General features: G+C 44.1%; 1 protein-coding gene across 5 annotated transcripts; it reads left to right on the forward strand.

Annotated features, from left to right (window-relative positions):
• Positions 1-9,375: 9,375 nt before the first annotated feature.
• LOC146796291 (5-beta-cholestane-3-alpha,7-alpha-diol 12-alpha-hydroxylase-like) lies at positions 9,376-104,223 on the forward strand. 5 transcript variants are annotated; one of them, XM_085628800.1, is made up of 4 exons: positions 9,407-9,478; positions 41,550-41,678; positions 46,790-46,912; positions 101,714-104,223. In XM_085628800.1, the coding sequence occupies exon 4, from the start codon at positions 101,758-101,760 to the stop codon at positions 103,291-103,293; it is 1,536 nt and encodes a 511-aa protein (XP_085484926.1). In that variant the 5' UTR covers positions 9,407-9,478; positions 41,550-41,678; positions 46,790-46,912; positions 101,714-101,757; the 3' UTR covers positions 103,294-104,223. The 5 variants fall into 5 exon arrangements, with proteins under 5 accessions (XP_085484924.1, XP_085484925.1, XP_085484926.1 ...); XM_085628799.1 differs by lacking the exon at positions 46,790-46,912 and having other exon boundaries at positions 9,395-9,478; XM_085628801.1 differs by lacking the exon at positions 41,550-41,678 and having other exon boundaries at positions 9,412-9,478.
• The last annotated feature ends 39,956 nt before the right edge of the window (positions 104,224-144,179 follow it).

Here is a 144,179-nt window from a genome sequence, read left to right on the forward strand (position 1 = left end):
CTCCAATATGGCAAAGATTTATTTGCCAAAAAATCAACAAGAGAGGAAGGGATCTGACACGGCTAGTCCCCTCAATAGTTTATTCAAAATCAACAAAGCCAGTGTACATAAATCAATAGAAAGGGCACTGTTAGTCGAAAGAGCACTGGTCCACAGGTTCCAGACAAACCGGTATGTTTAAGAAAAGAAAGTAGATCTCTGTGAAGCAATACCCATTTGGTATTAAAAGCCCTCACTCGCCAACCTGGTTGGTGACATGCTTCATCATCGGGCTCCACTGGGATGACCGAATGTCATCCCAGTGTGCTGCAACGCCAGGTTACTGCGGAGCGGGGTTCTTGTGTGGGGATAGTGAATTTTAAAATCTCCAATTGAGTCAAAAAATAAAACTTTAATAATTTTGCTAATTGGAAAAGAATAAAAGGGAATGAGGGTCAAAAAAATAGAAGACCTGGTTCATTCCGTGGCGGTCAACATGTTTCTGCCTCTATGAGTGTTAGTCGGGCATTCTTCAGGACCAGAGTGGATGTGCGGAGCCCCGGTGGTATGAACGCGCTAAGGTTCACCCTACCGTGGACTACTGGTGTGAAAATTTGTTAATTACAGTGAAAAAATCCGCCAAAATATATTAATTTGTTATGGGGAGAGGAACGAGTTTATTCTGACATTACAAAGGACAAACAAACAGAAAGACAAAACATGAGAAGGATTATCAGTGTTTGTCGCAAAATCGTGCTCTAAAACTCATGAGTTAAGAACAGTCGTGCTCAGAGGACAAATGAGTGCCACTAGATCTACCTCAGGTGCAAAAAAGTGAAGATATGTGCACCTAGGTATATCCAAGTATCGGTGTAAAGCCAAAGGCTCGATATCATATCGGTTGTGATTAATAGTCAAATGTCGGAACGCACGTGAACTCTATGCGGCGTGCCACTCAAATGCGAAGAAATGGGTAGGGCTAGGGAATGATTCAACTGCCCCCGATGCTCAATATGCATGAATTAGGTTAAAATCTTACAGAGAGGCCAATCCGTTTATTGCCTCATGGATCCCGGGAGGGGGGTGGGAGCAAATTGGCACACCCTGCATCGTGGAAAGGAAAGAACAAGGACAAAAGGAAGTCCGGGTCATTGACGCGAAACGAGAAGAGCGGTACCGCTTACCTTCTAGGGCGGGGAGCAGTATGAATTACTTACGCCCTTGTTGCTCAGCACCCGTGGTCAACCTACACAGCCTCTAGCTGCCGGGTCCGGATGGTGGAGATCCGGGACCGGAGGTGCGAATAAGAAGACAGTCGGAGAGTCCCCGGTTGAGCTCACGAAGAGAGCTTGAACGTGATTGGGTAGATTCACCCAACTCCGTTGCTAATTGGATGTGAGGACATCCAATAGGAGTGAGGAAAAGAAAATGACAAGCAGTCATTCAACGGGCTGAACGACGCGTTAAAATAGAAACAAAGGGGGAGAGAGAGAGAGAGGAGGCACAAAGCTTTATTGACAGGTTTTAAAATGGACACAAAGCAAGCTAACACAGACCACACGAGGAATGTGCAAAAAAACCTGATGTTAGGACCAGACCCCAAATAGATGAGGGAAAAGTGTTATGCATGCGCTAATATTGGTCATGCTTGAAATGGCCGGTCGACAGACTCGCGTTTTTAAGCGGTGCCTAGCTATGCATAGGGGGTATGGGGCTGGTGATATAACCCCAACTGTCTTAGATGTAATATATGATATATCATATTTAATAGTAGTGCATCGTGATGGCTGGGAACGTAGATTCTACAAAATGACATTATTCAGTCATTGCAGCTAAAGTCTCCTAGTCGCAGGAGTATATAGGGATATCACAGGTAGCCACTACACCTCCTGTTGATCGTAGGTAGACTACAGAACATTGGTCCAAGGTACATTATCATTTAACCCATGGAGGTTGGTCCCCAGGCGATAGACCCATCTCTGCTCCTTTTCAAAGAGTGCTTTAGGAATGTTTCTGCCTGTTGATATCTCTTCGATCACAGTCCATTTTAAGTCGTTAGTTGTGTGGTTGACGGATAGAAAGTGTTCACTCAGTTTTGTGGTAGCACGTTTACACCTGATGTTGCTCCGGTGTTCGCATATCCGAAGTTTAACCTTCCTCGTTGTCATCCCTACGTATCGTAGACCGCAAGGGCATGTAATCAGGTAAACCACATTAGATGTGTTACAGTTCGTATGACCTCTTTGGGTCCAGACCTTGTTGGGTTCAAGGTTGAGGGTTTTAGTGTGTGAGGTCAGATGGCATATGCTGCAATCAGAGCAAGGAAAATGTCCTGTTATCTTGGGGAGTCCCCATGCTTCAGTTATGGTTCTTTGTGAGGTCTCGGGGAACATCAAAGGGCGTGTATGTACAAGACTATTGCGCAGGCTCTGAGCGCGTTTAAACGAAAAGAGCGGTTTTTCCCAGTTCCGATTAATGCTGTTAATTATCCCCCAATGTTTGTTGATAGTTTTCTTCAATTGGTTGGAAAGGGTACTGTAGGTGGTAACACATGTTAATGGAATAGGTGCAGTGTCTTTTACATAGTCAGTTAGGAGAACATCCCTTGGTTGGTTTCTCGCACGTTTATAGCTTCTGGAGAGGAGAGGGGAAGGGTACCCTCTAGCTCTCAATTTAGTTGTTAGGTTGTGAGATTGGGCCTTGAAATCGTTCAAGGTGGTGCAATTTCGTCGTAGGCGAAGAAATTGTCCATAGGGTAAATTCTCCCTCAAGGTGCGTGGGTGGAAACTAGTGAACTCGAGGAGATTGTTCCTCGAAGTAGGCTTGTAATAGGTCCTGGTCTGAAAGGACCCTTGTGTCTTGGTGATCGTTACATCAAGAAATACAACTTCAGACTCGGCAAAGGTGTATGTAAAATTCAGGTTTGGATTCAGGGTATTGATCCACGTGAGGAAAGACTGGAGGGTGTTGCTATTACCATGCCAGATCAATAGCACATCGTCTAGGTAACGCTTCCATAAGCCTATGGAAGAACGATAAGGATTTGAAGTAGGGAGGATGAACTCTTGTTCAAAGGCATATACGTACAAACCAGCCACACTGGGAGCGAAGGTACTCCCCATGGAAGTACCTGTGGATTGGAGATACAGATGTCCCTGGTATTCGAAAAAGTTCTTTTTCAAGGCCAAAGAAGCACATTGGATTATGAACTCCTTCGTAGTTCTATACTCCCAGGGAGTGGAGTCAAGTGATTCTTTCAGGACCCTGATGGTTTCGTCCTGGGGAATGCTCGTATATAGGCTTTCTATGTCTAATGTCACCAGTATGGTATTTTCTGAGCACGTGATGTTGTTGAGTAGTTTTAGAAGGTCCTTAGTATCCTTGAGGTAAGTAGTGGATTTTTGGACCAAGGGTTTCAAAAAGTGGTCACAGAAGCGTGATAGGGGTTCCAAAAGAGAGCCGATCCCCGAGACTATGGGACGTCCTGGGGGAGGGGATCTCTCTTTGTGGATTTTTGGAAGTGTGTAGAAATAAGGGATATTACCCGGGCCTTCAGTAAGAAATCGTGCTTCAGCCCTAGTGATGACACCTTGTGTCTGTGCATCTTCAACAATACCCAAGATCTGAGCCTTTAGCTCACCAGAGGGATCAGTAAGGAGTGGTGTGTAATTCCGACGATCGTTTAACAATCGGAGGCACTCTTGGTTGTAGTCGGTGGTGTTCAGTAATACAACTGCGCCACCCTTATCTGCAGGTTTTATGGTGAGATTCGGGTCCGCTCGGAGAGAGGTAATGGCTCTATATTCATCTGCCCTCAGGTTTTTAAAGGTAGTGGAGATGTCTAAATGTTCGATTTCGGCAAACACAGCTCGTTCAAAGGTTGTGATTTCCACAGGGATGGTATGTGGAGGGGGGTTAAAGGTGGATGGTGGGCGTAGGGGGGTGTCCCCTACGTCCAAGTCAGCTTCGTCTGTGGTCCGACCCTCGAAGAAAGCTTTTAGTTTCAGCTTCCTGAAGAAAGCTGCAAGTTCGCAGTGAAGGCGGAATTTATCGGGGCGGGCTGATGGAACAAAACCCAGTCCCTTTTCCAGTATGGATCTCTCTTGATCTGTCAGTGTTTTGTTTGACAGATTGACGATCAAGCTGTCGAGGTGCTCGGTCCCGCGGCCAAATGTTCCTGAGCTTGTTTGCTCCGGGTGTGGTTGCCCACTGGGTCGTCTTGTACCCAGTGTACTCTTTGGTTGGACCCTCTCCGCCGGCCTTTTCCCCTTTGGCCCCTTTCTAAAAAAGGGTTCTGTATAAAGGGATTAGGAGGGTACATTGGAGACGCATATCCAGGGTTCCAACCCAGATGTGGGTTAAATGGATATTGGAATTGCATGGGGTGTGGGCCCATAACTCCTTGTTGTGGGGGAAAGTTTGCCCAAGGTGCTTGATTAGAAGGGGGCGTGTTCTCCCTCTTTGCTTGCCTCTTCTGGTTTGTCTGAAACTGTTGTTACTAGAACCACTGCTGTTAGAGGAGTCATCATCTGTGCCATAGGAGTTGGCTTCAGTTCTACGTATGGCCACAAAAGCGGGGTCAGCATAGGGATAGATTTTATTAAATTCAAATTTCTTCAGATCTTTCTGAAATTGATTCACCTTGCTCTGTGTGAGATTTTCTTTATATTCGTTGATGTCCTTGTTAAGTTCATCAAGTCGCTTTTTAAAACCCGTGAGTGTGGTTTTAAATTGAGTCTCTGTCTGGGTAATCTCAATCATAATTGCCTCGGACAGTCGGACGGCTGTTTTTATGATTAAGACTAACCAGTCTCGAGTGCAATGCCCTGCTATCATAGCCCAGTCTTTTCTGAAGGTGGCATCCTCCAGAAAGATACGTGGAGCGTTGGTTACTAGTAGGCCCCTTGGGGCTGTATTAGGCCTTAGGTATTCTGTTAGGATTGTGCCATGGAGAATCGTGCGAATCCGATTTTTCTTCAACTCGGAGAGTTGCTCCCATTCGCTTGCATATGTTACTGTTTGCGATATGGAAGGGTCTGCAAATAAAGAGGGGCGTGCTAGGATAGCATCCACCTCAGAATCTGAGAAAGTAAGACCGAGAGAGGCCATACTAAAGACAAAAAGGGGGGGATGAAATCCCGGGAAGATAGAAAAAAAAAAATGGAAAAACCACCACCTAAGATTAGGGGGGGAGAAATAGTCTCTCACAGCTGTGCGCTGCTTAACTACCAAAAAATCAACAAGAGAGGAAGGGATCTGACACGGCTAGTCCCCTCAATAGTTTATTCAAAATCAACAAAGCCAGTGTACATAAATCAATAGAAAGGGCACTGTTAGTCGAAAGAGCACTGGTCCACAGGTTCCAGACAAACCGGTATGTTTAAGAAAAGAAAGTAGACCTCTGTGAAGCAATACCCATTTGGTATTAAAAGCCCTCACTCGCCAACCTGGTTGGTGACATGCTTCATCATCGGGCTCCACTGGGATGACCGAATGTCATCCCAGTGTGCTGCAACGCCAGGTTACTGCGGAGCGGGGTTCTTGTGTGGGGATAGTGAATTTTAAAATCTCCAATTGAGTCAAAAAATAAAACTTTAATAATTTTGCTAATTGGAAAAGAATAAAAGGGAATGAGGGTCAAAAAAATAGAAGACCTGGTTCATTCCGTGGCGGTCAACATGTTTCTGCCTCTATGAGTGTTAGTCGGGCATTCTTCAGGACCAGAGTGGATGTGCGGAGCCCCGGTGGTATGAACGCGCTAAGGTTCACCCTACCGTGGACTACTGGTGTGAAAATGTGTTAATTACAGTGAAAAAATCCGCCAAAATATATTAATTTGTTATGGGGAGAGGAACGAGTTTATTCTGACATTACAAAGGACAAACAAACAGAAAGACAAAACATGAGAAGGATTATCAGTGTTTGTCGCAAAATCGTGCTCTAAAACTCATGAGTTAAGAACAGTCGTGCTCAGAGGACAAACGAGTGCCACTAGATCTACCTCAGGTGCAAAAAAGTGAAGATATGTGCACCTAGGTATATCCAAGTATCGGTGTAAAGCCAAAGGCTCGATATCATATCGGTTGTGATTAATACCAAATGGGTATTGCTTCACAGAGGTCTACTTTCTTTTCTTAAACATACCGGTTTGTCTGGAACCTGTGGACCAGTGCTCTTTCGACTAACAGTGCCCTTTCTAAAGATTTATTTGCTTCTGTTGGTGCTGACATTGATATAGTCTGTCAAAGTGGTGTGTTTGGTGGTCCGTCAAGGTGCAGGTTTGAATGTGCTCCTGGCTATATTGTCCCTGCTCAATCTCCATTTGTGTTCTAGTTGTTTGCAGTGGCGTTTCATCAGTATGAGTATGTCCATGTGCCAACTGGCCTGGGGACTAATTCTTGTTGTATTGATGTATCTGAGCTGAGCCAGGAAGATAGCGCAGGAGGTGATTCAATTGTTGAATTTGGCTTTGATGGATGCTGTTGAGTTATGTCAGTTCAAGTAAAAAGTGGTATATTGTTCCAATTTAAATTTTTGATAATTTTATTTTTGCAAAAAACGTGTTGGATGTTATAGGTAGTTCGACTCCTGAAGGTGGTGGATGCTTTCATTTCACTTTAAAAAAATGAAATGTTTCAGAAAAAAAGAAACAAGTTGATGATCTTGTATAGCTTTGACAGTATGGTAATTAAACGTTTTTACCAATGATACATGTCATTTTTTTAGGTTGGTTAAGGGGTGTTATTCCATAGCACCTTAATAACTGCATTTCATAGCATATTAAATCTATATTTTTGCAAGTTTCATGTGGTTACTATGGTGCTTTGCCAAAATGAAAACATGAGGAAATGACACTATGGTTTCAAACTTGATACCCCCTCTTGTTTGGTAGCAATATTAAATGCTATTGACTCAAAGTATGAGCTAGATAAAAGATAGATTTCTTTTTTTGTAACTAAAGTAGAAGACGTTGGTCTATAGCCCAATAATGTGTTCTGTTAAGAATCATGCAAAAATTTGGGACTTGATCCCCAAAGGAGCCTATTTCACTTTAAAAATTGCATTATATAGCATGTAAAACCACATTTTTGTAAGTTTCATTTATCTATGGTGATGCGAAAAAGGTAAATCATGAGGAAATCACAGTTTTAGGCTCGATTTCCCATCTTGCTTGACAGCACTATTTAATGATGAGGCCTCATGGTATTGTTTAGATAACATATTTGTATTGTAGCTACAACAGATAACATTGGTCTATAGCACACCAATCTTTTTCTGTGTGCAGTCAGGCAAAAGTTCAGGGTTCGACCCCCCAAAAGAAGCCATTTTATTGTTTATTGTGTGCTAATGACCTAGAAGTAGTTGTTTCTACTTCCTAGGTCAGACAGCATGGTTTAGAATATGGAAGACTTTGGTAAGGTATTTAAGGTTGTGCATGAGATGGCGGGAGGCTGTTAATTGTAGCGGACGGATCAGGACGTATACCTTTGAAGGGCGAGGTAAGAACTGAGGATTCGGCAGGGGGTGAGGTGAGTTAATGAGTGGTACAATGCTTTATATTGGTTGGGACACTAGAATAAAACTGGGATGCTAAAACTATTTAGGGATATTAGTACATTTTTACTTTTATATTATGTATCATCAAATAGAAGATCAAATTTTGAGCGACTGACTAATTGTTTCAGAATTTGTTATTTGAGTTGAGTAGGTGAGAGACAGCTGATGTAAAAATTGAATGCATTTTAAGGAGGGACATGTCTTTACTTTAATTCAAATTAGTCACATATAATGGAGGGTCAATTATTTTCTAAATAAAGTTTTTGCAAATTTTGCAAGTCACCTAGGAGTTACATTACCAGATAGAGGCACAAGGCTGAAGTCTGCTTTCCTTTAAAAGATCATGGAACTTGCAATATCCTTTTAATGTATGGCAGAGGGAATTTTATTCCTTATATTACATATTCAAGCCATCACCTTTCCCAAAAACTGCTTCAATCCCTAGTGTCTTGCTCTTTCACATAAAGATGACAGTATGTTTGCAGGCATGAACCATAAAAGTAGAATCTGCAACGTAAAATTAAATACACCAAAAGGACGGTAGTAATTTGTTCCAAAAAGATATTAGTTAAATGTAAATCATATTTTAAAATGCTGTAGTTCAGAATGTGTAGAAAAATGTAGGGAGATTCTCACCCAATGTATGGAAAATAATAAACATATTGCCATAAATAGCTCCTTCCTACACTGTTGGTTTTAGAAAAACAGACCAGAAGATTGAAAAGTCAGTTCCCATTGTTGCTATTAAGCTGCAGCTCCAATGATGCTCTATGACCTGCCATTCACCTTTTCTGCTGGCTCAGGCAGAAAGCATTATGACCAGGCCTGGACGAAACTTGAGTTACACCAGGCTAATCAGCGTAATTTCATTAATGTTATGTTACTCTTGTTCTGCAAAATTCCTGAAATTCTGCTATTACTCCACATTGCAAAATTACGTACCTTTCGGTGTAAAAGTTTACTGCAAATGCATTGTTCATGGTAAAAATGTACTGGAACAACTTCAACGATAGAGTGCAAGAGTTGTTGGTCATGGTGCTTTTGTTTTTGGGGTGATTTATTTTAGGAGAAAGTGCACCCTCACACCCAAAGATGCAATTCATGCAAAAATACAGCACCATGTTGATTTTTGCATAATAACTTGCAAGTCAAATTTTGCATAATTACACAAGAGCAAATTATAAATATGTAACTATATAATAGTTTGCGGTGTAAAGCCCTGCGTTGTAAAAGATTTTGCGGTGTAAAAACTGCGGGGTAATGGCACTGCGAAGTAACACATGCGTGGTAAAGTGTACCATTCAATATGTTTGTTTTTGAATTGTGTTGTAGTAGATCAAAATATCTAATTTTCTATATCAACCTAAAAAAATATTGAATCCAGAATTTTGGCTAGCAGTATATTGTTGAGGCAAGTATAAATAGCTCTGTTCTGATTCACTCTTCTTAACTCCACCTCTATGTAGCTTGGCAGTATACAGAGGCAAGTATAGATTTACTAGACTGTCAAGATATGTACGAGGATTTATAGAACAGTAAAACCATACTTACCTTGATGTTATAGTGATAATCGATATTTTGAACGTGATATTTTTCTATGTGGACATGTAAAACTTTATATTTTGATGTGCAACCCCAGAAACAGATTTGTTTTGGCAGTGGTTTCTCTTATTTATTCATCTTAGGATTCAATAATATCTTTGCAGCATTCATACATGCTTTTCTGACTGGGTACTCAAAATGGACATTTTACAGGTCTGTACTCGGAGACACAAAGAGTTAAGTTCCACCCTGATATTCCAAGGAGCAAAGGTCAGAACTTCACACACGTCACGACTGTTATTGCATCTAAGCACATACAAGGGTTCAGGTTTTACTAAGGGGAGAGCAGCCGCCCACTGTGCATGCCTTTGGTCGCCTGGCACAGGAACCGATAGATTCAGTAAGTAATATGCACATATTCTGTTAAACATTTTACTCTCATCTTTGAAGCATATTTGGCAGGAGTGGAGTGGGAATGCAGAAACAGCACCTGTAGTATGTGGCAAAAGCATAGTTTTAGTTGTCTAATGTGGAATTCTACGCAGAGAGCATGAGTGGTAGGAATTACTGATACAGCTTTTATGTCAGCATGGGATTCCTGCAATTATGAGTTAAAAACTCCACAGAATAAGGAATAAATGCGTGGAGCTGTGTTTCTAGACAATATTCCACACACAATTCTTGAATCCATCAGGTTTAATACAGACACTTCTCACCTGCTCACTGCAGGGGGTGACTGTCTGTGGGGGTTCCTCTGAAGTCCGAAGACTGAGGGAAGGGAGGTGGCTTTTGAGGGAGGGAGAGGGAAGAGGAATGTTTCAGTCGACAGGGCTCCCAGTGTGACTTATCTGAGGGTCGGGTAAGGATGTATGTCGTTACAACGCACACTTTTACAACGCATGCACTTACAACGCATTTTTTACAACGCAACATCCACTACAACGCATTCCATTACATAGCATGACACTACAACGCATGTTTAAAAACTACCTTTACAACGCATTCCATTACATCGCATACTACCTTTACAATGCATACCATTACAACGCATAGTATAGGGGTAAAAATTACTATTCTAACTCCAGGGGGTGCAACAGTAGGGTAAGTGTTGGATTGCGTTGTAATGGTATGCGTTGTAAAGGTACTATGCGATGTAATGGAATGCGTTGTAAAGGTAGTTTTTAAACATGCGTTGTAGTGTCATGCTATGTAATGGAATGCGTTGTAGTGGATGTTGCGTTGTAAAAATTGCGTTGTAAGTGTAGTGCGCTGTAACAGTTGCGTTGTAAAGGTTGTTCACCGTCGGGTAAGGTACGGGAAACTGGTCCTGGGTACAACGCATCCCTTGTGATTTTATCATATAGAATGAATCTCCTTTGGGTATATTTGGAGCTGTGTTTTCGCACTGGAGACATCTGTGAAGGAGCCGGGTTTGAGAATTAGTGGACAAGAGAGGGGGACTTAGGTTAAGATGTGGAGATCTGAAGGAACATTTGGGAAGGATGGATGTGCAGATGAAGGCAGATATGAGGTAAAAGTGCAGATGGAGATAGCAAGTGAAGGCACAACGGGAAAGTAAAAATGAGTAGAAAAGATGACGGATAGGGCAACAGAAATTAAAGAGTTTTGTAACATATTTAAGGGGTTGCACAGCACCAACATTTCACCTTTCGACCATTTGGTAGCACTGCAATATTTCAAAATACGAAAACACGACCAGCATTCAGAGTATACAGAAAGTGTGAGCAGTGTGCATTATGCTTATAAACTGGTTTCATTCCTTAAGGAATTGCTTGCTTAGCAGTGCGCTTTGACATATTCTTGCACCGTTTCTGTTCGTTGCTTGCTAAATGACATAGGAGTACTTTCTATTCTCCTGTTTAACCAAGCTGTCTACAAACTCCTTTCAGCCTTCGTAAAGTGTATCTCATAGCTTTCATCTTCTGCTTCCCTCTCCCCACGCTGTTAGCTGTTTATCATCTGCTGTACTCTGTTACTCAGACTAGACCTGTTTTTCATTTCCGAAAATGTAAATTCAATGTTAGAAATCAGAGGCCAAATTTCCACAGTAAGTAGTTTGGGGGTCCCACTGCCAGATGCCAGAAGTGATTAGTGAGAGATCATGGAATGCAGAAATGGAGGCTTCCAAAATGTTTTTGTAACAGGTATTACTACAGTAAGTAGATAAGCCCCAGGAGATGTCTCTGGGAAATGTAACTGTGTGTGAGAAGGTTCTTCATTGATTGATTATTCATAGATACTCCAAGTGGATGTAGGGAAAATAGGCTGAATGCTAATATAAAACCTGAAATTGATCACAAATCCTTGGTTTTTATGGTAAAGTTGGTCGGACAGGAGAGAGCGTTGCGTGTTATTAAGAAGGTGTTCTACAGATAGCATATCATACACACATCTATAGGAAAGTGCATCTGTTTGAGTTGCTCTCCTCTATTGTTGAGTGAATACCTGGCACACTTTGACCTTGGGGAATAAGGGAGCAATAGTAGTCATCTACCCATATCTGTTCTACCTCTAAATATTGTGTATGATTGGCAAACACTAATTGGCATATTTGACTTTTAGGTAAGTCCTCAAAACATATGCAGGTGGTAAAAATGTTAAATACCCAGTGTTGGACACTGTATAGGCAAATACAACACACGTGGGAGTTTAAAAACAAGAAGCTGGCAGAGGACGCCCTGAAACACTACAGGCAAAACTGCACTGCCAGTATACCAGTCTAAACCACTTTAAATATTTAAATATATCTTTGACTTTAAATGAGGCACATCTTGAAGATGCAAGGCACAGGTGCATAATATTTAAAAGTAAAACATGCAAGTTGTGCAAAACTTGAATGTTCAAGTAGCAGCAACACCAACATGCCTTACGTTAAAGACTGGCGGTAGCTTTCCATTAGCAAACCTGCATTGTGTTCAAAACTGTTCTTTTACATATCTTGGTCTGCGAACCAGATACAAGTACATTCCTGGAAATATTTTGCTGCTCAACGAATTTCTAATTCAGTGGTTATCTGAGATTGAGAGGATGCACGTTACAAATCTAATTTTTAAAAAGGTTGCACTTTTCGCCTCCTGAACTGGGTTAACCAAAGGGGAATGCCTGGGCTGAAACTTCCTGCAGTGGTTATAACTAGCCTTCAAACACAAGGAGATGATGGGTGGAGCGCTGAAACTTTTCAGACACTCACCCCCAGTCACAGATCTGGGTTTAATCAATCACCGTTCTTTAGCTCACTTCGCCACCTCAGTTCAGACCCAGTCATATGCAAATCAGTCTTGACTGTGTGCCTCATGGGAACAGTCCAACTCGAACTGCCAAGCCTTCCTTTGAAACCAGAGTTCTGGTCCCAAGATTTGAAAGCATGCCTATAAAAGGAATCTGCATGAGAGAGAGAGGGCATTTTGGTGACAGTTGTGGACTCACTATCAAAAAGGATAAAGGCAGTAGCATTACAAGAGTTTCACTTGCCAGGAAATGCCACCCTTTTAACATCAGGTGGTTAGAAGAACCAGAGGTCAGACACAGAGGGCAGGCAGTACATTGGAGCCCCACCACACATTTTAAGGACCAGGTCAAGAGGGAAGGGCTTTGATGTAGGACTCTCTCGAGCAATGTTTTCTCCTTGCACCCAGGGTGGTAAAAATATAGGGGGCCCAGCTGTAAAAAGATTTCTTTGAAAAGAAGGAGATTGATAAGAATAGACAAACCGAGGAGTGGGCTTATGGAGTTCAGAGAGTAAAACAGGTCAAGACTCCCTTTCATCATTTTGAATTAGGGCTTTCTGGAATAAATTTGACCATAAACATATGAAGTGTTGAAAATTAAAATGGGGGGGCATGGGAAAGTCATAATGTTAGACTTAAGTGCTGGCAAATTTCACTACTGAATTACACTGTAAAATTTCTGATTACACCTGAAATTCATAATGCTGGCCAATAGTGAAGAAAACCTACACGACTGTGAAAGGCATACTCCTGTCACCGTTGGAAGGTTTGAGAGGAGTCCTGATTCCTCCTGAATCCTCAGAGCTGAGAGACATTCTCAAAGTTCAGGGATGATGGTGTAAGGATGTGTTCATATGGCCAGTAGGTGGAACTCAAGTATGTTCTGTGAGATCCTGCCTTTAGAGTTACCCATGCCAGCATACACTCCAGCACATGGAACACCTTGCTAGCATTACCTTCCGGTCCTGTTTTCACTTTACCATCCTGATACATTGTTTCATTGCCAAACCATATCCAGATCTTGTCCAAGAGTTGGGTTCTGTTGAGCATCATTGCTGATAGCCCCTATAGGTATACTGACGTCTTGAGACTTGCTTCCTCACCTTGTCAAGCTCTTAATTCCATTCCACACTCATTCACTGTTTTCTCTGTTTCCCTCCTTGCCTTATTTTTTCCTTCTCCAAATTCCTGTTTAGCCTTCCTTTCATTGGTGTTCCCCCAGCAGCGGCCAGTGCAGGTAAGAGCAGTGGGACAGGCGGGGCGCGGGAGATGTCGACAGATGACGGAGTAGGGCAAATTAAACAAATAAACAACTCCTATTCCATTGTCTGTCACCATCCCTCCTGCAGCTCCCACCTTGCTGTCCCACCCCACCCCACCACGCTTACCTGCACAGGCCACTGCTGTGTTTCCCTGATTCCTGACACCTGAATGATGACTCACACCTCACTCACTCTCTGCATCTGTGCTCCTCCCCTGTGTCTCCAGCTATTTCCGCCCTGGAAGCTCAGTGCCCTGGGACTTGCAACAATCTTTTCTGCTGAGCCCCCAACTGTCCCTGTTCTGTGTTGCTGCCTTGATTTCAGGCTTGCTCCTTGATTCTGTTCTAAGAATTTGGTCCTGCTTACCCTGGGGCCAGCTCTTATTTTCTGTGTTTTTTGCTCTGTTTTATTTTGCTGTCTTGTGGTTGTGGTGATATCTTGGTTACTATTACTAAGAGTGCCAATGAGATTCTGAGGCTTAGTGCCTCTTGCAGAGAATCACCCAGCACTTTTCTCCCATAAGAGCTGCTTGGTGACTTACCAGACCTGATGAGAGTAACTGCTCCTTGCCTTTTGTATGATCTTTTCCTCCCTCGAAGAGATACATTTCCAAGTAGGATACAAAGTATCATTTATGATAGTTTGGTTATTGTGCTTATATCATCATCTTTCCTTATTGTGAATTGTTCCACATATTTCATGCTGGAGAGGTGCAATAATCAATCCAATATACAAAGGAGGAGAGCGCACAGACCCCGCTAATTGCCGTTTGATTGCGTTAATAGATGCTGAGGCCAAATACTATGCATCCTTGATCTTAGCACACCTGATAAGTTGGTCAGATGCGAACAAAAAAATCAGTTGGGCTTTCGTCGGGGCACAGGCACAATCACAAACGCACTAGCAATAGGGCTAATCGCTGACAAAAGCCTACAACAGCGACAAGAACTTCATCTATGCTTCGTGGACTTTAAGGCGGCGTTTGACCATGTCAGTAGATGTACGCTCTGGGCCAAACTGAAGCAGCAGGGTCTACCGGATTCAATCCTGAAACCAATGATAGAACTCTATACTGACACCTGGATGCAGGTCAAAATCGTTGATGGCCAGAGGCTCACCAGGAAGATCTACACCAACAAAGGATTAAAGCAAGGATGTGTCCTGGCCCCACATCTTTTCCAACTATATATGGCCGACTTAACACCAAGGCTAGATGGGGTCAACTCACACCCACCGCGTCTGGGCACACTGTCATTGACACACTTGTCCTACGCGGATGATGTTATCCTCTTAAGCCACACGAGAATTGGCTTGCAAAGATCTATCCATGAGTTAGCTGACTTCGCTAAAACAAATCTGATGGAAACAAATACAATAAAAACAAAGGTCATGATCATAACTCACAGATTACTTAAACAAATGACATTCACAATTGACAATGCAAGGTTATAAGTGGTTAACAGCTACAAATATCTTGGGCTATATCTGTATCGAAGGTTCTCATTTTCAATGCAGTACAAGGCCATACAAAAAAAGGGTAATGCTCTACTATTTGCATTTTGTAGTTTATCAAAAACTTTAAACGGCCCACTGTTTACCCCACTAATGGCAGTCATCAAAGCAAAATTGCTTCCAACCATCGCATATGGAAGTGTTGTCCACCACGGAAACAATGCAGTAATTCTGGATAACATCCAAACACGAGTGTATAAAAGAGTATTTTGTCTGCCACGCGACGCCTCATCAGCCCAGGTACGTTTAGAGTTTGGCCTGCAGCAACAGCAACTGTACAGAAGGTACGAGGCAATCAAAACCTGGTATAATATTTGTCTGAATCGTGGGCTTGAAATTAATAAAGCGCTCTGGGACGCCCTGCAAAATGACCCTAAGTCTCACTACGCAAAGTATTTAGACGCCTCACTACAAATAACCAGGACGGCCGACCTCTGGTATCGAAAATTACCCTTGGCATTATTCCAACTAATCATGAAAAAGGCGGCAAAAACGCACTCGCTACAAGACGACAAAGTAATGCTAAGCCGACGAGCTCACGCATGGATGGTACTACCTTCTTACACTAAGCCAGAGCCAGTGGCTTACCTGGGCCTTGCCTTCTCCCCTCATCTAAAAACCAAGTTCCTAGAACTGCGTATGGGGAAGTTGCCCTACAACGCCGACCTTCCTAGCTGGAAGTTCCAGGGCTCAAAAGCATGCAGCCTATGTGGGTCACCAATACAGGGCTTTATACATCTAATATGTATTTGCCCAGCCTTAGTTTTCTACCGCCGTCATTTGTTGAGGAGACATTTTAATGAAAGAGGCATCCACACCTGCATATCCGCCATATTAAAAAGTCTGGACTCAAAGGACCCACAACTAATCTGCCAATTGCTAACATTTTTAATTTGTTATAAGAAATGAATGACAAAGTGATACCGGTCATAACGTCGTTTAGTGGACTCTCCCTGTCTTTTAACAGTCATAAAATTGTAAATAGCAATAATGAATTAGATTTTAATGTATTGAAAAAAAACGGTGGTGTTTTAGTTGTTTATACTAACTTTTATTTTTTAAACTAAGATATTTACAAGCGTATCATGTAGCTACAATGTATCTTATGTATTGGAATATTGTGTGAGTTTTAATTAACTATACAATAAAGAATTTCACTCTCACTCACTTATTTCATGTCTGTACACAGGAGCAACAAAACTTGAGGGGACCCCCCCTGCAAGGTATGTGGAGGGCCCCCCTCTGGTCTCAATCAGGAGCTTTTGGGCCAGAGTACTGTGCTGAGGGCTCCCCTGGGGCTTATGGGGCTGTGGGGGCCTGTGTTACGCCACTGACTGTATAGTTTTGTTTTGCCATACTTTACCAAGTTCACTTCCCTGGTCCCAATCCCAGACGGTTATGACCTGTTCCAGTCCACAGTTTCTGCCTTGTCCTTTTCCTTCCAATCCTTCAGGCATTGCCTTGTGTTTACAGAACCGCTCCTCCACAATTACCTTATCCTAGCTGAGAAGAAGCTCTCCCTGATAATTAGTTTAATCCTCATCACCGCCAATTTCCTGACAGCTGACCTCCTGAAATGGTGCCGGCATAGATTCTCAATTCTTCTTGCTTCAGCCATGCCCTCTATGCCCACAATACAGGTCAGACTTATTTTGTTGGGAATCTGCTCCTCACAGGGCATCAGGTTCAGCTCTGTTGCAAAACTCTCGGGTCTGCATTGTGCGAAGCAGTCTGGACACGATGTCCAAGTTCTTACAACCTCATCCTGTAATCTTCAACTATGCGGGTGTGAGAGGAAGCTGCATTGAGCTTCTGGGTTACATGCTGCCAGATCTTCCCTCTCACCTGAGCCGTGGCCCTTTGCAACAAATGGCCCATGAGCCTGGCTCCTCTTTAACAACTTGCATTTAAGACACACTGAAATTGAACATACTCATGTGGTCAGAGGCCATGATAGATGGATGGTTTGCTGAGAGAATGGCAGTTTTGAGAGGAAGATTGAAATGGTTTGAAAATATTTCAAATAACTGCCAAGAGACATACTATGTGGAGCTGGCTTTCAGGAATGAAGGATGCGTCCTGTACTGTTCTCAGGTGCCTCATGGATGTGGTCTGATGTCTTACTTACAAACTGGCAGTGAAGCCGGCAAGCAAAAACGACATATTTCATGTCTTGAACATTTTTTATTGGTGACGTGGTATCCCTATGCATGTGGGATAATCCAGGCTGATAATACAGACACATAATTCAAGGTATGAAATATATTGGCTTTGGTAATACTGCTTAAAGTTTCTGGCATATGGCCATGTCTGAACTGGGGTGGCAGAGTGGGCTAAAGAACGGTGATGGATCAAACCCAGATCTGTTGACTGGGTGTGAGTGTTTGAGTTGGCAGGGTATGCTCAGACGTGAGTCCCTTGCTCACTTTGCCACTGGATTCAAGCAAGCCTGGCTGAAGAAGGCTGAAATGCCAGAAACCGGTCCTAGGAAGCTTGTTTCATGTCCAGGGAAGGCATGGCTTGGCAGTTCGGGTTGGACTGTTCCCATGAGGCACAGGGTCAGACTGATTTGCATATGGCCATGTCTGAACTGGGGTGGCAGAGTGGGCTAAAGAACGGTGATGGACCAAACCCAGATCTGTTGACTGGGTGTGAGTGTTTGATTGGTTCTGATGCTCCGTCCATCACCACCCCCTTTTGTACCGCTTTGTTTGCCATAAGTTGGCAGGGTATGCTCAGACGTGAGTCCCTTTCTCACTTTGCCACTGGATTCAAGCAAGCCTGGCTGAAGAAGGCTGAAATGCCAGAAACCGGTCCTAGGAAGCTTGTTTCCGGTCCAGGGAAGGCATGGCTTGGCAGTTCGGGTTGGACTGTTCCCATGAGGCACAGGGTCAGACTGATTTGCATATGGCCATGTCTGAACTGGGGTGGCAGAGTGGGCTAAAGAACGGTGATGGATCAAACCCAGATCTGTTGACTGGGTGTGAGTGTTTGATTGGTTCTGATGCTCCGTCCATCACCACCCCCTTTTGTACCGCTGATTCTGTGGGGCCTGGAAAAAAACTCCGATTTCTGGGGCTTGTTTCTAGATTTAGCCAGTGCTTAATTTGAGCCAGTGGTTTCCGGTGCTCGGCACCGGCACTTAATTGTCAACACCGGGACTGATGGCAGCCGGCCACGTGGTGGCACTGTTCGTAAAATTTTCTGATGTACACAACAGTTGTTTAATAATTCTATATACATTAAAAATGACTAAAACCTGCCACCCAAAGCCATAAACAATAGCTCGGATGGCAGGTATTAGTCATTTTATTGTATAAAAAGTCTGAATTGTCATTAGTAGCGCAGTGGGTTGTGCAAGCTGCTGTGGTATCCTGACAAGGGCCCAGGCACTTATTTCTTTACAAATGAAGTACTGGATTTAGCGGGCCAAATCGGAAATATCAGGTGCAGTATTGCATCACCCGATATCTGTTGCTCTCATAATGAGGACCATAGTGTGGGGAATGTGGGGCTTGCAACTAGATCTTGTGAAGAAGTTAAGCATAGCGGACAAAGCTCGAGGCACTTTGTATTTGGGTCCCATAAATGTGCGGCATGTAGTACCACGGGATACTGACTTGCGGTGCAGTGATAATATGTAGTGATTGCAGAGGGAAATACATTTTGAAAATATTAAGGCTCCTGGATATGCAATATGGTCAGTGGCGTAGCCACTGGGGGAAGGGTTGGAGCAGTTCATCCCGGGCGGCACTGTTTTGGGAACCGCGGTGAGCACAAGGTAAGCAGTGCTGGACTGGGAACCGAAACCGGCCCTGGCAAACTGCTCGGCCGGACCCCTGGTGGGGAGGAAGGCGGTGCGGCCGATTTTTGCGGGGAAATGCCCGGTGCCTGCTACGGCCAGTCCGGCCCTGAAGCTAAGTTTTCTTTTTTTTTGTATTTTACTCTCCCTCGTCATCGTCTGTCGCCTCACCCAACCCCCTCTCTTACTTGCACCGGCCATCACTGGGTGTCAAACTCAGGGACTGCCCCGGGCGGCAAAAGCTCTAGATACGCCACTGAATATGAGGTGATAGGAGCTAATGGACCAGAGCACAGGAGCCAGAGCACATGTACACACTCTGTGAGAGATGAGGAATAAGGAGTGAGGGATGATAAGTATGCAATCAGGAGTGAAGACTTGAGAGTGAGTGATCAAGGGAATGGATATGGAGTGAGGGATGGGAGGTGAGAGATGAGCAGCGAGGGAATGGGGATTATTGGGTTATTATGGACGAGTGAGGGAAGAGATTAGAGAGGTGAGGATTAAGTAGTGAAAGATAAAGAATGAGGGACGAGGAATGAGGATCCCAGAGTGAAGGGTAAGGACAAAGGGATGAGGTGAGAAGCAGGGGGAGTGGGAGATGAGTAAGGAATGGAAAGTGAAAAGCGAATAATGCTGATGTCCTAAAAAAAGGTTTACAATGTGGTTGTATATCCTGTGCCTTTTAGATAATTTCTGTGAAAATGTGCTGTGAAATGAGTCTGACGGTCCAATTTGTATTGCAATTTTCTTTGAGGGGTGGGATTCTCCCCCATTTCCCTCCTAAAGCATGCCTTGGAGCCGCAATATGAGTTCTCCTGATTTGGCTCCGTTAAATCTGCACCCAGGACTTACCAATACCATTACCAGGCCTTATGCAAACATAAGACAAACAGTGCAAAACAAATATGCTTCTTTTTAGGTCGAGGACTACCGGTCTGCCGAAAGGCAGAACCGGAAGTCGGAGATTTAATGACTTGGAGAAGAGGGGCTTGATCCAGCCCCTCTTCTCCCCTGTTCTCCATTGGCTGGCCTCGTAAATGCTGGCCAGCCACTGGAGAAGAGGTCAGTCACTCCGATCAGGCCCCGTCCTTTTCGGATCGGGGGGCGTGGTTTTTGCGAAAAGTCTCAGGGAGGAGACAACAGCAAAACACGCCCCCGAATCCGAAAACGACGCTGCCTTTTCGGTGGTGTGTGCTTGCTCTTGTTTCTGCTCTCCTCGCTGCTCCCCCTTACATACCCCCACTTCCCATTGTCCCTTTCCTTCTCCCACGAGGGCTCCACTTCGTTTTCAGCCAGTTGTCCCTGTGCAACTGCCCCCCCCCCCACCTACCTCGTGACACAATGCAGTGAAATCGAAGCCGGGATTGAGGCAGTGTTTTCTTTCTGGTTTCACGTTGAGCAGTTTCGCAACAACATAGTTCTATCCTTCTCTGTTCCATTTTAGATCAAAGCCTAATGCTTTGCATTAAAATCTTTGCGGTGCTAAATCAGTGTGCTGTGTTACATACATCAGCGCGCTGTGTTACATACATCAGGGCGCTGTGTTACATACATCAGGGCACCGGATGTTTCACAAGGATTGGCAGTGGTAGTGTTGGGCAACATTCGAGAATGACATTTTAGTGCCGAACCTAAGATGAAAACCAGCGCACCTCCCTTTGGTCAGTGCATTGAGACCATTTGCTCCTCATAGCCAAAATTATTTATTCATTGTGATCGATTCTTGAAATATTTCGCCCGTCCACGCCTGGACCGCGCCCAGTGCCAGGACCCCTGGCCCACGAGGACCCCGACCGACCCGCCTGACGTACTCCGCCGCCACCCTCACCGCTCTCAACACCGGCCGACTCCCAGAATGCCATCAAGCCACTCCACGACGTACCCACGGACCCTTCAGCTGCCACGCCTGCAAGTTCACTTGCATCCGGACCTGCCTCGCACCAGCACCCACCAAGCCGAACACCAGCAGCACCCACCTCAAGTGCATCCTGCTCAACACCCGCTCCGTCCACAGACACGCCATCGAACTCTGGAACCTCCTCGACACCACAGCTCCAGACGTTGCCTTCCTCACGGAGACCTGGATGAACGCCTCTTCAGCTCCCGACATCGCCACCGCCATCCCAGAGGGCTACAAGATCGTCCGGAGGGACCGAAACGCCAACCAGATGGGAGGAGGCATCGCCATCATCCACAGGAGCACCATCCGTCTCACGACCAGCACCGACAACACCCTGACCAGCGCCGAACACCTGCATTTCCAGATCCACACCAACCCGAACACCACCCTCAGAGGCACCCTGATCTACCGACCCCCTGGACCACGCACACAATTCAGCGAGGACATCGCCGACTTCGTCAGCCCGCATGCCCTCCCCTCCGCTGACTACATCCTCCTGGGAGACCTCAACTTCCATCTGGAGAATAACAACGACCGCAACACCAGCACCCTGCTCGACAACCTCGCCAACCTGGGACTCAAGCAACTGGTGTCCACCCCCACCCACCTCGCCGGACACACACTCGACGCTGTCTTCTCATCCAGCAAGGACATCGACTTCAGCCACGCCACAGAGCTTCAATGGACGGACCACAGCTGCGTCCACTTCACCTTCAAGAAAACGACGACCCACCAACACCAGCAACAGGCCGCCCGCAGAAGCTGGAACAAGATCACAGCAGACCAGCTCGCCACCTCCCTGAGCCAGCACCCTCCTGCCAGCTCAGCGAACCCCAGCCAGGCCGCCGACAACCTCACGAAGTGGATCAGCAACTGCGCGGACGAACTCGCCCCACTGAGGACCCCGCCCAGCAGACCCGGCAGCAAGAAAGCCCCATGGTTCACCGACGAACTCAAGAGCTCCAAGAAGAACTGCCGAGCCCTCGAGAAAGTCTGGAGAAGGGAACCGACACCGGACAACAGGACCTCCTTCAAACTTGCCACCCGGAAACACCACCAGCTGATCCGCGCCGCCAAGAAAACAGCATTCAAGGACCGGTTGGACAACAACGCACACAACTGCAAGGAACTCTTCAACATCGTGAAAGAGCTTTCCAACCCCAGCGCAGGAAACAACGACATCACCCCATCGCAAGACCTCTGCAACTCCCTCGCTTCATACTTCCACAACAAGATCGCGGACATACACAACAGCTTCAACAACCAACCAACGCACACCATGACCGAGCAACCACCCCCCACCACCACCCTCCACGCCTGGACCCCGATCAGCACCGAAGACACCATCCGCACGATGAACTCCATCCACTCCGGATCACCGACCGACCCCTGCCCTCACCACGTCTTCAACAAGGCCGACGCTGTCATCGCACCCCACCTGCGAGACATCATCAACACATCCTTCGACACCACCATCTTCCCTGAGAGCTGGAAACACGCCGAACTCAGCGCTCTACTCAAGAAACCAACAGCGGACCCCACCGACCTCAAGAATTACCGCCCCATCTCGCTCCTCCCGTTTCCAGCCAAAGTCATCGAGAAGACCGTCAACAAGCAGATGGCCGCTTTCCTCGAGACGAACGGATCCCTCGACCCCTCACAGTCCGGCTTCCGAGCCAACCACAGCACCGAGACCGCCCTCATCGCCGCCACCGATGACATCCGAGCCCTGATGGACAATGGAGAAACAGCGGCCCTCATCCTCCTAGACCTCTCCGCGGCATTCGACACGGTCTGCCACCGCACCCTAGTACGGCGCCTCAGCAACATCGGAATCCAGGACAAGGCGCTGGAATGGATCATCTCCTTCCTCGACGGAAGAACACAGAGAGTCCGCCTACCACCGTACAAGTCAGAGGCCTCCGGAGTCATCTGCGGCGTCCCCCAAGGATCATCTCTGAGCCCCACCCTCTTCAACGTCTACATGAGCCCCCTCGCGGCCATTGTACGCAAACACAACCTCAGCATTATCTCCTACGCCGACGACACCCAGCTGATCCTCTCCCTGACCAACGACCCCGCCGCCGCCAGAGCCAACCTGCACGAAGGGATGAAAGAGGTAGCCGAGTGGATGACGACCAGCCGCCTGAAACTGAACTCGGACAAGACGGAGGTCCTCATCCTGGGCTCCTCTCCCTCCGCCTGGGACGACTCCTGGTGGCCTCCCGCCCTGGGCACCGCACCCAAACCGACAGACCATGCACGCAACCTGGGCTTCATCCTGGACTCCTCCCTCTCCATGACCAGGCAAGTCAACAACGTCTCCTCGGCATGCTTCAACATCCTACGCATGCTACGGAAGATCTTCTGGTGGATCCCCACCGAGACCAGGAAGACCGTCACCCAGGCCCTCGTCACCAGCCGACTGGACTACGGCAACGCCCTCTATGCCGGTACCACCGCCAAGCTCCAGAAGAGACTCCAGCGGATCCAGAACGCCTCAGCCAGACTCATCCTCGACATCCCACGAACCAGCCACATCTCCGGACATCTGAGAGACCTTCACTGGCTCCCCGTCAACAAAAGAATCACCTTCCGCCTCCTCACCCACGCACACAAAGCCCTACACGACCAAGGCCCGAGCTACCTCAACAGCCGAGTCAACTTCTACGCTCCCAAACGCCACCTCCGATCAGCCAACCACGCCCTCGCCGCCGTCCCCCGCATCCGAAAAGCGACTACAGGAGGAAGGTCCTTCTCCTACCTGGCCGCCAAGACCTGGAACTCCCTCCCGACCGACCTGCGCCTGACCCAAGACCACCTCTCCTTCAGGAAGAAGCTGAAGACCTGGCTGTTCGAGCAGTAGCGGCTCCCCCCCCCCCCCCCCAGCGCCTTGAGACCCTACGGGTATGTAGCGCGCTTTACAAGTGTCACTGATTGATTGATTGATTTCATCCACCCACTCCTCACCATTCAACTATCCAATCATTCATTCAGCCATGCAGCCCTGTCTCTCGTCTCCATCCAGTAATTCAATGATTGGGCGACGTTTTATAATCGAGAATTGTTGTAAAACGAAGTACGATTGCAACTTTTTCATGTTTTTCTTGGGGGAGAAGAAGTCGCCCTTGCAGTGGTCAGGCTCGCTCGCTGTATGCAGTGTGTGTGGGGGGGGGGGCTGGTCTGACAACGTTTGCTTCTTTTGGCTCCCAGTGTGGCCATGCCATAGAGAATATGAATACTAGAGAACTCGTGAGAGGGAAGGCGTTGGAATACGCATCATTGTTTACCTCATACGCAGAATAAACTCCAACTGGATTTCCGACGGTAAACACGCACATATAACGGTCAAATCTTTCCACTTGACATGCCCAGCAAAAAAAATCCTTTATTATATTAACACAAACAGTGGTTTACAAGTGCATATCTCCCAAAATCATTACACCTAAGATGAAAACCAGCGCACCTCCCTTTGGTCAGTGCATTGAGACCATTTGCTCCTCATAGCCAAAATTATTTATTCATTGTGATCGATTCTTGAAATATTTCATCCACCCACTCCTCACCATTCAACTATCCAATCATTCATTCAGCCATGCAGCCCTGTCTCTCGTCTCCATCCAGTAATTCAATGATTGGGCGACGTTTTATAATCGAGAATTGTTGTAAAACGAAGCACAATTGCAACTTTTTCATGTTTTTCTTGGGGGAGAAGTCGCCCTTGCAGTGGTCAGGCTCGCTCGCTGTATGCAGTGTGTGTGTGTGGGGGGGGGGGGGGGGGGGAGGGGGGGGTGGGGGCTGGTCTGACAACGTTTGCTTCTTTTGGCTCCCAGTGTGGCCATGCCATAGAGAATATGAATACTAGAGAACTCGTGAGAGGGAAGGCGTTGGAATACGCATCATTGTTTACCTCATACGCAGAATAAACTCAAACTGGATTTCCGACGGTAAACACGCACATTTAACGGTCAAATCGTTCCACTTGACATGCCCAGCAAAAAAAATCCTTTATTATATTAACACAAACAGTGGTTTACAAGTGCATATCTCCCAAAATCATTAGGCAGGTAATGAAGCATTTGCACAAATGTAATTGCATACAGCAATCCTGACAGGTCATACCGCTGCATTAATAATCACCACAATTAGTCCCGATGATGGAAGCAATTTAGAACGCTCACGTTTATGCAATGCAATGGTCTCGGCATTGGTAAAGTTAGAGCTATTGGCATTGCTCATGACATTATTTTTGTTTATGGTTTTGTTTTTAAAACATTTAAAGAAACGGCATTGTCATGAGCAATGCCAATAGCTCTAACTTTAATAATGCCGAGACCGTTGCATTGTAAATGCTTGTTTTTTTTTACCTTGGGGGCAAATTGTACAGGGTCATAGCATGTAACGGTTGTAATGCTGCAAACGAAGGGCTAAACGCATTTTGCTGCTTGGCTAATATGAATAGAGCAAAATAATTTAACTTCAGTGTTTATAACAAAAAGGTCTGCACAAAATGAGTACGCAAATTCAGAAAGCATTGCATACATGTATGTTGTATCACGTTACACATCTTTTTACTCATGTAATGTTAGTTTTAACATATTCAAACCTGGTTGTTGATTATTTAGATTTAAAAAAGGAAACAAGCTGTCTTACTACATTGACAGTGATGAAATTTTTGGAATACGTTTGTATGATGTCCAGATCTGAAATAGTGCTCCGAGGCCGTACAATGGAAGGCTAGGAGCTATAAAATAGCTTTGACATAACACAACGTGCAAATAAATTATTGTAATTATTTTCCCTCGAACCAAGTTCAGGTTTTCAGATTTGAAATAATAAGAAATATGTATTCACAAGTCCATAGGCCAGCACAGGAAAAATAATGCAGATTAAGTTACCTGCAACTTCTGGCAAAGTTGCTAACTCACAATACCTGCATTATCTGTTCTCCATGATACAAGCAAGAACATGTATGTATTTATTGGTATATTAAAAGAGATTTCTGCAGTTGTAAGAAGGAAAAGTGTGTCTTTCAAACTTTACAAAAATATTGCTTGCATCTAACATACAATCTGTAAAATGTTCCACTTATCTTTACTATAACTTGTGTTATCTTTTGGACCCATTTTTTCACAAAGTACTGTTTAAACTAGAGCTCCTTCCTGGTCTGTGCAAGCTCGAGACTTAGGGCCCAATTCCGATCTTGTTCAGAAAGCATTTGGACGGAATCGGTTCCGGATTTCTTTCCGGATGCCTTGGATCTGGTGAGTCCGACTGAGCGATTTGGATACATCCGGAAGCTTCCGGATACGATGCGGTCGGACTCCCATTGACTTCAATAGGAGCCTGTGTTTAGAACAAGAACACATGCTCCCATTGAAGAAAGGGATGGTTGGGGAAAATCGTACACCCTGTGCCGGTACCCCATGGTGCCTGCCACATTGTGCATGGTTGGAAAGGGGGGTCCCTTGGGTACCCCCATGAGACCAGTTCGGACGGCCCCGGGTGATGGGGGGCCTGCTACATGCCCCAAAAGACAGATTACGGCAGCCGATTCGTTCCGGAGAAACCGAATCGGAATGGCTGTCTGAATCGGTCATCGTACGCTCTCGCTCGGGAAACCGAGTCCATAGAGCTGTACGATTTGGCTCCGAAAGACGCGCCCTGTCCGAATGCCTTTCGGAACTGATTGAGACAGCCCTACCAGTTTCCAGGCATTGTAGTCGGTCATTGGGAAGTGTGTACGATTCAGTCGGCAACAAGGGATCTGGATTCGGAGCCCTTCCGAACGACATTGGAATCAACCCCTTAGTCATTTTCATATTTGGACTCTGCATCTTCATTGAACTTGACTGTGATTGGCTGCCAGGGTCAACTGCTTTTTAGTATGTGTTATACACACAATTCACCATATCCCGAGCCATTTCATTTAGCTTCATATCCATTTCATGGAGAGGTTTATTCAATTCAAAGTGATTCATATTGATTTCTTTTATTCACCTTTGGACTCATTTCAAGAAGTGTGCTATTCACTCAAAAGTGATTCATATCCATTCATTTTACTCACATTCATATTTGCTTTAAAGAGTTTGTTGTTCACTGTAATTTTAATTATAGCCACCTCAAGTTGTGTCATATTTCAGTCATTCTGCAATGTTCAGGCTTATTACCCATTATAAGTTCACATGTAATTCTGATTTAGAATTACATAGAGAATCTGTACTTTCAGGTCTGATTCTCTTGTTAATTTTTGCCTTGAATTTTACCTGGCAATTTCAGATGCTTTTTACAGCCAGAGTCGTCCGGTGAAGCTTACCAGGCCTGTGATTCTAACAATGACCTTGTAGTTCTGATAAGGTGAGTAATACAAGGTTAGCAGTAAATGTCAGTAATTCCATACACAATAGCAGGAATTACATGTTTACAGGGTGTGGTGGTATTGGAATTACCAGTTTTCTTGTTGCATCCAGTATTACCCGATGCAACACTGAGCTTGATAATTCCAGAGCTAGAAATATCAGGCCTGGAAATACTGGGTCTGGTATTACCGGTATTGTTGGTCCAATATTACTGTGAAAAGGAAACACATAATCAAGAGTGACCAAAAACTCATAAAGCCCTCCCAGAAAGAAAGAGCCATTTCTTACCATGGACAAATAGCTTTATAGCCTGTCTGACTCTAGAGCAAAAAGCAGGAATGTGTGCAGCCATATTGTGGAATCTGGACACTTGTTGCACCACGGAACAGGATCCAGTGCCATCCTCTCTTTACAAAAGCCATTTATCCAGCAATTCCACCTCAGAACATCACCATGGCCCTGGCAAAGCTCAAGAAGATGTATTTTTCAGGGTGTGAGCTCCAAATCCTTGCTGAGGAAGTGGGCGTGGAGCAGTCACACCTCATGGACCAAACTGTGGCAACCAATTACAGACAATATGAATGTGATGTTCTCCAATGGCTGAACAGCAGAGAATTGAAATTGGTTCAAGGACCTGAAGTGCCAAATCTGGGATTTAAGTCCAACTACCACAGGAAGAGACACTGACCATGGCAAGTGCCTACCAGCATTCATCAGCATAGTAGCAAAACGATCAAGACAGTTGTTAATGACATCAAAAGTTGTACCTTAAATACTTGAACACAATTATATCATGTTTAAGTTATGTGTTGTAGTCTATGGTCATGTTTATTAATGCATCAGTGCACAATAACATTTACTTTCCGAAAAGACACTGTGTAGGTCACCATCAAAGAAAGAAAATCTTGCACACATGTCTTTGAGAAAGGTTCTCCCAAAGTAGGTGTAGTATATCACATATGGACAGGGGGATCAGAATCAAAGGCACTTTGCAACCATGAGTAGCTGAAAACTGCTAGCAACAATAAAGTGTTGTATGCAGTGGCATCTGTGCCCCCACCACAAGTGCTATGTCTTCCACCATTGCCACCAACCCTGCCTCAAGCACCACTGCATCCATGGCCACTGTATCTGATCCTACCAATGTGTCCTTTGGAGCCCAGCGAGGGGCTCACTTTCTAATTCTGAGCAGTAATTCAGAGTTCGGAGTAAGCTAGGAGAGATGGGCAGGCTCCCAACATTTGCTCCCTCTGGATGTCACAAAATGACAGTAAGAGGCGCTACTGAGACAGTCGAGTCAGTTGACAGGAAGGAAAGGGAATTCAAATATATTGTACTGATCTTCACTGCCCTGTTGGTGGCACATTGTGCATTACGGGATGATTCTGGGGCCAAACCAGCTGCCCAGACAGTACTGCCAGAAATGTATAGAAGCATTGGTGAGCTGGCAGAGATGTAGAATTGAGAGGATTTATCAGCACTTAGACACGCAACGCAAAAGAGGATGGTCATCAGTACCTCTGAGCTAACTGGCCAGGGATGAGATACATGGTAGCAGCTGTTAATGGAACTCAAGCTTATATATGGTTCAGGGACAGGTGGGCATAATGCAAGTTGCCCAAGGAGAACTTGTCATGATGTCTGCCCTTCAGGTACACATACTTGTTTTGGAGAGGCTTGAGTTGTAAATACTGCCTGGAACTGAACAGGCTGGAATTTGAACCAGTACTGCCTACTCTCCCCTCCTCCTCCTCTTTTTCACATGCCTCCTGTGAGAAATTGGGTTGCTGGTTGAGGGGAGTGTGAGCCCTTCTGAAGCAGCAGTCAAATCCTTGTCAGGGTGAAACACAAAGGTCACTAAATTAACCTTTGCTTAACCCTCTGACAGCTTGGCATAACACTAGTTAGGCTTAACTTACAGGCTAATGTTTAAAGTATTTACACAGCACTCAAACAGTAATAAAGTGAAAAACACAACACAAGAAAAATCTCACACTAATTTAGAAAAATAGAGTACATTTTTATTGGGGCTGACAAAGAGTTCCCTGACTGCTCTGGAGGATTTCCAGGCCTCTAATAGTTTCTCAAAGTTGGAGCAGCAGTCCTGGATGTTGGGCAGCCTTCTCCCACTCTACTTCCCACCAGTACTTGGGTGGTAGCCTGAGACTAGCCACTCCTGTAGGTCCTGTACCCTGACACTGAACAGTGTCAGGAGTGAGCCATTCCATCTTGCCCCTTCATCTTTGCCTTTGTGCTCTCTGTTTGGGAGTGGTATCCCCAGAAACATGAGCTTTCAGGGTGCCCTAGATAGCCACCCCTCACAGCTCTTCAAATACCAGTGGTAACTTATTCCATAGAATGCAATCAATGGGCTGCATAATCTGGGGACTAACTATGACCCTCTTCTGGGTCACCGCCCCACTCATTCCAGGAATACCAGAGCCACGGTGGCAGAAAAAGTCCTGCCCCTGGGCCTGAGTTACCTTACACATCTGTCTGGTGGACTGCTTGGGGGAAACCAGTCTTTCCACTGCCATAGTCTTGCTGGCCCTGTTGCCCCTCAGACCAGTCACAGGGATCCCATTCACTTTGACCTAGTGAACATGACAACTCCCACCCCCAGTGATCCCAAGATCGCCCTCTGGGTCTATGCCCCAACTAAGTGAGACTACGCCATGTTTTACCACCTAACCCTGGGGACTACTTCCTACTAAGTCCACACTGATCATCTCCTTAGAGGTCCCACCAGTGAGTGGTTCCCTAGAATAGACAGAGCCCTCCTTCTTGTGTCCTAACTAAGAACAATCAAACCACCAGGCTGGAAATGGGGCCCGATTAAATCTTGTCTTGGCATACACATGAGGCTCTGGATGATGAGACTAGCTTTATGCAAGTCTCACTGGATACAGCTGTCAGTTCATCAATTGTCGCTCCTTGAGTGCCTCAGAGGAGTTCAAGGTAGAACGCCCTGGCACCAGCATTCCAATTACATCTTCAGACCCGCATACAATAGGTGCTCTGGCAAATCCATTAAGACCAATAGGAGAGGGGAGGGAGAGGGAGAGGAAAGGGAGGGCACTTATTAAGGAAAATACCACACATCCACCTTCTTTTTAAGTTTATGCTTACTTCCTGTAGGGAAACAAAAAGAGGACATAAAAGGAAATCATGGTGGGTAAAGCTGATAACAACATTTACAAATAAACACCCTTAAGAGGTAAAACATAAACAGTATGATTCAGGTGGTAGTGACTACAAAGTCTTTGAAGAAAACTCGGATGGCATGTTCTCCTCTCAATTGACCTAATCAGATTTCTGACCCTCTCTCTGTCAGGTATTACAGGTGCGCTGACTCTTTCTGATGCACCAATTTGTCACCCTTCTCCATGGTCACATTTTCGCCAGGAATGGTGCATCTCATAACACTTCTCATGTTACAAATTCTCCCATTCTGGGTTTTCACCGCATTTTTGAAGAGGTTCACAATTCTCATTGGTTCTGTGAATTCTGACCATTTTGCCCTCCCAGTAGGGGAGGGCAAAATGGAGAGCACCCACCTTTTTTAGTAAACGCTTCCCTGAGTGGCTTGTGGTCAGTCCTCACAGAGAATCTTGTGCCCCAAATGAAATATTTGAACTTATTGATTGCCCAGTGTACAGCCAGTGCCTCCTTCTCTGTCACTGAATAGAAATTTTCAGCTTGCTTAAATGATCGAGATTCACCCTTCCATCCAATTTATACCATTACAGCCACAAGGCCTTTGGAACTGACATCAGTTGTTATTACTGTTTGTCTGCCTGGTATGAACGCCTTTAGAATGGGAACTGTAGCTAATGCAGCCTTAGTGTCCTCAAATTATGCCTGACACTTCTCACAGCAATCAAATTGTACCCCATGTTTTAATAAGTCCTGGATGTGATACGTTCATTTTGCAAAATCATGGACAAACTTGCTGTAGAATTCTAGCTTCCCTAGAAAGGACGTAACCTCTTCTTTAGTCTTAAGGGTTGTCAGATTCATGATGGAGTATTTCAGCTTAGCCTTGGGCAGTATGCCTTCTGCTGTTATCTTGTCTCCCAAGTAGTCTATTTCCTGACAGCTAATTTTGCACTTCCACTTTTTTACTGCTAGTCCCTGCTCACTGAGCCTCCTTAACACTAGTTTGATTTAGTGGTCACGTTGGTCCTTGTTGTCCCCTAAAATGAATACGTCATCCTGCTAGCAGAACACTCCTGTGATCACTTTGGGCATGCTGGTCATTATTCTTTGGAACATAGAGGCTGCCGACACAAGTCCAAACGGCATGCATTTGAACTTGTGTGCCCCCATGGGAGTAATGAATGCTGATAGTTCTTGGAACTCTGGGTGCAGTCTGATCTGGTAGTATGCAGACGTTAGGTCCAATGTGGAAAAAACCTTAGCTCCTGCAACCTTGGTCATTATTTCTGAGATGTTGGGTAGTGGGTATTTATCCACCACCACCTCTTTGTTCAGTGCTCTTAGGCCTATGCAAAGACAAACTGCCCGATCACTTTTCTTGGCCACCAAGATTGGGGCCAACCGCTGTGTGGCTTTTACTGGTTCTATGACCCCCTGGCTGTACAGTCTCTCAAATTCTTCCCTAACTGTCTCATGCATGGATAAGGTTAGGCTTCTTACTCTGGCTGATATATGTTCAGAGTTTTCCCTCAGCTTTATCTTGTGTACATAGTGTCTTAAACACCATAGTCGGTCTGTAAATTCCTCAGGATATTCCTTTTCTACACCCAATTATGTCATGTCCATATGATAGACTAGAATTTGAGGATACTTGTTGGGGTTGAGGTATATTCCAAGATCCTTTTGTGCCGGCCATCCCAGAATATTGTCCCCCTTATGTGAAACATACACTTTGGTGACAGTGAATATGTCCTTGTAAGCTATATTTTCCCAAAAGTGCCTCTTCATCTGTATGGGTTGCCCAACATACCCTCCTGGTTTGATGTCCATTCTAAACTATTTTCTCTGTCCTTTAAACAGTTTTTAAAGATTTTCTCAGATATTGTCAACTTTGAGCATCAGTCAAACATCTCTTCTGCGTTATGACCCTTAACCTGTAAAATGATCTCATCACAAACTTGTGTTACACTACCATTGGGATGGTTTCTGATATTTTGGATACTTCTGCAGCAAATCCTGATATGGCCCTTTTTCCCACACGTATTGCATGCTACTTTTAAAGCTGGGCAATCCTTGTAGTTGGCCATGTGTCACATTTTCCCACACCAATAGCAATTGCCTATAAAGGCCACCCAACTTTTGTCATCCTTGGGCTCCACCTTGGTACCTTTGACTACTAACACCTCACCCAAATTTTCGGTGATCTTGCTCACTTTAGGCTTTTCCGCATCATCTTGTTTTATTTCTTCCACACAAAGTATCATGTGCTTGATCTGTTTGGCTACTGTTAATACCTCCCCCAGTAGTCCTTTAACCACAATTCTTCTCATATTCTTTTAATCTCTAGGCATACTGGGCCACGACCCACTAGAAACTCTCCCCTATTTTTCAGAAGGGGCATGGGAACTCTTTCCTCTCACATTATTCTGAGACTCATCTGTCATCTTTGACATCCCCCTCACTCTGCTCATGGGGAACCTGCATGTGGTAAGTGATCTTGCTATCTACTAGGTGTTAGTGCAGCTCTGTAAATCAGGTACAGAGCATTTGCTTCCTCAAAATTAGATTTTACAGCCCAGTCAAATCATCCACCTTGCTGTCTCTCACCCAACCACTCAGTGCTTTGCCGTAAAAGTTTAAGTAATCCACCACCCAAGACTGGTTTGGCAGTTTCTGGATGTCACTGAATCTGAAGCTGTACTTTTCAGTGGTCAGCCCAAACCTGGCAAGCAAAATGGCTTTTATAAGAGCATACTTAATTTGGCCTCCCAACTCTAGTGTAAGAAGGCTGTCCCTCCCCACTTTGGGCATGTGTTTCCACAAGCTTGCTTCTTAACTCCTCTGAAACCCTGTGCATTCTAAGGGCTACCTCATAGGCAGAAAACCATTTATCTGTGTCATCCCCCACCACATATCTGGGTACCAGGTCTTGTGTTATGCAGACTCTCACCTCTCCAGTGGACACTGAATGTACACTGCCACCATTGTTGCTGGACTCTCCTTGCTTGGCTTTGATGTCCAACTCCTTAAGACTCATCTCATGAGCCGTTCTCCTTTCTTCAATTGCCAGCATCTTTTCCTCAAGCGCGCAGGTGTCCTCCTCTGCCATCATCTTGGCAGCAGCCTCCGGCATAGCTGCCTCCAATTTTAATTTGGCAAGCTGCAGCCGGAACTCCCTCTCAGTTCTTTTGTCCTCCAGCTCTTCAGAAAGAGACACAATACATTGCTCCCTGCCCTGACTAGGGGCTCATCACATGGGGGTGAGCTGCCCTTGTCCTCTGGGGCGCAGCTCAGAGGCTGGGCCCAGTTCCTCCTGCTTCCTGGGGCTCCTATTTTCTGGATGCCCTTCTCCTTGCAGAATCCTCTGAGCTTAGTTGCAGTGTAGGTTTCCAGATTGTTGAGCTCAAACTCCAAGCTTGCAGGTAGAGTCACAGGCCCAGAGAGTTAGTTAGAATGGGAGCAAATTTGAGAAAAGCAATAATGGAGAATTTAAAAGGAGGCTAAATCTGCTATCAAATTATTTATTAAGGGAATTTAGTGTTACACAAAATTTCTGACTGGCACTGCACAAACACAAGTAAGGGTCCAAGCACTGAGCACTATTGTGAGAAATTGGGTTCCTGGTTGAGTGTGTGTGAGCCCTTCTCAAGCAGCAGCCACAATCCATGTCAGGGTGAACCTGACAAAAGTTTCTAAATTAATCAGTGCTTAATCTTCCTATAGCTAGGAACAAAAGCACTTAGAGGCAATGTGTAAAGTATTTGACACGACTCGTACACTGCATGGTTTGCACACTACATCTTCCGAACTGCCCCAGTGGCTAGTTGTCATATTATGTTCCTGACCCTAAAAAACACACTAAAACTAGTTAGGTAGTCACTTACCGACCCCCTTGCACGGCCACCCTCCACCTTGCGGATCAACCAACAGTGGTCGCAGAGGATTCCGTGAGACAACATTCACACTGTGCCAATCATGCAGGGGTATAAGATCTTTATTTGGAAGAAGTTGCCAACCAGTAAAACTCAGCCCCCGCTTCCTGCACCGAGATCTCAACTCTACTCAGTGGCTATCTTAGGGTGCAGCCTATACACACAACGCCCTGTGCCTCCCGAGTTGCTTGGCTTCATCGAGACTACCTGGAGGAGGTTCTTGCTCCTGTTCTCATGATTCTGTTTCCCGCCCGATTTAGCTTAGGAAATCCTGCTCTCATCCGGTTACTGCTGTTCGACTCCTGCTCTCGTCTGGCTCCCACTGTATGACTCCTGCTCTCGTCTGGTTCCCACTGTATGACTCCTGCTCTCGTCTGGCTCCCACTGTATGAGTCCTGCTCTCGTCTGGCTCCTGCTGCACAACTCCTGATCCTGTCCGGCTTCCACTGCATAACAGCCCGACATCTACAGAAAAAGTGGCAAAAAGAAAAGAAACAGTGAGTAGAAAAAACACAACTATCGCTTGTGCTCAATAGCACCTAGAACAACCAAAACAAAGGCCAGTGCACTGTACCGTGAAAATAGCGCAAAATACATTGGCAGTTGTAATTAACCCACACTTCAGCCTACACTAAGAAATAGGTGCAGAACAAATAGAAGCAACACAATCTATGCAGTAATAGATTTGCCAAAGGATTAGAAAACTGTGTGATGCTACTAATGCTTTTGATAGCACTGCTGAGCAGCAAGTGAACGTCTATGTTACTAATCTAGTGAACAGATTGCTCATCAGAGATTTTCTGCTAACCTTAAGATTTGTGTGCTAAAGACTGATAACCAGAGACTTTCCTGCTAACCTAATGATTTGTATACACAAGACTGGAAACATTGCATTGTATCTAATTCTGTTGTGCATTGTGCCTACTAATCTGCAAACCCGAGAGTTTCTTCTAACTTTTAATTGAGTTATTAGAATGATGAGTATATAATCACAAGGACCCAGAGTAGCGTGTATTGTGTATTATATGCCCTGCTTGAACATGAGTATGACATACTGTCTTTCTATTTTTATTAAGGTGTTGCCTCCTGTTGAGGTGTAGACTGGCAATCAAGGTCAGGAACTCATTTGTGCAGCAGAAAGGTGTACCCTCTCTACACCTCCCTTTCCCCCTCTCCCCTAAAGACTAATCGCCCGCACTCGTGTCCTTCCGGGTGTGGAGGCTTAGTCTGAAGGTGAGTGGATGGCTAATCTATGCTCCCGTGAAACCTGGATTTGAGATGAGTGGTACTTGGCGTGACGGTATTTATGCAGCACACAAACAGTAATAAAGTGAAAACACAACACAATAAAAAGCCCACATCAACTTAGGAAAATAGAGTAAAATGTTTTAGATTATTGGACACCAAAGTGAAAAAATCCAATTGGTAGAACCAAAGATATGCAATTTCAAAGAAGTAGATATAGCGCCTAAAAGTGCAAAGCACTACTAGGGGTCATCTGGTCATGCGGGCCCATTTGCAGACACAAAGAGCCAAAAACTTCAGGATTTTTCCTTTTTTCCAGGAGGAGCTCAACTGATAAACAAACCAAGGGCCCAGGACCTAGAAGGCACCTCTTGGCGATCAGACACTCACTTCAGCAGGGCTCTGGCAGGTCCAGGCTTGTACAGTGCAACAGGTCAGCTGGTCACTTGCAGGGAGGCCTCTAGAGCTTAATATGTCCCTGTAACGAGAACAGGATATCAATCAGCTGACCCTTGGAATCCCTTCAAGTAGCTTGGGATGAAGGAAGCAGGCCTAGTCTTCCTCCTCAAACAGCAGGGCAGGCATCAAGCAGCAGAGTGGTTCACCTTCTGTAGTATCCATAGGTCCAGGAGGGTACTGAGGAGTAGGTCTAAGGATGCTAATTTTATACCCTCTGCCAGCTTTGAAGAGGAAGAAACTTCTAGAGTCCCCCCTCAGAGATGGTGTTTGAATTATCTTCCTCCCTGACCTGATTCCAAGATGTCTGGGAGTACAAAAGGCTAATGTGAAGTTCTTTATGTGGGGGCTGAGGCTACTTCTTCTTTGAAGTGCAAGTGGGGCTGTGCACAGCTATACCAATCTCATCCTGTCAGGATGACCTATCCTGCCAACACCCAGTCTCACTTTTGTGTGACTGTCTGGGGTCATATAGAAAGGCCAATTGCCAACTCCACTGAGTCAGGGATCCAGGAAACAGGCTGCAGGTACAAAATAGTACGAACAAGAAAATTGCAACTTCCTAAAAGTGATATTTTCAGAATTGGGACTTAAAATCTGATTTTACCATTAAAGAGGGTTTTGAACTACAAATTCTTAGACACCAAACATGACATTTCAGCCTGTTCTTAACCAAAAGTTATCACTTATTAAATGTAATAAGGTAACCCAATGTTATCATTTGGGAAAGGTAGTCCTTGCAGTTGTGAGTTTTTCACTACCAGGATACGTGCAAACTTAAAACTACATATCCAACTTTTTTAATTACAATGCACCCTGCCCTATGTGCTGTTTATGGCCTACCAAAAGGAGGACATATTTATTAAAAAAAAATGTTTTGTGCTTGGCAAAAGGTTCATTTTGCCAGGTTGACCTGGCAGTTTAAAAGGCTGCTATGGCAGGCCTGAGACCTGTTTTAACAAGTGACTTAAGTAGGTGGCCCAATAGATGTTGCAGGCCTACTAGTAGCATTTAATTTTCAGGCCCCGGGTACATGTAGTGCCACTTTACTAGGACGTATATGTAAATTAAATGTGAAATTTTGGTGAAAGCCAATTTTACCATGTTTAACAGGAGGGAGCACAAGCACTTTAGCACTGGTTAGCCGTCCTAAAAGCCAACCACAAACAGGTTAATTTTGACTTGGTTATATTCATTTCAATAGGTGCCATATTCATTTCAACGTGTGTGCTATTCATTTAAACCTTGTCATATTCATTTAAAGGTATGTTATATTCACTTCAGAATTTGTCATATTCTTTCTAGTGCAAGCCATATTAATTTCAGAAAATGTTGTTATATTCATTTCTGTGTTGGTCATACACATTTTAAGGCATGTAAAGTTATTTTTACTTACTTTCAATGCATGCCACATTCATTTCACCACATATCATATCACCATAATCCATATGGATTTTACTGAGTGTCATATTTCTCTGAAAATGGGTGATATTTATATTAATATATATTATAATCAATTCAATATATGTCATTTTTATTTCAACACAGTTCATATTAATTTCAACACATGACCTATTCATTTAAGCATAGATCAAATATATTTTAGCATTTGTCTTAGCTATTTGAAAGTGTTTCATATATTTTCAATCTATCTCATATTCATTACGACACATGGAAAACTAATTTTGAGCTGCTTCAGTTTCCTATGAATGCACCCATAGTCATTTCAACTCATGTTAAATTAATTTTACTGTAGGTAACAATCATTCTAATACGTGTCATGCACATTTCAGAAAATGTCATATTCATTTAAACATGTGCCATATTAATCTCAACAGGACTCATATTAATGATCATGAGTGATATAGTTGTTTTGAAGAGTGCAGTGTTAATTTCAATATGAGTCATTCATTTTAGCGTGTGTCATGTTCATTTCAACACCAGTCATATTCATTATATTATGTGTAATGTTCATTTCACAGTTTTTCATATTCTTTCAACTTGTACGATATTTATCCTTTTTGTGGTATTCATGATACTCAATAAAATTAAAATAACATTCACAAAATGAAAATATATAAAATATCTCTACATATACAACTACAGGAGACTAAAATAAAGACTAAAACTCTGAATATGGAAGATTTAGAGGACAGGATGCATAGCAATAACTTGCGAGTTCTTGGCATACCGAAGGGTAATGAAGAAAATGATCATAGAGCTTATGTCGAGCATCTCCTTAACCCCTTCGCTGCTGCGGACATTCCGCTGCAGTGCTGGGGGGGGCAGGGGGGCAGCGCGGTGGGCCTGTGCTCATGACGGAGCCGCTCCATCATGAGCCACGGTTGAGCTGTGCTCATGACGGAACGGTTCCGTCATGACTCCGCCCATTTGCGTTGTCCCCCCGCACAGGCGGGGAAACAGCGCCGCGTAGGCAGAGCGGCCGCCAACGGTCGTGTCATGACGGAACCGTTCCGTCATGAGCACACGGCAACCGTGGCTCATGACGGAATGATTCCGTCATGAGCGGGGAAGGGGTTAAACAAACATTTCCCCAATTTAATGACTGGGACATAGAATGCAAGTGGAAAGAACACATTGATTTCCTTTTCACCAGACCAGTAATGCTCTAGTTAGTCAACATCCAAGTGCTCTATTAATACATGTAGCAAACTATATTCTGGGACAGCTTATATATCAAGCAGCTCAATAGCACCTTTGCTGACTTATACCATCAATCACGAAGGCTGGCATGACAGACTTTCTGTTAGAGCCTGCTAATTTGAAAACAACCTTCAAGGACAAAGTCATCTATTGCCAGGAGGCTGCCAAAGTTCAGGAGTTGCAGCAGCAATGGAGCATTTGGAATATTTCAGACAACGTTTAAAGCATAAACAAATACATGAGAACTAGCTTCAAACATTTTTTTAAGGGCCGTTGGGCCTGGGCCAGCATGAATAATGTGATCATTTCCCACATTTAGATAAAGATACTTTTTTCTAAACTGGTGTTCTGTCCATTTGTAGTGTTTCACTGAGTTACTGTGTGTTATGTGCAAATGCTTTACACATTACCACAGAGATAAGCCTGACTGCTTGTGTCTTCTTCATCTTCATTTAGCTTTATTCAAATCTTTTTTTCGATTCATAAAAGTACAAACAGTTAAAATCTTATTTTCGATATTATATATTACATTTAAAACATCATAATATTACATTTCAATCTTCATCCGTACACATCGCCTGATTGTCCCAATTAACATTATTACTTTTCGCCCAGGAGTCATCCTTCATTCAGTTTCATACACTAATCGGTCTAAAAATGTAAGGGATTTTCTTCTTTGTATGGCCCGGCTTATAAAACCAACAACAACACAACAGGCTAATTCATTATCAAGGGTACAGATGATATTCGTAGCTTCTTTATAAAAAAAAATAATTTCTGTACAATAAAAATTGGCCCTAATTTTTTTTCTGATATCTTGATGAAACCTACAAAACAGCATCAAATACATCATGTTCTGGTTTGCTTTCCCATCACATGGGCATTTGTGTGCTATTTTTTGCCATTTTTCAAGTTTTGGGAAAGCCACCAGTTCATGAACTGTACTCAGATGCAGTCTTGTCAGATAAAATCTGTCTTGGGTATTCGTAACTTTAACCAGGTAGTTTGGTAGACCAGTCAACTCAGTATTGGCCATGTATCTTAGTACGCTTGTTTTCCCTGCCTCTCTCCTAGCTCTATCCTGGCATAGTTTCGCCATGTACAATTTTTTAATATAATTTTTGCTAAATTGCAGGATATCTGTAGGATTTTTTGCCGATAGGTCTTTATCGATTTTCTTTAGTAGGTTGTCCATGTATGTTAGCCAAGGTGTTTTATTACTGTGTTCTAGAGCTAGACAATCCTTTATAATATCCCTACTAAACTTTGGGCCCTCCTTGCACCCAATGTTGTGCCATGAGCACAACGCTCTTACTTAGATTAAGTCGGTGACATATGGTGCATACAATTCTTTATGCAAGAGAAAAGTTGACGTCGATCTCGGTATGGCCAGCATACGACAGATAAAATAATTTTCACACAATTGCAATGCATTGGGATTGGCGTTGCCACATACTTAAGAGTCATAGGTTGCTAACGATAGGCATTTACTACCATAGATTTTAAGCATATCGTGAATGGGTTTACTACCTATCTTATTACAAAATCTAAAGATTGCCTCTATGGTTCTGAGAAATTTAAGTCTAGACTGGTCTAAATGGTGAACCCAATTACTGTTTAAGGAAAATTAGATACCTAAGTAGGAAACATTCTTGACTTCTGTTAGCTTATAGTTTCTAATGAAATGAGACTTTCACTTAGCCCTACCTTGGTTCGCATCATGAACGTTTTGGAAAAGTTTAATTTTAAATCCCTTAGCTCCATGTATGAGACGAAAGCTTCAATTAGATCTTGTAATCCATTTGCAGTTCTCGAGATTAGAACTGCATCGTCTGCATACAGAGGCAGCAGAGTTGGTCAGGCACCTATTTTCGGGGCATCTGTGTTTAAATTCTGAAGGGTTTTATCGATTCCATTTATGTACAATGAAAATAAAAGTGGTGCAATGACACAACCCTGTCTCGTATCAAGCTTCCAAGGGGGTGAGCAGTTATTTTTGGTGTGTAACTCTCTTATCCTCACTAGAAGGAAGGGTCCCTACTTGGACAGGGTGCAAGTAACTGCCAACTAGAGACCCCCAATTCTAACAGGGGGACTCAAAGATGGGTAGCCAAGAAGGTGGGGAGGCCTTAATGGGCATTGTGTCATTCCTCCCCTTGGGCAAGGTCGGTTGTCAATATGTTGACAGCATAGAGTGTCCACCATATCTCAGCCCTTAAAGAAGACTGACAGTTCCTGTAGGATTCTAATGGTGACAGTTGACTTGAGAGTGCCTAATGGATGAGGTGCAATAAGGACCTGCTTCAGCATAAACCCCCTGAGGTTGTCTGTCCATTTGTTTGTGGTGAACACCACATGTTTTGGCGATGAGGATGGGATGCACTATTCATGGAAGAATGCACCTCAACATCGTATTTCATAAGGGACCCACTCTGAAATCAGTTCTTACCTTGCTAGTGGATTTCGTAGTCGTGTGAAGAGAGGAAAGTCATCCCGACTTGCAGTGAGGTGTGGTCCACTCCAGTGTGGCTGGTGAGCAGTCTTATAGGAGCTTTGGACCTCCATTGGGTGATTGGTGCTCAGTGGAACATACCTTCGCTCCACTGCATCGATTTTAAGGACTGTGTGTCTGTCGAAAGTGAGGAGTGCGTTGGAGAACACCCTCTATTTCCTGAATCTGTGCATAACGACGAATGGTTGCCATTTTTGTCAAGTTGATAAAGCAAGCTCTACTTCCTTAAGAAAAAGACCATGAAAACACATGGCAGCTATTTTAACAGTTTGGGAGGGCTTTCAATTGACTACTAGGGATGCAAGGAGATAGAAGTCGAGCGGAGCAGAACTATATGGTAATAAAGTGTTAGAGTGACTGTCTGCATCAGCGATATGCACACCTGAATATAATACTAACTCAAGTAATTTCCAACAGGTGTGACAAGATAACATGGAGCCCGTCATGATTGGTGATAGGCACACCTGAACATTAACTGACGTAATTAAGACTCACTGGAAGAAATTATGTATATGCTCAATATATGTTGAAAGGACTCATTTGAAGGTAAATTTGAATAGAGTGGAGGTGGTGATGGTTACCACTTCTTATATCTATATGGTGTGGTCAATTGTTGCTGTCGTTGTGGGGTTTGCACAGTGGGCATTGAGTGTCATTTTTCTATACTTACAAAGGAATAGGGCGACATGCAGAACATCACTCCTCCACCATTTTTCTATGTAGTCCAGGTGAACCTGTAATTAAATGGCAGAAGTGGAAGAAAATGTTTGCAAATTATGCAAGGGATTGTGGCACAAATGTAAGAATTTAAGGGCAGAACACAAGTATTCTTTATTGTAGCATAGCCTGGGTGGTCTTAGAAAATTTGAGTTAAGTGCTACTGACCAGAGATTGTTACATGAGTATGATATTTGCATACTAAAATTATATCAGCATTATCTTCCACTAGTGAGCACCATTATATAAAGATATTATGTTGGGATGAGAGAGCCAGCTAAAGATTAATCTGTTGAAGATGTTGTTATCGGTCTTCAGAAATGGACCTCTATTTGTAAATATGGAGAGGCCAATAGATGAAAAGAGAAGAGCTCTGTTAAAAATTTGATTTTTGGTTGGCAGAGGTAGGCTCCCTGTCCAAGCAGGAACCACAGTCCTTGTCAGGGTAACTCAGATGCATTCCATAAATTAACCTGTGCTCACACTCTAGTAGCTTGACACAGAGCAGGCCGGCTTCACTTAAGAGGAAACGTGTAAAGTATTTGTGCAACACTTCAAACTGTAACACAGTGAAAACACCACAAAAAGACTTCACACCAGCTTATGATTTTATAAATAAAACAGGACCAAAACAACAAAAACACAATAAATAGAAGTCAAGACAGGATTTTTTAAAGATTAATAGTGAAAAATAGCACTTAGAAGTAATGAGCTCCTATGGGGTTATCTGGTCGCACTGGACCGGGGCAAAGTCTAGAGTTTAGGCTGACCGCAATTGAGCTACGACAAGGAACAGGAGCCACACATACCCCATTGAACAAAAGTACCTTGATCCTGGTTGCAACAGCAAGATGCCATTTGCAGCTGAGTGATGTGTCGGTGTCAATCCTGCAGTCGAGGTGATGCATCAATTTTCTCCACGCAACAATGGTGTTGCGCTGGTTCCAAAGAGGAAGCGCCAGTTCCGAAGCCGATGCGCCAGGTTTCTCCACGCAGTCAAGGGGATGCGTTGATCGTCTCTGTCTGCAGTGCTTGCGATGCAAAGTTCCAATGCATTGTTTTTGATGGCGATGCGTTGGTTCCAAGTGTGATGCGCCGGTTCTGTTCCCGCAACAGCGTCGATGCGTTGATTTTGCTCATGCAGAATAGGATGCGTCAGTCCCACTGGAGCCAGCGCCTGGATCCACTTAAAATGGACCAGGCAAAGTAGCAGAGTGTAAGACTTTGATATCCCTGAGTCCTAAAACAGGAGGCAAGCCAGCACGCCCTTGGAGATCACTCTGGGTTCAAGCAAGATAGTCCCGTCCTTTCTCAGCCAGGCAGAGGGTGGCAGGTAACAGGGCAACACAGCAAAAAAGCAGTTCTTACACAACATCAGTCCAGCAGAATGGCAATCCTTGTAGCAGCACAGCAGTCCTTCCTCCAGGCATATTTCTTCACAGGTCCAGTAGAGACTGATTTAATGGGGCCAGGGACCCAGTACCCATACCTAGCTGTGTCTTTGAAGTGGTGGTGACTTAAAAGCGTGGCTTTAAAGTGCACAGATGTCCTCCCTCCCAGCTCCAGACTAACTACAGGGGATATGCAGTTCTTTCTGTGGGGACAGAACACAGGCTATTCAGGGGTAAGTGTCAGCTCCTCCCTCCTATCCTGCCCAGGATAGCCCATCAGTATTTGGATGGCCACTCAGCCACACCTAAGCTCCCTTGGTGTGTGGCTGTCTAGAAGGAATGCACAAAGTTTGTCTGTCACTCACCCCAGATGTGTATTGGAGACAGGATGCAGGCACATAGGGCTAAGAGCAGAAGATGCCATCTTTCTACCATTAACAAAGATTGGGCAACCCAGTATACCCTTGCTGGGCTTGGGTAATAGAAATTTTCGAGTTAGAGTGCCTACAAAGGATTTTGTTTAACAATTTCATTCACTTCAACATTGCTCTTAAATGCCCTGATAATAGCATTAAAAAAAATTCAACATAAATCTAAAGATTTCATAATGAATAAATCTAAAAAATAAATGAAGTAAAAAATCTGGGTGTATTCCTTTTGTTTAAATTTATGATCAGAAATAGAAATTTAAGGGTACACATATATCTCATATACATAGCTGACAGAAAACCACAATCAAGTGAAATAGTTTTTCCTTGTCACCAGTGTACTAAAACCCATTTCCTAATCACAAAACTTCTTTAGCAAAATGAGTGGATACGTCGATTTTTCAGTCTTTTATGTTATCCATTTATAATATTTTCAGGACATAGAATTCACATGAACAACAAAGACCCTTTAATGAGTGGTTCGATCAGAACACTTGTTGGTTATTGTTGTATGGAGATATTGGGCTTTGTAGCTCCATGCGTTATATGCCATACGGATAAGCTGATCTCTGCGGCGATATGAATTATTCAAGACATTTTACGCATCTCGGCGCAGAGAGAATCTACACATCTCGCCAATTGTAGTACAGGGCTCTATTGGTTACTACGCTTGGAGATACATAGCCCAATATCTCACTTCAACAATAACCTGTAGATTTTGGACACTAGCTCAGTCGGCACCTAAACCTAGCCAATCTGTAAAACATTTTAAACTAGACACCTAGGGGTATCCAGGGTGGTCTAACTTGCATGGTTCTTACCAGGTTTTTTGACCCAGAATTCACTGCAAACCTCAAAATGTGACCTAAAAAACACATTTTCCTCACACCTCTGTAATGGACAGTTCCGGAATCTGCAGGAAACCACAAACTTTCTTCCACTCTGCATTCCCCCAAATATCCCGGTAAAAATGGAACCTCAATTGTGTGGCTAGGCCTAGAGCCCGTGACAGAAACAAATCAAACCAAGGTCAATGGGAGTCTCCTGGTGAGGGCCCCTATTGACCTTGGTTTCAGCCATTCCTGTAGCAGGCACTATGCCCAGCCACACCAGTGAGGCAGCGTTTTTACAAGCACAAGTGGAGTAATGCAGAATGGTACGAATTTTGTGGATTCCTGCAGATTCCAGACATTTCCATCACAGAAAAGGAAGGAAAGTGTGTGTTCAATCAAAGTTTGAGGTTTGCAGATCAGTGGGGAAGAAAACCTTGTGGGATCCGTGCAAGGCACACCACCCCAGATTCCCTTGTTTGTCTAGTTTTAAAAAATGTCTATGGTTTGTAGGTCTGCATGGGGGGCGCCACAGCACCAAATACAGCATCTACCCCTATTTTTTATCTCTCAACATAGCGATTTAGGGCCTTTTTTTTTTTTAGTTTTCTCTTGGGCCACCCACACAACGAGGGTACTGTTCTTATTGGGAGAAGTGTAGTATCTCTGGGTGATAGGTAACCTGTGGCTTCCTGCATATTTCATATCTTTCGTATGTGATGAAAATGTGTGTTTCTTAACAAAGTTTGACGTTTGCAAGGGCTTCTGGGTTAGAGCCACGCAGGTCATGCACCCCTGGGCTCTCCTGGTTGTCTAGTTTTTAAAAAGGTACAGGTTTGTCTAGGTGCCAGCTGACCTAGGGCTCAAAATCACAGCTGTGCACACAGGAAACAAAAAACCAGAAGCTATTAGCAAGGGCCAAAGAGCAGCGCCACAAGCCTTCCTGCTGCGTTGCCCTATGGCAGAAGAAAAGGGCAGTAATTGGCCTTCTCTATCAGATAGGGTGCCTTCCTGTCCTCTTTCCTTGCGCTGGTGCTCAAAATGCAGGCACCCTTTCACCATGGTGCAAGGCTGTGTTCATTGTGGGAATGATTGTTTTTGTGCTCCGGTACATTGACGACATCTTTTTAATTTGGAATGGTGATTTAAACTCTGCTACAGCATTTGTGAACACATTGAATGACAATCCATATAACCTGGTGTTCACAGAACATGTCAGTAGAACTTCTGTAGAATTTCTCGACGTCACAGTGGAGATTAGGGATCAATCTATGCACACACAGCTGTACCGTAAAAAGACTGCTGGTAACAGCATTTTAAGTGCCTCCAGCTCACACCCACGCAAGCTAGTACACAGTATTCCATATGGGGAATTACTGCGTGCTAAGCGCAACTGTAGCACTGACAGTGGTTATGAGAGCGAGAAAAATGTGATGATACAACGCTTCAAAGAGAGGGGTTATAACTCCAATACTATCAATGAAGCATGTAACAAAGTGGATAAAGTTGCACGCAATGATTTGCTGCATCCTAGACCACGGACATCAGAAACAGAGAGTCTTCGCTTCATTACCACATACTCAGGACGTGCGCATGAGTTACGTCTAGATAAACACTGGCATGTCTTACTAACAGACAACAATCTCAAAAAACATCTGACCAGCCATCCACAAATTACATATAAGAGAAGCAATTCTCTTAGAGATGAGCTAAGTCCCAATGTAATATCGAGTTTAACATCTTCTAAGATTGTTGGTAGACCAGGATTTCGTTGTTGCAAAAACTGTAAGGCTTGCAAAAACAGCGTGGATTGTATGGAGGTACAATTTTCCAGCATGAATAGCAAGTTCATTATCAAAAAAGCTTTAACTTGCAATACAATGTACTGTGTTTACGCGTTAACCTGTCCATGCAACAAGGCATATATTGGCAGCACCATTCATCGCGCCAAAAAGAGAGTGTTAGAACACATAAGGGCTTTACGCCATAACAACAAACAATATCCTGTTGCCCGACATTTTTTTGAACAACATGCACAGAATGAAGCGTTGCTAAAAATGGTGGTGATTGATGCTGTGACTGACACTGTACGCGGGGGCAATAGATTGCTCCATCTGAGACAATTGGAATCTAGATACATCGTAGATTTCGATACAATGTTCCGTAGAGGATTGAATTCTAGCGAAGAACTTTCTGTACACTTACACAAATAGCATATGGAGTTGCGATCATGTGTTTACTGTGGTTCTCCTTTTTGTACTGTACTAAATTTTATTTTATTTCGTTTTCAGAGAATGGTATTGAATTATGCTGTGGTACTGCAGAACTTCGTTGTATATCTCAAGCTTCAATTTACTCTTTCAGTATGCCCACTGGGGCGTGATTGTTGGCATATCCTTTACTAAGTTACACAAGTTTGTGAATGCTTATTATTTCATTAGAAAACATTTATGGAAGTACGCCCACTTGGGCTGAATACACGTCTGTATGTTATATTTTTAACATGACAATGCGTTTTCAATCGCTATTCTAATGCAATTCGGCAGTGGATATGTTCATTTAGTTTGTATATTTATACACATTTTGGTACTAACTTATATGCACGAAGTGTAATTTTTGAAATGCTACTGGGGAATTGATACCCTTTGATTGTTCTTCTGCACTAGGCTAAGATGGCCGCCAAGTTTACCAATTTGCCATTCTACACATTCTCTGGTGCTAAGAGTCTGTTGTCTATTTTGTTTATTTTGTGCTCATGAACTGTATTTAACTTTACACAAAAAAAAAAACGTCATTGTAACGTGAACAAGGCGAAAGCTGAAACGCGTTGTTTGTGCAGTCCATTAAACCAATTTTGATAACTGCAAATATCCTTGGTGTCCGTGTATACTTCCTGGAGGAGAAGTGTATGGTGTTGCATATATATATATATATATATATTATCTACTGGCGGTCGCCAGTAGATAGTTATAGTTAGGATCGTGTTTCCATAGGAAATCCGCAACATTCTATTTGGAATAACTTTGGCGCCGATTGACGAATCCTCGCGAAATTTTCTAAATAGGTGGGGCGCTCCGCTCCGCTCCTTCCCTGAATGTCTCAGGGTGATTCGTCAAGCGGGGGCTGAGAAAAAGGGGGATCCCAAAACACGTTTTCCCCATGCATTTTTCCATAGGACCTTTAGTCCAAGCTACAGCCCGAACGGCTGAACAGAATTACTTGAAATTTGGCAGAGAGGTAGTCCTCAGGTCAGGGATGTGCCTTTTGCAGGTCTGGTGTAAATCTGTTCAGTATTTCCGGAGAAAATAGCATTTAAAAGCATATATATATCTATAAGCGCGCACCGTGCGCGTACGGTAAAACTTACCGTACGCGCACACTGCCGTGCGCGAGCGCGATTCTGATTGGTTGTTAGATCTTAGTAAACATTCGAATCAGTCGAAACCAGGAAGTGTCGGCCGCCATTTTGTCTCTCGCAGTCTGAGGGGGTGAAAAACAAAGGTGGAGAACGTGAAAAGTGGGCAGGGTGGACAGTTCCTGACCCCCTAGCCTTTGTCAGGGGGTCCCAGAAGAACCCCCAAGGGCCAAAATTTCCTTAAATTTTTTTGCGAAAAATCGCGGTGTACGCGTAGTGTGCGCGTACGGTAGAAACGGAAAAATTCCGCGAACTGCGCACCGTGCGCGTACGGTACGCGCACGGTGAAAAACCTTTAAAAAAAAAAATATATACATAACTTAGCATTTAAAAAACCGTACAAATTCACTGAAAAAACCATAGGTTTCACACACGTTATAGTTAGAAATTAGCATTTAAAAAACCTTGAAAATTCACTTTAAAAACCATAGGTTTCACACATGTTATAGTTAGCTGGACATTTCACTCGTGAAAAACCATTGAAATTCCCCCGTTATAGTTAGTGCAAGCAACTATAACTCACGCGACCGCAATCCTCTGCTGATGACATCAGATATTACATCACTGATGACATATGTGTCTATCTGAAAAAAAATATTTGTAATATATGTATAGCTAAAAATTAATGGAAGAAGACATGGGTAACTAAGTGTCTAAATACAGTGATGTAATATCTGACGTCATCAGCAGAGGATTGCGGTCGCGTGAGTTATAGTTGCCTGCACTAACTATAACGGGGGAATTTCAATGGTTTTTCACGAGTGAAATGTCCAGCTAACTATAACATGTGTGAAACCTATGAACTTTATCCAAATTCAAAAAAAAGAGCTGAGCCATTCCATATTACAGGATACAGTCAATCTATAACTATATACATAGGTAGTTTATTGTAAAATAAATATATAAAAAATATAATATTACATACATAAATTAGCATTTAAAAAACCTTACAAATTCACTTAAAAAACCATAGGTTTCACACACGTTATAGTTAGGAATTAGCATTTAAAAACCTTGCAAATTCACTTTAAAAACCATAGCTTTCACACATGTTATAGTTAGCTGGACATTTCACTCGTAAAAAACCATTGAAATTCCCCCGTTATAGTTAGTTCAGATAACTATAACTCGCGCGACCGCCACTCTATCACAAGGATGATGTCATCAGTGATGTCATGAGTGATGTCACTGACCATGTCATGAGTGATGTAATATATGACGTCATCAGCAGTGGATTGCGGTCGCACGAGTTATAGTTATCTGAACTAACTATAACGGGGGAATTTCAATGGTTTTTTACGAGTGAAATGTCCAGCTAACTATAACATGTGTGAAACCTATGGTTTTTAAAGTGAATTTGCAAGGTTTTTTAAATGCTAATTCCTAACTATAACGTGTGTGAAACCTATGGTTTTTTAAGCGAATATAAATATATATATGCAGAAAGAGGGTTGGGTAACAGGTAAATTGCCCGGCGCTTATAGTCTCAGACACTGGTCCCCACCAGTGTTATTCAAAACATTCAACACAAAAACATCTGAGAACAATAATGATCAGTATTTTCAATGCTCCACAGATGATTAATCTTGCCAATTTCTGTGATTCTACTGGCAATTTCTGTGATTCTACTTTGTGAACTTTTGACTTCTAAAAAGAAACAAGAATAAAAACATCATGAAATAAATGAATGAGAAGATTAATCATCTGTGGAGCATTGAAAATACTGATCATTATTGTTCTCAGATGTTTTTGTGTTGAATATATATATATTCACTGAAAAAACCATAGGTTTCACACACGTTATAGTTAGGAATTAGCATTTAAAAAACCTTGCAAATTCACTAAAAAAACCATAGGTTTCACACGTTATAGTTAGCTGCACATTTCACTCGTACAAAACCAATGAAATTCCCCCGTTATAGTTAGTTCAGCTAACTATAACTCGCGCGCCCGCAATCCACTGCTGATGACGTCACATATTACATCACTCATGACATGGTCAGTGACATCACTCATGACATCACTGATGACATCTCAAATAACATCACTGATGACATCATTGATGACTTCTTCAATTGACTATGTGTTTCTGAATAATTTTAATATGTTTAATATATATAGGGAAAGCTCTGTTGAACAATAAGTGGTTGTAAAAGTGAGTGAATGGATATATTACATTTTGCTTAATTGACTCTATAAGTGAGTCATTAAATGTATCTTAATGCATACTAGTTACTAAACTGTATGAATTTTTTCATGTGTCTGTGTATTGGTGTGTAAGTGGTGGCAGGGTTTTGTGAATAGCTATATGAGTGTCTATATGGGTTATTGTTTGGTTGTCTGAGTATCTGTATGGGTGTCTGAGTGTTTGTGTGGGTAGGGTGTGTGTGACTCTGTGACTAGATATGTGAGTGGGTGATTCTGTGGGTTCATGGTTTTAAGAGTGGATCTGTGGTGGACTGTATGGTTGACTGAGTGTATGTATGGGTGTGTTAGTTTTTGAATGTATATTTCACTGGTACATTTGTGACTAACTACATATGTGAAAGGCAGTATATATGTGTGTAAGAGTATATAAGTGGGTAGATGCGAGAGTCTGTGATTGTGAGAGTGACTGTATGGATGAGTGTGTGCTTGTATCTATGATTCTATTAGAGCATAAGAATGTGGTACTATTTTTATGAGTAAGTTAACTTGAGTGTGTATAACCGCATAGGTAAGTAAATGGGAGTGTGATTATTTGCATGACTGACTAGGTGTGAAAGTACCTCTATGGATGATTGATAGTGTGTGACTGAGTATATAGATGTATAAAAGCATGTGCTAGTCTTGTATGGAGTGACTGTAAGTATGAGTGACTGTACAGGTGAATGAGTGGAGGTGTATGTAGACCTTAGAGTTAATAAGTAGATATTGGAATGGTATTGACAATGGAACTCTTAATTTTGTTTTGTTGTATCAAAGGTTATATTAGGGTGTGAGAAGATGTGGTAATTTTTCTTATGGATGACGTCATCACTGATGTTATTTGAGATGTCATCAGTGATGTCATGAGTGATGTCACTGACCATGTCATGAGTGATGTAATATGTGACGTCATCAGCAGTGGATTGCGGGCGCGCGAGTTATAGTTAGCTGAACTAACTATAACGGGGGAATTTCATTGGTTTTGTACGAGTGAAATGTGCAGCTAACTAAAACATTTGTGAAACCTATGGTTTTTTCAGTGAATTTGCAAGGTTTTTTAAATGCTAATTCCTAACTATAACGTGTGTGAAACCTATGGTTTTTTCAGTGAATTTGCAAGGTTTTTTAAATGCTAAGTTATGTATTTTTATTTATATTTTTTAAATATTTTTTTTGAAAAATTTTTTCCTATGTATTCATTTATATATTATCTTTATCCTTTAATTTTTTTTGGCTCATTTTTAAAAAAAAATTCAATTAGGATAAAGTTGAACAGCATAGTTAATATTTTCTATTAAGTTATGTCCATTTTTTTTTTTATATTAATTCTTAGGGTGCGCGCTCAGAGCGCGCACCTAGTACGTTTGCGTAAGTTTTTTATGAATTCCGTTTTACGTTATTTACGTACGCATACATACGTTTTATTTCACGCTCGGAGCGCGCACCCAGTACGTATGCGTACATACGCGTGTGTACGCATGCGTACGTACGCATGCGTCCATACGCATGCGTGCGTGCGTCGTACGTGCTCCACGCGGTACACTTCCGTATACGCGTAGAGTACGCGCGCTGTCATTCGCGTATACGCGTGTGCTACGTATGCGCGTTACGTACGCGCATACCATGTATGCGCATTCGCGCGTACGCGTTTGCGCATGCGTAATTACACCGTGCGCGCTCTGAGCTTGCTCCGTGCGCGCACCTCGGGTTATGTTCATAATAAAACAACACTTCTAATTGGTTTTCATTACTTTCAGTTTCTGATTGTTTCAACACCACACCCAATCCCCTCATGGCAAGTCATGTGATCAACAATAATCACTTTTGATTGGTTTGAAGTACTTTCAGTTCCAGATTCTTCAAACACCACTCCCACTTTCTTCATTATTAGTTCTGATTCCCTTGGAGAAGGAGCTATTCTGTTGTTGAGAGACAATGGCTGAGCAGCAACCATCTTCAGAGAGTGAACAGGACACTCTTGAGAGACAGAGGAACAGGAAGCAGAAAGACAGCTTTATATGGCAGTTTTTTACTTTCCCTGAGGGACAAAAAAAAGTGAATGCACCGAAAGTTACTTGTGTATTGTGTCAAAAAGTCTTATCACGTGGGAATGCTAACAAGAAGTATTCTTTTAGCATACACACAATGACGAGGCATGTTGAGGCAATGCATCCAGTGACTTTTCGTCGAGCTTCTGGAGCAAACCCTCCACCTGCTCAGCCGACGACATCTGCAGCAGCTCAGCCGAGCACATCTTCGGCAGCTCAGGCAAGCACTTCTACTGCGATGGTGCCTTCACCTTTTTCTACCCCTCTTGTTGGTCCACCTTGTTTGGCGAGGTTGTCTACACGGTGCACTGATTGCGGTAGTCTTATTTCTGTGGGGGAGACCAGTCTTGATCTCCTTCAGCGAAAATTTGATGCGCATCAGTGCACTAGGCCATAGATGTTTTTTCTTTTTTTCGTTTTTCTCTTCCTGTTTCCCTACATTAACTCAAGGGCTCTTTTCAGAGCCACCTAAAAACTAAACCCATAAATATTTTTTGGGGATTTTTTTTTAAAAAATTTTTTTGGGGTGCGCGCACGCTGCGCGCACCCGAGGAGGTTTTTTAAATTTTTTTTATTTTTTTATTTTAATGAACAAAGAGAGGGGAAGAAAAGGAATCATGAAAAGGAAGGATTAAGAAATACAAATATTTTTAACTTATCTTATTTTTAAAATAACTTATTTTGATAAAAAACATTTTTACTAATTTGCAAGGAAACAGAATTTCATTTTTTAATTTTTCTTTCAAGTTCTGAAAAAAAAGAAAAAAAGTATTAATATTCAATCATACATTTTATAAAGCAGTACATATTTTTACATATTTTACAAAGCAATTTTTTGCCCTTTTTTTGCTGTTTTCAGAATTTTTTAATTTTCACTTAAAATAGTGAAAACAATTGTATTCATCATTTAACAGCGGGCAAAAAAAAAACAATCTGAAAGATTGTTTAAAAAAGCCCCAAAACTATCCACACTAAAATATACTTTGATAGAAATATTACATATATATTACAAATACCTTTCTAGATGAATAAACATTTTGTAGATATTCCATCTTTAAACATTGTTGCAAAAGCACATATGCCAAAATAATATCTGTCAAAGAAGTCCACATTTGTTTTTATTACTTTTCCTTTAGGCCAAATAGTAATTTCAAAATCCCTTTTAAGTGAAATCTTCAATTATAATCCTTTAAAATTTCAAAAAATGCTTTCTTCAGATGCAGTATTTAGTTTTTAAAATTTAGGTTTCAGAAAAATTAAGTAAGAATTGGGTAAATCATAAGGCAAACGTTGCTTGAAAATCAATTGGGAATCATTACACAGTGTCCAGCCTTTTTCACATTTAAGATAAACTGTGTAATGTCCAGAAGTTACAGTAGGTCCTTCATGAAAAATTATTGCAACTGTAACAAAAGTTTTTCCAGAAATTGATAATTGTTGTCCTATAAACTTCTTTATTAAAGTATCCAATTTTGAACCATCAGCTCTACAACGTTGCATCATTAAAATTACATACTGACCGTATTTCTGTAAAAATAACGTGGAAAACATGTCAGATTTGCATTCAGAACATTCCATGTTGTGATTGGCATCTTTAACTAATTTACTAAAAGTCACTGATTTACTTTGTGGTAATGGTAAATATATGAACCTTTCAGAATCAACTTTACTACTGCATGTGTTCATACAGTTTTCACAGCAATGTTCCCATTTATAAGAGACACCAAATAAGTTTTCTACTTGTACTCCTTCATCTTCAAGTACCGTCAGCATATATATTAAGAATTCCTGTGCATCTTGCTGAACATTTTCTTTAAACTGCGTAGATCCTGAACGTACATCTAAAAGATTTCTAACATCAGAAGCACTTTCTATTTTAGTTTTATCATTACTGAGCTTCTCATAAAGGAGACTCAGCAGAGAACAGAATCTTTTTCCATGATTTACTTTTATCTGCTCTTGCAAATTTTCAAGATAAAATACAACATTCAGCACTACATTTGCGTAGCAGTTGACACCAGAGCTATTTTCAAAATGACAACCAACAACCTCTTGAACACTGTCCTTTTTCTTTTTGCTTACAATCACTTCACTCTCCTTTTGTTTTCTCTTCTGTACATCCTCATTACAGATATTCTCAATTCTCCTTTTCTGAGAAACAACATGTTTTTCAATCACAGGATACTGACATAAATGAGGAGCATAGGTTGTTCTTAATCTATTATACTCCTTTACACAGTTTGCATCAGCACTAACTTTTGAGTCATCAAAGTCTATCATAAATAAACCAGATAATGTTTTCACTCATGACAAAGCAACCTATGCCATACCTTCTTTGAATACAGTAGAACCAATGTTTACAAAAGCACTATCTACAGTTAATCCTTGAGACTTGTGAATAGTTACAGCATATGCTAGAGAAAATGGAAACTGCTTCCTACGTACATACAAGTCTTTCACTAGCAAAAAACGAACTGAACAACGACTAATGTCTTTAACCTCTTCAATCTGGTCAAATTTTATTTTTTTAAATTAAATTCCATCTTTTTTCTGGTACTTCTCATAACCCACAACTTTACCCATAGCTCCATTTACTAAACCTTTTTCTACATCCAAATTTCTCCTTAAAATCACTCGACAATTCATGCAAACATATAGATTTTTTTCTAATCCAGCTGTTTTTGAAATGTTCTTCTCTAGTGAATCCAATTTATTTTTCAGTTTGCCTGTTAATGTAATAGTAATTCCTTCATGCTGAATTTTGTCCACTGCTTCCATTTTCTTAATCTCTTCTTTTTCCAATTTCAAAAGTTCCTCATTGAATATTGAGCATTCGCGTAGTGTTGGCATTAAGCAGATTACAGTATTTTTTTCAGCAATGTTCTTGAATATTTTCTCTGCAACTATTGTTTCCTTTGGAAATAAATTATGTAGCATCCGACTCTGTAATGCTTTTTTGCCATCTTCTGTGAGAAGTCCAATTCTAATATCTTTCAGAATACTTGCATAATCTTCATCGTTTGCTTGCCTCATATTGGTAGTGAGTTCTTTGTACTCAAAGAACGACCAAATATTCGCATTACCAATGCTTCCTAATGACTTCTTCGTGTCTTCATGTGTCACAGTATTAAACACGGGTTGTCCTTTTACTGGAGTGAGCTGTAAAAGATCCCCAAAAACGTTGACGTGTTTTCCTCTAAATAACACGTTATAGTCTCTTTTTAGAATTTGTTGCATTCTTAAATGCACAAAGGCAAGCATTAAGTTTGATACCATGCTCACCTCATCAATAATGAGAACTTGCATCTTCTTCAACACTCTTGAAACTTCGAAGCATGCTTCTCCTGTTAGCTTGTGATATTGTATTTGGTTCTCATGCTCCACTGGTAACATTAGCAAATGATGTAAGGTAATTCCTTTTATGTTATAGGCTGCTAACCCAGTTGGAGCAGTTACAACACAAGACAAAGTGGAAGCTGTTTTTTGCTGTAGGTAGCTTCTGATGACTTTTATTAAGAAACTGTTTCCAGTTCCAGCTTGTCCACTCACATACATCCTGATTGGTTCAAATGATGTGCATGAGCACTCTTTATTTTCATGTAGTAATCCATGATCAATTTTTTTGGTGACTTCTTCATAAATTTGTTTTTGTTCTTCATTCAGTTGTTGTTCCAGATTTAGTAAGTCTATTGAATCTTCCTGTGCTTGATTCATAGCTGTTTCTACTTCAGTCATGGCTATTGCAGCTTCATTTTCTACAATAGGTTGTCCTAGGGGATCTTGACTGAGTGTTCCAGAACTTTGGCTGTCTTGAGAACTGTCTCTAGCTACTTCAGCTGCAATTGTACTTTCCTGTTCTATTTCTTCATTTAACATTTGCACGTAATTCGTGAAAGTACTGCATTGAATTGTTTCTTTATACGCATTAAATGAATCTTCATAGCTGTGAAATTCTCCCAGTAGTTCGTCCTCTGAACGCCATGGTTTAAACAGCTGTAAAAGTGCCAAGTAGTAAAATTCCTTTTTCTCAGTTGTATCACAACTGAGCTTCCTGTGATTAATCAAACTTCCTTTTGTTTGCTTCACCAAACATCCTTCTTCACCAATGACTTTATATTTTCCATTATTGATGTCTTCTGTGGCTTTCCGTGAAAAAATGTAGTTCTGCAGCACTTCATAGAGACACATGTTCTCAAGATGACGACTTCTTTTTGGGTAATACGTGTCCAACATGTTTGATTTCAAAATATCTGTACTTTCCAGGTTATACTCGGCCAAATATTCAATTTCTGCAACAGATTTCAGTACCCGATTTCTCATTCCTGCAAGGCCTAAACTTACCCAAATTATTCTTCTGGATTTCGAGTAAAGACTTGCAGATGATAACCTATCTGAGCATTCGTAGGATCCAATTTCTCAATGCGATAACATCTTTAAACTGAAACTGTATAGCTTCTTACTGACAGTCTTCTCATGAGAAATCTCTTCCCACATTTCCTTCAATTCTGTTTTCTCAGATTTAGTGATGTATGATGTGACATACCGAGCAACAGCAATAGAATTGTCTGCCACATACTGAATATCCATGTTAGCATTCCACATGGATAAAATGACTGGGTTGTAGTCATTTATGTATTTTGACTCTTCTTTTCTTCGTAGGTTGTAGGTATTCTTAGGTGATTTTCTTGTAATAGTATGTCGCACAGCTGACATAAAACTGTTTACTCTTCCTTTTGAAAGAACAGGTCGTGGAAATCCAAATTGACATTTTGTGTAGAATTTATCTTTGCTCTTGTACTTTCGCCGACAGTATTTTCCACACCGATGATTTTGAAAACGTAGAACTTGCTCTTTTAACTTTTTCTCTTGTGTGCTTTTAGGTATAGCACATGTTGCATATTCTTCAATGAAACTTAAAACTGCTTCATCTGCATCTGTTCCAAATTTTGGGGCATCCTTGATCCACAACAGCATATGAATATGAGGAGCACCTCTTGCTTGGTACTCTTTTCTCCAAAAGAAATCCACAACTTCTCCAAGAGGTGGATTTTTTTAATTGCAGATGAAGGACATCATAGCCTCAAATCTATGATTAAAATATCTGCAAACATTAACCGGATCCAATGAGCACAATTCTCCTGCTGTCTTATATTCGATGTATTTAATGTTAGAATTTGCCTCTCGAAGAAAATCCAGTAAATCATCCCAAGCGTACTCGGCACAGCTTAGGGTAAGGAACCATGTTGGAGTTCCTAAATTCCGTAACATGCATTTTAATTCTCCATGGCGTCGGTACCAATATTCATTTGTCCCACGCTGACAAGCCATCAGATTGATCAATTGTGTTTCCAAATGATCATCTCGGTGCTGCACTTTGTCCATAAAATCCTTAGCAGACACATTATGTAGATGTACTCCACTTTTTAAAATGTGATTTACTGCATAAGATAGTGCAGACAAGTCGCTTTCAAATAAAAGATGAAACAAATAAGGAATACTTTGACAAAATCTTGGATCTTCTGCATATAATCTTGTAGTCCGATACTCAGAAGCTGGAATCTGTTCTGGGCGTTCATCGTATCGTCCACCTTTTCCTGTAGGAAACAGCTGGGGAAAACATCGAGCTTCCAAGCTCTTCTCCCATACACTCACGGGAGTTCCTTTTGCTTTCTTCATCTGAAACAGATCAATAGTGTCTCCCATAACTTCTTTTGAATGAAGAGGATGTATGCTAAAATGTTCATAAATTTCTTCTTCTTTTGACTTGTCCACTTTTTCAATTTGCCCAGTTGGTGTTTCTGTGTCTTCTTGTAAATCTTCTTCATCTTCATCTATATAAATTGATTCATATCATTTATTATTCCTTTTCAAATATAAATTTGCTCTTTGTACTTTCCGTACATCTACCAGCTCCTGCCAAATCTTCTTCTTCTTTGTAGGTACACCATTAACCAGAATAACTAATGGTTCAGTTTCCAAAGTATCTGCATCAATAGTTTCCATATTTGTTTTCAAATCCAATGGCAAATACACCACTCTTCCTTTTAAACTGCTCAGTAAATCTGAAGGAGGTAATTTACCAGTTTTGGGCTCCATACGTACTATGGTCTGGAACGGATGAACACATTGAATGAGTATAGACTCATATGTATTTAAATCAGAAAGTTCGGCAGGAATAGCATCCAATTCTAAATTATTATGTACAGCTCTGGTCGGCATTCTATTTTCTTCTAACTTATTATAACAGTATTTACAAATACGCTGATCTTCACCCAATTCACAACAATTTTCCAGAAATATATATGTTGCAAAATCCTTCCACTTATAATTATCTTCATTTTCACTTTTTTTATACAGATCAACATTCCTTGTTTGAATTTTATAATGGCTTCTGCGGCAACAAATACAAGTAATATTTGGTCTTTCATTAGAGATGATAGTAAATTTTGTCATTTCATCCTCAAAATTTTTAGTAATAATGAGTTCTAGATTCTGTTCCTCATTTTCCTCATTAACTGTGTCCTTTTCTGCACTTTCTTGTTCTGGACCAAAGTAACAAAACTGAATCTCATCGGTAACCTTCACTACATCTGATACAGATCCACGGAACAGAGCATTATTTAACTCATTTAACTTTACTGCTGGACTTTTAGCAAAATACAATGTTCTCACAAACTTTCTTATTTCACTATGATGAACAGTCAGCATCCTAAAATGGTGAAAAACACTTTGACACACTTTCCTAGATAGACAAGCCAGAGAATGTCCTTGCAAACCAGTATTCTCTCTCACTCTGCATGGATCTAGTCTTTGAAGCACCTTAATCTTCTGTTTTACACTCTTTTTACTATATTCTCTTAGAAAGTCACGTAATTTATCAATAGATTCCTGACGCACAGTACAAATACTACTACAATTCCAAGTGTACACTGGGGCTTTTGGACGTCTCCCCATAGCCTCAGCAGCCATCACTTCTTCCTCATTTCTTGGAACCATTTTCTCTTTTTCCATCACACAACCATCTCTAACTTCATATGCTCTACCATTGGTATCAACTGCATGCAACAAACTATTACTTTGAAGATAACTCTCTTCATTAAAAAATGGTTCAGTACTTGAACTGTGCTTCCATTCTCCCAAGAACACTTTACAAAAGTTACTTTTTTTCACTTCTCTTTTCCTTTTGCTTTGTGACTTCATTGCATTGACTAATTTGTCTAATCTACGCATCCTATTCAAAATTAAAATAAAAAGTTTTCTTTTTATTTCCAAAGCCTTACCTACAATATTTTCTATAAAAAAAAATTTCTTAGTAAATTTTGTTTTTTTCTTATATTTTTTCACATCCTTTAGCAAATTTAACATCACTCTTCTCTGAAACATTTTTCGACGAATGTTTTTAAAATCTAATTTTCGTGTTAAATCACTTTTACTTACTTCTGATTGTACATTAGCTTTTGTTTTTTGCTGTTGACTCTGTTGTTGCTTTGTACCTAAAACACTGTTTGTTTTACATTTATTTTTTCCATTTTTTTTTTTTGAAGATCTTTTTTAAGAAATCTCTACTTTGCTTTCAGTAGACTTTTTCTTTTTGCCATCACAAGCTTTTCCTCCTATTTTTTTTTTCCAGTTTTGTCCAGATATAGTTGTTGTTGCTTTTCTTTCCTCTTTCTTGTCCTTAAAGGCATTTTTTTATTTTTTCACTGTTGCTCGGCAATACCTGCAAGAAACTCCTATTTGTGATTTATTGATTTCTGCTGAGTGCTAACCACCTCATTTGAAGAAAACAAGCTGTCCCTTTCCTGCAAGTGCATGTTTTACAGAACAACTGCAACACAAATTACGTCTCTGGCCACAATTCCTGTGCGCACACAGCCTCATGGTGTGATTCTAAGCAGAAAACAGAATTTGATTGGCAATTTCAAAGCACATTTACTACTGTGGTAGAGCAAGTGATAATTACTGTTACAGCCTGACACATTTTCCTTGTAGATTACAGAGGCAGAAAAGAGCACATGTCCTAACAGCTACTTCATACCATGAGCATGTGCAACCTGGGTGAGTGACTACACTAGAGCAAAGGAAATGAGCCTTGGTGACGTTGAATGTCTTTGCGTTACACAGTGCTATCTGAAACACCACACAGAGCTGAGTACTACGCATAGGAGTGTTGGAGAAGCTGCTGCGTGTGTGCCAAGAGTGTGTTTCTGGAGACTGCGTATTGTCTGGTGCAAGAGAAATGAGCAAAGAGACTTCCAAAACTGCATGAAGACTGCTGGGATGTATGTAACAGTGCATGTGTGGTAAGGGTTAATTTGAGTTTTGAACATATGGCAACTACCTGTGCCTTTGCTATTTTGAAAGGAAAATCTACCCTGCTGGTTTCAAATGTTTTAGCATTTGCCTCTCATTTGCAATTTAGTGTTTTCTGCTGAGTGCTAACCACCACATTTGAAGAAAACAAGCTGTCCCTTTCCTGCAAGTGCATGTTTTACAGAACAACTGCAACACAAATTACATCTCTGGCCACAATTCCTGTGCGCACACAGCCTCATGGTGTGATTCTAAGCAGAAAACAGAATTGGATTGGCAATTTCAAAGCACACTTTCTACTGTGGTAGAGCAAGTGATAATTACTGTTACAGCCTGACACATTTTCCTTGTAGATTACAGAGGCAGAAAAGAGCACATGTCCTAACAGCTACTTCATACCATGAGCATGTTCAACCTGGGTGAGTGACTACACTAGAGCAAAGGAAATGAGCCTTGGTGACGTTGAATGTCTTTGCGTTACACAGTGCTATCTGAAACACCACACAGAGCTGAGTACTACGCATGGGAGTGTTGGAGAAGCTGCTGCGTGTGTGCCAAGAGTGTGTTTCTGGAGACTGTGTATTGTCTGGAGCAAGAGAAATGATCAAAGAGACTTCCAAAACTGCATGAAGACTGCTGGGATGTATGTAACAGTGCATGTGTGATAAGGGTTAATTTGAGTTTTGAACATATGGCAACTACCTGTGCCTTTGCTATTTTGAAAGGAAAATCTACCCTGTTGGTTTCAAATGTTTTAGCATTTGCCTCTCATTTGCGATTTAGTGTTTTCTGCTGAGTGCTAACCACCACATTTGAAGAAAACAAGCTGTCCCTTTCCTGCAAGTGCATGTTTTACAGAACAACTGCAACACAAATTACATCTCTGGCCACAATTCCTGTGCGCACACAGCCTCATGGTGTGATTCTAAGCAGAAAACAGAATTGGATTGGCAATTTTAAAGCACATTTACTACTGTGGTAGAGCAAGTGATAATTACTGTTACAGCCTGACACATTTTCCTTGTAGATTACAGAGGCAGAAAAGAGCACATGTCCTAACAGCTACTTCATACTATGAGCATGTGCAACCTGGGTGAGTGACTACACTAGAGCAAAGGAAATGAGCCTTGGTGACGTTGAATGTCTTTGCGTTACACAGTGCTATCTGAAACACCACACAGAGCTGAGTACTACGCATGGGAGTGTTGGAGAATCTGCTGCGTGTGTGCCAAGAGTGTGTTTCTGGAGACTGTGTATTCTCTGGTGCAAGAGAAATGAGCAAAGAGACTTCCAAAACTGCATGAAGAATGCTGGGATGTATGTAACAGTGCATTTGTGGTAAGGGTTAATTTGAGTTTTGAAAACAGACTGCCCCTTTCCTGGGTCTGCAATTCTTACAGAACAACAACTTCACAAATTAAATCTCAGGCAACAATTCCTATATGCACACAAACTCATGCTGTGATTTTAGGCACAAAACACAGGCTGCCCCTTTCCTGGGACTGCAATTCTTACAGAACTAATGCTAATTTCAAATGTGTTGCCATTTTCCTCTCATTTCTTTCAAAGTGATTTCTGCTAAATACTAACCATCACAGTTAATAAGAAGCTGTCCTTTTCTTTCAACTGCAAGTCTTACTTTTCAACAGCAACACAAATTAAATCTCTGTCAACAATTCTTCTCTGCACACAGACTCATGGTTTGATGGTAGGCACAAAACAGTATTCCTCATTGTTACCAGTACACATTAACTTATGGTGAAAACATACTCCATAATATTTAACTAGTTAAAGACAGTTAAATATCTCCCAAACCTCAAAATGTAAAACATAACTTTTAAAGAAGATTCACAATTCTAATATTTATATCAAAAACCACCACATACATCCCCTCTCAAACTCATAACTCACCTTTAAAATTAGTTAGTTGTGAAAGAAATGTGCCACTCAAACAGCAGACTATCAGAGTCAGAATATCAGAGCTCTACACCTCTCTCCTCTCTCCAGAACCAGTAAATGGCAATGTTTCCCTCTCTTTTTTCACACATATACATGTTAATTTCAAATCTCAGTGCTTCCCACTTTTTTTCAAATGAAATCACACATTTCTATTGGTTGAAAACTTCAACCCCTTTCCAAATGTACCCTTCCCCCAACTTGACTTCTGCCTGCTACCATAGCAACAGCTCATGGAACACTGCTGTGAGGAGAGAGGTCAGAAGTTCAGCACACAATGTTTCAAATCCAAAGAGCAAGAGTGGTTCACCTGTGCAACCTAACAGCAAATCCAATCTAATCTTCTGTGGGAACACAATTTTCTGAACCAATACAAAACATGCTTCTAAAAATATACACATACAGCCTACTTTTTACTGTAAAAAGATTTGAATCAGCCAATGTGTTCTTTTTATGTTAAAAAAATATGTATGCCTCCATTTTACAACTGTCTTTCATTTCATATTGCCTTTCTACTGAAAGACACCTCCTGAGTGCATCCAGATCTCCTTGGAAGATGTTCACAGTGTGGATTGTAGGTCACAGCTATGTCTTCTGGAGTGAAAAGTATGCAGAAAAAAAAGGTATGGTGAGAGACCTTGCTTTGCCAAATGTAGACATTAAATGGATTGGTCAGAGAGGGTTAAAGTGGCACCAATTAATGCCTTTGGTGAAAACCTTTCTACATCTCCCACAGCCTAACCTTATTATTGTGCACTGTGGTGGTAATGACCTAGGCACTTTAACTGGGGTAGGTCTGGAAATGCTTATTAAGGACACCTTTGTGCAATTGATGGCGCTTTTTCCACAAACTGCCTTTGTATATTCTAATATATGCCAAAGGCAAAAGTGGAACTGGTCCAACCAATTTTGTCCACAGATTGACAAAGCAAGGAAGCACGTCAACAAATCTATTTCTGCTTTCCTCAGAGACTATGGTATGGGTTCTATATACCACAACAACTTGCGTTACAACATGCAAGACATTTATAGAGGAGATGGTGTACACTTCACTGATGAAGGCAACAGAGTCTTCCTCTTGAACTTAAGACTCTGCATCGGTACTTACTTGTAGGTACCAAAAAACACACAATGAACACAAGGGCTCTTTTTAGAGCCACCTTATATCTAAACACTTAAATGCGATTTTTTATTCTTTTTTTTTTAAAGTTTTTTTTCGGGTGCACTCGGCGATATTTTAAAAAAAAGTATAAACCTTTTTTTGTGCCCTACAAGGTCCTACTGTGACCCCCTGACAATGCCTAGTGGGTCAATATCTCCCCACTCTGCCCCCTTTACACGTTCTCCCCCTTTGTTTCTCACCCCCTCTAAATGCGAGAGACAAAATGGCGGCCGCCGCTTCCTGATTTCCACTGATTCGAATGTTTACTTACTTCTAACAACCAATCAGAAGTGCGCTCGCGCACTGCCGAGTGCGCGCACCCAGCGCGTACGCTGCAAGCGTACAGATATATATATTGATTTAAATGCTTTTTTCTCTGGAAATACTGAACAGATTTACACCAAACCTGCAAAAGGCACTTCATGGACCTTTTAGCTACCTCTCTGCCAAATTTCACATAATTATGTTAAGCCGTTCAGGCTGTAGCTGTGACTAAAGTCCCTATGGAAAAATCCATGGGGAAAACGTGTTTTGGGACCCCCCCTTTTTCTCAGCCCCCGCTTGACGAATCACCCCGAGACTTCCAGGGTAGGAGCTGAGCGGAGCGCCCCATTAGTTTTGAAAATTTCTCGAGGATTCATCAAACTATCTACTGGCGACCGCCAGTAGATAATATATATATATATATATATATATATATATATATATATATATATATATATATATATATATATATTCACTTAGAAAACCATAGGTTTCACACATGTTATAGTTAGCTGGACATTTCACTCGTGAAAAACCATTGAAATTCCCCCGTTATAGTTAGTGCAGGCAACTATAACTCACGCGACCGCAATCCGAGCTGTTCTTTGAACATTGACACTTTTATTTGAGCAGCTCACTGGAGCAAAACGAATTTAACTACAAACACCAGCAGGCTCTGGGAGAGCCAACGCCCACTGGGGCAGGTGTTCAAGATTTAATCAGCCGGTGCTCCATGAAATGTTCACTAAAGCCTCTGAAGAAATGCTGGAGAAGCATGAAACGCGTCAGGCTCACTAATACAGTTGGACTTGGTTTCCCTCCACTGCGCTGACAATTTGCACAATAAACGAAGATTTTACCTACCTACAAGTGGCTCTTCTAAATGGGGTAACTCTGTTTTGGATTTTTTACGGCCAATCCCGGTCGGGGAAGAGCCCTGCCACATAGAAGTGGACCGAGCTGCAGTCACCTGGCAAGCAGCGCTGAGGACAGGAAGGTCGTGTGTGCAGGTTTTCGAATATGCAGCCCAGAGGCAGTGGAACGATTTCCAGACCCACTGTGGTAATATTTTCTTTGAACATTGACACTTTTATTTGAGCAGCTCACTGGAGCAAAACGAATTTAACTACAAACACCAGCAGGCTCTGGGAGAGCCAACGCCCACTGGGGCAGGTGTTCAAGATTTAATCAGCCGGTGCTCCATGAAATGTTCACTAAAGCCTCTGAAGAAATGCTGGAGAAGCATGAAACGCGTCAGGCTCACTAATACAGTTGGACTTTGTTTCCCTCCACTGCGCTGACAATTTGCACAATAAACGAAGATTTTACCTACCTACAAGTGGCTCTTCTAAATGGGGTAACTCTGTTTTGGATATATATATATATATTACCTACTGGCGGTCGCCAGTAGGTAGTTATAGTTAGGACCACGTTTCCATAGGAAATCCGCAACATTCTATTTTGAATAACTTTGGCGCCGGTTGACGAATCCTCGCGAATTTTTCAAAATAGGTGGGGCGCTCCGCTCCGCTCCTACCCTGAAAGTCTCGGGGGGATTCGTCAAGCGGGGGCTGAGATAAAAGGGGGGTCCCAAAACGCGTTTTTCCCATGCATTTTTCCATAGGACCTTTAGACACAGCTACAGCCCGAACGGCTGAACAGAATTACTTGAAATTTGGCAGAGAGGTAGTCCTCAGGTCAAGGAAGTGCCTTTTGTAGGTTTGGTGTAAATCTGTTCAGTAGATTCAGAGAAAATAGCCTTTAAATCAATATATATATCTGAGCCAGCGTACGGTGCGCTTACCGTACGCGATTTTGATTGGCTGTTAGATCTTAGTAAACATTCGAATCGGTCGAAACCAGGAAGCGGCGGCCGCCATTTTCTCTCTCGCTCTCTGAGTTGGGCAGCAAAAACGATGCCAAAAAATGTCTAAAGAAGCAGTTTCTTGAGATCCTAACCACCCAGCATTGATATAGGGGTCCCCAAACAACCCCCAAGCCCAAATAAAAAAAATAAAAAAAATTCGGAAAATCGCCGATTACGCTTACCGTACGCGTACGGTAAAAAATTAAAAAAAAAAAAATTATCCACACCCTCCCCACCCCGTGTGCAAATGGTGCCCGAAGGGCACCATTTGTGCATGGGTTATTACAGTTAAGAAATAAACAAAGAATAAATTTCACAAAGATGCGCATATGTCCCCCATGTGCGCACGGTGCGCGAAGCGCATCGTGCGTACATGGCCCATCCCGCATAACGTGGGCACGCGGTGCGCGCAGCGCACCGCGTGACCACCGTGCGTGCACGGCACTAACGGCACCGCGTGCTCACTGTGCGCGCACGGTGCGCGAAGCGCACCGTGCGCGCACGGAACGAACTGCGTTAACTGGGCGCGCACGCCACGAATGGCGTAAAGTAACTTAGCATTTAAAAAACCGTACAAATTCACTGAAAAAACCATAGGTTTCACACACGTTATAGTTAGGAATTAGCATTTAAAAAACCTTGCAAATTCACTGAAAAAAACATAGGTTTCACACATGTTATAGTTAGCTGTACATTTCGCTCGTAAAAAACCAATGAAATTCCCCCGTTATAGTTAGTGCAGGCAACTATAACTCACGCGACCGCAATCTTCTGCTGATGACATATGTGTCTTTATGAAAAAAAAATATTTGTAATATATGTATAGCTAAAATTTAATGGAAGAAGACATGGGCAAATAAGTGTCTAAATACAGTATTAGCATCAGCAGAGGATTGCGGTCGCGTGAGTTATAGTTGCCTGCACTAACTATAACGGGGGAATTTCATTGGTTTTTTACGAGTGAAATGTACAGCTAACTATAACATGTGTGAAACCTATGTTTTTTTCAGTGAATATATATATATATATATATATATATATATATATTCACTGAAAAAACCATAGGTTTCACACATGTTATAGTTAGCGGAAATTTTACTGATAAAAAACCAATGAAATTCCCCCGTTATAGTTAGTGCAGGCAACTATAACTCACGCGACCGCAATCCTCTGCTGATGCTAATACTGTATTTAGACACTTATTTGCCCATGTCTTCTTCCATAAATTTTTAGCTATACATATATTACAAATATTTTTTTTTCATAAAGACACATATGTCATCAGCAGAAGATTGCGGTCGCGTGAGTTATAGTTGCCTGCACTAACTATAACGGGGGAATTTCATTGGTTTTTTATCAGTAAAATTTCCGCTAACTATAACATGTGTGAAACCTATGGTTTTTTCAGTGAATTTGCAAGGTTTTTTAAATGCTAATTCCTAACTATAACGTGTGTGAAACCTATGGTTTTTTCAGTGAATTTGTACGGTTTTTTAAATGCTAAGTTACTTTACGCCATTCGTGGCGTGCGCGCCCACTTAACGCAGTTCGTTCCGTGCGCGCACAGTGAGCACGCGGTGCGCTTCGCGCACCGCGCGCCCACTTTACGCAGTTAGTGCCGTGCACGCACGGTGGGCACGCGGTGCGCTACGCGCACCGCGTGCCCACGTTACGCTAGATGGGCCATGTACGCACGATGCGCTTCGCGCACCGTGCGCACATGGAGGACATATGATGCGCTTCGTTGTGAAAGGTAATATTTTAATTTTTCATATCAGTAATATGCCATGCACTAATGGTGCCCTTCGGGCACCATTTGCACATGGGGTGGGGAGAGTATGGATAATTTTTTTTTAAAAATAATTTTTACCGTACGCGTACGGTAAGCGTAATCGGCGAAATTATCGAAAAAATTAAAATTCCGTTTTTGGCCTTGGGGGATCTTTGGGGACTCCCTCAACATGGCTAGGTGCTTAGGAGCTGTCTAAACAGCCCCTTTACATGTTTTTGTCCTTTGTCTTTTAATCCACACTCTGAGTGCGAGAGAGAAAATGGCGGCCGCCGCTTCCTGGTTTCGACCGATTCGAATGTTTACTAAGATCTAACAGCCAATCAGAATCGTGCTCGCGCACGTCACCGTACGCGTACGGTAAGCGCACCGTAAGCGCACCGTAAGCTGGCTCAGATATATATATTGATTTAAAGGCTATTTTCTCAGAATCTACTGAACAGATTTACACCAAACCTACAAAAGGCACTTCCTTGACCTGTAGACTACCTCTCTGCCAAATTTCAAGGAACTCTGTTCAGCCGTTCGGGCTGTAGCTGTGTCTAAAGGTCCTATGGAAAAATGCATGGGAAAAACGCGTTTTGGGACCCCCCTTTTATCTCAGCCCCCGCTTGACGAATCCCCCCGAGACTTTCAGGGTAGGAGCGGAGCGCAGCGCCCCACCTATTTTGAAAATTTGGCGAGGATTCGTCGACCGGCGCCAAAGTTATTCAAAATAGAATGTTGCGGATTTCCTATGGTAAGAGGGTCCTAACTATAACTACCTACTGGCGACCGCCAGTAGGTAATATATATATATATATATATATATATATATATATATATATACATATATATATATATATATATATATATGTATATATATATTGGGTGGCCAGACCATTGTCTTCACAAATATAAATCTGGTACTAGTTTTTTTTGAGTTAATCCCCTACGTATGCTGGTTGGTTTTAGCACCTCCAGAAATGCAAGCTTCAAAGCATACTTATCAAAGTATCTGAATATTGAAACCAAGACTTCTGAAGGTGAGCCATAAAGCCGCTTCAATGCACCAGCCGCTTTATGGTGCATTCACACATCATTCACGCACCACACACATGGCTTTCATACCTCCGACCACAGGCCCAATCCAACAGTTCAGTGCACTCACATCAACATACCGCTCATGCAAAGGCCTATCACATTCATAAGCCACAGGATGGAATCCCATTTATGTCCAGACATGTTGACAGTTGACATCCACAACCTTCACAAATGAAAAAACAGTTGGACTTCATTTTTACCACCTGTCAAGCAACTGCCTCCATTCTGAACATTACCGAATGCATGCCTAGCGAACCTTTTCTAATGGCTTCCATGACAGTCACATCAGGCTCAGGAAAACATGTCTTACATGCATCTTTAGCGTACTCACTGTGGTAAATCTAACTCCTCCAAGTTTGTGGATGCAAGTTGGGGGTGTCGGTGAATGCCTCTAGAGGCCTACATTGAAACTAAGGCAAACATACTGGGGAATACTGACTAAGTTCCCTAAAGTAATAAGCCAAATAATCTCCAGTGGGACTCATTCACAACACTTCTACTTTTGCTTTGAAAGCGTGAAAACTCAGGTAGTATCATAGCCAATGCTATTGAAAAAGGCCAAAGGACATAATATCTTCTATGATGATTGTTTTCACATCTTTAGTAATATAGAAGTATTACCTCTACTGGACCGTCTAAGTAACTGAGTGGCCTGTTTTGTATTTATGGCTTTTTCTAGGAATCCTCTTGTATGTGTAGGTGTGACCACTTTCTCCACACAATACAAAGGTGTACTTCTTCTGAATAATTTGTTTTCCCCAACGGAACTGTCCGACTAACTGAGCAGCTCAGTATACATTGTAGACTCTGTCTTGAAGTATTTTTGCACGTAATGCTTACAGGATGCCTTACTGGAGGTCCCAAGATTCTACAGTTTCAAGGGAACGTTAGTCAGGCAACTTTTGTTCTAACGAGAACCGAAGACTAACTACAGGTTGAACCATTGACAATCCCTCCCTAAGTAGCATTAAAAACATGTTATGATTCTCCAGGATAGGGTAGCAGGACGTTGGTGGGTTTAAACTCACTCTAGTTTATTGTTGTGTTTTTAACGCTTGCAAATCGACTCTCGTGTCTCAATTCTTCCTTCCTGTTTTTTAGGTCTCGCCTGACCCAGTGCATACGCTGGTCTGGTGAGACTTATTGAGAGGGCTCCAAAAAGTGCTACCAGGCCAGCCTAGAGCTACAGTGCATGTGCGCGGGCGCGCGCGCCGCGCTTTACCGCAATTACTTTCAGATTCGCGGCCGCTTTGATGTTTGATCGCGATCACTTTCACAGCCGCACGGCCGCTTGGCATAGCCAATAGGTCTCGCTTTTGGGACCTTATAAGTATTTAGTTATGCAACTGTTGCATGGCTAAACACTTAGAAGGTCACAAAGGCGAGACCTATTGGCTATGCCAATGCTTGTTTAACTTATCTGTGGCACTGTTCTCTTTGCATCGCTCTTTTAAAAACTGCATCGCCCTTTTAAAAAACAGTTTAAAATTGAGTTTGAATTTGACTGTTGTAATCCTGGGGTATTACTGACCTGAGCAGTTGGGAATCGGGATTATTCCGGCGAGTGCGAGGGAGGGAACAGCTGACATCTCTAGCTGGACCGAGGTCTCGGTGCTTGTTGGCCATTTCTCCTGCTTGGGGAGGACTAGAGTGGCCAATTTGGAAGTCCGCACTCTAGTTTACCTGGCCTCCCCATGTATTTAGTCAGGGATGCTGCGTGTATTCGCGCAGCGGGTGCACCGCTGGCGTGCCAAAGGCAAGCCCGTCTGCACCCGTCAGCGTCCCGGAAGCAACCAGCGCCTGCCACTATGCTGGTTTTATCAGGAAAGGGACACCCAGTATCTTTAATAGCCCATCACAACTTCGGGATTTGGCCCATACATCCACGTGTACCCCTCCTAATCCCTACACCCTTGGTCTCTCTCAAACTAAATGCAGATCATGTGACGTCTGTATTAACGCCTGGGACCAACCTTTAAGGGCGCTATCATGTTTCAGTCCAAATTTTGTTGCGGGCTTGATCAACTCCCGCTCTCTTCCAAAACATGCTGAGAATATATATGATCTACTTTGTGACAAATACTTTGATGCGTATTTTTAACAGAAACATGGCTCTCAGAATCCTCTGGTCCAGATATTTGGACAGCTGTCCCCAAAGGCTTTAGATCACAGGGAAGCACCGCCAAACGGGCAGGGGGAGTGGACTTGCAATTATGTACAAGGACTGTTACACTCTGGCCCCTCTACCCCCAATGGACCGAGCTGGTGCAGAGATTTTGGGTTTTACTCTCTCCCTTTCAACCAAACAATCTGTATCAGGGGCACTTATTTATAGGCTTCCTGGTCCCTCAGGAGAGTTTATTTCCTCTTTATGCAATGTCCTGACCCCTTTAACTCATAAATATGCGCATTGCATGGTGTTGGGGAATTTTAACCTTCACATGGATTGTACAGAGGCAAGAGAAAGTGCTCTGCTTTTGGAGAATATAGCCGTTATGGGCCTTGCCCAGTCTATCTCTGGCTCTACTCATCTGGCTGGTCATACTCTTGACCAAATGTTCACTTCCCGCCGTTTGGAAGTTGATTCTCCTATTCCTCTGGTTTGGTCCGACCACTATTTGCTTAGGCTCAAATGGCCAAAGCTTGGGGACCCCCCGGACTGGAAGGCAACTTATCCAGTACGGTAAGAGCCTTCCATAAACTTCAACAGGATGTCCTATGCTCCACCCTAGCAGAAGATAGACCAGTTATTTCCGGCAATACTGATGAACACTTAAACTGGATTGATAGCTGGATTGAGACAGCGATTCTAGCTCTTGCTCCAGTAAGGAGTTCATTGTTCAGCAATGCCGCCTTAAATTGCCCAGTCCTTGGTACTCTGAGGCGTTGAAAAGCTTAAAGCTGGAGTGTAAACGCATAGAGGAAATGGAGAGTCACATATATGGGCAAAGGCAAGAACAGACTCCCAAAAAGTTCTCGGGGAGTATCATAAAGAGCTACAATTAGCAACATTTTTTTTTTTAGGCTAGCAACTGCTCTAAGGAATTTTTTTAAATTGTTAAGTCTTTTACCTCACCGGAGGCTGAGACGAACTAAAAACCCGCCTCCCAAAAATGGTGTGAACAACTTGCCTGTACCTGCCATGACAAAATAACTTCAATTCAAACTAGCCTCCCACCGCCTCGTGCTGACACTTGCTGGGTGGGCCACAGAACGGAGGAATTAATAAGCAAAGAGAGTCGGGAAGGTGGGTGACTCCTTTCCATCAGTGTCCATCTCCAGAAGCAAAGATTGCTTCTTGGACTCTCTTTCTCCCATTTCAGCCCTAAGTTGCCTTAAATCAGGCTCGCCCTCTGATCCTGGTACTGCCTTCATTTTACCATGGGGCAGAGGTTATAAATCCGCTGGTGCATCAAGTACTTAATATGTCACTTTCATCAGCTAAGATGCCCTTCACTTGGAAACAGGCTAAAAGTCTATCACTTTAAAAAAATCCCAGACGGATCCAAGTGACCCAACCAATTACAGACCGATCTCTCTCCTTCCAGCTCTATCAAATGTACTTGAGAAACACGTCAACCAACAGATCTCCGAGTACTTATAAAGCAACAACTTGCCTCATGTTAGCCAATATGGCTTCCAACCCAACTATAGCACTGAATCAGTTTTTCTGGAAGTATTTGATTCCATCTGCCTCAGTCTAGACAGAGGTGACAGAGCGCTGCTGTTATTACTCGACTTAAAGGCAGCGCTCAACAGCATCTCTCACTCCATCCTTCTAGATTGTCTACTTTCAGTGGGAATTAGAGGGTCAGCTTGGCTTGCTTCATTTTTGGAGGAACAGGGACAAGAGGTCTGGCGTAACCCTTTTTTTGCCATTTCCCATGAGCTAAGAGGAGTACTGCAGGGCTCAGCCCTGAGTCTGACGCTATTCAATATATATCTAACTCTCTCAGCCTCCCTTGTAGAATCCTTGGGGGCAAAACTTGTGTCTTATTAAGTTGACACTCAAATGCTCTTTTCCTGGGGGATGGGTGAGGCTTTCCCAGGGGAGAAAATTCTTAAATGTCTGACTGCAACGTTCAGTTGGCTATGCAGCAACCAACTTAAATGCAATGCAGGGAAGACCGTGCTCCTCGTTTTTGGTTCAGAGGATGCAACACCATGGGAGACTTTCTGGCCGAAGGATGCCCCCCTCCCTCTTTTCAAAATCAGGTGGTAAAAAACCTGGGCTTCAAATTTGATGAACAACTGTTATTCCAATCTCAAATTAACTCGGTGGTGGGCATGGGTTTTGCACTCCTTCGTGTACTCAGGAAATGTTTCTATCTCTTATCCTTTCAGGCTAGACAAGCCTTGATAATCTCATGGTTGGACTACGGGCATGGTCTGTATATAGGACTGCGCAATTACCTGAGTGATAGGCTGCAGTTAGTCCAGATTGCAGTAGCACATACCATCTGTGGGCTCCCGCGCAATTCCCACAGGCCTTCTTTAACACCTTCATTGGCTCCCGGTCAGGAAGAGAATCACTTTTAAGATACTGCTCCTTACCCAAAAAAGACTGTACAAAACCGGCCCGTACTATCTACAAAACTGAGTTAAGCTTTACACTCCCCAAAGAACCCTCCGTTCTGAAAATCTTTGTTTAGCCTAAGTTCCTCATATTAGAAAGGCAAGGGCAGAGGGCAGATCTTTCTCATTCCTGGGCCTTTCTCTTTGGAAACAAGCTTCTGCTGTCTCATTATTCCGGAAAAAACTTAAGACCTAGCTTTTCTCCTGCCCCTAGTTCTCTCCTTTCCCGGCTGGCTGATGTTCCTTCTGCAGCAGCGCCAGGACACTCAGTCGGGCTTTATAAATCTCTTACAAGACCATATAGAACAGAAAGTATCTACACTTATATTTGTTTGATATGAAATCCTATGCAACCTTGGTATCTGTTCAGTGTCTTGTTCTATTTTGTTGTATATGTACTTGTTCACTGCATCGTCTGCACTAATTTGGATACATAAAGAAATGTATATTGTCTTTATACTAAAGATGTGAAAACAATCATCATAGAGATGTTGTGTCCTGTACACTTGTTAATAACATTGGCCATGATACAAGTTAGTAATTGAGTTTGCACACTTTCAAACCAAGTAGAAATGTTGGTGAATAAGTCCCACAGGACATTTGTTTGACTTATTACACTTATTCTTGTTCTCATAGGTAATAAGGGTGGTTCTTGTTTTGAATACATAAGTTCCATAAAAAGCACTTTAACATATAGTCAAGCCTTAAAACATTTCCCACAGAAGATAGTCTGTGACATCTTGGTTTATGTTCTGTCCACCATTTTGTGTAGTGTGGGACCATAATGCACGTGTCAATCGGCGAACAGAACACCTACCACGTTCTGATTGCAGACAAAGGTGTCGAGCAGGCTATAAGGAAGTGCATGATTTCCTCAAGTAGAGGAACTAAAATTCCATGGCTGCTTGCCTACTGATTTAGTGAACCATGGAAGGGAGGTATCCATGTACAGCCATTAAATGGTTTACCTAATGGCAGCTCCACCTCAATCAATTTCCCAATACTTCACTTTTGTATGGTACAACATAAAGCAACTAGGAAAACACAAAAACACAAAGCTGGCTGAGATGGGCATTGGGGACAGTAAATATGACTCTCCTGCCCATTTCCCTGCTTACAATAGACTCTACAACAACATGGTTGAGTCGTTTTAACTGTTTCAGGGATGCGATCAGCAAAGTGTCAATCCTGCAGCCTTACCACGTCCTCCAGATCATATGAAGTGGAGGCTGCTGCTTCTGTAGCAGTAAAGCTTTCCATGACGGACAACTGAAAGTCAAGGAAAGACATGAGTCTTCCTGTGGTTGTCTGGCGATAAACAAAATATGCATTGTATGTTGTCATCTGGGTCAGGTGGGTAAACTGTTTCTTATATCAAGTGCATGTTTTACGACTTGCATTGTATGGCTGAAGGACCTGGTCATTCTTATCCACTCCAAACATGTAGTTGTAATCAATAATACAGGTGGGCTTGTGAACTTTGGCCATCTGACCCCAAACCGTGTTGGGAAAGTGCTCTCATCATGAATTGTAGTGAGGACATACACATCACCCCTATCAGAGAACTAGACTGCAAGCAGTTCATTGGAACTCAATGCATTGCTCTTGGATTTCTGGAGCTTCCTACAAACAAGCTCCTGCGGGAATCCTTTGTGGCGACAACAAACTGTACCACATGCCACAGTGCCAGTTTTGTACAGGTCACTGAACAGCTCTACTCCCATATAGAAATTGTCTAAATAAAGGTTATAACCTTTGTGAAGGAGTGGCTGGACAAGCTCCCATACAATCTTTTCTGTCACTCCTAGCTGGGAGGGTAACCTACAGGGTTTAGATTGGAGTCCTTCCCTGAATACACTCTCAAGCTGTGCACATAGCCAGTAGAGCTCTCACACAGCTAGTACAACTTGATGCCATAACAAGTTCAATGTACTGCTTGAACAACAGCTACCCTTTGGAAACGATCAAGAACTCATCAATGGCTATATTCTTTCCGGGAGTATACATCTCTGAAAACCTGTCAGACAAATGTTCCATGGCAGGCCGAATTTTGAACAACCTGGCATGGTCTGGATGGTACCAGGGCAATGCATCAGAAGTGTCACTGAAATACAGTATACGCTACCATAGCAAAAAACGATCAACACTCATGTACGGTGGGACAATGGGGGTTACCCAAACCATGTGAGTAGATCAGTTGGACTGCAAGGTTGGTTTCGGCACTAACCCCATTTTCAGCGTAACATCAAAAAATATCTTAAACTCCTCAAGCGAAGTGAGAGTCCACTGGTGTACCCTAGAATAAGGCCCTAGACGGCCTCCATGCTCCTTCAGAAATTGTTTGGCATGCAAATTTGTTTGCTGTACAATTTTCTCAAGGAAGTCATCATCCAAAAAGAGATGGAGGTAGTCAATTGGCAAAATAATGGGCATAACAACATTACATTCAGTGTCGCCAGTGAAAGGCGGAATTTGGGGCTAAAATATATTGGGGGCTGCCAAGAGAGCACTCTGTCTGTGCTTGCCATCACACGTGCCTTCTCTCTGGGTTGGTCTAACCTGCAACAGTCGCCTCACTGTACAGACAATGCTTGCAAAGGGACAGCACAACTGTCATCCTTGTGCCCCCTCGGAATCGCTGGAAGATGAGTTGTCAGATGGAACTCCGTCGACTGAAAATTCACTTAAACCGTCTGCTCCATTTTCCTCTCCCTCAGATGCTGTCTCGGTCTCTGATCCTGCCTCAGACCTGTCCTCCATAACCCGAGTTAGCACCTGGGCACCAGTAATCCACTGAGATGCCATCTCTGCTACTGGCTACAACTGTCATTCTAAAACACTGTCCTACGTAGAATGCAGAATTGTTATTCTAGAACAGTTGGCGGGTGTGTACGTGTGAGATGTGTGCAACTGTAAATATAGACAAAGTTAAGTTACCTTATGTTCTCTCCAAAGACACTGAAAAAACACAAAAAAAGACACAGTATACTTCACCTTGCCACACACCCAATATCACAGCATACTTTTAACGTGACTTATGCAAAACTTTATTGTTGGGGGTGCTGCTGGGCATTTGCAAGTATAAAAGTAATTCCCCAAAGCTACGAATTGACCTTTGATCTCAAGAAGCACACAACCACATAGTAGGGCCTGTAACTTTATGCGCATGCTTGTTCCTTGTGAAACTCACAGTGGTATCACTAGGGTCAATGGAATTATGCGGCACGAGGGAACCAAATTATGCAACAGATTTGACTAAATTATGCAGCATGATAAGGTAAATGATGTGGCATTATGCTGAAATTTTGATTTATAGTAGGACGTAATTTTTTATGATTTGCAACCATGGTAATACTGCCCGGGAAAACAATTAGCCTAATTAGTACCAGTGTATGAGCTAAATGCAGAAATAAGCAACTGAAAAAAATATTAATCCTGTGCCCAAGCCTTACCACTGCAAGCTAACAAGCAAACATGTTGCCACATTCATTAACATATACTGTATATGCCACATAAATCTACCATCTACTACATAATCTGTAGATGGGATCTATCTGTCTAAATATATATATATATATATATATATATATTCACTGAAAAAACCATAGGTTTCAGGGGCGATATAGTTAGCTGGACTTTTCACTCGTACAAAACCATAGAAATTCCCCCGTTATAGTTAGTTCAGCTAACTATAACTCGCGCGCCCGCAATGCACTGCTGATGACGTCACATATTACATCACTCATGACATGGTCAGTGACATCACTCATGACATCACTGATGACATCTCAAATGACATCACTGTTGACATCATCCAGTGAATGTGTGTTTTTCTGAAAATTATATATGTTTTATATATGTATATCTCAAGGTCGATGGAAGAATACATGGGTATATAAATGTCTAAATGGATGATTTTTTTTTGAAAAACTGATTGTATTACTGACTGATTAAGTGTATCTTAGTGAGTAATGTTTAAATATGTAAATATCTGTATCAGTCTCTCACTTTGTGTATAAGTGGCTGCATGGGTTGGTGAGTAGCTACATGAGTGTCTATATAGGTTATTAGTTGATTTTTTGAGTATCAGTATGAGTGTCTGATGTCTGTATGGTTCGGTGGGGGGTATTACGTAGTGCATAGGTGCATGAATGAGTGACTCACTGTTTGTATGTGTGGAAGACAGCATGTTTGCAGGACTGTATGGGTGGATGAGTGTGTGCATGGGTGTGTTAGTGAGTGAATGACTGTCTCAATAGTGTCTCTATGAGTAACTACATATGTTTTAAACTAGTATATGTGACTATTGGTGTATATAAGTGAGTATATGTGAGAGTGAGAGATTGAAAGAGTTCCTGTATGAATAAGTATGTGTTTCTATAAGTGATTGTTTAAAAGACTAAGTATGTGTAAGTTTCTGTAGAAGTAAGTGTGGTGGTGTGTGTATAACTGAATATGCAGGTAAACGGATGTTTGATTCTTTATTAACATGAGTGACTACGTGTGTGAGTAACTTTATGGATGAGTGGCGTTGTGTAACAGAATGTATAGGTGTATGAATACATATGATGAGTGAGTGCATGTATGAGTGACTGTATAGGACTGTTGGTGAATGAGTGGATGTGTATGTGTATCTTACAATTACTGAATAGGTTGTTGTAACTGGTATTGGTATGTCCATTGTTTTGAAAATTTTAATTTCTATTTTTGAATGTGTGTAGGAAAGGTTATATTAGGGGGAGAGGAGGTCTGCCACTCTATCACAAGGATGATGTCATCAGTGATGTCATGAGTGATGTCACTGACCATGTCATGAGTGATGTAATATGTGACGTCATCAGCAGTGCATTGCGGGCGCGCGAGTTATAGTTAGCTGAACTAACTATAACGAGGGAATTTCTATGGTTTTGTACGAGTGAAAAGTCCAGCTAACTATATCGCCCCTGAAACCTATGGTTTTTTCAGTGAATTTCTAAGGTTTTTTAAATGCTAATTCCTAGCTATAAGGTGCCTGAAACCTGTGTTTTTTTCAGTGAATTTCAAAGGTTTTTTAAATGCTAATTTCTAACTATGCCTACAGAGATAGGACATGTGAAGAAAGAAGGAAAAACGCACAGAAAGAAAAAAAAGAAATGCAGAAAGAAGCAACAGAAGTCCTCAAAGACGAAGAAAAGTGCAGGAAGAAATATAACGTGCAGAAAGAACAAACAGAAGAGCAGAAAGAAGCCTTGTTGCAAAATCATCCTGTACCCTCAACTTTTTCAGACGGATACTGGTGGTAACTGAGTCTGCCTAAGCAGTCCTAGAGCCAGTGTTATGTTAAAAGACACTCAGAATACAGTGAAAACACCTACTTACACTAGGGCACACTATGCATTGGGGTCCCCCTGTGATTAGCATGACCTCCTCTTTAAACCCCTAGTATATAATAGGGCAGGGGATTAAAACTACCTCTTAAAACGCACCCTGTAGCCATTTTAAGTTGGGAGATTAAGTCCCCTTGAATCCTGAGGGTCCCTAGGGTCCAACTAGACCACTAGGTACCTCCAGTAAGCGCCACAGAGCTGCGTTGCAGAGAGGTGTAAAAAGTGGCACGGCCTGCACCACCTCTCTGCAACGCAGAGCAGTGGTGCTTACTGGAAGTAGTTGGACCCCAGGGTCCCTCAGGATAGAAAGGGAATTATTTCCCCAACTTAAAAACGCGCCACAGGGCGTGTTTGCACACGTCACCTCAGGCCCCGTCCCCTCCCTTCACCACTGTGTAAACGCGCCCTGTGGCCGTTCTGAGTTGAGAGATTAAGTCCCCTTGAATCCTAAGGGTCGCTAGGGTCAAACTAGCCCACTAGGTACCTTCAGTAAGCGCCACAGAGTTGCGTTGCATGGAGGTGTAAAAAGTGGCGTGGCCTCAGAACACCTGTCTGCAACGCAGCTCCCTGGCGCATACTGGAGATACCCGTTGGGCTAGTTGGCCCTCAGGGACCCTCAGTATTGAAGGGGAATTAATTCCTCAACTTACAACTGGCCAGGGGGCACGTTTGCAGAGTGCTGCAAGGAGGGGGCATGGCCTCCGGCGCGATGCCGGTCTTTTATTTATTTATTTTTAAGAAGGAGGGCTGTGTGGCCCCCTTTCTTTTTCTAATTTATTAGCCCTGGGGACCCCATCCCCCAGGGCCTGCACCCTAATTTTTTTTGTTGAAAAAAAATAATTTGGCCCTCCCAAGGCCTTAATCGGGCCCGGGGACCCCAACCCCCAGGTCATGGCCTTTTTATTTTTTATTCTTTTTTTAAAATTCTTTAGAAGGGGGGCTGTGTTGCTGGACAAACCGTATGTACCTATCACCATGACGATTTGCGTGATATTCATTAAAAGGCGATTATGCATACAATGAATCCACGTAGAATGTATTCACACCGCTAGTGAAGCTCTGACATGTCTGACACCCTACCGTGCCTAATCCCGGCGCCCCCGCTGGTGGGTACTCTCCAAGTAGACACCCTTGTCGTTTATTTATACAAACATGGGTAGCTATTGACGGGCACATTTAATACACATGCACACCAAGCCATTCAAAGGGGATTCGACAAAAATTCGACCAAACTATGCAAGAAACCCCCTCACGGTTAATAAAACACACATCCACCGCCGGATGTGTAATACTTTTTATTTTACTCTCTGGAAAGGAGACAAACCTCACTTGAGAGTCACAGCGTGCTCCTGGCTGAGCCCAATGCTGTGTTACACCCACCATTGCCTGCCGAGTGCCACACACCTCTGTGTTGTATTCCACCATCTAGTGCTTATGCTATGACACTCTCTAGCCCATGTGCACTGTAACACCACCCCGTGAATATGTCATGCCACACTTGCCTTCGCACGGGTTATATTGCCCCATCTAACGTGCCTTCCTCGATGCCTATGTTATAAAGCACAGCGCTATGCCATACTTATTACAATCTGGGATCCATATCTTTGTCACAGTGCATATGCAATGTTACACTACCCAGCACATATTTTATATTACAACTTTAGAGACTACTTAGGTTACACAACACTGCCCTGTGCATATTACACTCCAAGGCACATATCACATAGCAAGCGCTAGTGCCTGTGCTATCTCGCGCTCTCCAATGAATCTGTCATTGCGCACAATGTATTGCATATTATATTTCACGCCCCGGTTCATCTTATATCACACTTTTTGGTGCATAGTTTATACCATATACTATATCTAGTTTTCATTTTCAATCGTGCTCTCAGGACTATGTTCTATATAACACTGCGTCCACCTACCCTTTTCGCGGGCATTGCATTTTGCGATGGGGGGTGGAAGGTCAGGGGATGTTTCTGCCAAGTGAGCCCGGAGTCACAGTCCCAAACATCCTCTTCTTCCTGAATAAAAGTGAGATTATGCTGCATACTTGTTCATATTTTAAGTAGTTCGCACAGACACACATTTTAAAAACAATAAAGTTCCTAATACCCACATTCTATGAACAGTTAGCTTGCTGCCCCATCCACCTCCTCCCTATCCTCTGTTGTCTGAATCCATGGACTAGCCTCCTCCCTCCTGCCATGCATGGTCTGATGTGCTGCCACTGCCCTCCATTTAGCATGATGTACCAGTCCACTCCTTCTGCCCTCCATTGCCCAATTCTATGGGCAATCATTGACCTCCTGCTTAGCCTCTGTGCTTAGCTTGCTGCTCCTATTCTCCTTCCCCCTGCCCTCCGATGTCTTTGTGCATGCCCCTGCTCCATCCTTTTTGACCACCATGTTCCATGGACCTGCCACTCCTATCTACTCTGAGTGTTCTGTTGAGTTGCCACTCCCCTCCCACCTGCCTAGCATTGTCAGATGACTGTAACCTGTCCCTGCCACCTCCACCCTGCCTGTCCACATGCCATGCCTATATCCCCTTCCTCCTGTCCTTCATGGTCCATTTTACTGCCACACCCTTCTGCCCTCCCTGGTCTGTTGTGCTGCAACTGCTCCTCCTGCCTGCCCCGCGCGGTCTGTTGTGAGGCCCCTTCCCCTGAACTCTCTTGTCTGTGCCCAGGTCCTGACCCTCCCTTCTATCCTCCATGGTCCTTTGTGCATGCCCCTGCACCCTCCTTCTTGCCCATCATAGCCATTGTGCTGCCACTAACCCTCCCGCTTGCCATGCATGGTCTTCTGTGCTGCCATGGCCCCTCCCACCTTCCCTGTGTGGTCAGCTAGCTGCTCCTGACCCCCTCCCACCTTCCCTCCATGGTCTGTGTGTATGCCATCAGTCTCACTGTTGCTCTCCATGGTGTGTCTTGTTTCTAGTGCCCATCCTGCCTGACCTCCATGGTCATCTTGCTGCTCCTGCCCTGCCCCCTTGCCCCCAGCCCTCTGTTTCCATGTGCAGACCCCTATTCCCTCCTTCCTGGCTTGTCGGTTCCATTGTAATGCCCCTGATCCATCCCTCCTGCCCTTTATGGTCTGTTATGCTGCAGCTTTCTCTCCTGTCTGTCCATTATGGCCAGCTAGCTACCATTGCCTCTTTCCCCTCTGTTGTCTGTTGTCCATGTGCATGGTCCTGTCCCCTCCCTATTGCTTTCTATGGATTGTTGTGCTGCACTCCCGTCCCGCATGCCCTGTGTGGTGTATTGTGCTGCTGCAAACCCTGATGCCTGCCCTGTAGGGTCAGTTTGGTGCACCTCTCAATGTCCCTCCTGTCCTCTGTTATCCGAGTCCATGTCCCTACCCCAATTCCTCCTGCCTACCATGATCCAATGTACCATACTTGCGAACATTTTGAACTTGGTAAGAGGGAGATTTTGAAATAAAACTAGGGTATTGATTTTCCCCTTTGAGTTACATTGAAAAAGAGAAGATTGTAGACAGGAACCAGATCAAGTAAAGCCCATTTGAGCTTAAAAACATTGGACGTTTCCTGGCTGAAACGGGTCTGTTGGCATGTATGGTTGTATGACCACTGCCTCTTCCTTCTGCCCACAATGGTATATTACATCACCACAGCCTCTCTTGCCAGTCCTGTATTGTTGGTTTGTAGCCCCTGCCCCCCTTTTCACTGCCCTCCATAGTCTGTTGTGCTGCCACTGCCCTTCCTGCCTGCCTAGTGTGGTCAAATTGTTGCCTCTGCACTCTCCTACCTGCCTTCAATTTTCAGAATCCGTGCCCCTGGCCTCTGCCTCTCAACAGTATCCCAATGAACAACTAGATTGCTAACATTCTATATTTATTACAAAAGTGTGGAACGCCTGACGTCATCTTGATGTAATCAAAACTGTAATGCCTAGAGCATTTCCTTTAGAAATTACATATATGAGATGGTCTTATTTGCATCAAAATTATGGTTAGTGCTCTAAAAAACTAAAATGAGGACATATTTTCTGAGTTTTCAAATAGCGACAAAGAACTTTTAAATTATTTGTAATCTTAGTTTTTTTATCCAGTTGCCCACTTGATTAAATGTTGCATCCAAGGGGAGAGGGTGTGATGTTACTTCCAGAGCTGCAGACTTTGCAACTGGGGAACCAGGTTGGAGTTTCTGCTTCAGCACAACATTCTGTGATTCTGGTCAAATCACTTAATCTCCCCATGTCTACAACCAAAATGAATTTGATCTTGTGTGATGTAACCAATGCTCATGTAAAGCACTCCAATACCTGACAAGTCTGCACTATATAAAACTGCAAATACACAAAAAATAAGTGTTTTGCACACTTCTGTCATTGGGCTACATTTGGGCTACATTTGGGTGATATTTGGGCTACATTTGGGCTACATTTGGGCTCTTTTGTCTCTGGTGGCCATTTTAGGAGATTTATTTGTTATGAAGTTTCCTAATTTCCTCATTTACTGCAGTCTCCTCAGTAGGAAATGCTTTCAGTTTTTTACTTTGATTCCATCAAGAAGGTATTCAGATATGTCACACATTTGCCATAAACTCTGAATGTTAGCACTCTAGTTGCTCATTAGATCACTGTAGTAAAGCTACTGCTCACCACGGAAGTCTGCTGCTAGTATTAGAAGTGCATGTTTCAGTCTGCATATCAGAATTTTTTAATGAAATAGAAGAGGATTTGAGAAGTCACTCAAAATATGCCCTAATTTTTCTTTCTTCAGCACTAATCATAATTTCTATGGCAAAATGAACCCCCTCATTGTGTTCCTTTTTAAATTAAATGTTTTAAGTGTTACCAGTTTATTCCAATCAAGATGGCTTCAGGTATGCCATACTTTTGTCATAAGTAAGACAGTAAGCGCTCTAGTTGATCTTAAGAACACTCTGGGACGTTCTGTCATTGGGCTACATTTGGGCTACATCTGGTTGATATTTGGGCTACATTTGGGCTCTTTTGTCTCTGGTGGCCATCTTGATAGATTTATTTGTTATGAAGTTTCCTAATTTCCTCATTTAGTGCTGTCTCCTCAGTAGGAAATACTTTCAGTTTTTTACTTTGATTCCATCAAGAAGGCATTCAGATGTGTCACACATTTTCCATAAATTCTGAATGTTAGCACTCTAGTTGCTCATTAGATCACTGTAGTAAAGCTACTGCTCACCAGGCAAATCTGCTGCTGGTATTGAAAGTGCATGTTTCAGTCTGCATGTCAGAATTTTTTTATGAAATAAAAGAGGATTTCAGAAGTCAAAAAAATGAACCCCCTCATTTTGTTCCTTTGTAAATTAAATGTTTTAAGTGTTACCACTTTATTCCAATCAAGATGGCTTCAGGTGTGCCATACTTTTGTCATAAGTAAGACTGTTAGCGCTCTAGTTGGTCTTTAGAACACTCTGGGAAGCTGCAGTAGAACACAAAGGAATCAACTGACAGTCTCTGCCCTTGTTGGATGTACATGTTTTACTGAGAATGTCAGACTTCATTCTCACATGACTGAGAAAGATAATGTGAATTTACAGAAAATATGCTCTCAGTTTAGCTTATAGATCACCTTCCAAACCTCTGTGGGAAAAGCATGAGAAAATAGTTTTCTCTAAAACATGGTTCATGATATCACAGCAGAAGGCTTTTTCACATGGTAAAATCACCTTAGAACACACCACAATTCCTTATATGAGTATGGTACCATCAACAAATGATTTATAATGTAACTAAATTCTTAAAACCTTCTATTAACTGCAATGCTTTTTAATGAGGTGCTATCATGTATATTGGTCCCAAGATGGCTGCCAACACTTCTTGGATGAAGTGCTGACAGCCAATCAGATCTCAGGATGAGATGTGTGGTTAGGCTCCGCCCAGATATATATATGATTTTACTTTTGATTTTCTCAGGAACTACTGGACTGATTGACTCCATATATGCAAAGGCACATCCCTGAGCTGAGGACTACCTCTTTGTCAAATTTCAAGTAATTCTGTTCAGCCGTTCGGGCTGTACCTTGGACTAAAGGTCCCTATGGAAAATTGCATGGGGAAAACGCGTTTTGGGACCCCCTTTTTTCTCAGCCCCCGCTTGACGAATTCCCCCGAGACTTTCAGGGTAGGAGCGGAGCGGAGCGCCCCACCTATTTTGAAAATTTCGCAAGGATTCGTCAACCGGCGCCAAAGTTATTCCAAATAGAATGTTGCGGATTTCCTATGGAAACACGGTCCTAACTATAACTATCTACTGGCGACCGCCAGTAGATAATATATATATATATATATATATATATATATATATATATATATATATATATATATATATATATATATATATATATATATATATATATATATATATATATATATATATATATATTATTTTTATTTTTTTTCGCTGAAATAACCATAGGTTTCAGGGGCGTTATAGTTAGGAATTGGCATTTAAAAAACCTTAGAAATTCACTGAAAAACCATAGGTTTCAGGGGCGTTATAGTACAAAACCCTAGAAATTCCCCTGTTAAAGTTAGTTCAGCTAACTATAACTCGCGCCCCCGCAATGCACTGCTGATGACGTCACATATTACATCACTCATGACTCGGTCAGTGACATCACTGATGACATCTGTAATGACATCACTGATGACATCACTGATGACGTCATCCAGTGAGTGTGTGTTTCTGTAAATTTTAAATATGTTTAATATATATATAGGGAAAAACCTATGGAAGAATGAGTGGGTGTATAAGTGTGTAAATGGATGATTTAGTAGGTGCGTGACTGACTCTACAAGTGAGTCATTAAACGTATCTTACTGCAGACTAGTGACTAAAATGTGTAAATGTCTGTATCTGTCTGTCTGTTGGTGTATAAGCGGCTGCATGGTTTTGTGAATAGCTATGTGAGTGTCTCTATGGGTTATTGATTGGTTGTCTGAGTATCTGTTTGGGTGCCTGAGTGTTTGTGTGGGTGGGGTGATTCTATGGGTGCATGGTTTTAAGAGTGCATCTGTGATGGACTGTATGGTTGGGTGAGTGTATGTATGGGTGTGTTAGTGATTGAATGTATATCTCAGTGGTACATGTGAGAGTAACTACATATGTGAAAGGCAGTATATATGTGTGTAAGAGTATATAAGTGGGTATATGTGAGAGTGTGTGATTGTGAGAGTGGCTGTATGGATGAGTGTGTGCTTGTATCAGTGATTGTATAAGAGCGTGGTACTATTTTTATGAGTAAGTGAACTTGTGTGTGTATAACTGCATAGGTGAGTAAATGGGAGTGTGATTAATTATTTGCATGACTGGCTAGGTGTGAGAGTACCTCTATGGATGATTGGTGGTGTGTGAGTGTCTATGTAGGTGTATAAATGCATATGATAGTCCTGTACTGAGTGACTGTAAGTATGAGTGACTGTACAGGTGAGTGAGTGGAAGTGTGTGTAGATCTAATAGTCAATGAGTTGGTATGTAGTTATTGGTATTGGAGTATCTATGGTTTTGAGAATGGACGTCTGAAATTTTGATTGAGTACATCAAAGGGTGTGAGAAGATGCACTAATTTATCACATGGATGACGTCATCAGTGATGTCATCAGTGATGTCATTTCAGATGTCATCAGTGATGTCATCAGTGATGTCACTGACCAAGTCATGAGTGATGTAATATGGGACGTCATCAGCAGTGCATTGCGGGGGCGCGAGTTATAGTTAGCTGAACTAACTATAACGGGGGAATTTCTAGGGTTTTGTACTATAACGCCCCTGAAACCTATGGTTTTGCAGTGAATTTCTAAGGTTTTTTAAATGCCAATTCCTAACTATAACGCCCCTGAAACCTGAGGTTTTTTCAGTGAATTTCAAAAGTTTTTTAAATGCTAATTCCTAAATATATCAGGCCTGAAACCTATGGTTTTTTCAGTGAATTTCAAAGGTTTTGTAAATGACAATTTTGAATGTATTAATTGTTATACTGATTTTTTTGATACTGATTTACTACATTTTTTAAACTATTTATTTTTAGATATGTTTTTTTAATTACATTATAATTACATTATACATTACAATACAAAATATACTTTCTCAGAATGAATTACTTTAGTTTAAATACTTGGTAAATAGGCAACAGACTTTTAAGTACAGTAGTTACAGTTGTTGCAATGGGCAACACAATTTCAAACACAAAGCAACATTGAGCTCAATGTGAATTTCTAGTTAAATGCAATTAGTTACTTTATGGATTACTTTTCTAACCACAGGACTGGATCCTAGATTCAGTCCTTGGACATCTCCTGTAAACAGTTGAGTAAAAGCGCTTTGGTTACAGTAGTGATTTTCAAGGAATATTATCATATTTTAAAAGTTGACACTTAGAAATATTTTCACATAGAATCACCAATGTTATCCTATGGCACAAAATTCACTTAGAAGGTAAGTAGTGTTATTGTTACTTTTTCTTACTCAGTGGTGGATCCTGGATCCAGCACTGGCCAACCTCCTGTAAACAGTTGAAAGAATGTGTTTAAGTCATACAGACGATTTTTTAGGAATATTTTTAGTTTGTGAAAATAGACACTTAGAAATTTTTCTGGTGAAAACCACACAGTGGATTCCTATGGAAGGAAATACAAGTTACTGGTAAGTACGCTTAGAATTACTTTTCAGGGTCAGTGCTGGGCTTAACAGATGCAGCCCTGGGTTCTCTCCTGATAACAGGTGAGTAAATCGGAATTCGTAGTTCGGCTGATTTTAGAGGAATATTTGTACGTTTCAAAAATGGACACTGAAAATTTTCTGGTGAAAACCACACAATGGATTCCTATGGAAGGAAATACAAGTTACTGGTAAGTACGCTTAGAATTACTTTTCAGGGTCAGTGCTGGGCTAAAAGATGCAGCACTGGGTTCTCTCCTGATTACAGGTGAGTAAATCGGAATTCGTAGTTCGGCTGATTTTAGAGGAATATTTGTATGTTTAAAAAACGGACACTTCGAAAATTTTCTGGTGAAAACCACACAATGGATTCCTATGGAAGGAAATACAAGTTACTGGTAAGTACGCTTAGAATTACTTTTCAGGGTCAGTGCTGAGCTAAAAGATGCAGCACTGGGTTCTCTCCTGATTACAGGTGAGTAAATTGGAATTCGTAGTTCGGCTGATTTTAGAGGCATATTTGTACAATGGTGAAGGAAGGGGGAGGGGCCTGAGGTGACCTGTGCAAACACGCCCTGTGGCGCGTTTTAAGTTGGGGAATTAATTCCTCTTCAATCCTGTGGTCCCCTGGGGGCCAACTACCCCACAAGGTACCTCCAGTATGCGCCAGGGAGCTGCATTGCAGAGAGGTATTCAGAGGCCACGCCCCTTTTTACAACACTCTGCAACACAGCTCCGTGGCGCTCACTGGAGGTACCTGGTGGGCTAGTTAGTCCTCAGGGACCCTCAGGATTGAAGAGGAATTAATTCCCCAACTTAAAACGCGCCACAGTGCGTGTTTGCACAGATCTCACCTCAGGCCCCGCCCCCTACCTTCAACACTGTACAAACGCGCCCCGTGGGGTGTTTTAAGTTGGGGGATTAAGTCCCCTTGAATCCCGAGGTCCCCTGGCGGCCAACTAGCCCACCAAGTACCTCCAGTATGCGCCAGGGAGCTGCGTTGCAGAGAGGTGTTCAGAGGCCACACCCCTTTTTACAACACTCTGCAACGCAGCTCCGTGGCGCTTAGTGGAGGTACCTGATGGGCTAGTTGTCCCCGAGGAGACCTCTGTATTGAAGAGGAATGAATTGCCCAACTTAAAACGCGCCACAGGGCGTGTTTGCACAGTATCACCTCAGGCCCCGCCCCCTACCTTCACCACTGTGCAAACGCACCCCGTGGCGCTAGCCCACCAGGTACCTCCAGTAAGCGCCAGGGAGCTGCGTTGCACAGAGGTGTAAAAAGGGGCGTGGCCTCATTACACCTCTCTGCAACACAGCCCCCTGGCGCATACTGGAGGTTCCTGGTGGGCTAGTTGGCCCCCAGTATTGAAGGGGAATTCGTTCCCCCTCTGCAAATGCGCCAGGGGGCGCGTTTGCAGAGTGATCAAAGGACGGGGCGTGGCCTTCTCCGCATTCCCGTTTTAAAAAAAATATTTCTTTTTAAGAAGGGGGGCTGTGTAGCCCCCCTTCTTTTTCTTATTTTTTTGGCCCTGGGGACCCCATCCCCCAGGGCCTGCCCCCAATTTGTGGGAAAAAATCAGGAAGGGGGCCGCGTGGCCCCCCTCCCGAGGCCATAATTTGCCCCGGGGACCCCATCCCCCGGGGCCTGGCCTCCGTTGGGGGCCGTGGGGGGGTCCCCAATCCCCCCACGGCCCTGCCGGCTCCCCGGGAGCCGGCATTGCTTTTCTACATAGGGAGCAGCTAACATGCTGCTCCCCATGTGGAAAAGCAATCGTCTTTGGTATTTGGAAGAGAGATCAGGTTTCCTGGTCTCTCTTCCAAATACCAAAGCAGTTTGCTATGGCAGGATGGGAGCTGCGAGGCTCCCAACCTGCCATAGCAAACAGCAGTGTCCTGGGGGTGGGCACCCCGGGACACTGCAGGAGCCGGCCCTGGGGGGTGGCGGTCCCCAGGGCCATCTTTGACTCCAGGAGGGGGGCCGCGCGGCCCCCTCCCACTGAATTTAAAGCCCCGGGGGGTGGTGGTCCCCGGGGCTTGGGGGTCCGTAACGGACCCCCAATTTTACATAATTAGTGCCCCGCGGAGGTGGCGGTCCCTGGGGCGTGTGTGGGGGGCTCGAGTCCCCCCACACAGGTTTTTATTTAAAAAAACAAGCCCCGGGGGGTGGCTGTCCCCGGGGCTGCAGGGGGGCCATGAGCCCCCCCGCATACAATAAACTAAAGCCCCGGGGGGTGGCGGTCCCCGGGGCTGGGGGACCCCTCTGGGCCCCCCATTATAATAAAGAAATTGCCCCCGGGACTTGGCCCCCCCGGGGGCTAAATCAAAACGGAGCGCGGGAGCCCGCGCTTCGCTTTTTTTTTCATTAGCGGGATGCACGGACCCTAAGAGCATCCCGCAATTTTTTTTGTAAAAAAAAAAAAAATTTTGGGGGGGGCCTTGGGGGTCCTTGTGGGACCCCCTGAGCAGGCCTAGGGGGTCAGGGTGTTTCTACCCTGCCCCCTTCTCGCGTTTTGCGCCTTTTTTTTGTGCTTTCTTGTGCCTCGGTTCTACCGAGGCACAAGATGGCTGCCAACACTTCCTGATTCAGAGTGTTGGCAGCCAATTAGCATTCAGCGCGCGATCGGGAGGGTGCGCGCTTGGTTCGGGGAGGGTGCGCTTACGGTGCGGGTAGGGTCCGCGGATCCTCCCCGGCCATAGATATTTATGTACTTTTAACTCTAATTTTCCCAGGAACTACAGAACGGATTTACACCATTTAAGCAAAAGGCACGAGTCTGAACTGAGGACTACCTCTTTGCCAAATTTGGTTTAATTCCGTTCAGCAGTTCGGGCTGTAGCTGCGACAACAGATCCTATGGGAAATTGCATGGGGAAAACGCGTTTTGGGACCCCCTTTTTTCTCGGCCCCCGCTTGATGAATCACCACAAAACTTTCAGGGTAGGAGCGGAGTGGAGCTGGCCAAAAGTTTGGAAAAATTTGCAAAGATTCGTCAATCGGCGCCAACGTTATCCCAAATAGAATGTTGCGGATTTCCTATGGAAAATAGGTCCTAACTCCAGTAGATAATATATATATATATATATATATATATATATATATATATATATATATATATATATATATATATATATATATATATATATATATGTATATATATGTAGGTAGTTATAGTTAGGACCTATTTTCCATCGGAAATTCACAACATTCTATTTCCAATAACTTTGGTGCCGGTTGATGAATCTTCGTGAAATTTTCAAAACTCGTGGGGCGCTCCGGTTCGCTCCTATCCTGAAAGTTTTGGGGTGACTCGGCATTCGGGGGCCGAGAAAAAATGGGGATCCTAAAACATGTTTTCCCCATGCAATTTCCCACAGGAAACTTTAGACACGGCTACAGTCCGAACTGCTGAACGGACTTACGCCAAATTTGGCAAAGAGGTAGCCCTTGGTTCAGAAAGAACCCATTTTGTTAAATGGTGTAAATCCGTTCAGTAGTTGCTGAGAAAATCAAAAGTAAAAACACATATATATCTATGGCCGCGCAGGATCCGCGCACCCTCCCGATCCTGAGCTTTATGCTAATTGGCTGTCAACACTCCAAACCAGGAAGTGTTGGCAGCCATCTTGTGCCTCGGTAGAACTGAGGCACAAGAAATCACACAAGTGCGCAAAATGCAAAAAGGGGGCAGGATAGAAACACCCTGACCCCTTAGGCCTGCTTAGAAAATGTTTTTTAAATCGGCAAAATCCATGCAGGGTGCGCGGATGCTGCAGAGAAAAAAACAACAACAAAGCGCGGGATTTGGCCCACCCGGGGGCTTGAGCCTGTGATGACAATGGCAACCCTTTATTGGGTTTTAATTAGGGGCGCCCACACAAGGGCTGCTCGGAGTGGCAGATTTTCACGCCTCTGCCAATTCACTGGCATGTTTGGAGAGTTGCTCCACTACTTGATGTATTCGCTAATAATTAGCCCCTGGTGGGCAAAGTCCCGGGGGCAATTTTTTTACTATAATGTGGGGCCCCGGGACTTTCATTACATATGTGGGGGGGGCTCAAACCCCCCCACACGCCCTGGGGACCGCCCCCTCCCCGAGGCTCTAAATATTAAAATTGGGGGGTCTGTGACGGATCCCCCAGCCCCGGGGACCACCACCTCCCGGGGCTTTGTAAATTGTGGGAGGGGGGCTACGCAGCCCCCCTCCTGGAGCCTTGTCATGGCCCTGGGGACCGCCACCCCCCAGGGCCGGCTCCTGCAGTGTCCCGGGGTGCCCACCCCCAGAACAGTGTAGTTTGCTATGGCAGGGCGGGAGCCTCGCGGATCCCGCCCTGCCATAGCAAACTCTGCTTTGGTATTTGGAAGAGAGAGCAGGAAACCTGCTCTCTGTTCCAAATACCAAAGCAGATTGCTTTTCCACACGGAGAGCTACATCTTAGTAGCTCCCTGTGTGGAAAAGCAATGCCGGCTCCCGCAGGAGGCGGGGAGCCGGGGGGACCGTGGGAGGATTGGGGACACCCCCACAGTCCCCAGCGGAGAGGACCAGCCCTAGGGGATGGGGTCCCGGGGCTATTAGTGGCCCAGGAGGGGGGCCCCCTCCCCAAATATCGATAATTTAAGGAAAATAACTAAAAAGGAAAGGCCGGCCCCGGGGGATGGGGTCCCTGGGGCCATAAATGGCCAGAGGAGGGGGGCCACGCAGCCCCCCTCCAATTACATTAAATTTAAAAAAAAGGCCATGCCCCGGGGGATGGGTTCACCGGGGCCGAAATGGCCTCGTGAGGGGGGCCACGCGGCCCCCTTACAAATGATTTTATGTAAAAAAATATAGGGAACAGGCCCTGGGGGATGGGGTCCCCAGGGCCAAAAAATTAGGAAAAGAAGGGCGGCCACACAGCCCCCCTTCTTAAAAAAAGAAAAGAAAAAAAAAGACCGGAGATGGGGAACTAATTCCTCTTGAATAACGGTGGTCCCTGGTGGTCAACTATCCCACCTGGAACCTCCAGTATGCACCAGGGAGCTGCGTTGCTGAGAGGTGTTCTCAGGCCACGCCCCTTTTTACACCTCTCTGCAACACAACTCTGTGGCACTTAATGGAGGTACCTGGTGGGCTAGTTGCACCCCAGGGACCCTCAGGATTCAAGGGGGCGCGTTTGCACAGTGGTGAAGGGAGGGGGCGGGGCTTGAGGTGACATGTGTGCAAACACGCCCTGTGGCGTGTTTTAAGTTGGGGAATTAATTCCTCTTCAATCCTGAGGGTCCCTGGGGGCCAACTAGCCCACCAGGTACCTCCTATAAGCACCATGAGCCACTTGTAGCCCCCAATCTCCGCACGGTCCCGCTGGCTCCCCGCGTCCCTCGGGAGCCGGCATTGCTTTTCCACATTGGGAGCTGCTAAGATGCAGCTCCCTGTGTGGAAAAGCAATTTGGTTTGCATTTTGAAAGAGAGAGCAGGTTTTCCTGCTCTCTCTTTCAAAATGTAAACCAAGTTTGCTATGGCAGGGCGGGAGCCGCGAGGCTCCTGCCCTGCCATAGCAAACTACAGTGTCCCGAGGTGGGCACCCCGGGACACTGCAGGAGCCGGCCCTGGGGGGTGGCGGTCCCCAGGGCCATGACAAAGCTCCAGGAGGGGGGCCGCGCAGCCCCCCTCCCACAATTTACAAAACCCCGAGGGGGTGGTGGTCCCCGGGGCTGGGGGGTCCGTCACAGACCCCCACCAATTTTAATATTTATAGCCCCCCCACAGGTTTTTTTTTTAAAGCCCCGGGAGTGTGCCCCCGCAATAACAATTAAGTAGAGCCCTGGGGGTGGCGGTTCCCGGGGCATGGGGGGCATTAGATGTCCCCCCAACATTAAACTAAGAAGCCCTGGGGGGCAGTGTGCCCCCCACAATCACAATTAAGCTTCGTTTTTTTTTTCGCGGCTGGATCCGCGGATCGTCCGCGGATTTTCCCATTTTAAAAAAAAAAGAATTATTTTTGTGGGACCCCCTAAGCAGGCCTAGGGGGTCAGGGTGTTTCTACCCTGCCCCCTTTTTGCGTTTTGTGCACTTGTATGACTGATTTCTTGTGCCTCGGTTCTACTGAGGCACAAGATGGCTGCCAACACTTCCTGGTTTGGAGTGTTGACAGCCAATTAGCATATAGCTCGTGATCGGGAGGGAGCGCGGATCCTCCGCGGCCATAGATATATATGTGTTTTTACTTTTGATTTTCTCAGTAACTACTGAACGGATTGACACCATTTAACAAAAAGTGTTCTTTCTGAACCAAGAACTACCTCTTTGCCAAATTTGGTGTAATTCCGTTCAGCAGTTCGGGCTGTAGCGTGTCTAAAGTTTCCTATGGAAAATTGCATGGGAAAACATGTTTTGGGACCCCACTTTTTTCTCAGCCTCCGCTTACCGAATCACCCCGAAACTTTCAGGATAGAAGCGGACCTGAGCGCCCCACAAGCTTTGAAAATTTCGCGAAGATTCATCAACCGGCGCCAAAGTTATTGGAAATAGAATGTTGTGAATTTCCTATGGAAAATAGGTCCTAACTATAACTATCTACTGGCGACCGCCAGTAGATAATACATATATATATGTGGCAGAGGTGCAACTAGAGCCGAATTTCGGGTGGGGGGGCTGATTCTTCCAGCAAAAAGTAGAGTGGAGATGCAGGGTCTCTAAGAAGAGGTGAAAAACAACAAAGCCTCGTTAACAAGTAAAATGGTCTTTTAAAGACGTGTGAAGTACTCGGGTGCGGCTGTGTGTGTGCCTGGGAAGCTGTCTCAGGCCTGGCTGCCACACATGACGGGGGGGCTGAAGCCCTTTGAGCCTAATGGGCGTTGCGCATCTGATATGTGGTTACACCCCCCCAGGGTAACCACAAACTGTCCTAAAAAGGTTTTGGGGTTCATAGGGGGGTCAGCCTAAGTCCAAGAGGGCCTACCCCCTGACAGTTTGATTCTTTAAAAAAATATATATACTTCCATTACAAATTCCTCGGGGGAGCACAATTGCCCCTCCACGGGTAAAGAACATATTTAAAAAAAAGATTACAAATTATTGTCCCCTGGTTGGGGGCTGATGGCACAAGGGCCGACCTCATAAACATTCCCTGGTGGCCTAGTGGGTATCCTGCCTTTAGATTGTGGCGCGATCGTGATCCACAGCCTGGAAACCGTATCAGGGAGGCCTACTTTGAAAGGGGAGAATCTCCCCTTTGAAACAAGGCCTCCCTTAAACCTGCGGAGGTCTTTTGGACCATTTGTTCACCACAGGACTGGGAGAGGAAGCATACTTGCTCCTTCGGACTGCTCCGGTGGGGAAACTGTGAGTCAGCATGCCTCCAGGGGTGCTGATGTCACAGATGGGCAGGAGGGGGGGCGGGGCTAAGGTGGAAGTGATTCAATGTCTCCCCCGCCCTTTACATTAAAAAAAGGAATCCTCCGGTGCTTGCATTGGAGGATCCTTTTGAGCCCTCCACTGTCCCGCAGACACACTGGGAAGGGTGTGCAGGTTTCAGCCATTGTCCGACACCTGTACGCTGTGGGTTAATAGAGAGGTTGCGTTGATAGGTTTTCCCTTCCTAACATCGATGAAATCATATCGGTGATAGCAGGTAACATTGGATCTAACATCAGCCTACCATCAAGTTGAGCTAGACAAGTCCCTACAAGATTGAACTGCTTTCATCACACCTGTAGGGGCACTTAAATGTTTGAGAATTGCTTTTGGATTGAACTTAGAGGCCTCTGTATTTCAGAGAGTCATGTCTTCTGTGCTTAAAGAGGTCTCTGGGGTAAGATGCTATTAAGATACTGTTTTGTTTTTTGGATTTACAAGGGAGGGGTATTACTCCAGGGTGCATATTATTTTGGGGAAAAATTGGATAGCAGAATTGACCTTGGGGAGATACAAATGTATGTTTTACGTGCAGGCTGTCAATTATTTAGGTCATCATATTTTAGGAAAAGGTGTGTCTCCTAAAAAGAATTGGTTCGAGACTAGTGATAAATTAAAAGAACCTTGTAACAAAGATGAACTGGTTTCTTTCCAAGGTATGATAAACTTACTACTGTAAATTTATACCATGTTATGGGGAAAAAATGGTGCATTTAAGGAAGTTGTCAGGCAAGAAGGTTGAGTTTGAGTGGGATTTAATTTTCCACAAAGAATTAATTTCGGTGAAGGATGATCTTAAGAATGCTCCTTGTTTACAAGTGTTTGTACTTGGTGAGTAGACATGCATATTGATAGATGCTAGTGCCAAGAGAGTTGAAGCAATGTTAGTTCAAAAAAAGGTGTAGAGTTGAGCATTTTATTGCTTGTGGCTCTCAGTGCCTAAAGGAATCTGAGTTTAATTATTGAAAAGGAGGTGTTAGCAATCTATTGGGCGCTGGGAAGTTCAGAAATCTGGGATATGGAATGAAACTTAAGTTACTGTTGGATCACAAGCCTTTGAAAGAGGTTTTTCAAAAAAAGGTTTGAATACCATCTCTTCAAGAATTAGGAGATGGGTCATTTCTCTACAAGAATATTGTTCTCTTTTCAATATATTTCTGGGGTAAACAATTGGTTGGCAGATTGTTCATCGTGTTTGGTGGATGTGGATGAGGTTGAGGAAAATCTAGACACATTCTTGGAAAATGAGTTGAGTGTATGTGAAGTCATTTTGGGAACCACAAGAGAAGATGAGTGGAAGGCTGAAGTAGACAAGGGTCAGTTGATCTCTAGAGTGACTAAGTTGTTATTAGCTGAAAAATGTAAATTACTAGATAAGCCTTGGTACATGATTACAGATGAATTATCTGTGAGAAATAAAACGCTCACTCGAGGAACAAAACTTGTGCCACTAGTTAGTTTGCTTGGTAAATTGCTTAACTATGCACTTGAAGGGCACATGGGTATTGGTAAAACTCAGGAAAGGTTAAGGGTACATTTTTGGTGGCCAGGCATGGATACAGAAGTGGAAAGACTGGTGAGAAATTGTATACAGTGCAGAGTGAGCAATTACATTTTGAGAAATATACAAATGCTCATGGTATGTAGAGGGCTTCCGAAATTCCCATGGGATAAGGTTGCTGTTGATATTATGGGACCATTACACAGTGACATTACACATTGACTATCACACTCCAGAGCTCATAGTGATAATAGATTTACATTCTAGATGGACAGAAGTTACAAGAGCTAAAGATGTTTCCACTACAATTGTGATAACATTTTTGGAGAAATATTCAAGAGGAAAAGTTACCCCAATTCTATTTTAACTGACAGTTAGGAAGTTCTGTATATAACCCAGAAACAAATGGTGCTGTCAAGAGGATTAACAAAACCTTAAAGGAGAGCAACAATTTGAATTGGAGGATAGTCCTGCAGGACAGAATAACAGCGTATTGAATGTACCTTCATACTACTACTGAAAAAACATCATTTGAACTTTTTAAAGAAAGACTGACAAATTCTAATTAGTGTCCAGGGTGGATGAGATGGGCTAAAGGCTTAAAGTACAATGTAGTTGGTGAATGGAAATGTAAATAACTAAGACACCAAGGGGCATATTATCAAGACAGGCCAATGTTAGATGTGAAGGACATCTAACCTGAGCTTCAATTGGAATTCCATAGAGCATATTATCAAGCCCATTATCGCCGTTTTAGCTGCAGTTTTCTGACGCTAAAGCGGCGATAATTTTATCGCCTGTCTTGATAATATGCCCCTAAGAGTGCAGGAAAGAATATTTTGATAGAAGGAAATGTGTAGTTTATTATCAAGTTGCCCTGAGGGATGTGGTAAAGATAAGAGCACAGGTGGGGTGTCAGCATGGTCCAAGTACTCAGGAAAGAGGAAGGTGATGAAATTGTTCAAGCATGCCATTAATACAGACGATGGAAGGACTGGAACAAGAGTCGAGTTGTGTTCCTTCAGCCTCAGTGTGGCATTGTTTTACGTGCAGGCTGTCAATTATTTAGGTCATCATATTTTAGGAAAAGGCGTGTCTCCTAAAAAGAATTGGTTCGAGACTAGTGATAAATTAAAAGAACCTTGTAACAAAGATGAACTGGTTTCTTTCCAAGGTATGATAAACTTACTACTGTAAATTTATACCATGTTATGGGGAAAAAATGGTGCATTTAAGGAAGTTGTCAGGCAAGAAGGTTGAGTTTGAGTGGGATTTAATTTTCCACAAAGAATTAATTTCTGTGAAGGATGATCTTAAGAATGCTCCTTGTTTACAAGTGTTTGTACTTGGTGAGTAGACATGCATATTGATAGATGCTAGTGCCAAGAGAGTTGAAGCAATGTTAGTTCAAAAAAAGGTGTAGAGTTGAGCATTTTATTGCTTGTGGCTCTCAGTGCCTAAAGGAATCTGAGTTTAATTATTGAAAAGGAGGTGTTAGCAATCTATTGGGCGCTGGGAAGTTCAGAAATCTGGGATATGGAATGAAACTTAAGTTACTGTTGGATCACAAGCCTTTGAAAGAGGTTTTTCAAAAAAAGGTTTGAATACCATCTCTTCAAGAATTAGGAGATGGGTCATTTCTCTACAAGAATATTGTTCTCTTTTCAATATATTTCTGGGGTAAACAATTGGTTGGCAGATTGTTCATCGTGTTTGGTGGATGTGGATGAGGTTGAGGAAAATCTAGACACATTCTTGGAAAATGAGTTGAGTGTATGTGAAGTCATTTTGGGAACCACAAGAGAAGATGAGTGGAAGGCTGAAGTAGACAAGGGTCAGTTGATCTCTAGAGTGACTAAGTTGTTATTAGCTGAAAAATGTAAATTACTAGATAAGCCTTGGTACATGATTACAGATGAATTATCTGTGAGAAATAAAACGCTCACTCGAGGAACAAAACTTGTGCCACTAGTTAGTTTGCTTGGTAAATTGCTTAACTATGCACTTGAAGGGCACATGGGTATTGGTAAAACTCAGGAAAGGTTAAGGGTACATTTTTGGTGGCCAGGCATGGATACAGAAGTGGAAAGACTGGTGAGAAATTGTATACAGTGCAGAGTGAGCAATTACATTTTGAGAAATATACAAATGCTCATGGTATGTAGAGGGCTTCCGAAATTCCCATGGGATAAGGTTGCTGTTGATATTATGGGACCATTACACAGTGACATTACACATTGACTATCACACTCCAGAGCTCATAGTGATAATAGATTTACATTCTAGATGGACAGAAGTTACAAGAGCTAAAGATGTTTCCACTACAATTGTGATAACATTTTTGGAGAAATATTCAAGAGGAAAAGTTACCCCAATTCTATTTTAACTGACAGTTAGGAAGTTCTGTATATAACCCAGAAACAAATGGTGCTGTCAAGAGGATTAACAAAACCTTAAAGGAGAGCAACAATTTGAATTGGAGGATAGTCCTGCAGGACAGAATAACAGCGTATTGAATGTACCTTCATACTACTACTGAAAAAACATCATTTGAACTTTTTAAAGAAAGACTGACAAATTCTAATTAGTGTCCAGGGTGGATGAGATGGACTAAAGGCTTAAAGTACAATGTAGTTGGTGAATGGAAATGTAAATAACTAAGACACCAAGGGGCATATTATCAAGACAGGCCAATGTTAGATGTGAAGGACATCTAACCTGAGCTTCAATTGGAATTCCATAGAGCATATTATCAAGCCCATTATCGCCGTTTTAGCTGCAGTTTTCTGACGCTAAAGCGGCGATAATTTTATCGCCTGTCTTGATAATATGCCCCTAAGAGTGCAGGAAAGAATATTTTGATAGAAGGAAATGTGTAGTTTATTATCAAGTTGCCCTGAGGGATGTGGTAAAGATAAGAGCACAGGTGGGGTGTCAGCATGGTCCAAGTACTCAGGAAAGAGGAAGGTGATGAAATTGTTCAAGCATGCCATTAATACAGACGATGGAAGGACTGGAACAAGAGTCGAGTTGTGTTCCTTCAGCCTCAGTGTGGCATTGTCGATCATCAGAATGGGTGTGCTCATTCTGCTAATAATGAATCCGCTGCATTCATAGGGAATTACATCAGAGTTCCATAAGAGAAAGAAGAGTAAGAACACGTAAAATGCCAATGCACATGGTGGATTATCTGTGTAACTTGTAAGTTTCTCTTTCTTTGGTGAGTTAGGCTATGCTATATGTAAAGTGAGTTTTAGAGTTTATCTTCTTTTCTAAAAGGGGGAGAAGTGTAGTATGAAATAGGGATGTTCTGTCATAGAACCTTATCTACTCTGTGCTTAAGGGAATGTGGGGATTCTACGGGTGACAATAACAATTTTATTAATAATAATAATAATAATAATAATGTCATTTGTACAGTACATGGCTACTTTGCACCAAAGTGTCCCAGCGCTAGATAAAGTGACCCATATCCCCACAAAAAGATTATAGATGAAACCTGACACATTATGCTAACCTAAACTGCCAAGTCTTTAACTTTTTGTGGCACAGTAGTTCTGAAGGTTCCTGTCTAAGCAGCAAAGGCAGGGTGTTCCATCATTTGACTGTTAGAAAACTGAAGGAGCAACCTTCAATCTGTGCCTTTTTAACAATAGGAACTAATGCTAGCAAAAACCCGGAAGATCTTAGCTTTCTAGTAGGTACATAGGGCTTAAAGAAGGGGTGCAAGTAGCCGGGGCCCTTGTTCCAGAGGATCTTCTGACAGTAGCACATAGCTTTAAAAGTAAGTCGTTTCTCAAGTGGCAGCCATTGCAAGTTTGAAAGAAGAGAGCCCAAAGAAGACCGCCTAGGGAGATTCAATAGCAGGCGAACTACCGCATTTTGTACACGCTAAAGTCTCATCAACCGAGACTGCGTAACTCTCAGATAAAGGGCATTACAGTAGTCTAGGCTTAAAATGACCAAGGAGCGAACTACTGTCTTTCTGGCAACCTCAGTGAGGAGTTCAAGAATCTTGCTAAGGGATTTTAAGATCCCAAAGCACTTACCTACAAGGGCTGTGATCTGACTATCAAAGGAAAGCTTGGTATCGAACCAGGTGCAGAGGTTCTTGACTTTCAGCTTGGGCAGAGGTAGAGGGCCAAGCACGTCTGGCCACCAGGCAGAGGACCAGATAGATGGCTGGTTACCCAAGATAAGGACTTTTTCCAGCATTTAGCTTGAGACAACTAAGGTTCATCCACTGGGTCACCTCCGTCAAACAGGCCCTTAACAGTGCAGCAGTGTCAGTTCCATTCTGTGACAGGGTGATAACCAATTGTGTGTCATTGGTTGACTTGAAAGTGCCTGATGGATGAGGTACAATAATGACCTGCTTCAGCATAAACCCCCTGAGGTTGTCTGTTATTTTGTTTGTGGTGAACACCACACACATCAGCAGCTGCATTATATTTAATAAAAGCATTAGTAAACACAGTAATTGAATTGTGCAGCATGTTCACATGATCTCAGTGGGAGAATAACTTGAGATGTAACCACTACTATGGTGTGCTACCTGTACAGCAGAGATGAATAGCTTGTAACTGGCAAAGATGTTGATGGCTTTTTGAAAACAGGCATAATTTATTTGCATGAGAGACGTATTGCAAGGATTGGATTGGGATCCTTATACTAGGATCATTTTAAGTTACCTAATAATACGAAGTAGAACCGGATGGAGAATTATGAGCATTACATGTAAAGCAAGAGGCTGAAATAAAGAAGTAATGGCATATATATCCCAACTATTGTGGCAGAGTACAGAGAACCATGCCTTGTTTTCATGAATGACTGACTGCCAAAAGAGAATTCCGAGCGCTAGGGCTTGGATGAACAAATTGACCCGGTCATCGCAAGCATGAGGATTAACTTTGACTTAACCCAAGGACCTAATCCCTGTTTGAAATGCTCATGTGAACCGGAAAGATTAGAACATATGATCCCTTTTCTTTTGTTGTGTCATTGGTATATTAGACAGTTCTCTAGTTTCCTTGTCCCATTATCCAAGTTATGGGATAAAGATCTGTAGGGAAGAAAGGTTACCACTTTAGCCTTCCTGGATGCTGACTCACTATGCAGATTTCCATATGTTATCTGTCCGTTAAAATGAGAGAGAAAATGACAATGGAAATTTCAAAATGACTGCTACTTAACAAAGAACTAAAATCATTTGGTTTATTGTTGTAATTTACAATTTTTGGGAAGTCAAAATAAAGTCTAACGTTTCTAGAGAGCTGTCAAACCTATTGACTTGAAAATTATAACTTAATGTCATCATTTCATCGATTAGTCCATAAAGAGATCAACTACATGTTCAAGAAAGATTGTGTGACCATGGTAATTTGGAAATAGGAAAGTGCCTTGCTAGTTTTACTGAAATAGCCAAAATATGTACCTATATGTAAAACCTGTATATTCTGAAGAGAAGTTTCCCCTAACTACTTAACAAATGAAACAATGTTTGTATTGAGCACATACAGGAAAGTGGTATGATCTGGGTTTTTTTTATGTTATATCGTGTTAAGTTCTGAAACAAATTTCTGGATGATTATAGTGAATAGAGTTTTCATACATATCTTTTGTCTTTCAGGATTCCACTCAGTCTTGACCTGGTTGGACGACATTTTTTCTAAGATGGCTTTCTTTGTCCCAGTCCTTTTAACTCTCCTAATCTCTGTTTTGGGGGCACTTTATCTTTTGGGAATGTTTCGTCGGAGAAGACCCAACGAGCCCCCATTGGACAAAGGTGTTATTCCATGGCTTGGTTATGCTTTGGATTTTAGAGATAACAGTGCTCAATTTTTACAAAAGATGCAGAAGAAGCATGGTGATATTTTCACGGCACAGATTGGAGGTTACTACTTCACTTTTCTGATGGACCCTCTGTCTTTTGGGTCAGTGGTGAAGGAGGCACGGTCAAAGCTGGGTTTTGAAGAGTTTGCACATGAATTGGTGGCTAGGGTTTTCGGCTACCATAATATATCCGGTGACCATAAGCATCTCCAGACATCAAGTACGAAATACTTAATGGGGGATGGACTTGTGGTCATGACGCAGGCAATGATGGAGAACTTGCAGAATCTGATGCTTCACAGCATTGGTTCAGGGCAAGGGAAGAGCACCTGGCAGCAAGATGGACTTTTCCATTTCAGCTATAATATTGTTTTTAGGGCTGGATATCTTGCGTTGTTTGGAAATGAGTCGGCAAAGACAGTTGGAAGCATGGAAAAGGCTAAGGAAATGGATCGACTCCACTCAGAGGAACTATTTAATGAGTTCAGAAAGTATGACCGCCTTTTCCCTCGTTTGGCTTACGCCGTTCTACCACCCAAGGATAAAATAGAAGCTGAACGTTTGAAAAGGCACTTCTGGAATAAGCTGTCTGTGAAGAACTGCATGAACAAAGATAATATAAGTGGCTGGATCTCTGATCAACAGCAGTTCAGGGAGGAACTTGGGATGTCAGAGCCCATGCAGGATAGGTTCATGTTCCTCCTGCTTTGGGCGTCACAAGGGAACACTGGGCCTTCTAGTTTCTGGCTTCTCGTTTACTTGATGAAGGATCCAGAAGCAATGAAGGCAGTAAAAGAAGAAATTGACCATGTAATTAAATCATCTGGTCAAACGGTAAAGCCAGGTGGCCCATTACTGAACCTCACTAGGGACATGCTGTTGAAGACACCTGTTCTGGATAGTGCAGTGGAGGAGTCTCTGCGCCTGACAGCTGCTCCAGTTCTGATAAGAGCAGTGTTGGAGGACATGAATCTCAAGATGGCAGATGGTCGAGCGTACGCTATCCGCAAAGGAGACAGAGTTGCCCTGTTCCCTTACATTGCTGTCCAAATGGACCCAGAGGTCCACCACGAACCACATGTTTTCAAGTACAACCGCTTTCTTAATGCTGACGGCACAAAAAAAGTAGATTTCTACAAGAATGGGAAAAAGGTGAAATATTTCACAATGCCTTGGGGTGCAGGAACCACAATTTGTCCTGGTCGTTTCTTTGCCGTAAACGAACTAAAGCAATTTGTATTCCTAATGTTGACCTATTTTGAATTTGAGCTGCTTAACCCTAAAGAGGAAATCCCGCCAATCGACCAAACGCGATGGGGATTTGGTTCCATGCAGCCAACTCATGACATTGAGTTCAGATATCGGCTTCGTTTATAAAGCAAGTATTATTTTGAAAGCTGATTTAGAGAGAAGTCAGATTGTCACTACTGAGATGCAATAGGTTTCTTAAGGAGTCATTAAAAGCCAGAGAGAAATACTGATACATTTTCTATGTGAATGGACTGACATGAACCATTTCTAAGTTACTGAGAAAACAATATTTATATTCCCCCGCATAATCATATTCTCTAAAATGTTAATAAAAAACCTTGAATTTAGAATTATCCAATTCGTTTTTGCTTCTGGTGTTTAAGCTTATGTGTCCAGCTGCCATTGTGAACATGTTCACTCTAGGCCTTCACTGGCATCCCATAGTTAAGAATTTGCTCCACTATTAAAGAACTTTCAACTATGAAAAGAAAGGACTGATCATTTTTTGTTCAGTATATTCAACACACAAGATTGTCTACATTATTAGTTGATATTAAAGGACTGGTCTTATATCAGTAGAAATGATAACTAAGACTTTCATTTCCAGAGTTTATGAACTATCCTGGCATAATACAACTCAGAGAAATGCAGATACATTGAGATTCTCTTTGGTGCAATATTACATTTCCATTCTGTACCCAACAGGTCAGAATTAGGGATATTCCAGTAATACTAGTGAATTTTACCAGTGAAGAACTGTGTTTCCCCTGCACAAGGTGGAATTTATGGAACTAAATAGTAGGTCTTTGCAAAAATGGTGCAAAATGTATAATTCCAATTGATGTGCAAAAACCTATTTGAACCTGATTTAGCCTTACCAGTTCAAATGTAAGGAGGGCCTTAGATGTGGTCTTAAGCTTCGAATGTTTTTGTTTCGTATATAAATTAATTTTTATTTGATATATGTGAAATTGTAAAGTAACATGTCTATTTTTTGTGTTTACCAAATTTTCTGATTTATATGTAGGATTAATAAAGCTGTTGCTACAGGTGTCAGCTTGCTTCCAGAATTCCCACTCTAGCCCTTTAATGGACTACCTGATGGAACATTGGAGAATACAGGACATTGCTTGCTTCTTATCCTCATGGGAGTGCCTGGGAGGTAGGCAAGGTTTCTCAGGCTCTGGATCAAATACCTGCCTTCCTGTACAGCACCTGTGCCTTGGGGGCTGTTGCCACTGTATTCCATTAACACTGGCTCATAAGCTCTTTGTCATTTTCCCTTGTATATGGTATGTTCTTGTGTGTCACTACGATTAGTCACAGTGGGTGGAACTATGGGGAGGGGAGGAAAGAAAGAGGGGTTTCCATACAAAATTTCAAATTTATTTATTATGTTTTGGCTCTCGAAGAGGGCCACATAAACATGTACAGACAAAGCATCACAGTCATCAAAAGTACAAAAATAATAAAAACATAGTATTCGAACCGTGATAGGTACACTGCAAGCCATCAGTCCCACAAGGCCGGGCCGGCACAATCTTCCAGAGAATTTAATAAATAGCTAAAAATCCTTTAAAAAAGTTAAAAACATAAGCACAGAACATTTCATTTGGTGGGCAATAAAGTGCATGAAGAAAATCTTGTAAAGTGACAATGCTGAGGCGTAGACAGATTACTTTAAGCCATCGCTTGCGCAAGCTACGTAACATAGGACAAATCAAAAGTACATGCATACAGTCCTGGTTATTTAATTTACATAGATTGCACAACGGTGAAGTGCCATGCCATTTGGACAGCAACACGTTAAGAGGGATTAAGTCATAACGTAATAAAAACCAAAACCTACGTATCCCATGTGGCAAGTTCCACAGGGCATACGGTTGGGGCTGTTTAAACCTATAGGAGGAGATCAGCGGCTCCACATTCCTTTTATCTCCAACTGTTTTTTTGTCGGATAGAAAACAATACTCCCACGAAGCCTCCTTAAGGACCTGCTTTAACTGCGTGGGAGAATAGGAGAAAAGAGCGCTTTCATCCAGTCTAAGGATTTTCACCGCCCCTCTAAAATTACTAACAAGTTTAGAGAACTCCTTAAAATTGCCCAAAAGTTCATTTTTGAGTAAAACTCGCAGGGTTCCTTCTCTCGCTCTGGCTAAGCTGGCTATCCACCTTATTAAGGCGCATAGCCCCTGAACCCAGGCACTCCTGAGTCCAAAATCCAGCCTGCAGGCAGCCAGTGAACAGGCATTGTTAAGAGTCGAGAGGGATCTTAGGAGTTTTCCCTCAGTCTTGTGGCAAAAGTCCCAATATTTTATCTCTATTATTTCTATACCATACAAGATGGTTGCGGGGATTTTAGCTCTAAATACTTCTAGAAGGCTAGAAAAATGTCTTTTCCCCGTTGCCAGGTATAGGGACTTTAACCCATTGCCATGGGCAAGAGCTTTGCGAGAGCAATGCTCTATATGAAGATTCTCGCTCATATTGGCCGAGAATATTTTCCCTAAAAAAGTATAACAAGTTACGACCTCCAATCTAAGCCCTCCAATAGCCCAACCAAAATTTGTCGAGCGGCATTTCTTCCTACCAGCAATACACATCACTTTACTTTTATTAATATTGATCTTCATATAATGCTCCCCAGCAAAGTCCTGAAGAGCCTGAAGCCGATTTGCCAGACCCACGGGAGTTAAGTCAAGCAATAACACATCATCGGCATACATCAGACAGGCTATTGGCACCCCTCCTATCAACGGTGCGATCCCCTCACTATGGGACACAGCAGCAGGGAGGTCAATTGTGTATAGGGAAAACAGCAGGGGCGCCAATAAGCAGCCCTGTTTAAGGCCATTCTGAGATGGTATTTTGGCCGACAGCCCCCTTTCGCCCCCCATTAAGACCCTGCACCAGGTCTCAGTGTGCAGAGCCCGCACCAATTCCAGCAGGGGAGTAGGGACACCCAGCGTCGCCAATTTTCTCCACAGCGTTCCCCGATCTACTTTATCGAACGCTGTGGAGAAATCAATGAAGGCGGCGTATACAACACCCCCTCTCACCTGGACATATTTATCAGTAATAACCTGAAGGGCTGTCAGGTTGTCCAGAGTGCCATGTTCCCTTCGGAAGCCAGTCTGTTCCAACGGCAAGATGTTGCGCTCCTCGACCCAATCAGAAAGAGATCTCAGGAGGCATTTCGCAAAGACCTTTCCGATGGAGTCGAGGAGCGCAATCATGCGATAGTTACTGGGGCTGTCCCTTGCTCCCTTTTTGAAGATAGGGACCAGAATGCTTCCTCTCCATGATGCAGGGACACGTTTGGAAAGATGGCATGCCATAAACAGGGGGTACAAGATTTTACTCCAGGTTGAAGGGTCTTGTTTTAGGACCGTCATCGGAAGCTCATCCGGTCCCATGGCCCCAGAGGATCGCATATTTTTTATAGCCAACTCGATTTCCTTCTCAGAGGGAAAGAAAACCGAGTCATCAGGGGCAGCATACATGAAATTATCCACACCTGTGGTCCCGTTCCCTGCATATAATTCTCGGATATGAGAGGACCATAGATCTTCTGGTATAGCCATGGGAGTAGGGGAGTGGCGTGTACCACATCCTTTCCCAATTATTGCCCAAAAATCTTTCATGTTGCCATAAGCAGCAGATTCCCTTAATTTAATCCATACTTCATCCTCCCTGTCCCTTTTAATTTTTAGCTTGAGTCTGCTTCTCTTTCTTTTTAACCTAGCGATATCTTTCCCACGTTCCGGTACCCTTTCGACGTACTGTGCACGGATTAGTTTGTTTAATTCCCTATTCAGGTTACGGAGAATCAGAGGAACTACCTCTCCTTTTTTTTCCTAAGGGGGACAGTTTTTTTAGCATTCAATAAAATCTTTACCATGAATTCCTCAAAACAAACTATTTCATTTCCGTTCCACTCTTCTATTTCCCTAAGGGTATCGGTCAGTAACTCCTGCACCCCATTAATGGCAGCATTATACCAGAAGCATCTTCCAGATATCGAGTGGAAGGTAGCCTCCCTGCCATTTAGCGACCAGGATGCCGTATTCATAGATTTTAACGAAATTGATAGTAACAATATACTGTGGTCGCTCAGAGTCGTGGGTGTAATCTTTAAGTCAAGAATCTGGGGAAACAGACTGTAGCTGGCGATAGCATAGTCCAATATTGATGACCCAAAGGGGGATTTGTGGGTATAATTTGCGGGGACGTCAGATGGAAATCTCCCATTTAAGATAATACCATCCCCGATCGCTAGTTCTTTTAACAAGATCTTCCCCCTTTTATTTGTCCTCAAGTTTTCAGGGAAGAGCGTCTGGGGGATGCAATGTGCTTCCTCCTTAGCTTTATCCCTGAAGAGTTTTAGACTAGCGTTTGAAACTTTACAATTCAAATCACCGATAAGCAAGATTACAGGAAAGGGAGGTGAATTTTTTATCTTATCCATATACTGGAGAACCCGCTGCAATTTATCATTAAAACATTCCTCAGGCGGAATATACACATTGAAAATTACCATGGGGTATTTTACATTGTCATGGAACATATTTTCTAATGTTATTGTGTGGAAAAGTCTACTGGTGTCAATATAATGGGAAAATCTCCATTGAAACTTATTTGACAGTAAACAGGCGAGCCCCCCCCTAGCATGCCCTTTCTTAGAGGGCGCAGCCGGAACTTCCAAAACATAAAAATCTTTTAAAGGCGTTAACCTATCTATGCACCATGTTTCCTGGATGCACAATATATCAGCCTCCAGAGTGGATAAAAAGGTCATTTTCTCCGGGCTGCTATGGAATCCGGCCGCGTTCCAGGAGATTATGTTTAAGGCTGGGTTAAAGATGGTGGAACAATTTGGGTTTATCCTTATTTTTTGTTGATAATGCACTGTGGAGCCAATTCCACCGGTTATTGTCATCATTGAGTGTGGAATTCTCAACTAGTGGGAGAGGCTTCACGTGCGATACTGAGCGTTTTCCCCTGGAAACCCAAATTTTCAGGTCTCTCAGAGGAGAGGTTACCCCGTTTTGCTCACCACCCCTCAACCCCTGCTTATCGAAAGAGTTTGGCTTGCCTGGGGTAGAGATAGGTAGAATATCAATACCTAAGCGTTGAAAATTTTCAGCCTGTTCTAGTATCAAATTTGTTATGATAGGGGAATAAAATTTCACCCGAATACTCAAAACCCGACTTCCACCTAACAGAGTCACCAGTTCAATGTCTCTAGACTGAATGTGGTAGAGACATTCAACCTCACTGAAACGCTTGAGAAGCCAGGCTCTATTTAATAAGAGGTCGGTATCAAATAATGGAACAAAATCTAGTACACTCACATCCACAGGGGCCTTTGACGTACTTACAGGCCGGGCCGGAGGGCAAGAATTTTCAGAGTCAGTTGTTAGCACAAAGGGGGGGGCCAAAGGGTTTAAAATCCCAGATGGATAAGAAATTGGTCCTCCCAGTGCACTCCGGGAAGGAGAGCCTAGGAGAGAGCCCCCAATTTGTGGTAAATCTTCCTGGGAAGGCAGACTGCCTTGTTCATTTTCCACCTCCACTGAGGTTGAAGAGGTTAAATTCACATCCATGTCCACTTTTAAGGAAGTAGATAAGGATTCCCCATTCCTTATTTCATTCTCCCTTGTCTCTGTGCATTTTTGGAAAATGAGCCTCCGTTGCTTCTTCTTTCTATACTTTCGAATTGGTTTCCTCTTACTGGCTTTGGTACTTTTTTGATTACCATATTTTCTTTTTTCTTCATTGACCTCAGATTTGTCGGCCGGGAGGTCTTTTCCGCCATCCGGGACAAAGATAGGAAATAATTCCTGAACCGTTTTAGGGCCTGGCAAGACTTTATCCTCCTCCTCTATCTCCAGGACTATATTCTTGATACAGTTAGAGGCTGCAGTATGAGGCATCTCCTTATGAGGGACCATAGAAGACTCTTCATTTTTCCTAACTAGTTCGCTTCTAATGGCTTTGAATTTCCCCTCAGATACAGATTGTTCAGACTTAGGAGGAGAGGCCTTACTCGCATCCGGCACTTTCTGCAGCAATAACTTTAGGATCTGGGTAACTGATTCAAGGATACAGTCCGAGCTGCCAACAAATTTCCCTAGAAGTAGCAAAATTGAAGCAAGGAGTTGTTCCAGCGCGATCATGGACTCAGAGATCGGCTTTTCTCGTGCTTCCGCAGTGCAAATATTATCCAGGAGATTGAGGTCGGGGCTCTTGGAGGAGTTTAGCAAGTCAGATATTTCATATCTATTTAACGACGGGGTGCTACTATACAGCATTAACCCTGATGGGGTGGCTCCCCCCTGAACTTTAAATTGCTCCAGAGATTCCACTTTAGCAGGGCTTACGTAGCGTCCCCATAGTTCCAAATCAATGGATAGTGCAGACAGGTCATCCCCCGGCCTGTCATTCATGGGTAACTGAGGGATCGATGGTATGTGCACTGGCTCACTTATAATCGTCAGCTTCCCGTCTGTAGGGTCCCGAAAGGGAGACCCTCCTACCATAGTTTGGGGGGCTCCCTGCTGGACCTGGGGAGATCGGGGCACAGAGGTAGTTGGTACGTGTGCTTCCAGGGCTTTAGTATCTGGATTATGTAGAGTCGCACATTTAGGTTTTTTTATGCCAGATAGATCCCAGAGTTCAGATAACTGACATTGTCCTTTCAAAGGTGGGTTATTTACTGACTTATTTCTTGTGCGGATGGTAGTTAATTTCCGGGCAGGTTTTTCTCCCACTACCCTTCCTGATCGTAAGATTTTAGACATTTTCCACAGTAATACAAAGAAATATAGCAATATAAAACGTATAAAAGTCTGGAATTGAGTCAGTCCCCGGCAAAGCAGGTAGGACCAGGGTGCAGTATAGCTATCACAGTACTTGCATCAAGTTACCCTTCTACTCAAGTGGGCACGAATGCAAACAAGTATTTACAATGTATACCAATAAGAAATAAGGGACCAGGCCCAGCCCGGCCTACCTCGGTCACTGAGGGCCACAGAGGGCCCGCCCTTTGCCCGGGCTTAGCCCGGCGCCGCCCGCGCGCGGTCCCGCGATGCGGTGTCAGCCTTCGTGTTTTAAGCGCCTCCAGGCGCGAAACCACGTTCGGCGGCTTCCGGGTCCGCCGCTAGGGCCACTGGGTATTGTAGTTCGTGCTGGGCTCCACACAGGCCAGGACGGCAGCAGCAGGACAGGGAGCACAGTGCTCCAGCACACCCAGAGAGCAGCAAAGTCACAAGCAGCGGTAAGCACGGCAGTGCAGGCTCTAGGAAAAGATCACCCGCTCTGTCAGTGACAGCCTTCGTGTTTTAAGCGCCTCCAGGCGCGAAACCGCGTTCGGCGGCTTCCGGGTCCGCCGCTAGGGCCACTGGGTATTGTAGTTCGTGCTGGGCTCCACACAGGCCAGGACGGCAGCAGCAGGACAGGGAGCACAGTGCTCCAGCACACCCAGAGAGCAGCAAAGTCACAAGCAGCGGTAAGCACGGCAGTGCAGGCTCTAGGAAAAGATCACCCGCTCTGTCAGTGACAGCCTTCGTGTTTTAAGCGCCTCCAGGCGCGAAACTGCGTTCGGCGGCTTCCGGGTCCGCCGCTAGGGCCACTGGGTATTGTAGTTCGTGCTGGGCTCCACACAGGCCAGGACGGCAGCAGCAGGACAGGGAGCACAGTGCTCCAGCACACCCAGAGAGCAGCAAAGTCACAAGCAGCGGTAAGCACGGCAGTGCAGGCTCTAGGAAAAGATCACGTTTTAGGGCATGTTTCATCACAGGGTCTACATTCATTACCTTCTTTATGCTAGACAGATTGTACTGTCATATTTTTTCTATCTCTCCCTTGTAGGAAAGTAGCTCTGTATATACTGTTCCCAAATAGGTACAGTGTGCACAGAGTCCACAGTCCCCAGAGGTTTGGCAGAGGCTAAAGTTAGATATAACCTTACTCTCTAAAGTGGTAGCTTGGTCGAGCCGTAAGGCAGTATCAGAGGACAGTGTAAAGCACTTGTTGTACACACTCAGTCAGCAAATGGTCTCACACACTCAAGAACTGAAGTCTAGGCCAATGGTTTGTACAAAAATATATGGTTGTTTTATTTTAGAACCAACAATAGGTATCAAAATATATGTTCTCACATTGACATGCTTTAGTTAAACTTCACCACCCAATGTCTTCTAATAACACTGATTTTTCACCTACTCTGATTACCTGTCCTGGGCAAGTAAACTGACATTGTCATTTGCTGAAGAACCCTGGTTTTCTGCATTCACATGTCTTCAGTCACTTACCCCTAGCCCCAACATTTTCTTCCTAGTAACCTCTACTTTTGGACTTCATTATTTGACATAAGCATCACTGAAATCCTCACCTCTGGTCACCCAGTCAACAGGGAAAAACCTTAGTGATAGCAATTAATAATAAAGAAGGTGGAATACCTGCTGCAGAATATGATGTATTACTGTAGTTCCAGATGGTCTCTTCTACATCCAGGCCAGATGCTATTTCTGTATGTATCTGTGGTCAAATAGTAGAACTTTAAATTTCTCATTTTGTTCATGAATAAATTTGGTACTGTTACCCAAAACCACTATTTTTGTTAAACTTTCCAATGCAAAAATGCTGCTTACAAATCTGATGGTCACACTCTCAAATAAATAATGACTCCATTTGGAGTATTAAGCAATCACCACAATTAAGTAACACATATAATGAGTAAACACTTATAATAATAATTCCGATTTGTAAAACGCAAACATATCACCCCCTTAAGGGTTTCAAGGCGCTTGCAGCTGTCGAGGAGATTAGTTGAGCTATTGCCCAGAGTCACATGATGCTGAGTTGCTGCCAGTGATCAAACCGTGAACCCTGAACTCTAGAGTCAGCCGCTCTGACCGCTGCACCACACCTCTCCCTTAAAAAGTTCTGAGAAATCAATGGCGATTTTCTTCCATGGTGCCATCTGCCAAGGTATGCTGTTGACTAGTGTTTTAACGACACACCAATGTTTACCTGAAAGAAACACTCTCTTTCCATGAATTCATGAAAGATTGCGCAATGCTTTCCAATCATGACCTACAATAGTACAATCTGAGACTTTTTTTTGTTGCTTGGCCCTTAGATGTACCAAGGTATGGCCAACGTCCAGCAGAGAAGATAACGAGAGCCAGGTCAAACACCCCTGTATCAAGCTTGCTGCAGTTGCCAAATAGTGCCACCACTGCCTAGCTCTGTGGAAGAGCTTGGAAAATTGTTCATGTTGTTCTATGTGTGTGAGTGTGACATTGATTGAATAGTGCATCCTAGTTATATGGAAGAGCTTAGAATTTTAAACATGATTGTAGGTAATGTACCATCCTCCCTGGAATTCCCCATCCAAACTTTGCCTGCACTTCGTGGATTGTAAATGGAAATCAGGGTTGAATTACTCACTAATCTGAGACCACTCTCCCATCACATATGTCAATCTTGGCTTCAGCCTCGGTGGCTTTGACAGCCCAGTTTCCTTTTAAAATATCCTTCTGGCTCTTCTTGTGGGAGAGCTGAAGAATATGGATATATATACCCTGCACTGTGGAAGAACTGGGAAATATTGTTCATGTGACTCGTCCCTTAAGCTCAAATACCTCCTCGAATGACAGAAGGTGTAGATATAAAATCAGTAATTGGTATAAAAAGTTATTTATAATTAACAAGTGCTTATTTCTGGTTGATATGTGGTTCTGATTTTTTTGAGGAGTCCCACCGCTTGGTGGTATTATTACGCTCATACTTGAGCAACTTTAACCATGCAAGTCCTCTCCTCATTTGAACTCTATTTACAAGGATGGTTTCCCTAATAGCAGTGATTTACCCAAGTTTCAACTTAAAGGCAGTTCTAGTATAATGAGACGAGTAACCGGCATAGTGCTGGTCCATGATCAGCATATCAGCAAAAATATACACAATTCTTCCTGAGTATAACATCCTGAAATCTGATTGCATAGTTTGTATTTTCCTGATATCACTCGAAAAAGTTGGCAGCATCCCAACTATAATAAATTCCATTTTGCTGTTTACCAGCCTCCTTCCACGATCACCCACCAAATCCGCAGAACCACTTTCCACTATAGGCTCTCAATGGTAGCATCCTAGCCCCCCTATAGCCCTCTTGATTGCCAGTTAGTACAAGCCTACTTGTAAGCCCATTCACGAGCTATTCCAACATCAGGCACCTCTGATAATTGTGCCTAGACCCGAACCGTCAGCTCCGCTCCGCCGACCTCGCCCTCGCCACCGTGTCCCGCATCAGGAGAACGACCACCGGTGGCAGATCATTCTCCCACCTCGCCCCCCCAGCGCCTTGAGACCCTCACGGGTGAGTAGCGCGCTCTACAAATGTCTTGATTGATTGATTGATTGATTGACCAATTATTATCTAGTGGGTTATTTGCTTGTTCCAAAGCGTTCACAGATACGTAGCTGTAATGTATTTAGCACCATTGGGTGCTAAAGGCATGCAAGAAATAAGAGCAGATCAAGAGAAAGGTACAGAAGGTTGAGGACGAATCCTTGTAGTATTTGACGATCATTTGTCCCACAGACCAGGCTTCATGGCTGTACTATGCCAATGTCCTATTGTGGCATCAAAGCGGAGGTTCATATGTGCAAACTAAGAAGAAAAGCAAGAAAAATACGATGATGCTAATTTTGCAAAGTGGAAAAGCATCTGGTGCTAAATTCCTTCAAGGGAGCTACCATAGCCGTCCATCCATTGGCTCTCTAGACGGAAGTAATATGTGCACTTGTGGTGATTGGAGTTACACGTGGGACGTAGGGCAGATGAGACCATTTTCGCTGTAAATGCCATGCGGGGAGGTGCAATACAATCTTAGTTGTAGATGCAGGGTTGAATTGGAGTAGGATTTTCTGATTGATAGGCAGGTATGCACAACCCTTCTGTTATACATCTAAACACCTTCTATACATTTACACTACTTGGCCTCCTCCCAGTCGTGCTCGTGGCCTTAGGCTCTGCCCATCAGTCTCAATTCTGAAGGCAGAATGCCAATGAACGCTAAATGCCATCTAAATTCTGCAATGGAGTGGAACATTGGGGGGCAAGGTCTCAATAAGACACAGCCCCACATTAACACTGACACTGGCACCTGAGCCCATGAGTACCAGCTCTTAGCCAGCCAGCACTAGCCGATCAGTTGAATCCCATGGTGAGAAGAAGCGAAAGGCAGGTTAATCCAGGGGTACATTCGCTATGAACTAGCAGAGCATGGTGTTCCTACAAAATTGGTAACTGCGCTCTGACATGTTTCAAATGCAGGTATCTGCTGTATTTACAAAAATACGGCTCACCCCTCCATTTCCCCTACCGCTGGCGCTCAAAAAGCTGCCTTGCGCCAGCGCAGGCATCCTAGCGCTATTTTGCTAGGGTGCCTTTGCTGCAGGGGCGATTGTTTATGTGCAGGAAGGGACACCTTCCTGCATATAAACAATCTTAACTGGCAGTTTGCTCAATTCATGTGTGCTGCAGAATTCAGCACACGTGGAAAGGGCAATATATCAGGAGAAATACAAACTTTTTCCTCGTATCGCCTGTTTAAGACCAGGTATTTCCTGGTCTTATTTTTAGCGCTGCCCCATACCTTGTAAATGTGGGGCTGCATCAAAAAGCATTGGTTGTTGCGGCGGAATGCCCACTGCAACCCCCATTGCACACCCCTTCCACGCTAAGTGCTGTGTGAATAAGGGCATTATTATTTACAAGGCGGCGTTAGGCAACGTTAAATAGCTTAACGCCGCCTTGCAAATAAATCTAAGGAGTTAAGGCCACCAGAACATCACTTAACTGCTTCTGTGCTCATGACGAGCCCAGCTCGTCATGAGGCACAGTGGAGCTGTGCTCATGACGAGCTGGGCTCGTCATAACGGTCGCGCCACTCCCACGTGCAATTGATTCCCCGCCTGTGCGGGAGAATCAATCAGTGGGCGGAGGCGTGACGAGCCCAGCTCGTCATGAGCACAGCTCCACTGTTCCTCATCACGAGCTGGTCTCGTCACGAGCACAGCGCTGCCGCCGCACCCCCCACCCGCGCCGTGGGGGAATTACCCCCACGGCGAAGGGGTTAAAGTGATATTCTGATAGCGTTAAGTCCTTGTAACTATGGCCCTGAGTTCCTGGTATTTACTTGGTCCTTACTTGGTGTTGCTGGGATTTCTGAAGCACTGGAGAATTTAGTGGATAATACCAAGAATTGACCAGGATTGTACCAAAGTACCCTAGCTCACAAAGCAACATCGCTGCCTGGAAGAGGCTTGGGAAAGGTAAGAGAGGAGGTGGTGACTGAGAGGTCAACATGCAGGAACGCTCACCGATTCTCAAAGGAAGTGAGAGTGGCAGAGGCCTGTAAGTGAGGCAGGACAGGGAGCAGTAATAACTGACAGCTAAGTGGTGAATGTCGAACTACTTGACATTATATTTGCATAACTATTCTCAGAATAATGAAAATAGAGGTTAGTGTAGTAGGTTAATTAATTAAGAAGGAATACTATAATAAGACATTTCTGAATTGCCCACACACAATGGTAGAAGTGTTTCCTCAAAGAAACCTAAAACATGGACGGTGCCATCCCTTATGAGAGGTACCATAAATGAAATTAAATGAAAAATAGGTCTGCCCCTAATGAACTTAAAAACTAGGAACATACAAAGGAAAGAAGGTGCACACATATAAGATTAATTAGGAACTCTATGCACTAGAGTTACCAGCAAAATGGGAATATGCTCATAAATCTCCTTACAGCTGGACACAATGTCTACTAAAGGCCTAATTGATATGATTCTGTAGGAAAGTAGGATCTTCTTATTATGGTTATCCCCACTTTTTGCTTCATGTTATGCTGTTTTTGACTAGTCTGACTGGGATCCTGCTAATCAGGACCCTAGTCTATCTGCGTTCGCCCTAAAATGTTATGTCATGTACTTAAGTACACTCCAGATTGGATACTGGGGTACCCTTGTCAGTCCCTAGTATATGGTGGCCATGTACCCAGGGTATAGGTACCCCAGAGGCCTCCCATGGGCTGAATCATGTATTATGCCACCCATGGGAGGCCATGCAAAATGAATATACAGGCCTGGTATTGCAGCCTGTGAAAGTTGGTGCATGGACCACTTACTTAAGATATAGGTCTACTATATCTAAGGGTCACTACACTTAAAACCAATAAGTCACCTCAATTGCAGTCCTTGACAAACCTGAAGGCAGGGTGCTTGGTTCTAAATTAGAGGGTGCCACTGCATGAGCAGGACACCCCTGCAGCCTACGGAGTCCATTCTCCCGGGTTGTTAGTGCTACAGTCATTTACGACATATAGAGTGGCATTATGCGACCGCGTAATGACCAACTCTAAAACGGCTCAAAGTAACCCTATCGTGCTTGGTGTCAAACATTGTGAAATCATACCCCCACACTGGTAACCGGTGTGGGAGGTATGATTTAACCCCTCAGAAACAAACTTTGTGAGGTCACTGGTGTTCCCGGTACCAGCCTTTTAGTCCCGGGCAGCCCAAAATGGTTGCTGCTGACCAGAGACACATTTCTGCCCTCCTGTTGCTGAGCCAAGCTCGAGCAGGAGAAGGCAGAACAACAGGCATCCTGTCACAGGGAGGTGTGACCACCTCCCAGACAGGATTTAGTGTATTAGGCCTGGGTGGGTGTTCTTGCCAGCGACTGAAAGTCTGCATGAGGGACACATTTGGTGTCCCTGTGCATAGTCCAGTTCAGACCAGTCCTGGGAGCTGTTGGCTCCTGCTCTGGCATGAAACTGGACAAAGAACATGGGAGTGACCTTCCCACTGTCCTGACCCTTCCCTTGGAGGGTCCCCTGAATCTGTCCAACCCTCTTCGTGGGTACAAAAGGGCTTACCTGGCTGTAGGACCCTACATTTAACGTGGACAAGACTCTGATAAAGAAACCACTGACCTTCAACCGTCTGGACACTCCGGACTTTGCTGGACTTCGTTTGGGTCCGACTTACTCTCCATCTCTGTCCAAAGCATCGTCTGTGCCCGTGCACCATACAGGCTCCATGTAGGACCTGAGGAGCATCAAGGATATCTGAAGATATCTCCCTTGGAGTGAAGGAGTCACTACCCTGCAACCGCAGGCGCCACATCTCAACTGACCGGTCTGCTGCTCCTGAACTCCTATGGACTACGAAACCTCCAGCAACACAGGAGGTGGGTTTCCAAGTCCCTTGAAGTCCGAGCTGCGCTCTTACCAAGTTTGAGGTCAAAATCCCTTGTGGGAGCTGCAATACCCGTACCCCTGTGCACCATGTACTTTTGCAAGTGCATATGTCTGTTGGGTCTCTGAGTAGCCCCGACCTCTGGCGCCCTTTCCACCAAAGAACTCCGGCCTACTCGCACCGAGTGCCCCGTGGGCTGTTGCTTTTTGAAACTGCTCAAGGTCCTCTCGCGATGCCTGTGCCTCCGGCCTGTGGGTCCTCTTGAGGGTCAACACTGCTTTTCGTGGACTCTCCGGGTTGCTCCAGGCTTGCCCCGACTCACCTGTGTTGGTGAGTCTCCTGGACCTTGCTGGTCCGAACCGTTACCTTTCCTGACCATCTTTGTGGGTTGCCGCTGCCAAGGCTTGTTAGTGCTCCAGCCGGACATCGACCCCTCAGCACTTCACATCCTTTGTGGGACAGCTCGTATCCAGCTCCTGGTTGTCCTCAACGTCTCCTGGTCCTGGTGGCTGCAGAGTCTAGAACCCCCTTAACGCACCTGAAGCACTCGACATTGTTGAGCATTCGTCTACCGAGCCCCTGGTCACCCTAAGTGACCCAGACTCTGTAACCTCTGCTTTCAGGTACTCTTCATCAAGAATGCACCCTTGGATTCCAACTGACACTTTTCTTCTTCTCAGCAGTGGCCATTCTTCTAAGTCCTCCATAGAGATCGACGGCTGTTTCCAATGCCACTTCAGCCCTATGCACCCGGCTTCCCTGGGATAGGTAACTCTGGTACTACAGTATCCACGGGTGGAGTGGCCCTTCAACCTCCTAAGTTCCACGGGGTTTCTTTGAAGTCCACTCAGAAGGGTCCTTAAACTTTAAAACTGCAACCGTGACTCTACCATAGAATTGTACGCCGCATGCGGTCGTGTTCCCACACTGCACCCGTCCTCCGTGGGGTCCCTACTTACTTACCTTGGGTGGTTCCTTAAGGTCCCAGTGATTCTACATCATCTAGACGTCTTCCTTATACCACTTTAGTATATGGTTTGGTTTTCCCCTGGAACCCACTGTGTATTAGTGCTATTTAGTATTGTTTCTGTGCTACAGTATTGTGAGCTTTGTGAGTACCTTCGTGTAGAAGGTACTGTGTCATACTTAGAGTGTGTTATAACAATAAATACATATTTTTATAACTACTGTGTGGTTCTCCTTGCATTTAACCAATACTATAAAGTTGCATTTTGATAAAACAAGCTGCTTAACATTCCTTCGAGAATAAGCCTTAAGGCTGCTCTCCACAGCTACCACTTGGATAGCTTTCTAAGGTTATCTTTGACCTCCTAAATCACCATAAAAGTGATTTGGACTGGTGCAAGGTGCCCACTTTAATTAGTGGACAGCATGTACCAGTCCAACGTCTCACAGAGTCCAAGGAAGTTGATAAACAAGATGAATTGGGGAGAGAAGAGTGAAATATTTCAAGAAGCACCTCTATCAATATTGGAGGGTAATCCAAAAAAGTAATAGGCAGGAAGAAAGATGGGAAGCTAAAAATTGAAATAAAACGACAATACAAGGTAAGAGATCACTGGGATTTCCTGATTTTTAAGCTGAATCCCAAAAGGTAGGGATTCTGGAAAGGAATGACATAATCTAGAGTACAATGTGATGAATATACCCATTCAAAGGGTTGTATATGATAAAAGGAATGGAAGTGATAGGATACTGGTGGCAGGTAAGGTTGGTGAGGATTTGAAGTTGAAAGAGTTTAAGATACTTCATTAGAAAGGAAAGGCTATGCCAGAATAGAAAAACCCAGGAAAAATATGGCCTTTAAGACCCAACTATTTTAATTAATGTATCAGTGATAGATCTAGTCAGTAACAAGACAATTCTGGAGGAGCATACCTTCTATTAAACTTCTCCAGACAAGGGAAAGAATATATCCCTATACTGTATGCTTTCACCAAAAATAAAATTATATCAGGAAGATAAAAGTCCCACATTAAGAAGGAGACACAATTTGAGTAGTCTATGTAAGCAAACTGAAAAAGAGCTTTTAAAAGATGGAGGGTCATCTCTACAAGAATAGCCCTTTCAATTTTGGATACCTCCCTAAATAATTTTTAGACAACTGCATTCCTGGTTCTTAGCTAGCCAGGATTATCAGCAGAAAGGTTAGAGGTGTCTCTAGGGATAGATCCTGTATTAGATTCTGCAATGCTTCCATCGATTTGCTCCATATTATGCTATCTCTACTGAAACTGTTAATACTATCTCTGCTGAAACAATCTGTTAATGCGTCGGAAGATACTAGCGCCCAACTTAAAAAGATGTTGCATGTGTTGAAATCTCAAGTGGATAATATGAAGAAGGGAAATATTTTCCGTAAGGAAAAATGAATGAGGAGGAATAGCATGAGTAGGTAATTCAAACTAAAGTTGTTGTAAAAAATTAAAAAGCACTGCACCCCTTAAACATTTACCCTCAGGAGATCAAACTAAAGAAGAAGGGAAACGCATAAATAGAAACATACTCCAGAGGAGGCACATAAAGGAATTCACAATTTTAGGGAATCAAACCTTAAATTGGCAATCAAAATAATAATGTGAGGGACAATGAGTTTCTAAATGGAATTATACGCACAGAACAAAGAAGTAGAAAGGAAATTTAAGAGTAAGTACTTGAAGTAAAAAAGCAATAACAGGTCTACAATCTTCAAATCCATACAAAAACCACATTGGAGGCTGATCACTATAAGAAAAAGAGAAAACTAGTAAAAAGAATAACATGAATAGGCCAAAGAACACTAAGATTTAATGAGAACATGGGAACAAGAAAAAAGTATGAGTGAAAATGTAAAACAAATATTAAATCCCATGGCGTAATCAATGTTGCCACTGTTCACAAAGGAGGAGAAGTATGAAACGGAGGGCAAATCTAGGGGAGTCATAAAAGTAAATTAAGTAGTTGCCTCTAGTGATTACTAGGAAATGGCAATAACAGAAGGAAAAACAATAAAACAGCAAAATATACAGACAGAGATAATATTACAACAGGAAGGAAAATGCAAAAAATGCCTAATATATTCTACCATAATGCAATTCCAGAAGTAAATCCACCGTAAAGCAAAACAGATGTCTTCATTCTAAGGGAGGATGCAGAATTAAAAGAATCATCCTATGATAAAGGATAAAAAATAATACAGGCTGATGAAACATTCTTAACCTAAGAAGAACAGGAGTATATGCACAAAACAAAAATATCTTAAACCCTTCAGCCCTAATTGTAGCTCTTGGAATACATAAAAGGACACAGACCAAGCTAAATTTGCCAAAGGGAGAAATGTTTATGGGAATTGTAACAAGGCACAGGCACAATTCCACTCCAGTGAAACAGTAGAAGAAATATTAAAATAAATAGGTAGAATTAGAAGATTTGGGGTGAATGATGTTGTGGTGGACGAACAGATTGAGTAAGACTTCTGTGTTGGTAAGAGTTCTGAACACTGATATAAGGATTATCAGCTAAGTCAAAAATCAATTGTGTCCCTCTTTACTGAATCAGAAGGTGTTGCGGTCAGTGCATGTTTTCTCTTGTCAGGTGTTCCGATGACTAAGTGGAATTTAGAAAATTGGTTGGAGCATTAAAATTTAATCAACCAGAACTAGGGTCATTTTCCAACTCTGTAGATCAGCCAACTCATCTAATCGCAAGAACACTGTCGGGATTGAGATCACCATATCAGAGTGCTCTATCTAGAGTAGATTTAAGCAAACGATGAGGGTTCTAAATCGTTTTCTATCAGTTTTAGTACCCTACTAGCTATATAACCCTCCCCAAGTCCTGAGGATGGTCCTGTGAAATACATTATTGGGACCAAAACGTTGACAGTTTAAAAGCTTTGAAGGCAGTGAAATCAAAATGGGTCATTAAATTGCAACCCAAGCTGAGGGTGTTTTCCCTCTTGTTGATACCTGTACTCCATCAAGCTTTACTTCCCTTGTTTGTTTTTAAAGTATCTTAGATGTGCTGTATTTATGTTATTTTTTTAAAAAAGGGGTGTCTGATGGGGTTAATGTGACTTTGTTCTTGGGGTATAAATAGGGACATCTGTGACATGTACAGATTGGAATTCTAGTGTATATAAAAAGTTAAAATATGTTTTTGCAAATTTAGCTTGTTGCATGTAATACTCAAGGGGCACTGTCTTGATATGTTTGTTTTTCAGATTGAGAAAGGGTCAATAATCCAAAATAGGCCAAATGTAGACATTTCACAAACAGTGCAGAGCACAAAAGTGAGAGTAAAACTATTAATTTTGTAAAAATAATTAAGGGTAAATGATTAGAAAAGCAAGAAGATTCTAAGGAAGTAAGGCACACATGAAGAAAAATAGAGAGCTGATGAAAGGATTCCCACACTTAGGCAGTGGTTGCACAGTATTAGCCATAAGTTCAGAAACAACAATGAAAGGCTGGGTGATCCCTAAAGGGAGAGGTTTCTCCCAGGGCATGGGGGTTTAAATTTTGGGTTTGTTCCTGTCCCTTATCACCAGGTTATTCCTGACGGTGAAGAACAAGAAAAAAAGGCATTACACCCTCCTACCTAAATATTGCAGATGATATAATGCTGTTCCTTCGACAGCCCCTACTCGAACTGTCATAGGAAGTATTCTGTTGACGGAGCCATTGGAGGCTCTGTAGATGGAATACAAACAGTCAATCTGTCTCATTTAAAGACAGGTGGACCATAAGTTTTCCATCGATGGAGCCTCCGTTTGTGATGGAGTACTCTGTCCGCCAAACTCTAAAGTAGGCCCTTTCTTATTGCCATGTGTGCTCATTAGCATTAGAAAAGCACTAGTTGGGCTAATATAGTAGCAGATGGTGTCAGAAAGAATTAAACTGGCAGGTACATCATGCAATATTTTGACTACATGTAATGCAGGGTTTCACATGATGTATATGACCCTAAGAAAACTGGATATGCTGGCTGTCTAACAAACACACAAGCCATTTGTTAGCGCTGAGTGAGAGTGTCCTTGGAGTGGCATTTTAATGACTTAAACAGTTTATATGTTTGGGATATTGTTTTAGAACTGTCTTGATGCCTACGGTCCATAGCCAGATAATACTGATGCCTTGTACCCATATTCTTTTGCAACTGGCACCAGTGAGCAGGCCTTGCACCACCACCTACAGGAAGAGTCACAAGTAGAACATCTAGTACTAGTTCTAGTACGCAAACCCTATTACCACTATTGCCACTACCTGCAGCAACTGCATCACCCCTTCAACCACTGTTAAAACTACAACAACATGTAGCTTTGCAACAGCCACCACACCAAGCACTGATGAAAGTCATACTGCTGCCTCTAGGTCACAAACCTCATTCTCTGCCAAGAACTATTTCTTTGGTGTTTGCGGGCATCATATTAGGGAGAGAGCTATCACAGCAGAGAAGAGAGAAGGTTGAAGAAGAATTGGAGTATGAGGATACCACAGACATTGCTGGTGCTGATATTGAGGTCTATTGCTCAGATAATGGATGAACATAAAACCATCTGCACCACCTGCAGAACAGCCCACCACCCCTAACATTACACAGTATCCCATAGAGGGAAGCAGAAGAGATGCTCCAAACACCACCCCTATTAGCATTACACGCTGTCCCACAGAAGGAAGTAGAGGCGCTGCTCCAAACACGACCCCTGCTAACATTACATGCTGTCCCACATAAGGAATCAGAGGTGCTGCTGTGGAAATTTAGCTTGTATCTGAACATTATCTGCGCCATCTTGCCTCTCCCCAGCGCCACGCACAGCGAACGCACGGTCGCCATTTTAGGCACCCCACTCTCTCCCCGCTCATTGTCGATCGCCAGCGCGTTCCCCTGGCGCTGCAAGCATCCCCCGCGCGCCGGCCACCCCCGCTCTCTCATACACGGGCCATAAACCCTCTCTTTCTGCGCGACCCTGCCATGGAACCACATCCCACGCCTGACCGACATCCCATACATGGTCATGCCTCTCTTTGATAACCCCCTTCCTCTGCGCCCCATTGTCCGAACCGATCCCAGGCCATCACCTAGCCCTGCGGATGCAGTTTATTGCCCCTACTGTAAGGGAAACACCCCACATCAAAGGGATTACAGTGGATCAAAGCCCCTACCCCCTGAGACCCGGCCGGTTGCACACACCCCCGGGAATTGGCGGAATGTCCAGCTGTGTGATAGCCATCTCCTACTGTAGATGGGGTGGGGACTTCCACTGTAGATATGTGTGGGAACGAGCTCGAAGTGGGGATTCCGAAGACGTTCTTTTATACATCAAAGTGATCTCAAGAATGTGCCATGTACGATAACCCTGCAATAAAGTCATAAACGTGTGTATAAGAGACCAGGTCTCAGAGATGCAGTTAGAGCACCTCGTGACAATACCTTGCTGTCTGATCTGATGTGTTCTGCTCCGACGGAATAAAAACTTTGTTTCCTGCCTTCCAGTCTCCGGCGCCTGCCTCTTTCATTGGTAAATTATCGAATGGTATGAGAGGCGATTACCGCCGGGCAATACTTGAAAGGTTATCGACTGAAACTGCCGCTACCATTTAACAATTGGCGTCCCAAACGTGGGGCCCATCAGCGACACGTGGATCCAGTGGGAGAGGTCCTGACGACAGAGTGAACGACTGCAACGATCGGGAGAGCTCCTGCGCGATAGACCCTCGTCTGGCAGCCGATCATCCGAACTTCACTGGTTCCGAGCAGACCTCTCTCGAGTGATCTACGGTCCTGACTGGGAACCATCAGGAGTGCCGCGGCAAATACGGAGAGTAGAGGACGATCGGGCGCTGGAGGTGGAAGACGAGAAACTGTCCACGCGGTCCGGGTAAGGTCGTGAAACACGACAAATTGCGAAATAATTGATTGATTGTTTGAAATACTAGTATTGCTCATTGATTGTTCTCTTTGAGATATTCGCTGTCTACAAACGGGGAGGAGTAGAAATACTCTCTCTCTCTCCCTTTGCAGATAGTGAAGGGTAGGTAACGCAGACTTTTGTCCCCGTTGTAACCCGTCGTGCCTATCTTTATCTCCCCACTGGTTGATTGTCCGAACATTGATTGTTTTTGAAGAATAGTGCTCTTTGAGATATTCTCTGTTTGCAAATAACGTAGAATAGAAATATTCTGTCTAGTCTTTGCAAATAGTGAAGGGTAGGTAACGTAGACTTTTGTCCCCGTTGTAACCCGTCGTGCCTATCTTTATCTCCCCATTGATTGATTGATTGATTGTCCGAACACTAGTTGTTCGATATTGGTTCTTTGGAGGTATTCTCTGCTTACAAATAACGTAGAATAGAAATATTCTGTCTAGTCTTTGCAAGCAGTGAAAAGATAGGTAGTGCTGACTTTTGTCCCCGTTGAAACCCGTCATGCCTATCTTCTCCCCACTGATTGGTAGTTGGTTCTGCCCGGACCGCTTATTAGAGGTGGACCATCCGGCTCCACTGGACGGCACCCCTAATAAGGACATGTTCACTAAATATGGACTAGTCGCCATAGCTTATAGCAAGCTATGGCATAAATATACAAGGAAGGACCCCGAGAGTCAGTGGCCACTGATGGGATCCTTCGACGACCATAAGATAGAAGTGCTAGAAATGGCTCTGCGTAGCAATAAGACGACGCCTACTATGCTTGACAGTATCGGCATGTGGCGCAAAGAAGCAGCACAACGGAAAAAGAGGGAAGAAGTAAAAGCAGAAAAGGAATTACGAAAGGCAGCTCACCTTGCCGCTAGAAAGTTAGAAGAAGAAATAAGGGAGAGAAGGGAAACTAAACTAAGACAGGAGCCCGAAACCTCAGGCCAGTACGCTGTTAGGACCCCCTCTATGCTCTACCCTGAGTTGTCCTCTAAGCAACGAACGAATGACGAATTACTATTAGGTCCCCCGATCATTTACATGCCCCCTCCATACGCACCCTCCCAATCGGTAGTGCAACACCCACAACCCCCAAACACGAGCGAAAGCAGTACAGGGGCCTCGGTCCTCACGGCCTCCGCGCCGGCCGAGCCTCTTGTACTGAACACAACGTCGGCAATAACGTTGGATGACCCTGAGATGAGAAAGAAAGATTCCACCAGAATGAATCGATTAACAAAGGATGAACGAGCAGGAATCGACAAGATAGTAGGGACACTGGTGGAGCGAAAGGAAAGTGAGGAGTATATAACAGACGTGTATAACTCGTATGCCGACAGCCGCAGACGACACTTTGTCGTACGACTTTGTTATCACGCCCTGAATGCATATGAGGATAGGTACCACGATAAAGGTCCCGAAGGCTTAGCGGCCCTATATAGGAAGGTAGACATTGGGGAAGAAGGAGAGGGCGATGTGACGAACCTCTTCACTCGTACACTCGAGGTCTATCGACACCTTAAAGAACACAGACAGACAACCAAAGCAGAAACCCCCATAGCGACTAAGCCCCAGGAAGGAAGGACTGATACCATGATGCCCATCAAAGAGGCCGCCCCCTACTGGGTCCCTCCACGAGGTCAGGGAACACATGACGACATCAACCACCAAGATGCGAAGGGGAGGGTTGTATATAATTGGGTCTACCAGCCATGGGACCGACAAGATATTTTGACCTTTAGAAAAACTCTACCCGACTTAAGAAAGAACCCGACTGCCTTCTACACCGAACTAGGTACAGCCTTGGGCTCAACAATAATGACTTTAGCAGATATCGACTTGTTCTTCGGATTATGTCTGCCGGCTGATGTGTGGAAGCAAATCCGGAAAGTTGACCAAGCTGAGCCGTTCGGATATACCTGGGTACAACTCGATACCATAGATAAACAGCGAGAACTGGGACAGAAACCCCCGAAAGCCATATTGGAGCTCCCAGACAAGATTGTACAGAAGTTGAAGACTCTAATCCCAGAAAGAAAGGTAGACTGGTCGATAGTGACGGCTTGTCGCCAGAAACCCCAGGAGGATGTGTCTGAATACTTCTCTCGGTTCGAGACTGTGTTTTCCGATTATAGTGGCCAAGACATGACCACCGCAACCGGACATCACCTCTTTGTCCAGAATTATGTGAAGGGTCTGTCACAAGAAGTCTCCCAGAAGCTACAGACCAGCGAGAGTAGTTGGGCAGCCTCCAAGCCCGCAGCAATCCTCCAGATGGCCCAATACTACGAAAACCAAAAGAACGAGAACGATAGGGCGTCAGAGAGGAAGAAAAAGGAACTGAAGGAGAGGGTAATGATAGCACAGTTGCAAGGGGTGACCATAGGAAGGGAACCCCCAAAGGGGAATTACCAACCAATCGCCCCTAGAAAGCTACCTCCTAGAGACCATACACCTGCACCTTACAACGGACGGAGATACTTAGATGGGAACCAATGTGCGTTCTGTAGAGGGTTCGGACACTGGAAATCCCAGTGCCCGGTCCTTCTGGAATTGAACAAAAATAGGGACCCCAGAGACACAGCACCTGACCCCAGAAATAGAGGACAGGGACGAGGATACACGAACGACGCCATCAACGACAGGCCAGGCAGACCAAACACCTTTGATCGCCCCCGACAAAACCAGTGTCAACAGTCCGACTATGAAAGCACCCATGACTTCGCATAGGACCGCCAGGGGCAAGGGAGGGATCCAGTCGAACTCCGTGTTGACCAGCAAGGTCCTTACGTCACTGCTAAGGTCTTGGGCACCAAATCTCCATTCCTGGTAGATACTGGGGCGACACGTAGTGCGTTATCTAAACGACTGAGTCCTAGGGCACCCTTGTCTGGCTCACACGTAACCTCAATAGGCTTCGATGGAACGCCCTCCACTAACCCCTTATCAGCACCAATCTCCTTTGACTTAGAAGATAACGCCACTGACACGACCTTTCTGCTCTCCTCCAACACCTCCGATGCTATTATGGGACTTGATTTGCTAAAACATTTTCGAGCTACCATCAGATGCTCCCCAGACGGAGTTCGAGTCATCCTGCACGATAACCCAGATCTGTTCAGACCCTGTCACACACGGCGTATGCTCTCTATAACCGATGCTGACATGTCCCTACTCGACACATTACCTTCACATCTATGGGCTAAAACCGACTCAGATGTAGGGCGCATGGTGATCGACCCAGTACACATAACCGTCCGACCGGACGCAGTGCTCCCAAAGCTTCCACAGTATCGGATATCGCCCGAAGGCGAGAAGGCATTGGTGGAAATCATCGAGTCCCTGGTCGAGGCAGGAGTGGTAGAAGAAGTAGTCAGTAATGTTTGCAACAGCCCTATCCTACCCATTGTAAAAAAGCAAGGCGAGGGAGATGAGAAAGCATACCGCTTTATTGTTGACTTACGAGAAGTTAACAAAGTAGTCATACCTCAGTACCCCGTGGTCTCAGACATCACCACCATCCTCACCCTGATTCCGTCCACTGCCACCACCTTTACCGTTATTGACCTCAAGAACGCATTCTTTTCCATCCCCATCCACCCAGCCGCTACCTGTTCGGCTTCACTTAAAAGCCCGTTCGTACAGATTCTGTGGGGCACCCCAAGGCTACACTGAGAGTCCCAGTATTTATAGCCAAGCCCTCAAGAGACAACTAGATGCAGTCCAACTACCTGATGGAGTGGTGTTAATACAGTCTTATGGCGGCCGACACCACTCCACTTGCCGTCACAGCCACCATTCACCTCCTCCACTTCCTCGCGGAGAACGGTCACAAGGTCTCCAGGAAGAAATTGCAATTCTGCCAACCCCAAGTAACATATCTAGGCCACCTACTATCCAAAGACGGGAGAAAACTTACCCCTGACTGAATTCAGACCATCCTAGAAACCCCTGTTCCCAAAACTCAGAAGCAAGTGCGGTCCCTAGTAGGCCTCACCTCCTTTTGTCGACAATGGTTGCCAAACTTCAGTCTTATCGTAAAACCTCTGCTTTCCCTGCTGGCTAACAATGTCCCCTTCCCCCTCCCCTGGACACCCGAATGTCAATCCTCCTTCAAAGAATTACGAGACGCCCTCTGCTCGGCCCCAGTCCTAGGAACCCCAGACTACACTAAACCTTTCTCCCTCTACACCCACGAAAGGGAGGGATGTGTGTTGTCTGTCCTAACCCAGTCCATAGGCCCTAAACAACGCCCTTGTGCCTACTTCTCTGCCACTCTTGACCCTGTAGCCAGAGCTTTGCCCGCCTGCCTTCGAGCAGTAGCCGCCGCTGCTGTCTCTATCCGGCAAAGTGAGGGGATCGTGCTCTCGAACCCCCTCACAGTATTGGTACCCCATGCGGTTGACACCCTCCTGAACCAAACCAAGACTCAACACCTGACTAGCGCACGACTGACTGGTTACGAACTGACTCTGCTTGCACCCCACATCACATTGAAACGATGCACCACTCTGAATCCAGCTACTCTACTACCTCTCCCTGACCCCAATGCGCCCCCTATACATGACTGCGTGACCCTCACCGACGAACAGACCAAGAGTAGGGTTGACCTCCGGGATACTGCCTTCCCGGACCCTGACGGAGAACTATGGGTGGATGGCTCATGCATCAAGCTCCCCGATGGCACCACCTCAGCTGCCTATGCAGTCACCACAGCCCGAACAGTCGTTGAGACAGCCCGCATCACACAGCGATCCGCACAGGCGGCGGAACTAATTGCTCTCACACGAGCCTGCATCCTGGCAGCAGGGACAACCGCAAACATTTACACAGACAGTCAGTACGCCTTCGGGGTAGTTCACCACTTTGGGCTCTTATGGAAAGAGAGGGGATTCTTGACTTCCCATGGCACACCCATCCTGCATGGAGATCTAGTCTCTGCCCTGACTGAAGCAGTCCTCCTCCCCACACGGCTGGCTGTGATCAAATGCCAGGCACACAAGAAGGTGACAGACATTGTAGGACAGGGAAATGCACTAGCTGACATTACTGCCCGAACCACAGCCGAGAATAGGTCCACGACCCATATGTACGTGACCAGGTCACAAACTGAGAAATGGAAGGATGCTAGGGAAACGATTAGGGATATCCAACTAGCCAGCACACCACACAAATTAACTGAATGGGCAATGGTGGGATTGAAGGACGATGACGGTTGCTGGCGAACTAAAGATTCGAACAAATGGTTGCTACCCGACTCATACTTGATCCCCATGCTGACCATGGCACACTCCCCCGCACACATAGGGTCTGCCCCCATGATCGAACTCATCGCCAAAGTCTGGCACAACGACAAAATCCCAGACTCAGCCAAACGTCTGGTCCAACAATGCCTGGTATGCCTCCAACACAACCCTGGGAAAGGAACTGATGTACCCCGGGGAGGGTTTGGGGTCCCCAATCACCCCTTTGAAGTCCTACAAATGGACTATGTCCAGTTAGAAAGGTGCCAAGGTTTGAAGTACGTACTTGTCGTTGGGTGTGCCTTCAGCAAGTGGGTGGAAGCCTACCCAACCCATGACAACACCGCTATGACTACCGCAAAAGTACTACTGAAAGAATTCTTCCCGCGATACGGCCTTTGTCGAATTTTGTGGAGCGACAACGGCCCCCACTTTGTAGCCGAGGTTATCCAACTCATCTTAAAGGGGCTGGGTGTAAAACAGAAATTCCATGCGGTCTTCCATCCCCAATCTGCAGGCTTGGTTGAGCGACATAATGCCACATTGAAGCTTAAGATAGCAAAAATAGTTGCCACCACAGGACTGAAATGGCCAGACGCTCTCCCGCTAGCATTGCTATCAATGCGTTCCACCCCCACTAAACACCACTTGACCCCCTACGAGGTCGTTTTCGGGCGGCCCATAAACCTTTGGGCTGCACCAAAGCCAACATCCATCCACGACGTCCCGGACGTCCTCATGTCTGACTATTTGTATAACCTAACTAAAACGTTGTCTGTTATCCATCAGCAGGTGCTGCAAGCCATTCCCGATGTTTCCAGGGGCCCCGGACACGACATCCAACCCGATGACTTTGTCTTAGTGCGTAACTTCCAGCGCACCAAGAGTCTGGAGCCCCGGTGGACGGGCCCCCTGCAAGTCCTGATCACCACCCGAACAGCTCTTCGAGTGGAGGGGAAACGCAATTGGCTGCATGCACACCACTGCAAGAAGGTATCACCGACCCTGACGACCACGGACAACATCACCACCCAAGAAGAACTTCTGGACAAAGACCGACCATCCCTGAGCCGCTGCCCAGATACAGAGACACTTGAGTTAGTGAAATATCCCGATCCCACCGTGCCATCCAAGGAAGGGTATAACTTGCGACGAAAGGAGAGAACTTCGGCTAAGCAGACCACAAACTAAGTGGAAATCTCAGAGCGGTAGCCTAGTCACCTCAAAGGCCACCAGGAGAGAAACTAAACAAAGTCTGTGGTTCTGCCCGCTACCGAGTCTCTTGAAGGTGATGGAAGCGCCCAACATGAAGATGATGGAAGCAACCGGACGTCCGAAGATCCACTACAAAAACCCAAAGACTGACAGAATGCACAGCTCAAAGACTATTGCACTTTTCATTACCCTTCTCTTTTGCCTTCTCCTCGTGGTCACCTTCTGGATCATGGAGGAGAGCACACCCGCTCATAAGACATTGCTGGCCACCGTTCAACCTACCACCATGAAAGAACACCATCTGACCTCACTTTCACCCCAACTCCGAGAAAGGCGTAAGGAGTTCTGGAATAACTCTTTTGTGCAGTTGCTCCACCAACACAATCTTGCCGCCAACGCCACCAATTGCTGGATCTGTGGATTGCTACCACATGCCACTGGACACTCTATCCCTTTCATCCCTTCACCTTTTTCTGCCCATGGTTCCTGCCTCGCCTGGCTAATCCTCCTGCAGGAAAGCTACAAGGATAATGCCACTTCCGGCAAAACTGTGTCACACTTCTACCATGGGTTCTGGCTGAACAAAACTGGAAAAACTTCTGCCCCCTTCTGCCCTCTGAGATCAAACACTTCCTTTCACATGGACATCCCTGCCAAAGAACGAGTTGAAATGCAAGTGTTCAACAACCCAGCCAGACCCACCTTCTCTTACCTCCGGAAACGAACGGCCGCCACCCTGACAGTGGCCCTATCCGTCATCAACATCACTGGATTTGTGTGCCTCGAAGGCCTGGGGGCGCAGCTGGTGGGCCACAGCTCCTGCCTCATCACCCGAACATTGGACTCGGTTGACCCACCCTCCTTTGTTGCCTCCCCGAATATGTACTTCATCTGTGGTACTAAGGCCTACACCTGGCTCCCGAAAGGTTGGGGAGGCACCTGCTACATCGCTTTTGTCCTTCCTCCGACATATGTGGCTCCAGCAAACCATCACCGACAGAAACGTGCCAAAGACCTTGTACAAGCCGACTCCACCGGGGCACAGTTCCTGGATGCAGTAAAGGGACTTGTTCCACTCTGGGGCCCAATGGCAAACAGCCGTGCCATCCGCCACTTAACTCAGGCAGTCGAGACGGCGATGAACATTACTGCTGGCATCCTCGCCAACAACACCACCGAGCTTCAGGCCGTTCGCCTGGTGGCTCTTCAGAACCGCCTCGTTCTAGATGTGGTTCTGGCTGATCGTGGAGCAGCATGCCGCATCATTGGGTCCAGCTGTTGTACCTACGTACCGGATAACTCACCCTCAGTCTACAAAGAAATTGAACACCTCCACAGACTTTCCGCAGAGGTTCATCAGGAGCAAGAAGGATGGTCCCTTGGAAGTTGGTTTTGGGACACTATTAAAAGTTGGGGATGGAGGCTATTTTCATTTATCCTAATACCAATTGTGATACTATGTGGATGCTGCTTGGGGATTCAGTGTCTGCCACCTTTATGTTCGCTTTTTATGAACTGCATCTGCCCTAAGACTTTGAACTTTGAAGCGGAGCGAATGAAAGCTTTGTATGAGGTGGAAGTTCGTAATATTATGGGGATAGATCCGAACTAAACAAGCTGGCGAGATATGTTAAAAGGGAGGACTGTGGAAATTTAGCTTGTATCTGAACATTATCTGCGCCATCTTGCCTCTCCCCAGCGCCACGCACAGCGAACGCACGGTCGCCATTTTAGGCACCCCACTCTCTCCCCGCTCATTGTCGTTCGCCAGCGCGTTCCCCAGGCGCTGCAAGCATCCCCCGCGCGCCGGCCACCCCCGCTCTCTCATACACGGGCCATAAACCCTCTCTTTCTGCGCGACCCTGCCATGGAACCACATCCCACGCCTGACCGACATCCCATACATGGTCATGCCTCTCTTTGATAACCCCCTTCCTCTGCGCCCCATTGTCCGAACCGATCCCAGGCCATCACCTAGCCCTGCGGATGCAGTTTATTGCCCCTACTGTAAGGGAAACACCCCACATCAAAGGGATTACAGTGGATCAAAGCCCCTACCCCCTGAGACCCGGCCGGTTGCACACACCCCCGGGAATTGGCGGAATGTCCAGCTGTGTGATAGCCATCTCCTACTGTAGATGGGGTGGGGACTTCCACTGTAGATATGTGTGGGAACGAGCTCGAAGTGGGGATTCCGAAGACGTTCTTTTATACATCAAAGTGATCTCAAGAATGTGCCATGTACGATAACCCTGCAATAAAGTCATAAACGTGTGTATAAGAGACCAGGTCTCAGAGATGCAGTTAGAGCACCTCGTGATGATACCTTGCTGTCTGATCTGATGTGTTCTGCTCCGACGGAATAAAAACTTTGTTTCCTGCCTTCCAGTCTCCGGCGCCTGCCTCTTTCATTGGTAAATTATCGAATGGTATGAGAGGCGATTACCGCCGGGCAATACTTGAAAGGTTATCGACTGAAACTGCCGCTACCATTTAACACTGCTCCAAACACCACCCCTGCTAACATTACATGGTGTCCCTGCTAACATTACACGGTGTCCCACAGAAGGAAGCGAAGGCGCTGCTCCAAACACCACCCCTGCTAACATTACACGCTGTACCAAAGAAGGAAGCAGAGGCGCTGCTCCAAACATCACCCCTGCTAACATTACACGCTGTCCCACAGAAGGAAGCAGAGGCGCTGCTCCAAACACCACCCCTTCTAGCATTACACGCTGTACCAAAGAAGGAAGCAGAGGCGAAGCTCCAAACATCACCCCTGCTAACATTACACGCTGTCCCACAGAAGGAAGCAGAGGCGCTGCTCCAAACACCACCCTTCCTAACATTACACACTGTCCCACAGAAGGAAGCAGAGGCGCTGCTCCAAACACCACTCCTGCTAACATTACATGGTGTCCCTGCTAACATTACACGCTGTCCCACAGAAGGAAGCAGAGGCGCTGCTCCAAACACCACCCCTGCTAGCATTACATGCTGTCCCACAGAAGGAAGCAGAGGTGCTGCTCCAAACACCAACCCTGCTAGCATTACACGCTGTCCCACAGAAGGAAGCAGAGGCGCTGCTCCAAACACCACCCTTGCTAACATTACACGCTGTCCCACAGAAGGAGGCAGAGGCGCTGCTCCAAACACCACCCCTGCTAACATTACACAGTGTCCCTGCTAACATTACCCGGTGTCCCACAGAAGGAAGCAGCGGCGCTGCTCCAAACACCACCCCTGCTAACATTACACGCTGTCCCACAGAAGGAAGCAGAGGCACTACTCCAAACACCACACCTGCTAACATTACATGCTGTCCCACAGAAGGAAGCAGAGGTGCTGCTCCAAACCCCATCCCTGCTAGCATTACACGCTGTCCCACAGAAGGAAGCAGAGGTGCTGCTGCAAACACCACCCCTGCTAACATTACACACTGTCCCACAGAAGGAAGCAGAGGCACTACTCCAAACACCACACCTGCTAACATTACATGCTGTCCCACAGAAGGAAGCAGAGGTGCTGCTCCAAACCCCACCCCTGCTAGCATTACACGCTGTCCCACATAAGGAATCAGAGGCGCTGCTCCAAACACCACACCTGCTAACATTACACGGTGTCCCTGCTAACATTACACGCTGTCCCACAGAAAGAAGCAGAGGCGCTACTCCAAACACCACCCCTGCTAACATTACACGGTGTCCCTGCTAACATTACACGCTGTCCCACAGAAGGAAGCAGAGGCGCTACTCCAAACACCACTCCTGCTAACATTACACGGTGTCCCTGCTAACATTACACGCTGTCCCACAGAAGGAAGCAGAGGCGCTACTCCAAACACCACCCCTGCTAACATTACACAGTGTCCCTGCTAACATTACACGCTGTCCCACAGAAGGAAGCAGAGGCGCTACTCCAAACACCACCCCTGCTAACATTACACGGTGTTCCTGCTAACATTACACGCTGTCCCACAGATGGAAGCAGAGGCGCTACTCCAAACACCACCCCTGCTAACATTACACGGTGTCCCTGCTAACATTACACGCTGTCCCACAGAAGGAAGCAGAGGCGCTACTCCAAACACTACCCCTGCTAACATTACACGGTGTCCCTGCTAACATTACACGCTGTCCCACAGAAGGAAGCAGAGGTGCTACTCCAAACACCACCCCTGCTAACATTACACGCTGTCCCACAGAAGGAAGCAGAGGCGCTGCTCCAAACACCACCCCTGCTAACATTACACGCTGTCCCACAGAAGGAAGCAGAGGCGCTGCTCCAAACACCACCCCTGCTAACATTACATGGTGTCCCTGCTAACATTACACGGTGTCCCACAGAAGGAAGCAGAGGCGCTGCTCCAAACACCACCCCTGCTAACATTACATGGTGTCCCTGCTAACATTACACGGTGTCCCACAGAAGGAAGCAGAGGCGCTGCTCCAAACACCACCCCTGCTAACATTACACGGTGTCCCTGCTAGCATTACATGCTGTCCCACAGAAGGAAGCAGAGGTGCTACTCCAAACACCACCCCTGCTAACATTACACGCTGTCCCACAGAAGGAAGCAGAGGCGCTGCTCCAAACACCACCCCTGCTAACATTACACGCTGTCCCACAGAAGGAAGCAGAGGCGCTGCTCCAAACACCACCCCTGCTAACATTACACACTGTCTCCAGAAGGACTGACTAACAACACAGGGTCTGGCTCTAATAAGCAAGGCTGAGCTATAAATCATATAAACAACGAAGGGAATGCCTGTACTGATTCTTATTTTGTGACTCTAATCGTCACGGCGACAATAACCGAAATACTGACTGCCAAAAAATTGATTTAAAAATATATAATTTAATTTTACAAAAAATCAATTTGTTTTCACATTTGTCATTTTTTCAAACAATTATACACAATCTATTGGCAAGGTTTAAACAATCAAAGATAAAACCAAAAATAACCGTGTGGAGTCTTAAACTCTAGGGTTTTCTGCAACGTGCCAGTAGAGGGATGTTATTAACATCCCTCTACTGGCACGTTGCAGAAAACCCTAGGGTTTAAGACTCCACACGGTTATTTTTGTTTTTTTCTTTGATTTTGAACAGCTAAGACCACTATGTCATATGTTGTGTGTTTTATGTTGTGTATGTAAGTGAGTCGTCTTTAAAATCTTGCACTATTCATGTACTTAGTTAGAGTCATTTATTGTTTGCTGTATGGTCAATTATCATTTTTTGGTTTTGTGGTAAAATGTGTATAATTGTTTGAAAAGTGAGAAATGTGAAAACAAATTGATTTTTTGTAAAATTAAATTATATATATTCGAATAAATTTTTGGGCAGTCAGTATTTCAGTTATTGTCGCCTTGACGATTAGAGTCACAAAATAAGAATCATTACAGGCATTCCCTTTGTTGTTTATTTTTCCCCAGAAGGAACCAGAGGCGCTGCTCCAAACACCACCCCTGCTAACATTACACGGTGTCCCTGCTAACTTTACACGGTGTCCCACGGAAGGAAGCAGAGGCACTGCTCCAAACACCACCCCTGCTAACATTACACGGTGTCCCTGCTAACATTCCACGGTGTCCCACAGAAGGAAGCAGAGGCGCTGCTCCAAACACCACCCCTGCTAACATTACACGCTGTCCCTGCTAACATTACACGCTGTCCCACAGTTGGAAGCAGAGGCGCTACTCCAAACACCACCCCTACTAACATTACACGCTGTCCCACATAAGGAATCAGAGGCGCTGCTCCAAACACCACCCCTGCTAACATTACACGCTGTCCCACAGTTGGAAGCAGAGGCGCTACTCCAAACACCACCCCTGCTAACATTACACGCTGTCCCACATAAGGAATCAGAGGCGCTGCTCCAAACACCACCCCTGCTAACATTACACGGTGTCCCTGCTAACATTACACGCTGTCCCACAGAAGGAAGCAGAGGCACTACTCCAAACACCACCCCTGCTAACATTACACGGTGTCCCTGCTAACATTACACGCTGTCCCACAGAAGGAAGCAGAGGCACTACTCCAAACACCACCCCTGCTAACATTACACGGTGTCCCTGCTAACATTACACGGTGTCCCACAGAAGGAAGCAGAGGCGCTGCTCCAAACACCACCCCTGCTAACATTACACGGTGTCCCTGCTAACATTACACGCTGTCCCACAGAAGGAAGCAGAGGCGCTGCTCCAAACACCACCCCTGCTAACATTACACACTGTCTCCAGAAGGACTGACTAACAACACAGGGTCTGGCTCTAATAAGCAAGGCTGAGCTATAAATCATATAAACAACGAAGGGAATGCCTGTACTGATTCTTATTTTGTGACTCTAATCGTCACGGCGACAATAACCGAAATACTGACTGCCAAAAAATTGATTTAAAAATATATAATTTAATTTTACAAAAAATCAATTTGTTTTCACATTTGTCATTTTTTCAAACAATTATACACAATCTATTGGCAAGGTTTAAACAATCAAAGATAAAACCAAAAATAACCGTGTGGAGTCTTAAACTCTAGGGTTTTCTGCAACGTGCCAGTAGAGGGATGTTATTAACATCCCTCTACTGGCACGTTGCAGAAAACCCTAGGGTTTAAGACTCCACACGGTTATTTTTGTTTTTTTCTTTGATTTTGAACAGCTAAGACCACTATGTCATATGTTGTGTGTTTTATGTTGTGTATGTAAGTGAGTCGTCTTTAAAATCTTGCACTATTCATGTACTTAGTTAGAGTCATTTATTGTTTGCTGTATGGTCAATTATCATTTTTTGGTTTTGTGGTAAAATGTGTATAATTGTTTGAAAAGTGAGAAATGTGAAAACAAATTGATTTTTTGTAAAATTAAATTATATATATTCGAATAAATTTTTGGGCAGTCAGTATTTCAGTTATTGTCGCCTTGACGATTAGAGTCACAAAATAAGAATCATTACAGGCATTCCCTTTGTTGTTTATTTTTCCCCAGAAGGAACCAGAGGCGCTGCTCCAAACACCACCCCTGCTAACATTACACGGTGTCCCTGCTAACTTTACACGGTGTCCCACGGAAGGAAGCAGAGGCACTGCTCCAAACACCACCCCTGCTAACATTACACGGTGTCCCTGCTAACATTCCACGGTGTCCCACAGAAGGAAGCAGAGGCGCTGCTCCAAACACCACCCCTGCTAACATTACACGCTGTCCCTGCTAACATTACACGCTGTCCCACAGTTGGAAGCAGAGGCGCTACTCCAAACACCACCCCTACTAACATTACACGCTGTCCCACATAAGGAATCAGAGGCGCTGCTCCAAACACCACCCCTGCTAACATTACACGCTGTCCCACAGTTGGAAGCAGAGGCGCTACTCCAAACACCACCCCTGCTAACATTACACGCTGTCCCACATAAGGAATCAGAGGCGCTGCTCCAAACACCACCCCTGCTAACATTACACGGTGTCCCTGCTAACATTACACGCTGTCCCACAGAAGGAAGCAGAGGCACTACTCCAAACACCACCCCTGCTAACATTACACGGTGTCCCTGCTAACATTACACGCTGTCCCACAGAAGGAAGCAGAGGCACTACTCCAAACACCACCCCTGCTAACATTACACGGTGTCCCTGCTAACATTACACGGTGTCCCACAGAAGGAAGCAGAGGCGCTGCTCCAAACACCACCCCTGCTAACATTACACGGTGTCCCTGCTAACATTACACGCTGTCCCACAGAAGGAAGCAGAGGCACTACTCCAAACACCACCCCTGCTAACATTACACGGTGTCCCTGCTAACATTACACAGTGTCCCACAGAAGGAAGCAGAGGCGCTGCTCCAAACACCACCCCTGCTAACATTACACGCTGTCCCTGCTAGCATTACATGCTGTCCCACAGAAGGAAGCAGAGGTGCTACTCCAAACACCACCCCTGCTAACATTACACGCTGTCCCACAGAAGGAAGCAGAGGCGCTGCTCCAAACACCACCCCTGCTAACATTACACGCTGTCCCACAGAAGGAAGCAGAGGCGCTGCTCCAAACACCACCCCTGCTAACATTACACACTGTCTCCAGAAGGACTGACTAACAACACAGGGTCTGGCTCTAATAAGCAAGGCTGAGCTATAAATCATATAAACAACGAAGGGAATGCCTGTACTGATTCTTATTTTGTGACTCTAATCGTCACGGCGACTATAACCGAAATACTGACTGCCAAAAAATTGATTTAAAAATATATAATTTAATTTTACAAAAAATCAATTTGTTTTCACATTTGTCATTTTTTCAAACAATTATACACAATCTATTGGCAAGGTTTAAACAATCAAAGATAAAACCAAAAATAACCGTGTGGAGTCTTAAACTCTAGGGTTTTCTGCAACGTGCCAGTAGAGGGATGTTATTAACATCCCTCTACTGGCACGTTGCAGAAAACCCTAGGGTTTAAGACTCCACACGGTTATTTTTGTTTTTTTCTTTGATTTTGAACAGCTAAGACCACTATGTCATATGTTGTGTGTTTTATGTTGTGTATGTAAGTGAGTCGTCTTTAAAATCTTGCACTATTCATGTACTTAGTTAGAGTCATTTATTGTTTGCTGTATGGTCAATTATCATTTTTTGGTTTTGTGGTAAAATGTGTATAATTGTTTGAAAAGTGAGAAATGTGAAAACAAATAGATTTTTTGTAAAATTAAATTATATATATTCGAATAAATTTTTGGGCAGTCAGTATTTCAGTTATTGTCGCCTTGACGATTAGAGTCACAAAATAAGAATCATTACAGGCATTCCCTTTGTTGTTTATTTTTCCCCAGAAGGAACCAGAGGCGCTGCTCCAAACACCACCCCTGCTAACATTACACGGTGTCCCTGCTAACTTTACACGGTGTCCCACGGAAGGAAGCAGAGGCACTGCTCCAAACACCACCCCTGCTAACATTACACGGTGTCCCTGCTAACATTCCACGGTGTCCCACAGAAGGAAGCAGAGGCGCTGCTCCAAACACCACCCCTGCTAACATTACACGCTGTCCCTGCTAACATTACACGCTGTCCCACAGTTGGAAGCAGAGGCGCTACTCCAAACACCACCCCTACTAACATTACACGCTGTCCCACATAAGGAATCAGAGGCGCTGCTCCAAACACCACCCCTGCTAACATTACACGCTGTCCCACAGTTGGAAGCAGAGGCGCTACTCCAAACACCACCCCTGCTAACATTACACGCTGTCCCACATAAGGAATCAGAGGCGCTGCTCCAAACACCACCCCTGCTAACATTACACGGTGTCCCTGCTAACATTACACGCTGTCCCACAGAAGGAAGCAGAGGCACTACTCCAAACACCACCCCTGCTAACATTACACGGTGTCCCTGCTAACATTACACGCTGTCCCACAGAAGGAAGCAGAGGCACTACTCCAAACACCACCCCTGCTAACATTACACGGTGTCCCTGCTAACATTACACGGTGTCGAACAGAAGGAAGCAGAGGCGCTGCTCCAAACACCACCCCTGCTAACATTACACGCTGTCCCTGCTAACATTACACGGTGTCCCACAGAAGGAAGCAGAGGCGCTGCTCCAAACACCACCCCTGCTAACATTACACGCTGTCCCACAGTTGGAAGCAGAGGCGCTACTCCAAATACCACCCCTGCTAACATTACACGCTGTCCCACATAAGGAATCAGAGGCGCTGCTCCAAACACCACCCCTGCTAACATTACACGGTGTCCCTGCTAACATTACACGCTGTCCCACAGAAGGAAGCAGAGGCGCTACTCCAAACACCACCCCTGCTAACATTACACGGTGTCCCTGCTAACATTACACGCTGTCCCACAGAGGGAAGCAGAGGCGCTACTCCAAACACCACCCCTGCTAACATTACACGGTGTCCCTGCTAACATTACACGCTGTCCCACAGAAGGAAGCAGAGGCGCTACTCCAAACACCATGCCTGCTAACATTACACGGTGTCCCTGCTAACATTACACGCTGTCCCACAGATGAAAGCAGAGGCGCTACTCCAAACACCACCCCTGCTAACATTACACGGTGTCCCTGCTAACATTACACGCTGTCCCACAGATGAAAGCAGAGGCGCTACTCCAAACACCACCCCTGCTAACATTACACGGTGTCCCTGCTAACATTACACGCTGTCCCACAGAGGGAAGCAGAGGCGCTGCTCCAAACACCACTCCTGCTAACATTACACGCTGTCCCACAGAAGGAAGCAGAGGCGCTGCTCCAAACACCACCCCTGCTAACATTACACGGTGTCCCTGCTTACATTACACGCTGTCCCACAGATGGAAGCAGAGGCGCTACTCCAAACACCACCCCTGCTAACATTACACGGTGTCCCTGCTAACGTTACACGCTGTCCCACAGAAGGAAGGAGAGGCACTACTCCAAACACCACCCCTGCTAACATTACACGGTGTCCCTGCTAACATTACACGCTGTCCCACAGAGGGAAGCAGAGGCACTACTCCAAACACCACCCCTGCTAACATTACACGGTGTCCCTGCTAACATTACACGCTGTCCCACAGATGAAAGCAGAGGCGCTGCTCCAAACACCACTCCTGCTAACATTACACGGTGTCCCTGCTTACATTACACGCTGTCCCGCAGATGGAAGCAGAGGCGCTACTCCAAACACCACCCCTGCTAACATTACACAGTGTCCCTGCTAACATTACACGCTGTCCCACAGAAGAAACCAGAGGCGCTGCTCCAAACACCACCCCTGCTAACATTACACGGTGTCCCTGCTAACATTACACGCTGTCCCACAGATGGAAGCAGAGGCGCTACTCCAAACACCACCCCTGCTAACATTACACGGTGTCCCTGCTAACATTACACGCTGTCCCACAGAAGGAAGCAGAGGCGCTACTCCAAACACCACCCCTGCTAACATTACACGGTGTCCCTGCTAACATTACACGGTGTCCCGCAGATGGAAGCAGAGGCGCTACTCCAAACACCACCCCTGCTAACATTACACGGTGTCCCTGCTAACATTACACGCTGTCCCAAAGAAGGAAGCAGAGGCGCTACTCCAAACACCACCCCTGCTAACATTACACAGTGTCCCTGCTTACATTACACGCTGTCCCGCAGATGGAAGCAGAGGCGCTACTCCAAACACCACCCCTGCTAACATTACACAGTGTCCCTGCTAACATTACACGCTGTCCCACAGAAGAAACCAGAGGCGCTGCTCCAAACACCACCCCTGCTAACATTACACGGTGTCCCTGCTAACATTACACGCTGTCCCACAGATGGAAGCAGAGGCGCTACTCCAAACACCACCCCTGCTAACATTACACGGTGTCCCTGCTAACATTACACGCTGTCCCACAGAAGGAAGCAGAGGCACTACTCCAAACACCACCCCTGCTAACATTACACGGTGTCCCTGCTAACATTACACGGTGTCCCACAGAAGGAAGCAGAGGCGCTGCTCCAAACACCACCCCTGCTAACATTACACGCTGTCCCTGCTAACATTACACGGTGTCCCACAGAAGGAAGCAGAGGCGCTGCTCCAAACACCACCCCTGCTAACATTACACGCTGTCCCACAGTTGGAAGCAGAGGCGCTACTCCAAATACCACCCCTGCTAACATTACACGCTGTCCCACATAAGGAATCAGAGGCGCTGCTCCAAACACCACCCCTGCTAACATTACACGGTGTCCCTGCTAACATTACACGCTGTCCCACAGAAGGAAGCAGAGGCGCTACTCCAAACACCACCCCTGCTAACATTACACGGTGTCCCTGCTAACATTACACGCTGTCCCACAGAGGGAAGCAGAGGCGCTACTCCAAACACCACCCCTGCTAACATTACACGGTGTCCCTGCTAACATTACACGCTGTCCCACAGAAGGAAGCAGAGGCGCTACTCCAAACACCATGCCTGCTAACATTACACGGTGTCCCTGCTAACATTACACGCTGTCCCACAGATGAAAGCAGAGGCGCTACTCCAAACACCACCCCTGCTAACATTACACGGTGTCCCTGCTAACATTACACGCTGTCCCACAGAGGGAAGCAGAGGCGCTGCTCCAAACACCACTCCTGCTAACATTACACGCTGTCCCACAGAAGGAAGCAGAGGCGCTGCTCCAAACACCACCCCTGCTAACATTACACGGTGTCCCTGCTTACATTACACGCTGTCCCACAGATGGAAGCAGAGGCGCTACTCCAAACACCACCCCTGCTAACATTACACGGTGTCCCTGCTAACGTTACACGCTGTCCCACAGAAGGAAGGAGAGGCACTACTCCAAACACCACCCCTGCTAACATTACACGGTGTCCCTGCTAACATTACACGCTGTCCCACAGAGGGAAGCAGAGGCACTACTCCAAACACCACCCCTGCTAACATTACACGGTGTCCCTGCTAACATTACACGCTGTCCCACAGATGAAAGCAGAGGCACTGCTCCAAACACCACTCCTGCTAACATTACACCGTGTCCCTGCTTACATTACACGCTGTCCCGCAGATGGAAGCAGAGGCGCTACTCCAAACACCACCCCTGCTAACATTACACAGTGTCCCTGCTAACATTACACGCTGTCCCACAGAAGAAACCAGAGGCGCTGCTCCAAACACCACCCCTGCTAACATTACACGGTGTCCCTGCTAAGATTACACGCTGTCCCACAGATGGAAGCAGAGGCGCTACTCCAAACACCACCCCTGCTAACATTACACGGTGTCCCTGCTAACATTACACGCTGTCCCACAGAAGGAAGCAGAGGCGCTACTCCAAACACCACCCCTGCTAACATTACACGGTGTCCCTGCTAACATTACACGGTGTCCCGCAGATGGAAGCAGAGGCGCTACTCCAAACACCACCCCTGCTAACATTACACGGTGTCCCTGCTAACATTACACGCTGTCCCACAGAAGGAAGCAGAGGCGCTACTCCAAACACCACCCCTGCTAACATTACACAGTGTCCCTGCTAACATTACACGCTGTCCCACAGAAGGAAGCAGAAGAGTTTCTCCAAACACTAGGAAAACAATGGGGCATATTATCAAGCACGGCGTTAAATTTAGCGGCAGAAAACTGCCTATAAAGCGGCGATAATGGGCTTGATAATATGCCGCAGAGAATTCCAATAAAAGCCCATGTTGACACCAGAACATGGGCTTCTATTGGAATTCTATAACGCATATTAGCAAGACCTTTATCGCCGCTTTAGCTGCAGTTTTCTGCCGCTAAAGCGGCGATCATTTTAACGCTGTTTCTTGATAACATGCCCCATAATGCTTCTAATCAGAGTAC

The sequence above is a fragment of the Triturus cristatus genome, chromosome 10 (assembly GCF_964204655.1).
Source record: "Triturus cristatus chromosome 10, aTriCri1.1, whole genome shotgun sequence".
In the NCBI taxonomy this organism is placed as follows: domain Eukaryota; kingdom Metazoa; phylum Chordata; class Amphibia; order Caudata; family Salamandridae; genus Triturus; species Triturus cristatus.

What these genes read in the sequence shown, in the direction of transcription:
- LOC146796291 (XM_085628798.1), top strand. Translation starts at nt 101,758, where the DNA reads ATGGCTTTCTTTGTCCCAGTCCTTTTAACTCTCCTAATCTCTGTTTTG.